The following is a 144,179-nucleotide window of genomic DNA, read 5'->3' as shown; positions in this document are numbered from 1 at the left end:
TGTTTGAGTCCATAAACAGCTTTCTTCAGCCTCCACACTTTTCCAGGAGTTGCAAAATTTTCTGGTGGAATGATATAAATTTCTTCATTTAAATCTCCATAGAGATAAGCAGTAGTGATGTCAATATGGCTGATTTCCAAGTTCTCTAGAAATGCCACAGACAAGAGATATCTAATGGAGGCACTCTTGACCACCACTGGTGCACAGGTTTCCTGATAAGCAACACCTTGAACTTGAGTGCATCCTTTTACAACTAGGCGTGCCTTAACTGTTGCTGGTGTACGGCTAGGTCCAGGCTTTATTTTTAATACCCACTTAGTCTTGAGTGGTTTGTCCCGCCTAGGTGGTTCCACTTGTTCAAGTGGGTTATTACAAACTAAACCAGAGATGAGAATTCTTTCTTCATTGCTTTTTTTCCCTTTCTTCTTTATTTGTCACTTCCAAGACTTCTTTGACTTCACTTGGAATAGTAAGTAACATGATCAGGCCATATCTTGGGTTTTGGTTCTCTGCTTGACATTTGGGGTGTAACCTCTTGAATAATGTTTTGATTGTCATGACCCTCATCTTGAGCTTCAGTTTCTATTAGTTGATTTTCAAAGCCATAAAAGGTTTCATTATCACTGTCTTCTGATTTAACTTCTTCTACAGATTGTGAAACATTGATGTCTTGAAGAACAGCTTCTTGCTCCAATCCTAAGACATTTGTGGTCTTAGGTTCCTCCATCTTTGAACTTCAACAATCCCATCCTCCAGGAATTTTACATCCCTGTTAACAGTTATGTGGCCAGTCTTCCTATTGATGAATCGATAGCCATTGGTTGTCTGACAGTATTCTACAAATATCAACTTCTGTGACTTCTTATCTCACTTCTTGTGATGGGGTTTTGGAATGTGAACCATTGCACTGCAGCCAAAAATTCCCAGATGTGATAAACAAAGGTTTCTCCTATGCCAAAGTACATATGGTGTCTTCCCTCCAAGTGTGATGGGTAGTGAACGATTTGATAGGTCTGCAGCTGTAGACACAGCTTCCGCTCAATACTCCTTCGGTAAGTTAGCATCGAACATCATGATACAAGCCTTTTCAACCAAAGTTCTATTAGCTCTCTTGGCAAAACCATTTTGTTGTGGACTGTAACAGACCTTAAGCTGGTGGATGATACCTTCAAAAGTCAGAAATCCTTTTAGTTCATCAGTGACCTACTCCTTTCCATTGTCAGACTGGAACTTCTTGATATTTCTGCCTGTCTGTTTTTCCACCACAGCTTTGAAATTTTTAAACATCTGTGTTACCTCAGATTTTTTTTCTTCAAGAAATAAACAAACTTGAATCTTGAAAAATCATCAGTACATGTGAGAAAATAATGATTTCCACCAATAGACACTATCTTCACTTGCCCACACAATTAAAAATGTACTAAGCCTAAGATATGTTTAGTATACCTTTTGCTAGGTTTGAATGGAAGACATTACTCTCTTCCCCTGGTGCACAGCTCACAGGGGTCCCATCGAAACCTTTGACAACTTCAGCATACTTTTGTGTTTCATGTGTCCTAGCTTGTAACGCCATAAAAATCCACTTTCTTTTGAATAGTAGCACTGTTTCATTTCACTTGTATTCGAACAATAGATGCCATTCCTAGGCAATGCTTTGGCAATTACTTCAGATTCTGCATCATACATGAATCCACCTTTTCTGTTAAAAGTCACTGTATGCCCTTTTCTTACAATATTACTAACGGAGAGCAAGTTTTCAGCTGAGTTTGGGATATGAATGATGTCAGATGCTTCTGTTTCTACTGTTTTATCACCAGTATAGAAGGTCAGATCAACACTTCCAGTAGTCTCTGCTACAAAACCATCACCTCCCATGCTGGTCACTGTGCTATTACATGGCTTGAAATTATGAAACTTCTTTCCATCATTAGTAATGTGAGTCGAGGCACAGGAATCTGAATACCACATACGAAGCATGGGCTGGAATGTCTAGCGTTAAAGGGTTTTGCTTTTCACATTTAACCAAATATAACATTGATGATGATAATTTATGGCAATGTTTGCCGACAAGATAAAGAATGCAACCTTTAACGCTAGATTGCGTACTCGCGGCAGTTCTCCTTGGCCGTTTTTTGGTACGACTTGGAAAGAGAGAAAAATTAATGAATGATCACCGATGCGTCGGTTCTCGATTGTGTTCAGGATACGTACAGATTGATTGCGCGAAAATAGTTTCTCAAATGACCTCTTAACCCGGATTGCGTTCACGCAATCAGACTCTTCAATGAAATTACCTAAGGGACCTATTTGAATAAAAAAAAAAAAATTGGATATGAATGCAAAACAGTGAAATTTTGTAGAAAAAGTTGAAAGATCGGAAATTGAACACATTAATGGTCTCCCAAATACAATCGAGACACCGCGATAAAGAGCGAACCTGTAACAAAGTTCATTTAAACATAAACATTATTTATGGTTAATTTAAAGAAAGGAATAAGCATAGATTTTCTATACAGTGAAGCATCAATATATTCTCAAAGAACAAAGGCGTTAAACTATAAACATTAACAAATTTACAATGAATACAAAATTTACATTTTTATGTTTTTCTCATACATGGAGCAGTCCAACAATCGCTGCTTTTGTGTGTGTGATATTTTGTAAAAATTACATGTCCTGGCGTGCACGTAAGTATTTTTTATCGTCACAAGTTTTAAAAAGTGTTTTTTTCTTGAGTGGTTTTTCACACTAAATGAAACATAACTTGTAGCGGTGCTACACAACACGTCTTAACAAGTCGGCGACCAAACATCAAAGGTAATGAAGTACATGTTAACATATCGGCGACCAGAAGTACAACTATAAAGACTCTAGAATTTTCCAAACAAATGATAAATTATTCTTTCTTCTGTTTCGCAGCTTCTTGCTATCAAGCGCTGCGGCAATGATTTTAAATATCTGCGCCCAGCGAGTCATAGTGTTTAAAAGTACCTTTCAAACGCTGGCCGCGCGTCTTGGTATAGGCGCACGTTATAAACAAATTTCGTTTCTTTACTCTCGCGTTGTCATGCTTAGTATCATTACAAACTACAGCTCGATGGCTGTCCTTTTCTCATATGCAAAATGTCTGAAATCCAATAATAACACATTGCTTCCCGCGTGAGGAGCGATGACTCCGTCAGGATCATCGCGACTCACGCGTAGTCGTGATATTATTGCTTTCGTGAAACAACTTAGTAGGCCTATTACTTGCAAAAATTCTTTACAATAGATTTTACACACTACATCAGGCAAAGTGGTTAACATACAGAGTATCAGGTAAGTATATTCGTACGACTGAAATTGATAGTAATTTGTCAATAGCAGTGATGGGCTAAACTGCGACTTTCCGATATCAGTGATTTCTGTGAATGCTACTTTTCAGTATCTGTTATTCTTAACTGTGATTTGTCGCAGTTAAGGAACATAGGTCGTGTATCCCTCCGCCACTGCTATTTCTGCGATTTCTGCTACTTCCGCGATTTTTGCTACTTCTGCGATTTTTGTCACTTCTGCTACTTCTGCGATTTACCACCGTATGAAAAAGTTACATCTGTCCACACAGAAAATTGCATCTCAATAAACCTGTCATTGGTAAGTCTGTTTTACGTTTTTTCTTCCGTTGGCTTTAATTTTGTGTTAAAGAAACAACTGTGAAAATATTAATAGTGTAATTAATATGTAAGTAGCCGTACAGTACCGTAATAGTTCGTCTTTAGAAAATGAATTCCAACATATTGTTATGTTCACAGGTACCTGAACTACATTTCAGTCACTCAGTAAAGTGATAACTCAAAATAGCATTGTCAACAGATCTGAAGAAATTGCCACTGCGTCTTTAGACCGTTTTCGTCAGACGAGAGGTTAGTTACTAATCGTTTCGATGGACTTGATTACTTCAGTGAGATCGTTCTTGCAAATGTGATATTCATTATAGCAAGTATTAGCAATCTACTCTGTCAATTATATTGCTAGTAATTAGTGACAGCAAAAATTGTTTAATAATCCCTGTGATTTTGCAGACGCAGTTCTGACTCTGATTCCTGGTTGCTGTACATATCTATCCTCATCAAGGCTGTGAGAGAGACTCGTGAAGATTCAAGACAGCTCTTAGAGGATTTGCAGTTTAAAAGTGAAATAATTGTGAAATACGTGTGTGAGTGATTAAACTGTGTTTTATTGAAGTTGTGCGATTTTAAAGGAATAATAAATGTTAAATACAGTGAGTGAATAATAAAAATCGCATTTTCCACATGTTAAGCCGTCCAATACCCGTAATTTTCCGCCACTTAATTATTGGTAAACACTTGGATAGCGACGTGCCCCCCCCCCCCCCTTTCTCCACAATCTTGGTGTGACACTGACCTGTAACATATCCCGAAGTCTATAATATGCATTTTGAGGCTGTTGATATGAAAGTGGGAAGTACAGATCTTCCAGTTAAATCAGGAATAGCTTAAGTGCATTACTTGAAAGTAACACAGGAAAAGCTTACTTATGTAGGTGATAGTAGTGTCGGCAAAAAGTTCTTGTGTGTGAAGTTGCCATGTAGAACACCAGGTGTAAAACTTTTCTCCCGAGTCTTAAACTGTGTCGGAACAAAAGTGAGGCATTCATATGACTCAATAATACTGTTTTCATTTCACTACACTTATACAGATGTCTGAGTTCTTCTGTGTTAACATTGCAAAGTCCTGTAGGAATGTGGAGTATTAACCAAAACTGTCATATTGGAAGCAGAATCAAACAAATTTGTTTCGTTACTTGATATTTTCAGGAGAAAAAGGCAACGTTGCTTCTTATTAACATAATACATTGAGTCACAACAGTATTTGACCAACCATAACTGATGCTGAATGTGCATGTCGTCATATAACATGAAGGGCTTATTTCAATAGTGGTACATGTCCATTACCTCCACTTTTCTGTCTATAATGCTTCTGAAATTAATGATCCAAACGAACATAAATAAAGGTTCATCTCTAGCAAGAAGCCATATGCTTCAATATTTCTGGTATCTCAACTGCAGATTTTTCAGCGCTCATTTAACTTTACGACTCTGTATCTCAAAATGAACAAAAATGGACTTGTACCACTATTGAAATAAGCCCTTTATATGCACACACAGCACATCGATCTCGTGAGGCACAAGGCTCTCATAATGAAGTAAGTACGTCGGTCAACAGATCTTGTTGTTGTTGTTGTGGTCTTCAGTCCTGAGACTGGTTTGATGCAGCTCTCCATGCTACTCTATCCTGTGCAAGCTTCTTCATCTCCCAGTACCTACTGCAACCCACATCCTTCTGAATCTGCTTAGTGTATTCATCTCTTGGTCTCCCTCTACGATTTTTACCCTCCACACTGCCTCCAATGCTAAATTTGTGATCCCTTGATGCCTCAAAACATGTCCTACCAACCGATCCATTCTTCTAGTCAAGTTGTGCCACAAACTTCTCTTCTCCCCAATCCTATTCAATACCTCCTCATTAGTTACGTGATCTACCCACCTTATCTTCAGCATTCTTCTGTAGCACCACATTTCGAAAGCTTCTATTCTCTTCTTGTCCAAACTATTTATCGTCCATGTTTCACTTCCATACATGGCTACACTCCATACAAATACTTTCAGAAACGACTTCCTGACACTTAAATCTATACTCGATGTTAACAAATTTCTCTTCTTCAGAAACGATTTCCTTGCCATTGCCAGTCTACATTTTATATCCTCTCTACTTCGACCATCATCAGTTATTTTACTCCCTAAATAGCAAAACTCCTTTACTACTTTAAGTGTCTCATTTCCTAATCTAATCCCCTCAGCATCACCCGATTTAATTTGACTATATTCCATTATCCTCGTTTTGCTTTTGTTGATGTTCATCTTATATCCTCCTTTCAAGACACTGTCCATTCCGTTCAACTGCTCTTCCAAGTCCTTTGCTGTCTCTGACAGAATTACAATGTCATCGGCGAACCTCAAAGTTTTTACTTCTTCTCCATGAATTTTAATACCTACTCCGAATTTTTCTTTTGTTTCCTTTACTGCTTGCTCAATATACAGATTGAATAGCATCGGAGAGAGGCTACAACCCTGTCTCACTCCTTTCTCAACCACTGCTTCCCTTTCATGCCCCTAGACTCTTATAACTGCCATCTGGTTTCTGTACAAATTGTAAATAGCCTTTCGCTCCTTGTATTCTACCCCTGCCACCTTCAGAATTTGAAAGAGAGTATTCCAGTTAACGTTGTCAAAAGCTTTCTCTAAGTCTACAAATGCTAGAAACGTAGGTTTGCCTTTTCTTAATCTTTTTTCTAAGATAAGTCGTAAGGTTATTATTGCTTCACGTGTTCCAACATTTCTACGGAATCCAAACTGATCTTCCCCGAGGTCCGCTTCTACCAGTTTTTCCATTCGTCTGTAAAGAATTCGCGTTAGTATTTTGCAGCTGTGACTTATTAAACTAATAGTTCGGTAATTTTCACATCTGTCAACACCTGCTTTCTTTGGGATTGGAATTATTATATTCTTCTTGAAGTCTGTGGGTATTTCGCCTGTCTCATACATCTTGCTCACCAGATGGTAGAGTTTTGTCATGACTGGCTCTCCCAAGGCCATCAGTAGTTCCAATGGAATGCCAACAGATGGCACTAGGAAAAGTATGTTACTGCGCTTTTTAGTTGCTACTTGCGACTCTTGCGATTTGTCACAGAAATCGCAGTTTGACTCGGTAGCGAATAGCGTAGTATGAAATTTGCTCAACAGATGGCAGTGCTAACTGCGCTTTTTAGTTGCTACTTGCGACTCTTAGTTGCGACTTGTCGCGGAAATCGCAGTTTGACTCGATAGCGTGTCGCAGAGATGAGCGTAGTACGAACTTTGGCCTACAGATGGCACTGTTAACTGCGCTTTTTAGTTGCTACTTGCGACTCTTAGTTGCGACTTGTCACAGAAATCGCAGTTGGACTCGATAGCGTGTCGCAGATGAGCGTAGTACGAACTTTGGCCTACAGATGGCACTGTTAACTGCGCTTTTTAGTTGCTACTTGCGACTCTTATTTGCCACTTGTCACAAAAATCGCAGTTGGACTTGATAGCGTGTCGTAGAGAAGAGCGTAGTACGAACTTTGGTTGGCCAACAGATGGCATTGTTAACTGCGCTTTTTAGTTGCTACTTGCGACTTCTAGCCGCGACTTGTCACTGAAATCGCAGAAAGGAGTATGGATTTCGGCCAACAGATGGCTCACGGTGTTGAATGTGAAATGCTACTTGCGACTGCTAACTGTGACTGAAATCGCAGTTAGATTTTGTAAAGTTGTTATTGTGATATCTTTGACTTCTCAATCACTGTGATTTCTAACAGATACGCGATTTCCTGCCCACCACTAGTCAATAGGGTAACTACATGACAATTGAACTGTGCTCTTTCTAATGTATTGTATAAGGATAACAAATGTTCATTTCTCGGTAAAAGATAATGAAATTAAGATAAAGATACACATACATAGATACATTATACATGGCATAATAAATATTAAAAAATAACAAAGAAATAAATTACTTGACTTCGTAGGAAGTCTGGGTGCTGTGTGCACTCGTGGAAAAAATATGTTACAAAAAATTGACATTCTTGTTTTACAATGACATATTACAGGAATATTTTTGTCGTTGTTTCGTCGAAGATTTCTTGCAGTAAATACGTAGCACTTTACTTATTTGTGGCTTTCATGGCCTGCAAAAAAAAATGTTTCACTACACTTGGGTAGGTATGAGTTGCACCGGGAGTGGTAGAACTTCGGGTATAAATGATAGCACTGCACTTGAGTGGGGAAATTGATTACTCTTTCACAGTGGAGGAAAAGTAGGGCATCACTTTCACTGTGGAATTTGGAGTAGTTGTCGGGGTGTGATGTTGCATTGGAAATACGACGTGGGTCAGGAACTGGAAGATTGGTTCTGCAACATGTTAAGCCGTATGATGGCGGTCTCTATTTCACTTGACACATGTCCGTGCTTCCATTTATGTTTTCGTACATGAAAAATACAGAAAAAAATCTGTATTAGAATGTGCTTAATTACTAATAACTTAGTCTAAAAGAAAATTGGATTAGGTAAGCATAACAATTGTTTATGTACATAAGGTCTCATTCACTTAGGGAATGCTTAGTTCTCATATTTATCTATTTTTCTGGTTTTATTTGGTTCGACACGTTTTCGTCATTACTCGGCCTGGTCAGTAAATTCGGTAGCAATTGTCAAAATCGAGCTTAAGACTCTTCCGATTAGTGTCTTGATAATTTCACAAGGTACATGAGTGCTTAATTCGTTGCTTTATCATATTTTATTTTGAATGCATTTCAAACACATTTGGCGTCCGCGCTCGTTGTACAAAGAAAAATTGATTGTTGAGCGCTCAGCGTACACAGTGTTACGTCCGTTGGTCACAATCACGTGATAATAACTTGACACTTCCACAACGCTAGCAGCAGTATTCTGCGAGAAGCAGAGCGTTTGGTGTCTACTGGCCGTGGTGTGAGTTTTTACACAGTTTTTCATCGACTCTGGATTACGGAAGCAGCCAGATGCGGCGACTCCCGCAGCTGTTTCGAAGAATGTGTCCGTGGAAAGGCGTACAGTACCGTTTGTGGTAAGTACAACACTTATTCACTTTCACTCTTCGGCTTTCTACATCGTGGTTTCGTGGTACAAGTACTTATAACATTACTTCACACGCGGTATTTCACAGATGTCCTTGGAGTTATCACCTTTTCAGTTCACACGTTATTATTAATTCGTGTTCACATTTATTTGGTCGTCATGTCAAGGTTCACACGCACCACTTCTGTACGTGTCCATTAATTACTTGTCTATATCGGTTCACAGGCAGCAGCATATACGTGTCCATTTATTACTGACTGCATCATTACTACAAAGTACAGTTAACATTTAGTATGCATATCATGTCTAAAAATTATTTACAAAGAAATATTTAGTCTCTGTAACTACAAGGCCTGACGAAAAGCATGTCTCTTGTTCGTAGTTTGTGCTTCGAAGGCACTTTAGGTTTACACTTTGTTCGAAATCTTGTTATTCTTTTCTTTTTACAATAGTTACTCTTTTCGCAAGTTCAGCTCTTTTATTTTCTCTCTATTACGTCGTTAGTTTGAAGACATAGTCAATGTGGCTTCGTTTACGTGATGAACAGTTCGTGTTCAAACTACCATTGGGAAATTGGAAAGCTTGGTGTTCCCTGTCGTGCAATTGCACATAACAAATCTTAATTGAACTCGCAATTTGCGGAGAATAAGCATAGCCCGTCGACAACCAATGTGTCACGACTATCCATTCGTATAGCCTGTATGTATCAGTCATGCAACCAGCTCGTAAAATTCACTTCTCTACTGGATAAGGTAGGATGGTAAGGATACTGGTTAGAGGAAAACAGAAAAGACTTTTATGGAGTGAAGAGATTTGAAGACACAGTGTTAATGACGTATGAATGATGAGCTTAACATAAATTATTATCACCTTAGTTTTTCATGACAAATAGTATAATTAAATCGATACAGTAGTTCCAGTGTCGTCTGATCCAGCTCTCTAAACAATTTTCTATGCATATCTAAAATTACTTAAACCATGCATTAGCAGTGAACTGTGTCTGTTAACTGTCTTCTGTTCCATGTATCGTAAAATTGGTTTTCTAGAGAAAAAAAAATCGTCGTATCTCGAGGACCTGAAATAGATATTTCTAGTACTAAAGTAATTTATTTATAAATGATCTTTGTAAGTATTTCAGCTGCACTGTGCCGTAAAATTGTTATGAGCGTATACGGTTTTCTCCAACGAGTTAAAATTTTAACTCGTTGGTTTTCTCCGTATGATAATGAAATAATTGAGTTGCGCACTTCTTTCCTGCTACCTGGATCGTTATTAACTTACTTGATTCTTATATGCTAAGCTGCTGCTTTTTGCCTGCTGCTTTTCATAGGTGGTCTCATAAAATTTGTTGTCACACACTCCTTATGCATAACATAACTACCTCATTAGAGCAAGCGACCTTAATCAGTTTTTTTTGTTTTTTTCCTATGAGCAATCATTCTGGTCTGAATGATCATTTTAATTTATTTCATTCAAGAGGAGAGAGCTTTGCTATACTTAAAACTAGTGGTAGCAGGTGGCACTTAGCACATCCCTACTATAATATTTATTTGTCAGCTCTTTCGGCTGTGGCCGTTCATGGCTCAATTAACTTAAAACTAACTTACATCTAAGGGAAATCTTGCTCTCCTACAATAAATGTGTTTTACTTCAGGTGCTCATATAAATTACTTATCTTGTTGTGGCAGGTCGACAGGGTGTTAGTCCTGTGCATTACTCTTACATACGTTGGTACTTCACACATAGTATGACAACTTATAGTGTGTGTATATTTTATTTTAGCAGCTTAACTTAACAGATATTTTCAATGGTTGACTCGGTATTTTTTCAAGTCTGCGTGATGAAACAATCCTTTTATTCGTCCAGATACAGGGTCAGCTAATAGATAGCAACCAATGTGCGGTTTTCTTAATATAATATATGGTCCTTCATACAAGTGCTGCGACTTGCGATTCTTATGATGAATCAAAGATGGTTTGAACTGGGTCTTTAATAGCACTCGTTCATTTATACGATACGATAAGACTTTGCTAATGTGTTTGTCATGCGGCTTTTTTCTTAGGTTGGCATGAGTGGTTAAAGATATGAGAGCTTGTCTTAACTTGTCGTCTAATGTTACTTCAGGGTGTTGTAATTTTGGGATGGGGTCTACCCATTCATTTCTTTCTAGTCGTTTAGAGACTAGTTCTGATGGTGTGAAACCAGTTGATGTGTGAGGTAAATTATTAACAATCTCTTCAAAGGGCGTGATGAAATCAATCCACTGTGTATGCTGGTTTGGAACATACGTTTGTATGAAACGATTGAACTCTTTGAATACTCTTGCTGTGGGATTACTTTGCGGTCGGTACCGGGATATCAAAATTTGTCTGATGTTGGTTACAACGAAATTTCTCCATCGTTTCCCCACGAAAGTTGATGCGTTATCAGATAACATGGCTTCAGGCTTGCCAAAGCGAGGAAAATAGTCTTTCTCAATACGTCTAATTAGTGGAAGTACAGTAGATGACTTCATTGCATAGAGTCTCACGTGTTTGGTAAAAAGATCTAACAATACGACCAGATACTTCACACCTCCTCTTCCCTGAGGAAGTGGACCTGCATAATCCAAACTGACGATTTGGTTTGGTCTTTCTGTACGTATCGGGTTTAAAGGTAAGGCACTTGACAAGTTGAAAGGTTTCGCCTTTTGGCAAATGGAACAATTTCTTAATAATTGGTGCACCTTCTTGTGAATATTCGGTACATAGCAGTATGCTGAAATCTTGCGTTTGCATTTTTCTGGGCCATAGTGACCCCAGGAGAGGTGAGTGTACCAAATGAGATGTTCAACATAATCTTTAGGAATACAGACACACCACCTTCCTGTCAACAGAGAAGTTCGGTGAAACAAAACTCCATTGTGTACTTTATAAAATTTTGACAACGAGTGATCAGGATTGTTTTGAAGAAGCTATTTAATTTCTAGTCAATTGCGATCTGTGTCTTGAAGAGTATTCATTTGACGGCAAAGACGCAAAAAGTAACTCCGATGTAGAGGATCTTTCATAAGAAGAATTTTGTGATTAGAAATCTGTTCTATTAATTCAGTAGGCTCCGGCAATCCTTCCGGCATACGTGACAATGCATCAGCAATAATGTTATTCTTGCCCTTTACGTAAATAATTTCAAAATCATACTCTTGTAGAAATAAACACCATCGAGTAAGCCGAGGATGATACTGTTTGCAAGAGAGTAAGAAAATGGTTCAAATCGCTCTGAGCACTATGGGACTCAACTGCTGTGGTTATCAGTCCCCTAGAACTTAGAACTACTTAAACCTAACTAACCTAAGGACATCACACACATCCATGCCCAAGGCAGGATTCGAACCTGCGACCGTAGCAGTCGCACGGTTCCGGACTGTGCGCCTAGAACCGCGAGACCACCGCGGCCGGCAGAGAGTAAGAAGCTCAGTGCTTGATGATCTGAATATACTCTGATTTTGTGACCATAAATATAGTAATTAAAACGGCGAAAAGCCCACACAACGGCTAATCCCTCTAATTCGGTTACTGAATATGATCTCTCACATTCGGTTAAGACCCGACTGGCAAAACTGATTATTTTGACTTCCTCCTGCCCATCAGTTTTGTCTATTTGAAATAAACATGTACCTAATCCTTGAAACGATGCATCGCAAGAAATGCAGAAATCTAAACTCATGTTTGGATGACTTAAAATGTTACTCTTTAGAAGAGCTTCTTTGATCTTGTCAAAGGCTTTTTGGCATTCAGAAGTCCACATCCAGTGGAAGTTTTTCTTGAGCAAATTTAACAATGCGGGATTGTTCATTGATTGATTCTGAATGAAGCGACGGAAGAATGAAGCTAATCCAATGAAACCTTTTAGTTGCCTTTTAGTGCAAGGCACAGGGAAATTTTCTATTGCTGTTAACTTGCTGGGATCGGGTGAGATTCCTTCCAAAGAAATTATATGTCCTAAAAACTTGACTTCTTTCTTGGCAAATTTGGATTTTTGTAAATTTGCGGTAACACCAAAATCAGAGACTCTTTGAAAGATCTTTTGTAGGAGAGTTAAATGTTCTTCCCAGGAAGTCGTTGCTATCAGTAAATCATCAACATAGATGGTGACTTTGTCAAGTAACTCTGGTCCTAGCACATGATCAAGTGCTGCAATAAAAACACCAGAACTAATGTTGAGACCGAAAGGTACTACCCGAAAATGATAGGATCTGCTGGCAAAGATAAAGGCTGTGTACTTCCTTGATGATGATGATAGTTTCACCTGCCAATAGCTACTTCAGAGGTCTATTGAGGATAAGAACCTCACACTATGGAATTTTTGTAGTTGTTCCTCCAGTGGTTCTGGTCTTGTGCATACTGGAATGATGATTTTATTAATATTCCTTGCGTCCAAGACAAGTCTGACACTTCCATCGTGTTTGAAAACAGGTAACAACGGGCTACTGTAGGGAGAGTCGGACGGTTCTATGATTTTCCACTTAAGCATTTTATGTATTTCTTGTTTGACAGCTTCTTTACGGGACTGTGGAACTGAATAGGTTGTTTTGCAAAAAGTATCATGGGGTTTCACTCTCATGTTAAATTCATAGTCTGCTATGATACCTGGTTTTCTGGAAAAAATGTTCACAAATGTTGATAATAGGTCATGTAGTTCATACTTCTGTTTCCACAATTTTTATGCGTAACTCGTCGGCAGTTGGTAATAAGTCAGGGTCATTATTGACGTCACTGAACTCATCAACCGCATGGTGGTAATGTTGTCTGTCAGAAAGTCTACGTATTTTCACTTTACATACCAGGTTGGTTATCCTGACTTTGGTTCTCATTAGATGTATGACCAGTGTCCTATCATCTAGTCTTAACGTGCACTTACCTTCACCTAAATCAATGATGGCACGATTTCTTCGTAGAAAGCATGGCACTGACAGGTTCTTTACTGCTAAAAATGTGCACTATATACAGTCGGATTTAAATTGTATTGTTGCTTGTACTTGAAAGCTAACCTTCTGTACTAGGGAGCCTACTGCTCCGGATACAGTACATCCTTGTACAGGAAGTGAAGGAATTTTTGTTACAGAGCACACCTTTTTATATACACACATAGACATAGCATTAATATTTGCACCTGTGTCGATGATGGCAATGCTTGGTATATCATAAATGTGAATCAGAGTTGACGCTTGTACTTCGTTTTCCCAAAGGTCGTTGTTTTCGTAGGTGTTCTTTTCGTCTAATAGTTCGTCCTGTAAGTCTCTGTCGTCTTCGTATCTAATTACGTTGATATGTCTTTTAATGAAGTTGCCCCCCATTGGTTCCGCAGCTTCCCCGTGGAGGCCTAAAGAAGCTGCTAATGGTTTTCCATCTGGGGTGGAGCTGAAATGTCAGTTATTTTTACTTTACTAGTATTTTGCGACATACCAGGTCGAAAATTTGCGTTCGTATCCCATACGAGTTGTGCATCTCTTGATTGCGTGTTATTTGACATCGCGTTTGGTGCTTGGCTCGCCTGTGTGTAGAAAATGTTCGGGTATCCTTGGCTATTATGACCGGCGGTGTCAGGAAAAGCATGCGACGAATTGTCCTGACTATTGTTCCTGAACTGTTGGTTGGGTTGGTGAGAAAATGTCGCATTTTTCGACTGTGAAAAATTCATTTGGTGAGAGGGAGTGAAGTGACTCAGCTGACTGTACTGTTGTGGTCTGTTATAATTGTTCCATTTCTTTCCCTTTTGACGATTTACATTATTCGTCTTGTTGTTCTGGTACTGGTAATTACCGTTGTGATTTATCGGTGAATTACCGTATTGTTGTTGTGTGTTTTGATAAATCGGATTGTATCTATTCTGGTGTGGATATTTGTTATATTGTTTTCCATTACGGCGGTTGAAACTGTTATGATTGCCGTAAGGCTGAGCGTTTGGTGGTCCTGTGTTATGTTGGTACGACATTCCATTGACGCAATTTGTTATGTGCTGCTGCGGAGCGGGCGGTCCATTATTATAATTATTCCGTGCGCTCGCACGCACATCCTCATAGATCATATCCAAGTTGTCAAGAACAGAAAGAAAGGCTTCTAGGTCTTCTTCACTCACATTAACTAGTTTTTCTCTTATTGACACAGGAAGTTTTGACTTTAAGATCATGATTACATCTTTGGTTGAAATGGGCGTGTCCCAATACTGAATTTTACGTAGATATTTTTCAAAATAACGTCTCAAACCTCCTCCTTTGGTGTTGAAAGGTTCAGCGTTGTAAACCTCCTTTTGGAGTCTTTGTTGTATACCTGAACTCCAGAATGTATTCAAAAAATGCTTTTCAAGATCTGCATAGGTGTGACATTTGTCTATTATTTCTGTACCCCAAATTGATCCTTCACCGTGTACATAGCCTAAGACAGGGCTTCACAACATACGTGCTCACGGAGCAAGCTGTGAGCAGCAAGGCGGGAGCCCAGAGCAGCGCGAGCACGCTACCCCCACTACCAGACCAGAGCGGAGAGTGGGGAGAGTCACGTGGGGTACACAACAGCTGCCGCCAGTCGATGTAAATCCGCAGCCACCTGCATGGATATCACTCACGAATTACTACTGCGACAAATAAAACAAATAAAGGAGAATGTAGACGTGTCACATAATTTTACTAGCTTAGTGTATGCCTCTACCATCTGTAGACACTGAAACTAAAGAATTCCACGACAATCCTATATTTTCAACACTTTCTTCAACGCTACTTAAAATATCACCTCTGGTTGTAGTGTTCTTCATGGCTACTACATCGAGGAGCTCCTCCCTCACCTGAACATCTCTATTAACACCTCTAATAAATATGGCAAGCTGCGCTGTTCCAGTGATATCAACACTTTCGTCCAGAGCTAGAGAATACGCCATAAAATCTTTACAGATATTTGCAAGCTGGCTCTGGACGTCGTCTGCCATGTCCTGTATGCGACGCACAATGGTCATGTTAGATAATGGCACAATCTGAAATTGTTGAACTTGAGATGGACACAAATGTTCCGCTGCAACTAACAAACATTCTTTTATTAAATCGCCATCAGTTAAGGGACGCAGGGATTTTGCTAAAAGCAAAGCAATTTTGTAACCCACTCTGAGAGCTGCCTCAGTTGATTTTTCTTCGTCGCCCAGATCTTCTTCGGATAGCTTCATTTTAAGTTTAGTAACTTCCTGTGCACGATCTGGTCAATCACATTTTCCACGTCCGTAGTCTTTTGCGTGGTACGACATATAATGTCGCTGCAAATTAAATTTCGTAAAAGAATTCAGCGTTTTGTGACATACTAAACATTTTGCAACACCATCTTTTTCTGTAAACAGATACAATTCCTCCCAATGGGGGTTGAACTGCGAAAGCATGGTTGGGGTTACACAACGGCGACTTCACATGATTCTTAACCAGCGAAGTGACTGTTAAAGAGCTGATCGTAGTACTTTAAACGTTACACAGTCGGCGCGAATTCAATAGGCACGCTGCGGCCCTATTCAAACGTGCGCGCGCATTTCCCCTCCCTGCCTACCCTCCCTCCCTACTCCGCGACCTTGCAGCTTCTCGCGAGCACGTGCCCGAGCAGACGCGAGTACTCGCGCTCAAAACCGGCCAGTTGTTAAGCCCTGACCTAAGATGAACTGTATCCGCTGCCTGTCGTTCCATGATTCTGGAAAAGCACCTGTGAATGATTTTAGAAATACCATGGGATGTACATTTCGTTTTTCAGGTATAAAAGGCTGAAAAACTCTGTGTTTTAGCACACTCTCGTCTCGCATTAGTTCAACGAGTGTTAGTTGATCGGCATGACTACGTGACGTGGAAGTTTCGTCACGCGTATTATTTACTGTTGGTGAGAATTGTACCTGACACTCGGGATATTGACGATTATCGTGTTCTGGCGGTAGCGAATACTCACTTTGATTGTCACCTTGCAATTCCGTAACTTGTCGTTTCAGTTGATCTATATCATTGATTAGCTGACGTTTCCATTCCGGAAGATCGTGGCTAAATGCTCGTCTGATTTCACCTAATTCACTGGTTAAAGTGTCACCAGAAGTACCGGGAGCGGTTAAGATTTCTGCTGTAGCAGATTTAACCGTACCCTTTAGTTCAGCGTGTACCTTGCTGACAATGTACTGTTCTTTGGATTGCATCCACTCTTCAAATTCCCTATTCAGTGTATTGCTTATACCGGTGTAGACATCTGCGATCTTTATGTCAATTTTGACATCGGATATTTGCTGAGCAAGGTCTTCAACTCGCTCGCCAACATGGTTGACACCTTCTTTCAATTGGCTTACTCTCTTTGAAACATCACTGTACTGTTTCAAAGAGTCACTCGCAGTTGATTTACACACATCTATTTGGGCCTGCATATCTGTGAACTTGCTACCAATATTGGTCTCGGCGGATTCCACCATCGAAAGAACACTATCAATTTTTGCGTGTACGCTTGCGTTTAGCTCGCTTGCGTAAGCAGTGGTAATGGCTTTAATTTTTTCCTCGATGGTGTCATTCGAATTTTTCATTTGTGCTTGGATGTCGGTAATAACAGAATATATATTGTTCATTCGCACTTGAGTGTCCTCTATCCCTGATTCTAAACTGTTGAACCTGCTGTCACTTTGATTTGCTAACTGACTGATTTGCGTTTCAATATTGTCACTTTGGTTTGTTAACTATCCCATTCGAGTGTCAAGATTGCCCATGTGAGCTTCAATGTTATATCACTCTTGTTTGTAAGCTGTGCCATGTTTGCTTCAAAACTGGTTTTCATACCAGCAAACAATTTTAGTATATCTGACAGCTAGCATTCACGTGACTGCGACGCGGTCTGTGGCGCCGACAGCTCACGTGTCGCTTCGTCGTCAGTTGTTCCCTAACTACGAGATTCAGGTTTGTTTACACCCGCGCGCGGTCTAAGTTGCCTTGGTTGCTCATCAGCCACCGTAAATTTAAAGTAGTTACACTGCACGAGCTAGAAAAGATAATTTTTTTAAATTATGATTTTCACTTGTCAGGTGCGCCAAGGATTTCGCGTCCCGATTTCTCAGATATTGCTTGCGCGTTATAAACAATTGAAACTCCGACACACAAAAATGCCAATAGGACAACGGGAGTGATAAAATAAATGAAAAACACTCTCAGAGAACTGAAACTGGCACAGATAGCGGCCATTGTGATTCACTAAAATGCACAACAATGGAAATTCTTGCTAACTATTTCTAACTATTGTAAGCGAAATGATGTGATAGAGGCGGATCTAATAGCAAAAGGAAACAGAAATTTGGAAATTAAATTGCTTGAGGAAAAGGAAAAAAGCGTAGAGAGTGAATGTCACGAGCCGACTGAATGATCGGTATGCAAAGCTTCAAACGTAGTGAAAAATCGTACTCACATTAGTTGTCTTGCGTGCTGCTATTTATTGCTGTTGTGGATTCTTACTGCAATTTTCTGCATATGCGTCCTTTTTTTAATCACTGGTTTTGGCTACCAATTTTCTCCAGATGGTAGCATGAAAATAAAAAGAACAAATTATTTTTTTTAGTCATGTCCCTGTTTGGGCGCCACATCTTGCGTTAAAGGATTTTGCTTTTCACATTTAACCAAATATAACATTGATGATGATAATTTATGGCAATGTTTGCCGACAAGATAAAGAATGCAACCTTTAACACTACACTGCGTACTCTCGGAAGTTCTCCTTGGCCGTTTTTTGGTACGACTTGGAAAGAGAGAAAAATTAATGAATGATCGCCGATGCGTCGGTTCTCGATTGTGTTCAGGAGACGTACAGATTGATTGCGCGAAAATAGTTTCTCAAATGACCTCTTAACCCGGAATGCTTTCACGCAATCAGACTCTTCAATGAAATTATCTAAGGGACCTATTTGAATAACAAAAAAAAAAAAAAAAAAAGGATATGGATGCAAAACAGTTGTCAGATCGGAAATTGAACACATTAATGGTCTCCCAAATACAATCGAGACACCGCGATAAAGAGCAAACCTGTAACAAAGCTCATTTAAACATAAACATTATTTGTGGTTAATTTAAAGAAAAGAATAAGCATAGATTTTCTATACAGTGAAGCATCAATATATTCTCAAAGAACAAAGGCGTTAAACTATAAACATTAACAAATTTACAATGAATACAAAATTTACATTTTTATGTTTTTCTCATACATGGAGCAGTCCAACAATCGCTGCTTTTGTATGTGTGATATTTTGTAAAAATTAAATGTCCTGGCGTGCTTGTAAGTATTTTTTATCGCCACAAGGTTTACAAAAGCGTTTTTTTTTCTTGGTGATAACGTGGTTTTTCACACTAAATGAAATATAACTTGTAGCGGTGCTACACAACACGTCTTAACAAGTCGGCGACCAAACATCAAAGGTAATGAAGCACATGTTAACATATCGGCGACCAAAAGTACAACTAACTATAAAGACTCTAGAATTTTCCAAACAAATGATAAATTGTTCTTTCTTCTGTTTCGCAGCTTCTTGCTATCAAGTGCTGCGGCAATGATTTTAAATATCTGCACCCAGCGAGTCATAGTGTTTAAAAGTACCTTTTAAACACTGGCCGCGCGTCTTGGTATAGGCGCACGTTATAAACAGATTTTGTTTCTTTACTCTCGCGTTGTCATGCTTAGTATCATTACAAACTACAGCTCGATGGCTGTCCTTTTCTCATATGCAAAATGTCTGAAATCCAATAATATCACAAAGGAAAGGAAAAAATTTGCAGGAACCTTCATTATTCAGCCATGATTCAGTCACTGATCTCTGTCAACTGCTTGCAACAGGCAGATCAGTCAGTCACCGAAGTTGAATTGTCACAATATGCGAAAATAACAGAAGATGAAACCAAAAAATTAACAGTAAATATGCATGTTATGGAATGAACAAGTGACAAGGAAGCAGCACAGGCGACAATATCACCACAGTATGAGAAAATAACAGAAGAAGAAACCAGAAAGTTAACAGTATATATGCCTTCAGTGGAACGAACAAATGACAGGGAAGCAGCACAGAAGACAAAGTCACTATGTAAAAAGACTAAGGAGGAAACTGTACCAGAGTAGACAGAAGATAAAAACAATAGATCACAACAAAGCACCAGGCAGAGGACAGCATCCAAATAACACATGAATGATTTTTTATGGACCAATCCACTTCAGAAGAAAACAACCAAGAAGAAGTCCAGGACTCCCAGGAGGTGAAAATCAAGACAGAAATGAAAAGATGACTAGAACCTACTTTTCAAAGAATTAAATAGGTAAGAAATATACCTCTCAAAGAAGTGATTAATTCTTTTACTCTCCTATATCATAATGTACAGGGCTTAACCAGTAAGTTATATGAGCTAGAGGTCCTTTTGAATGGTATATTGAAGGAGACTTCCATCTTGTGTGTAACTGAACACTGGCTGCAAGAAATACAAAAATGTACAACTGAGATTTCAGACTTCCAGTTGATCAGCAGCTTTTGCAGGGAAACATACAGAGGGGATGGAACATGTGTATATGTAAGAACAAGTATTAAATCGAAGGAAATTAGGTTTAAAAATGTCTGCTGTATTGAAAACGATTTTGAATATTGTTTATTTGAACTAAATGAAAGTAAAATAATAATTGCATGTATATATAGGTCTCCATCTGGCAATTTTAATTGTTCTCCGAAAATTTAGATAATCTTATGAACTGTCTAAATAGTCAGTCAAAATACATAATTGCGCTTGGGGATTTCAATTTTAATTTCTAGGACAACTGTAAAAAAGGGCAGAAACTGATTAATCTACTAAAAACATACAATATGGACATATGTGTAGACGATACCACCAGATAATGCAGCAAAAGTGAAAGTACTATTGACCAAATACTTATTGACAAATCAAATTGTGCCTTTAAATCTGATGTATTGGATACAGGTTTCTCTGATCATCAAGCAGTTAATTTAACTTTAAGGAACTCTCAGAAAAGTGACAACAGGAGGTATATTGAGAGAAGATTAAGTAATGGTGACAGCATTAAGTCTTTACTCTCATGTAAAAAATGTAAACTGGAACATGGAAACCAACAGTTCTGTAGATATAAAATTCAACAAGTTCTTGTCAAATTATAAATACTGCTATGATATTCCATTCCCTCTTAAGGGAATGAAAATAAACAAAAAATCAAATTCATAGATAACTAGAGAAATCAAAGAGTCATCAGAAAGCCTTAGAATGCCACATAAGTCTGCTAAGAAAAATACTACCTTGAAACCATATGTGAAGTGCTGTAGGAAAAAGCGCAGGGAAGTTGTAATTACTGCAAAAAGAAGCACAATGATTCATATATCAGAAAGGGTAACAACAAAATGAAATCAATGTGGGCAGTTTTTAATAATCATACAGGAAAACATGAGAATGCAGGTTATAAAATCACCATAAAACACACAAATGAAATTGTTGATGATCCCCTTCTAATAGCTAATATATTTAATAATCATTATATTAATGTAGCCGAAAACTTAATCACAACTAAATATAATCCAAAGACAAAGGTAATAACTTCAATAAATGAAAGGACAATGCACTTATATCCCATAACACCCAAAGAAGTACAAACGGCTATCAGTAAACTAAAGAGTAAAATGACCTGCAGATTTGATGGTATCCCTGACAGAATTATTAAATATAGTACCGATAATGTTGTCTCTCGACTTGTGGACATAATCAATGACTCCTTTGTAACTGTCGTGTTTTCAAGTAAACTTAAGCAGTCAACAGTAATACCAGTTTATAAAAGTGGTGACAAGTTTGACATTAAAAATTTCAGTCCACTATCATTATTATCTGTATTTTCGAAAATAATTGAAAGAATAATGTATGACAGATTACTAGACTTCCTAAACAAAAATAAAATTCTTGTAAATACACTGAATGGTTTCAGAAAAGGTAAATCTAAGCAAATGGCTCTCTTCAATTTCCTAAAAGTTGTTTACAAAGCTATTGAGGACAAGGAACTAATCTGTGGGTTGTTTTTAGACCTTTCCAAAGCATTTGCTCATGTAAATCATAATCCTCTACTGTTAAAACTATATAATTATGATGTCCGTGGAGTTTCCAAAGAGTGGTTCAAGCCATATTTAACTCAGGAAACAAAGAGTGCAAATTTCTTATGATGGAAATGTGTACCATTCTGAATATAAAAGAGTTAATTATGGGGTGCCCCAGGGCCCGTTATTGGGACCATTGTTATTCTTGGTTTTTATCAATGACCTACCACAACAGTTTTCAACAGCTGATACTATATCATTTGCTGATGATACAAGATTCGTTATAAAAGAGAAGAATGATCATGAGATGCAGTAAAAAATTGACATAACAGCAGAAGTGGCAGAACAATAGCTTAAACATAACTGTCTAGTTGTCAATGATAAGAAAACTGCATCGATGCACTTCAACCACATAAGGACCAATGTAAAATTCACATGATCAAATTGCCAAATTCAGCAAAAGAACCACATAAAATTTTTAGGATTGTGGGTGGATGAGCATCTAAGATGGGAAAAACATGTAGAAATGCTTAACAAAAAATTTAAGCAAGTACTGTTACACATTAAGAATGCTAAAGACTGCTGCAATACCAAAACAGCATTAAGTGCTTATGATGCATACATGCATAGCCTACTGAGGTATGGTATAGTATTCTGGGGAAACACCTCTTTTGCAAAGCAGTCTTTTAAGCTTCAAAAGAAAGATGTAAGATTAATAAGTGATGTTGATTAGATTAGATTTACTTTCATTCCAATTGATCCATAGTGAGGAGGTCCTCCAGGATGTGGAACATGTCAGAAAAACAACAATACATGACAAATATTTACAACTAAAACAAATAAGCTAATGTACCATTCCACAGGTCCCAAGTGGAATGATCGTCATTTTTAATGAACACTAAGAGTCATTTTACAAATACTAATGCACTGAATTTAAAATAAGAAAGTTTTTTATTTATTTATAAGGTAATAAACATGTAATACAACTACTGTAATACTTATTTACAATGAACACATTACTGCACTGAAATGGTGCAGAAGTTAGATTATACTTACACACACACACACACACAAATTTTCAATGAACACATTACTGCACTGAAATTGTGCAGAAGTTATGTTGTACTTATATACAAATCAGTTGGTTTTACTAAGAAATTCATCAATGGAGTAGAAGGAGTTGGTCACCAATAAATCCTTTAGGCTTCTCTTAAACTGAATTTCATTGGTTGTTAAGCTTTTTATGGCTGCAGCAAGTTATTGAAAATGTGTGTTCCTGAATAATGCACACCTTTTTGTACTAGACTAAATGACTTTAAATCCTTGTGAAGATTATCCTTATTCCTAGTATTGCTTCCATGAATTGAGCTGTTGGTTTGAAAAAGTGATATATTTTTAATGACAAATTTCATTAAGGAGTAAATATATTGGGAAGCAGTAGTTAGTATCCCTAGTTTCCTAAACAGGCTTGTGCAGGATGTTCTTGAGTTCACACCACATATAATTCTTACTGCACGTTTTTGTGCCCGGAAAACTTTAGCTTGGCTTGATGAATTACCCCAAAAAATAATCCCATATGACATTATGGAATGAAAGTAAGCATAATATGCCAGCTTTTTCATTTTTATATCCCCTATGTCTGACAAAATTGGCATTGCAAACAGAGATTTGTTAAGATGCTTCAGCAGTTCTGTGGTGTGCTCCTCCCAGTTGAATTTATTATCAAGCTGTAATCCCAAGAATTTAACACTGTCCACTTCTTCTATCTTCTTGTCATCATATGTTAGACATACACTCTTGGGACACCCCTTACAAGTTCTGAACTGCATGTAGTGTGTTTTTTCAAAGTTTAGTGACAAACAATTGGCTAGGAACTAGTGATTAATGTCCACAAATATTTTATTGGCTGATCTTTCTAAGACTACACTTTATTTGATATTTATTGCAATGTTTGTATCATCGGCAAACAAAACAAACTTGGCATCTGGTAATGTTACTGATGAAAGGTCATTGATATACACAAGAAAAAGTAAGGGCCCCAAAATGGAACCTTGTGGGACCCCACATGTAATTAGTTCCCAGTTGGATGATGCCTGATAGCTTGATACATGTCTCTTTCCTAATAACACCCTTTGTTTCCTGCCAGAGATATAAGATTTGTACCATTTTGCAGCGTTTCCTGTTACACTATAATATTCTAGTTTACTTAAAAGGATATTGTGATTTACACAGTCAAATGCCTTTGACAGATCACAAAATGTACCAGTTGCCTGCAATTTTTTGTCTAATGAATTAAGCACATTTTCACTGTAAGTGTAGATAGCCTTCTCAATATCAGAACCTTTTAGAAATCCAAACTGTGTCTTTGACAGTATGTTATTTGAGATAAGATGGTTATAAAGACGACTGTACATTACTTTTTCGAAAATTTTTGAGAATGCTGGCAACAGTGAAACTGGACGGTAATTTGATGCTATTTCTTTATCTCCCTTCTTAAACAGTGGCTTAACTTCAGCATATTTCAGCCATTCAGGAAATATTCCACTGATAAACGACTGGTTACACAGATAGCTTAATATGTTACTTAGCTCAGAACCACGTTCTTTAATTAACTTTGTTGATATTTCATCATACCCACTAGATATTTTTGATTTAGAAGATTTTATGATGGACATTATATCTGTTGGGGTAGTGAGGGTCAAATTCATATTATGGAAGTTACTTGAAAAGTCTGGTCTAAGGTAATCCATAGCAGCATCTACCGAACCTGACAACCACATCTTTTCAGTAACAGTTATAAAATGTTTGTTAAAAAGTTCTGCAACACTATACACATCTGTCACCAATGTATCATTTACTCTTAACGCTATTTGTTCCTCTTCATGTCTGGTTCTACCGGTCTCCTCCTTCACTATATCCCATATTGTCTTTATTTTGTTATCTGATGTGACTATCTTTTCACAGAGCATCACGTAAAGGCACCTTTAACGAATTACAAAGCATGACCTTTCCATCTATACCTATATTTGAAAGTATCAGCTTTATTAAAAATGATCAAGTTTCAGCTTTGAATAATGAGATCCACAATTATCAAACAAGGAATAGGGATGACTACCATATGATTGTGCATAGAAAATCAATATATCAGGACAGTGCTGTTAGCAAACCAAAAATTCTTTACAATGCATTGCCAGATAACATTAAAAAAATACCAAACATTAATACGTTTAATAGAGAACTACAAAATCTACTAATAAATAACAGCTTCTACAGCAAAAACGAATACCTGGAATTTTGCTCAAATCTGTAGGTTTGCTTCATAGCTCCCTAAACAAAAATTCATAATTATCAAACTATTCCTGGATAAAACGTAACTTCTTTAATCCATATATGTACCTAATTATGCACCTAACTTTTGTGCAGTATGTATCTATGCCTATTTAACTAAAGTACTGGTATTTAATAGATTTAGTAAAAGCAAACAAGGTGTTTTGCTGACTTTTATTTTATCTGTATGTACGTATATCATTTTATAATCTAATTAAGCTGAATAATGTTTTGTTATACAGATATGTTGATAGGAATGATAAGATTTTGTACATGATGTAAATATATAATATTTTATACTGTTTTGTATTCTGACAAGTCCAATACCATGAATGTGATAACATGGGTGCTAAATAAAAAAATAAAAACAAATAAATCCTTTCTGTGCCCCTGTTTAATATCAGCAACAAGAAAAACTTTCTTTTGTTCTGTCTGTTTCCTAAACACATATCCATCATTGTTATTTTTTGATGAGCTTTCTCCTTTTCCATCTTTGCTAGAACAATATTTAGCAATATGATTCAGTTGTTGCACTTGTAGCATCTAATAATACATTTTGTAGTTCTCTTCTTATTCGTATGTATAGCAGATTCTTCATTTCCATTTGCGTCTTCGGGTTTGACATCTTGCAGCAGTTTGCACAAACCCCAGAATACATGGACATGAAAATTTACAACACTCTAAAAAAGAAACAAATCCTCAGCATGTAGATGGGGCAACTAAAACAAAAACTACGACAATTGTTAGTACAGAAATGTTGTTATTCCTTAGAAGAATTTCTTAATGATAACATGCCAATCTGAGCAAGAAAGCAAGTGGCTGAAACGATTTGTTAATTAAGCTTAGAATTCTAATAATTATTCTCTCTTTTTACAGTAATACTGTTGTTATGCTACACACAGTCTCTGTAAATTATAAATTATTGTTTCTGTGATACACATAAATTGTAATTGCAGTATAGACAAGTCCCCTGCACATTAAATCTTGTGATGTAACTCTGTTTATTTTATGACAATACAAATTCAGATTCTGATTCTCAGTTTAATAGAATCTCCCGTGATACATGTGCCATTGTTTTCAAGCACCATGTCATAGTCTGATAATGATCAGCTAATCCAGCATTCACCACAAACTTCATTTCATTTAACTTAAACACGGTCATCCTTATTTAGTTGCAGGACTCATCTATTGACTTAATAATAATAATAATAATAATACTTTACTTGACATTTAATCAATCAATGCATTTGTATAAAAACAGGTTACATTTCTTGATACATAGAACAACAACACATTCTTCTGAACATGTCATTGATTAACAAAATGATTAAATTATAAATGAAATGATTTGCTTAACACTACTTACATATTTTTTCTAAGCTCTCCTTATTCTGCATGTAAGTATGATATTCTTCTAATGTGTAAAATGGTTTTTGTAACAGGAATTTCTTTAACTGAAATATAAGCTTCATTGTGGGGAAGGTCATAACTTTACTGGGCAGTGCCTTGTCTAATTTTAAAGGTGCATATTGTGGACCATTTTCATAGAGTGCTGTTCTGTGACTGCTGAGGTACAATTTCGCTTTATTTCTGATACAAGTTAGAGCAAATATTGGGCTGCAGTCTTTTAACAAGTAATATGGCTTTTAAAATGTACATGTTTACTACAGTTAGTACACCAGTTTTTGGAAACAAGCCATGACATGATTCCTTATATTTTGCTCCACAGATGATTCTTATAGCCCTTCTCTGAAGTAGTGATAGCTTATTTAGATTTGCTTTGGTTGTTGCTCCCCATATTTCTATTCTGTAATTCTAGTGAGAGGAAAATAGAGCATGGTGTGCAGACTTTAGGACAAGAGTGTCTTTGAAGAATCGCTAATCATATTAATTGCAAATATATTCTTCGACAACTTACATGCTAGAGTGTCAACATGTGTGTCCCACTTTAGATTTCTGTGAATGGTTAAACCAAGGAATTTTACACTAAACTCTCTTTTACTAATTCATTTCCTATGTATAGTTTAATTTCATCTTTAAAATTACTGTTGTTAAACTCCACGAGAGATATTTTATTACTGCTTATGTTTAAGTGACGTTCATTTAAAGTACTGTACAAATTCATTTGTCACATTATTACAGTGGGTCTGCATGTTCTTAATGACACTTATTATCTCTTCAACTAATTCTGCAGGTTCTGTGCTGGTTGATTTACATTTTAAGAACCCACTTTGATTTTCAAACATTAGATTGTGCATCTGGAGAAAGATTATAAATTTGCTGTATATGACTTTTGAATTTATTTTGGAAAATACTGGGGGTATTGAGAGAGGTCTGTAGTTTAGAATTTTGAGTTTTCTTCTTCTTTAAAGATTGATCTTACCTGAGTTATTTTTAGTCCATATGGAAAGGTGCTTTATTCTATTATATCATCTACTGCTACAGAAAAGGGACACAGAGACTTTTTCTGCACAGTTTTAATACATTAATACTGAGGCCATCATGTCCTGTGGGACCGGAAGATTTTAGAGAGTCAATGATGTTAATGATGCAGTGTGGTTCCAGTTCTCTGAGACTGCAGACGTGTGTGCAACTTGTGTTCAGTCTTACACCCTAAAAATATTTAAGTTTTTGGAAATATCTTATACAGTACTATAGTAATATAGGAATACAGTACTAAACTAGTGCTAATATTTCAAAACTGAAATTTAATCATTTATAAAGATTTTTAATATTGTTCTAAATGCCATTATTAAGGCTAGAGTGTCTTTCGAAAGGTGCAAATGTCGACCGTCTAACTGGATTACTGAATATGAAGTTGTTGATAACTGGTCAGATATCCAGTTCATCCAAAACATCTCAGTGGGCATGAAGAACAGCCAAGTTGTTCAATCGCTTCTGTCCCATTGTTGATCAGAGATATGCCGTCATGATTGGAACTACTTGGGAAAACTTAATGCACTACACTACTACACATAACATTTCTCCAACTGCAGGGTCTTGTGTAATGTACTTTCTTACATCATGCATGTTTTTTAAGACCAGTTGTTCTTTATTAGTGGTATCAGCTAACATATGCAAGTGTAAGCACAGTCTCTCAATGTCTAGGTCATTTTTGTAAAACTAAGTTTATTGTTCCAAATTTGTTTCATCTCTGTTTACTAAAAGAAAGCACTCTTGTTCAACTGCAATGACCTGTGTGTAGAGTCCAGTTGAAGCAAACTGCTCAGTAATGCAAGATTGCACCATTTCACAAACTTCAATGCAAATAGCTTTGCAGTATTCGTTTGGGGTTTTGAAAGTGTGTTGTGAGCTGGCTTCACTGTTTTCATACTTCTTTGATATACTTTGATTCTGAGGAAGCGAAGGATCATCAACTTGTGAAGGTTTTTCTTTTAAACGCAATTCCCAAAAACTATGACACCTTCCAATCAATAAACAAATCAAGCCCTCATTTTTTTTTCAGGTCAGTAACACTTAGATGAGGGCATTGAATTTTTTCATTGACATCCTCTACTGGGTTCATTGCATGGCAATGTTGTTGTTGTTGTTGTGGTCTTCAGCCCTGAGACTGGTTTGATGCAGCTCTCCATGCTACTCTATCCTGTGCAAGCTTCTTCATCTCCCAGTACCTACTGCAACCTACATCCTTTCGAATCTGCTTAGTGTATTCATCTCTTGGTCTCCCTCTACGATTTTACCTTCAACGCTGCCCTCCAATACTAAATTGGTGATCCCTTGATGCCTCAGAACATGTCCTACCAACCGATCCCTTCTTCTAGTCAAGTTGTGCCACAAACGTCTCTTCTCCCCAATCCTATTCAGTACTTCATCATTAGTTATGTGATCTACCCATCTAATCTTCAGCATTCTTCTGTAGCACCACATTTCGAAAGCTTCTATTCTCTTCTTGTCCAAACTATTTTTCGTCTATGTTTCACTTTCATACATGGCTACACTCCATACAAATACTTTCAGAAATGGCTTCCTGACACTTAAATCTATAATCGATGTTAACAAATTTCTCTTCTTCAGAAACGCTTTCCTTGCCATTGCCAGTCTACATTTTATATCCTCTCTACTTCGACCATCATCAGTTATTTTGCTCCCCAAATAGCAAAACTCCTTTACTACTTTAAGTGTCTCATTTCCTAATCTAATTCCCTCAGCATCACCCGATTTAATTCGACTACATTCCATTATCCTCATTTTGCTTCTGTTGATGTTCATCTTATATCCTCCTTTCAAAACACTATCCATTCCGTTCAACTGCTCTTCCAAGTCCTTTGCTGTCTCTGACAGAATTACAATGTCATCGGCGAACTTCAAAGTTTTTATTACTTCTCCATGGATTTTAATACCTACTCCGAATTTTTCTTTTGTTTCCTTCACTGCTTGCTCAATATAAAGATTGAATAACATTGGGGATAGGCTACAACCCTGTCTCACTCCCTTCCCAACCACTGCTTCCCTTTCATGACCCTCGACTCTTATAACTGCCATCTGGTTTCTGTACAAATTGTAAATAGCCTTTTGCTCCCTGTATTTTACCCCTGCCACCTTCAGAATTTGAAAGAGAGTATTCCAGTCAACATTGTCACAAGCTTTCTCTAAGTCTACAAATGCTAGAAATGTAGGTATGCCTTTCCTTAATCTAGCTTCTAAGATAAGTCGTAGGGTCAGTATTGTCTCACGTGTTCCAATATTTCTACAGAATCCAAACTGATCTTCCCCGAGGTTGGCTTCTACTAGTTTTTCCATTCGTCTGTAAAGAATTTGCATTAGTATTTTGCAGCTGTGGCTTATTAAACTGATTGTTCGGTAATTTTCACATCTGTCAGCACCTGCTTTCTTTGGGATTTGAATTATTATATTCTTCTTGAAGTCTGAGGGTATTTCGCCTGTCTCATACATCTTGCTCACCAGATGGTAGAGTTTCGTCAGGACTGGCTCTCCCAAGGCCGTCAGTAGTTCTTTCAGCACTCTGTCAAACTCTTCACGCAGTATCGTATCTCCCATTTCATCTTCATCTAGATCCTCTTCCATTTCCATAATATTGTCCTCAAGTACATCGCTCCTGTATAGACGCTCTATATACTCCTTCCACTTTTCTGCTTTCCCTTCTAAGCTTAGAACTGCGTTTCCATCTGAGCTCTTGATATTCATACAAGTGGTTCTCTTTTCTCCAAAGGTCTCTTTAATTTTCCTGTAGGCAGTATCTATCTTGCCCCTAGCGAGATAAGCCTCTTCATCCTTACATTTGTCCTGTAGCCATCCCTGCTTAGCCATTTTGCACTTCCTGTCAATTTCAATTTTGAGATGTTTGTATTCCTTTTTGCCTGCTTCATTTACTGCATTTTTATATTTTCTCCTTTCATCAGTTACATTCAATATTTCTTCTGTTACCCAAGGATTTCTACTAGCCATTGTATTTTTCCCTACTTAATCCTCTGCTACCTTCACTACTTCATCCCTCAAAGCTACCCATTATTTTTCTACTGTATTTCTTTCCCCCATTCCTGTCAATTGTTCCCTTATGCTCTCCCTGAAACTCTGTATAACCTCTGGTTTAGTCAGTTTATTCAGGTCCCATCTCCTTAAATTCCCACCTTTTTGCAGTTTCTTCAGTTTTAATCTACAGTTCATAACCAATAGATTGTGGTCAGAGTCCACATCTGCCCCTGGAAATGTCTTACAATTTAAAATCTGGTTCCTAAATCTCTGTCTTACCATTATATAATCTATCTGAAACCTATCAGTATCTCCAGGATTCTTCCATGTATACAACCTTCTTTCATGATTCTTGAACCAAGTGTTAGCTATGATTAAGTTGTGCTATGTGCAAAATTCTACCAGGCGGCTTCCTCTTTCATTTCTTAGCCCCAATCCATATTCACCTACTATGTTTCCTTCTCTCCCTTTTCCTACTACCGAATTCCAGTCACCCATGACTATTAAATTTTCGTCTCCCTTCACTATCTGAATATTTTCTTTGATTTCATCATACATTTCTTCAATTTCTTCGTCATCTGCAGAGCTAGTTGGCATATAAACTTGTACTACTGTAGTAGGCATGGGCTTCGTGTCTATCTTGGCCACAATAATGCATTCACTATGCTGTTTGTGGTAGCTTACCCACACTCCTATTTTCCTATTCATTATTAAAGCTACTCCTGCATTACCCCTATTTGATTTTGTATTTATGATCCTGTATTCGCCCCCGCCTGGAGATCCGAATGGGGGACTATTTTACCTCCGGCATATTTTACCCAAGAGGACGCCATCATCATTTAACCATACAGTAAAGCTGCATGCCCTCAGGATAAATTACAGCTGTAATTCCCCCTTGCTTTCAGCTGTTCGCAGTACCAGCACAGCAAGGCCATTTTGGTTAGTGTTACAAGGCGAGATCAGTCAATCATCCTGCAACTACTGAAAAGTCTGCTGCCACTCTTCAGGAACCATGCATTTGTGTATGGTAATAAAAACGTGAAAATAAATAAGTCTTGAACTGTAACATTGACTCACAGTAGCCTGCACGTTTGTAACCTGCCTCTGTTTTGTCCTCTGCAGAAAATGATTCAAAAAACTCTAGAAGTTCTTCAAAGATTTTCAATATTCAGAAGATACTAGAAGCTCGCATAGTCCATCGAGTCGGACAAAGGGGTCATAGACTAGCTTGGTCATTGGCACTCCCACAGCGTATGATTCTCAAAAGTCCCATCCTTTTGTTGGATTCCCTTATGGTGTTAATTAAGTCCTTGGTTAAAGCCATAATATCCCTCATAGACGTAAGATGAAAAAGACTGCCTTTCTAAGGCCTTTGACAGTGTTAATCATGAAATCCTCTTAGCAAATGTTAAATATTATGGTATAAGTGGCTCAGTTGGCTCATGGATTAAATCCTACCTAGCTGGAAGAAATCAAAGGGTCATGTTTAACGACTCTGAGGGGTACTCTGTGTCATCTAGCTGGGGCTCTATTGGCTGTAGTGTTCCTCAGGGTTCTGTACTTGGCCCCCTTTTCTTCCTCATCTTTATCAATGACCATCCCTTGTGTACTAGCTTTAAAACTCACTTTACTCTTTTTGCTGATGACACCTCTATCCTCATCAACAAAACTACCAACCTCAACCTTGAGGAATCGGCCAACATTGTCTTTAGTGAAGTATGTAACTGGTTTGTAAATAATGTGTTATCACCAAATGTTAATAAGACCCAGTTTGTGCATTTCCAAGTAAGGAAAAAAGTTGAGGATCAATTAAGTATTACATTGAATGGTATTGAGTTACTACAAGTTGAGTCAACCAAGTTTCTGGGTTTACACATTGACAACAGTCTAAAATGGTCTGAACATATTTTGCACCTCCACAAAAAACTCAGCTCAGCAACATTTGCTGTTCGTATTATTTCCACTGTATGTTACAGAGACACCACAAAAGCTGCTTATTTTACTTATTTCCATGCATTATTGCTGTATGTCATAGTTATCTGGGGAATCAGCCACCATCCAAAATAATATTCATTGCCCAAAAGAGAGTTATTAGGATAATGAGTGGAGTCCAGCCTAGACATTCTTGTAGGGACATTTTCAGAAAATTAGGGATACTGACAACTGCATGTCAATATATCTACTCCCTGTTATGTTTCATTGGTAAAAATGGACAATCGTACAAGACCAATGATTCATACCATACCTACAATACCAGGAGGAAGAAAGACCTCCATTATGAATCAAAAAACCTTCCTATTGTACAAAAAGGAGTCCATTACATGAGCTGCTAGGTGTTCAGTGCTCTCCCACCATCACTGAAATTACTTAACCACGAGCTTCCCAAATTTAAACAACAGCTCAAACAGTATTTATTAGATAATTCCTTCTATTCGGTAGAAGAATATTTCAGTAGAGTTAACTGTAATTGATTTTTTATTTACTAATTTGATGTGCTATTGTGCATTACGACACTCACAATCACTGTTAACATTACTTTGTCTTTCATTTAGCTATTAAGATCTACCATATTTTTAATGTAATTTTTTCTATACCTATTAATGTGTATGTTGTCCTACACCAGGTATCCTCTTGCAAGAGGTACTTTTATGTATTCCTTTTGTATTATTTGTAATAATTCTGACACGTCTTACACCCATGCGAATGCCTCGCAATATTGGATCTATGAGATATAAATAAATAAATAAATAAATTGCCAAGTTCAAACTGTGAGCAGTGCATTGCACATAACGTGCTTTTGGTTATACATCCAAAACTAACTTTTTTAGTCCTTTGAACTTACCTCTAATATTTGAGCCACCATCATAGCACTGTCCTCTTAAGTTATCCATTGACAAATCAAGATGAGCAAAAACGTCTTTTAAAATACTAAACAGAGTTTGTGGTTCAGTGTTGGGGGTTTCGTATAAGCCAATAAAGTCATTGTTAATGATTAAGGAATCATTGACAGTACAAACACAAAATGACACTTGTTCGTGAATCAAAGAATCACTTGTTTCGTCAACCATAATAGAAAAATATTCGTGATTGAAGCCAATACCTTTGTCAACACAGACTTTCCTAGTAGATTGGTGATCTCATTTTGAATATTGTAGGACGTCAACTTATACATTTAACCCCCTAACCAATCTTTCCTACCCCCATGAACCATGGACCTTGCCGTTGGTAGGGAGGCTTGCGTGCCTCAACAATACAGATGGCCGTACCGTAGGTGCAACCACAACGGAGGGGTATCTGTTGAGAGGCCAGACAAACATGTGGTTCCTGAAGAGGGGCAGCAGCCTTTTCAGTAGTTGCAGGGGCAACAGTCTGGATGATTGACTGATCTGGCCTTGCAACACTAACCAAAACGGCATTGCTGTGCTGGTACTGCGAACGGTTGAAAGCAAGGGTAAACTACAGCCGTAATTTTTCCCGAGGGCATGCAGCTTTACTGTATGGTTAAATGATGATGGCGTCCTCTTGGATAAAATATTCTGGAGGTAAAATAGTCCCCCATTCGGATCTCCGGGCGAGGACTACTCAAGAGGACGTCGTTATCAGGAGAAAGAAAACTGGCGTTCTACGGATCGGAGCGTGGAAAGTCAGATCCCTTAATCGGGCAGGTAGGTTAGAAAATTTGAAAAGGGAAATGGGTAAGTTGAAGTTAGATATAGTGGGAATTAGTGAAGTTCGGTGGCAGTAGGAACAAGACTTTTGGTCAGGTGAATACAGGGTTATAAATACAAAATGAAATAGGGGTAATGCAGGAGTAGGTTTAATAATAAATAAAAAATAGGAGCGCGGGTAAGCTACAACAAACAGCATAGTGAATGCATTATTGTGGCCAAGATAGACACGAAGCCCATGCCTACTACAGTAGTATAAGTTTATATGTCAACTACCTCTGCAGATGATGAAGAAATTGATGAAATGTATGAAGAGATAAAAGAAATTATTCAGGTAGTGAAGGGAGACGAAAATTTAATAGTCATGGGTGACTGGAATTCGAGAGTAGGAAAAGGGAGAGAAGGAAACATAGTAGGTGAATATGGATTGGGGCTAAGAAATGAAAGAGGAAGCCGCCTGGTAGAATTTTGCACATAGCACAACTTAATCATAGCTAACACTTGGTTCAAGAATCATGAAAGAAGGTTGTATACATGGAAGAATCCTGGAGATACTGATAGGTTTCAGATAGATTATATAATGGTAAGACAGAGATTTAGGAACCAGGTTTTAAATTGTAAGACATTTCCAGGGGCAGATGTGGACTCTGACCACAATCTATTGGTTATGAACTGTAGATTAAAACTGAAGAAACTGCAAAAAGGTGGGAATTTAAGGAGATGGGACCTGGATAAACTGACTAAACCAGAGGTTGTACAGAGTTTCAGGGAGAGCATAAGGGAACAATTGACAGGAATGGGAGAAAGAAATACAGTAGAAGAAGAATGGGTAGCTCTGAGGGATGAAGTAGTGAAGGAAGCAGAGGATCAAGTAGGTAAAAAGCCCAGGGCTAGTAGAAATCCTTCGATAACAGAAGATATATTGAATTTAATTGATGAAAGGAGAAAATATAAAAATGCAGTAAATGAAGCAGGCAAAAAAGAATACAAACGTGTCAAAAATGAGATCGACAGGAAGTGCAAAATGGCTAAGCAGGGATGGCTACAGGACAAATGTAAGGATGTAGAGGCATATCTCACTAGGGGTAAGATAGATACTGCCTACGGGAAAATTAAAGAGACCTTTGGAGAAAGGAGAACCATTTGTACGAATATCAAGAGCTCAGATGGAAACCCAGTTCTAAGCAAAGAAGGGAAAGCAGAAAGGTGGAAGGAGTATATAGAGGGTCTATACAAGGGCGATGTACTTGAGGACAATATTATGGAAATGGAAGAGGATCTAGATGAAGATGAAATGGGAGATACGATACTGCGTGAAGAGTTTGACAGAGCACTGAAAGACCTGAGTCGAAACAAGGCCCCAGGAGTAGACAACATTCCATTAGAACTACTGACGGCCTTGGGAGAGCCAGACCTGACAAAACTCTACCATCTGGTGAGCAAGATGTATGAGACAGGCGAAATACCCTCAGACTTCAAGAAGAATATTATAATTCCAATCCCAAAGAAAGCAGGAGTTGACAGATGTGAAAATTACCGAACTATCAGTTTAATAAGTCTCAGCTGCAAAATACTAACGCGAATTCTTTACAGACGAATGGAAAAACTGGTAGAAGCCGACCTCAGCGAAGATCGGTTTGGATTCCGCAGAAATGTTGGAACACGTGAGGCAATACTGACCCTACGACTTATCTTAGAAAATAGATTAAGGAATGGCAAACCTACATTTCTAGCATTTGTAGACTTAGAGAAAGCTTTTGACAATGTTGACTGGAATACTCTCTTTCAAATTCTAAAGGTGGCAGGGGTAAAATACAGGGAGCGAAAGGCTATTTACAATTTGTACAGAAACCAGATGGCAGTTATAAGAGTTGAGGGGCATGAAAGCGAAGCAGTGGTTGGGAAGGGAGTGAGACAGGGTTGTAGCCTATCCCCAGTGTTATTCAATCTGTATATCGAGCAAGCAGTGAAGGAAACAAAAGAAAAATTTGGAGTAGGTATTAAAGTCCATGGAGAAGAAATAAAAACGTTGAGGTTCGCCGATGACATGGTAATTCTGTCAGAGACAGCAAAGGACTTGGAAGAGCAGTTGAACGGAATGGACAGTGTCTTGAAAGGAGGATATAAGCTGAACATCAACAAAAGCAAAACGAGGATAATGGAATGGAGTCGAATTAAGTTGGGTGATGCTAAGGGAATTAGATTAGACTCAATGCTGATTCCCATTCCCTGCTGAGGTTGTAACCGCAATCTCAGTTGATGAGTCCCTCCCTGGTATGAGTTTTGATAGCCTCTCTAACAATGCTGTCCCAGTATTTAGATGTTTGTGCCAGGACCCTGGTATGTTGGTAGTCCATTTCGTGATATTCGGACAAACAGTGCTCCGCGTCCGCCGACTTGTTGGGGTACCCAAGTCGAGTGTGCTCTGATGTTCTCGGCAATGATCTTCGATGGTGCGCACTGTCTGTCCAATGTAAGTCTTCCCACATTGACAAGGATTCTGGTATATGCTGGCTTTCTACACACTGAGATCATCTTTGACACTTCCCAATAATGCTCGCGTTTTATTTGGGGGGGGGGGGGGCAAAAGACAGTTCCTACTTGGTGTCTCCTCAATATTAGTCCTATATTCCCCGATAGTTGCCCAGTATACGGTATATATACAGTGGCTATCTCTTTCTCCATGACTTCTTCCGTCTCCACACGCAGTACTGTAGAGGTGGGGCGGAGAGAGCATCTGATGTGCCATTCCGAGTACCCGTTTTTCCGGAATACAGTTTTGAGGTGTTCCAGCTCTTGGGGCAACTCCCTGTATCAGAGATGGTGCACACTCTGTGCACCAGTGTTTTTCTACATCTACATCTACATTTATACTGCGCAAGCCACCCAACGGTGTGTGGCGGAGGGCACTTTACATGCCACTGTCATTACCTCCCTTTTCTGTTCCAGTCACGCATGGTTCGCGGGAAGAACGACTGCCGGAAGGCCTCCATACGCGCTCGCATCTCTCTAATTTTACATTCGCGATCTCCTCGGGAGGCATAAGTAGGCTGAAGCAATATATTCGATACCTCATCCAGAAACGCACCCTCTCGAAACCGACAGCAAGCTACACCGCGATGCAGAGCGCCTCTCTTGCAGAGTCTGCCACTTGAGTTTGCTAAACATCTCCGTAACGTTATCATGCTTACCAAATAACCCTGTGACGAAACGCGGCGCTCTTCTTTGGATCTTCTCTATCTCCTCTGTCAACCCGACCTGCGGATCCCACACTGATGAGCAATACTCAACTATAGGTCAAACGAGTGTTTTGTAAGCCACCTCCTTTGTCGATGGACTATATTTTCTAAGGACTCTCCCAATGAATCTCAACCTGGAACTCGCCTTACCAACAATTAATTTTATATGATCATTCCACTTCAAATCGTCCCGTACGCATACTCCCAGATATTTTACAGAAGTAGCTGCTACCAGTGTTTGTTCCACTATCATATAATCATACAATAAAGGATCCTTCTTTCTATGTATTCGCAATACATTACATTTGTGCATGTTAAGGGTCAGTTCCCACTCCCTGCACCAAGTCCCTATCCGGGATAACGTTCCGCTGGCCACTGCGAAAACTCTAAGTCTCTTATCTAAGGTCAAAGTCTTCACACGCTATATAAGCGAGCGCGCTCTCGCGCTACGCTCAGTCTGTGTCTTGCTGCTGCACAGGCAACTGCATTGAACGCTGCCAACATGCCGTACAGGAGATACCGACGTCGTCGTCGCACAACAGTTTACAAAAATATAGAAAACATTGAACTTACTACATCAGAAGACAAGAAAAGTCGCATTCCAGTCAAGAGTGTTGCAGCCCACGCCCTCGTCGATGGACCTTGTGTATTTCTTGGATGTTCACTTAATTTTAACTTGGATATAAATGACACTTTCTCACATGGAAATGGATGGTTCACTGTTACCATAGTCAGAGGTGGTAGTGGAGCGTCTACTGTACATGGACTTGAAAGTTTTAATGATAGAGATGTAATTGCCTATCGTACCTACCATATGTTTGAAATTGCTAATAAAGACTTTGGTAAATCTGCTTATGGCTCTACGTCTCCACTTGTATTGTATACACATAACAAAAGAAAATTCAGAAGTACCTGCTACCAGTGTTTGTTCCGCTATCATATAATCATACAATAAAGGATCCTTCTTTCTATGTATTCGCAATACATTACATTTGTGCATGTTAAGGGTCAGTTGCTACTCCCTGCACCAAGTGCCTATCCACTGCAGATCTTCCTGCATTTCGCTGCAATTTTCTAATGTTGCAACTTCTCTGTATACTACAGCATCATCCGCGAAAAGCCGCATGGAACTTCTGACACTATGTACTAGGTCATTTGTATATATTGCGAAAAGCAATGGTCCCATAACACTCCCTCGTGGCACGCCAGAGGTTACTTTAACGTCTGTAGACGTCTCTCCATTGAGAACAACATGCTGTGTTCTGTTTGCTAAGAACTCTTCAATCCAGCCACACAGCTGGTCTGATATTCCGTAGGCTCTTTGTTTATCAGGCGACACTACGAAACTGTATCGAACGCCTTCCGGAACTCAAGGAAAATGGCATCTACCTGGGAACCTGTATCTAATATTTTTTGGGTCTCATGAGCAAATAAAGCGAGTTGGGTCTCACACGATCGCTGTTTCCGGAATCCATGTTGATTCCTACAGAGTAGATTCTGGGCTTCCAGAAATGACATGATACGCGAGCAAAAAACATGTTCTAAATTCTACAACAGATCGATGTCAGAGATACAGGTCTATAGTTTTGAGCATCTGCTCGACGACCCTTCTTGAAGACTGCAACTACCTGTGCTCTTTTCCAATCATTTGGAACCTTCCGTTCCTCTAGAGACTTGCGGTACACGGCTGTTAGAAGGGGGGCAAGTTCTTTCGCGTACTCTGTGTAGAATCGAATTCCACCCCATTCCCCTGCGCAGGGTGGTGACAGCTATTCGCTTGCAAATACAGGTTGGTGTGCGTTTTCTTCCTGTATACCCTGTGTCTCAGGGTGCCCTCCGCTCTTCTTTTAACTATGACGTGCAGGAATGGTAATCTTCCTTCTGCTTCGGTCTCCATAGTGCGTTGATGTCTGGAGTTCAGGTGGGTAAGGAAGTCTAGGAGCTTGTCCCTTCCATGGGGACAGATCACGAATGTGTCATCCACATAACGCAGGAAAAAAGTGGGTTTCCATTTGGATGACACCAAAGCTTCCTCCTCGAAGAACTCCACATAGAAATTCGCGACCACATGCGAGAATGGGCTCCCCATTGCGACTCCTTCTGTTTGTTCATAGTATTCTCCATTAAAAAGAAAATAGATGGAGGAAAGAATGCGCTTGAAAAGGTCAATCGTCTTCTCGTCAGATTTCTGTGCAATAAGCTTAACTAACAATCGAAGAGGCACCCTGGTGAATAATGAAACAACGTCAAAACTAACCACGAGGCTTTCAGCTTGAAGTTGTCGAGACGTTTTACAAAATCCACAGAATTACGAACGTGATGAGGGCATTTACCCACATAAGGGCTTAGTAATTCTACCAGGTATTTGGCCAGCAAATATGTAGCTGCCCTAATGTTGCTGACAATTGGGCGTAATGGCACCCCTTCTTTTTGGACTTTAGGGAGTCCATAAAGTCTTGACGGTACAGGTCCTTGAGGTGTCAATTTCTTCACGGCACACTCTGCTACATCTGCGTCCTTGAGAAGAGCTTTAGTCTTGTTTTCCACCTTCTTTGTGGGATCAGCTTTGATCTTCCCGTAAGATTCGTTGTTTAGCAGGCTCTGCATCTTCTCAATACAGTCCTTATGGGAAAGAACAACCGTAGCACTGCCATTGACAGCTGGTAAGGCAACACTCTTAGGGCTCGAATGGCTGCCCTCTCCCTGCAGGTAACATTCGACTTGTTTTCTACGTTATGTGGATGACACATTCATGATCTGGCCCCATGGAATTTACAAGTTCCTAGACTTCCTTACCCACCGGAATTCCATACATCCGAATATCAGATTCACTATGGAGACCGAAGCAGAAGAAAGATTACCATTCCTGGACGTCACGGTTAAAAGAAGAGCGGATGGCACCCTGGGCCACAGCGTGTACGGGAAGAAAACGCACACCAACCTGCATTTGCAAGCAAATAGCTGCCACCACCCTGCGCAGAGGAATGGGGTGCTAAAAACACTGGTGCACAGGATGTGCACCATCTTTGACGCAGAGAGTCTTGCCCAAGAGCTGGAACAGCTCAAAAGTGTGTCCGGATAAACGGGTACTCGGAATGGCACATCAGACGCGCTCTCTGCCCCACGTCTACAGTACTGCGTGTGGAGACAGAACAAGTCACGGAGAAAGAGAGAGCCACTGAATACTGGCGCACTATCGGGAAAAATAGGACTAATATTGAGGAAACACCGAGTAGGAACTGTCTTTCTCCTACCAAATAAAACGCGAGCATTATTGGGAAGTGTCAAAGATGATCTCAGTTTGTGGAAAGCCAGCATATACCAGATTCCGTGTCAATGTGGGAAGACTTATATTGGACAGACAGTGCGCACCATCAAAGATCGTTGCCGAGAACATCAGGGGCACACACGACTTGGGTACCCCAACAAGTCGGCGGTCGCGGAGCACTGTTTGTCCGCAAATCACGAAATGGACTACCAACATACCAGGGTCCTGGCACAGATATCTAAATACTGGGACAGCGTCGTTATAGAGGCTCTACAAATTCGTACCAGGGGTGGACTCATCAACCGAGATTGTGACTACAACCTCAGCAGGGCATGGGAACCAGCATTGAGTCCAATTAAAAAGACGCTCAGCAAAGGAAACGAACGAGTGACTGGGGCGGAGGGGGCAATTACACCGACGCCACCACAGACGCCGACGCCAGCGTCTCACCGACCGCTGACACACGGCTGCGGACCACGGAGGGGAGGGGACTTAAAATGACCGCCCGCCCTCAGGAGCTGTGGCAGCCGGAGCGAGTGGGTCAGTGTAGCACGCAGATACAGTGCTCTGCTACTGAGGGAGAGAAGACCGCACTGTCCGTGGGGTGGCAAATTGTCGTGCTGCTGTTTGTAGCTGGACTTTGAATTTCGCCGCGCTTCACTCGTTCCCTCAGACATAAATTATACCGTCGCAGCGGTATGAGCACTCGACGGCAGAGAAAATACAAAAATTGTAACTCTTTTTTTTTTCCTGTCCGTTTCTTTATTGTCTCTCGAGAGCGGAAGCTTAACGCAGACGTAAAAAACTTATTAGCTAGTCTTGATCTGATTTTAATGTGTAGACATACTGTGGAAGTTGTTATTACATTTGGAGGAGGGAAGCAACGTAAAATAAATTGTATTTAATATCAAGACGGTTTTGCATACATTAGAAATTCCTGGACAATGAAACTTATTGCAAGATTTCGGAGCAGACTTTTCACGCAGAAATGAAGTAGGAGATTTTTGAAGACCAGGGCGCCTCACGAAAGAAGACATGTTAACATGGTAAAGAATGAACTCTTATCTACGCCATTTCCCCCTGTTAGTCACATTTGTTATTCTCTGTCTTTTTTCAAATAATTTTTGTAGTGGAAATTGGTTTGACTTTTGCTCAGAAACGCCAAAAGGACCACCCCAACAATAGCTTTTCCGAATCACGAAGTCCGATAACTTTTCTGTAATATGAAGTCCGATTTCCGTTTCATTCTTTCCCTTTTTCACGGCCATTAACGATTTTAAAAAAAAAAAAACCTTTTCATCCACCATTTCTTTCCCACATTTTCAATCTCTACCTTTTCTTTTTTTCTCTTTTTCTTTTTATTAACCACTACAACTGGCTCCCGCGACAGGACGCAATTTTCGGATGTGTCATTTTTGAGCAAATTTGAAACTTTTCCCAACAGAGTATAACCAAAAATCCTAAAATTTAAATAGTAACTAAAAGACCAACTTTATTGTACCTAAGCAAATGATTATACGACAATATTGTAAAGAATTTTTGTAACTAATTCAATCTGTTTTTCTTTGCATGGCATATATTGATGCAAAACTATTATTTTGAGACCTTTTGGTGATTATTCGATGGAGATGTATTAAGAAACCCATATTTTGACGAATACGATTTACGCAGAAGTGATTGACCAGCCGCTGCAGCACAGAAAATTTAATGGTGAGTCACACAATTGTGTTTCATTCAAGCATTCAATAGCCAACTGCGAATCCTTTTCCACACATCCTGTAGTTTTCTTCTAGATTTTTCCAAAATTATCTATCTCTATTGTAGTTTGTGGTAATTATAGTGTTGTTGTAGCATATGAAGATCGTGAATTTGACCGCCAAACAGTCATTTGTTACGAAAAATTTTGTCCGCCCTGCTGCATCTTTCTCAATCATTGTTTGCAATAGAGCTATCATTTACATTGACGAGAAAATATTTCAACCTAAATTTGAGTCAAATCTTTATTAATCAGACTTATATTATTCCATTTTTAACTTATGATTATACATCCTATTACAATGGCACGCGGTAAGGTAGAGATAGTTTCGGCAGATGAGTTAAGTGAAGTAGATTCATTTTTCAGCCAACAAGAAAGTCCGCGTTTCCCTCCATGGACGAGTTCACACATCAATGCAATGATTTTACCTCAAACTCGCAACATTTGTGATAATACACAGATGGCGACTTTAAATGACGAAATGTGGAATGGACGCGAGACTAGACCGTCAGCGCCATTGTTAACATCAATGTCAGAACCGAATATGAGACAAATTCAGCAATGTGACACAAATCGGACACAGGAAACCGACAAACTGGACCGATTAATAGTGTTATTTGCAGACATAAAACGAGACGTTAGTCAGAAAATTGACATATTAAATCATACTATGACCGAATATTTTGAACGAACGGCAAAACAGATAACAGAATTAAATACCACCACTCAACAGCTCAGCCAGCGATTTGACACATTGTCCGACCGAGTCACTAAACAGGAAGAAACTTTGGTTACATTCACACATGAAACAAAAAACAATATTACCCGATGTGAGAATCAGTTAACTCAAATAGTTAATGTGCAGCAGGAAGTGAACACCCATGTGGAAGAGTTAGCTCAGGCCCACGCTTCAGCTAGCTCCACACAAGAAAAGCTGACTGAAGAAGTGGGAAATATTACCCAACAGCTCACAATGGTAGTTCTTGAACAAACCCACCTCAAAGAAAAGATAGAAAAATTAGAAGCTCGATCGGACCTTGCGTCACTAAACAACGACACCAACATGACCGAGAGAATTGTACATGAATGTAAATTGTGTGACGACTATCTGGACAAAAAACTTGAAACAATTACACAGGACATACTTTCAAAAACAAAGACACATGTTAAGGACGAGACAAAACACATAGAAGACGAAGTGACAAAATTACGAGACAATGTTGTGCCGTGTTTGGTGATTGGTGCAAACGCATCGTCAGGGAACGACAGAACAGCTAAAACCATGGCTAATGACACAGACTGAACACCTATTGTGGAATCACCTATTTCAAGTCAAAATTACAATGTGCCGCTTTCTTTTCCACCAAACGAGCAATATTACGGTACGACACCTAGAGTAGCAAGAAACACAAACCACGTCAAAAGAGTTATGTCAACCGGCATGGCCGATGACACGTTTGTAAGGCATGGGTATTTCCAGACATTTTCCAGTGAGGACAAGCGCAAAGTCCACCCTATTGTGTTTATTAGATCATTTGACGGTGTTTTTCCACGTAGTTGGTCAGAAGTCGATAAAATCAGATACGTCACCAATCTCATGAGAGGACGAGCAGCTAAGTGGGGTGCCGCTATGAAATGGCGGTGCCTTACGTTTGAACAGTTCGAACAAGCCTTCTTGGACGAATTCTGGTCCGAGAATGAGCAACAGAGTCTAAGGAGAGAAGTGTGCAACCCCGAGACCTATAACCCTAAAAAAGAGACATTAAGACAATACTTTGAGAGGTACCTAGACAAGACACTGTACTGGTCCAAACCAGCCGACTTGCCAGCGATAATTGACACTTTAAAGAGCCACTTACCCTTTCCATACCGAGACAGATTAATAGGAGTACCGGAGAATGACATTAAGACTTTCTTAAACTTCTTAGATCAAATGGACGTAGTTTACAGAGGCGATTCACGCCACTCAAATTTTACGCATATTAGTAACCAAAATCAGCACCCATCCCAAAGGAACCGTAGGGACGGTGGTTGGTGAAACCATCCGTCTGCGCCGCGACACAATACGATGCCTGCGCGCGAAACATATTCAAATGGAAACGTGTATGACGGTAGGAACAACCGCAGAAATTCGTGGAATAACAACTTGTAACGAACACTATGTGAAAGTGAATACTGTGCAAGACTGTCACAACACAGCGATTTTCAAACTGCCGCAAGCGAAATTCAGTGATGCTATTGCGCATGCGCAAAGACTACATGCTGCCAGAGATGCATTGGGAAACCAACGCTGGAAGCACACAACATTTACTGCGCTGGCGAGCAGCTTGCTCAAACAAACTCTATGTAAATATATGTATATTAATTTTGTAAAAGGGATCAAAACTATAACAACTATATTTAGTATATAGATTTAGAAAGTAAGTATTGACAAAGATTATACCCTATGAATGCACGTGGCCTTTCCTATGAAAATATGTATGTATTGACATTTAGGTATATCTATTATATTGTTTGCTAGCCTGCCACGCTAAATGTTTTAGCGTGACAGTCGAGGGGACGATGTAGCGGGACTTTGAATTTCGCCGCGCTACACTCGTTCCCTCAGACATAAATTATACCGTCGCAGCGGTATGAGCACTCGACGGCAGAGAAAATACAAAAATTGTAACTCTTTTTTTTTTCCTGTCCGTTTCTTTATTGTCTCTCGAGAGCGGAAGCTTAACGCAGACGTAAAAAACTTATTAGCTAGTCTTGATCTGATTTTAATGTGTAGACATATTGTGGAAGTTGTTATTACATTTGGAGGAGGGAAGCAACGTAAAATAAATTGTATTTAATATCAAGACGGTTTTGCATACATTAGAAATTCCTGGACAATGAAACTTATTGCAAGATTTCGGAGCAGACTTTTCACGCAGAAATGAAGTAGGAGATTTTTGAAGACCAGGGCGCCTCACGAAAGAAGACATGTTAACATGGTAAAGAATGAACTCTTATCTACGCCATTTCCCCCTGTTAGTCACATTTGTTATTCTCTGTCTTTTTTCAAATAATTTTTGTAGTGGAAATTGGTTTGACTTTTGCTCAGAAACGCCAAAAGGACCACCCCAACAATAGCTTTTCCGAATCACGAAGTCCGATAACTTTTCTGTAATATGAAGTCCGATTTCCGTTTCATTCTTTCCCTTTTTCACGGTCATTAACGATTTAAAAAAAAAAAAAAACATTTTCATCCACCATTTCTTTCCCACATTTTCGATCTTTTCTTTTCTTTTCTTCTCTTTTTCTTTTTTATTAACCACTACATGTTTTAACAGTAAAAAGCAAATTGTCATAACCCCAGCTTGTGGCATGGTAAAGATGAGTAGCATAGCAAGGAATGTCGCCAGAGGCAGCAGTTCGGAGGCAGAAGATGAAAGTTACCTCGCTCCTTCCCTGTACATCAAGTGCAGGGAGGTCGAGTGCCTGGAACTCTTTGATGAGTTGGGGCAGCGATGCGAGGAGGAGGTCGTTGTCGAGTCAGTTGACTCCGACACCATCATCAAGCTCCAGGCAGCGAGTTGGAACGACCGCAGGGCCCTGAAGGACCTTGTGGCCACCCATACAGTGGAACCCAAAATCCGTCGCAGGAAGATGACCAAGGCGCTCCTAAGGGGCCTGGCCTGGGTCTTTACAGAGCATGCAGTCAGAGCAGGGATGTGTCGTCAAGGCTTCGTCAATGCAGCCGTCAAGCTGCATAACAGGACTGATAGGAAGAAACCACCACTTTTCATCGTCGCCACACCAGCGGCAGACAGCGGTGGCGACATTTTTGGCATACGAAAGTTGTTGGATTTTCGCGTGGAGCCAGAAACTCTCCCCCCTCCCCCACCTGGACACGAAGCCCGAATGCTTCAAGTGACAGGAAGAAGGTCAGGTGGCGAAGCACTGTCGCAATGCCGCAAGGTGCGTCAAATGCCAGCACTAGGGACGACCAGCCGACCTGCGCTCGCTGTGGTGGAGAGCACGTCGCCAACTGGCATGGATGCCAGGCCTCCATAGGCCAAAATCCCGCTGAAGTGCCGAAATCTGTGGCCCAGGGTAAGAAGAAACGCCGCAGAGAAAGAAGTAGAGAGCGATAACACCCTGATGCCACTGCAAACAGCAGCAACGGGAGGATAGAGGCCTCCACAAAAGAAGGGGGCAATGCCGTGGAGCCAACTGGGGCATCTGGAGGAGCAACGACGACGGCTCCCACTCACGTGCGGACGCCGGCCCCAACCACCGGTGGCAAAGGCGGGGGGGACGGGCAGCAGCATGGCGCAGTCAGGGGGCAGACAGCGACAGCTGGTCCCAATGTCGACACAGCCCTCAGGGAAGCAGAAGCCAGATTCCGCATGGTGCTCCATGTGGAGATGGAGGCCACTTGCCTCACTCTTCGAGAGGCCTATCACCGATGTCCACATAGAGAGAAGCGGGCAGTACAGACCTTAGATTAGCGAAATGACGATGGGCCTGCTGGGAAGGAAGCCAGCCCAGGCCAAGATCAGGCCACCCAAACAGCATGGCAGAAGAGATAATAACGAGCCGAGCCATGCAAGTTGCAGTGGCCGCCAGTGCAGCACCCACGGCGCGTAAGGACGCAGGGGTGCAAACCAGGGAGTTCGCTAACTACATGGGCAACCTGGTGAACAGCAAGATCCTGGACCCAGCAATCCCGAACGTGGCCGAGCGAGACGAATACCTGATGAATTTCCTACAAAGTCGGGAACTCATAAGAAGAAAGGCAGAAACCCATGAAGAGCAATTCAGAAGAGAAAGAAGAGAAGTCGCTCTTGCCCGCCTTTAACGCCAATGCCAATGCTGGCAAGACGGAAAATAAAAGAGAAGCCCAAATGCAGGCAGTTCTGGCCGGGTTTTGCAGGTTTTACTTGGTCGCTAAGGTGAATACCAGAACTGTCCCCAACAATCTCTTGCAAATAAATTCCTAATTGGGAGAATAGCCCGCCCCCCCCTCCCCCGCAAGCAAAATAAACAGAGTCCCAACTGAATAAACTACTAAAACCCCCTGGCTGAATAGCGCAGAATGCACGCTCTTAAACAGCCCGCCCACCCTCTCAGGGAGGAGAAGAAGAAGAGAAAAGAAAAAAACCCTCAGAAGCTCAGTTTGGCAGCGCACCTGACGATGGCGACATGTCTGATCGCCGAAATATTGTGCCCGTTGGACACTATGGACCGGCAGTACACCCGTGGACTGTTCGAGCAATAACGAGATTATTTTTTTTTTCCTTTCTTTTACCACCTTGGACTTACAGATATATTTCTGATTCTTCATTTGGTTATACATTGTAGAACATGAAGTGTGTGTGACTATGTTTACTGTGCTATTTCCTATATGAATTCCTTGTGTAAAGACTTGGATTTTTTCCCTGATAACCTCTCAAATAGTTTTAATAAAATGCATAGTGTGAAACGGAATGCAGTAGGCAGAAGTGCTGTGAGGACTGTGGAGTGAGAGGTATCGATAGTTGTCAGGTCGAACAATGTGTGACAAACAGTTGCGGATGGCGCATAAGCGTGGCAATAGTACTTCCGTTTGTTGGACATGGTTTGAAACTGGACTTTATGATGGACTTTCTAAACGGACGTTGTATTATACGAGCGCTCTTGGTTTTTGCCAAATGATGCTTTTGTCAGTGACGATGCACTCATGAACAGACAGTATTGTCATCGGTTAAGAATTGAACAGCATTACATATACTGTGAATTTAATAGTGCTCATTTTTCTTGACAACGAAATATGATGCATGCTAAAACACTAACCGCCAATGTGGAAACTGTATAGCTACGTGACTGTTTTCGTGGGAACAGTGTTATCATGAACCAGGAATATTAACAGTGGATGAACAGTCTAGCTCCGCAATTGGCAAATTATAACAAATGGAATGTTAATTTAAACACGATATATGGACTGCGCCAAAGTATTGTGTGTGAAAGTTGCAGCTTAACTAATATGACCTTCAAGTGCTGCAGACACAGTTACGTTGTTATGGCCTATGGCAAATGGATGCTACACAACTTATTACCACTGCCAGCCGAAACAGGATATACAGTATTAATGCCACGCTTTGTAGTAGGCTATCTCTTAATGTTTCTCTTCGTAAATAAAGTGTAGTAGTGTATTGCAAAGACTGTTCACCTTCAGTGACTGTTGACCCGACCACTAACAGTAGTTATTGCCATCATTTATTTGTTTTGCTTTTCAGTGCATTTGTACTAGTCGTTGCATGTGTTGTGTGTGTCTTTGGAAGGGTGTGCTTCGACGTGTATATACAGTTGTTTAGACAAGAGAATTTGTGTTTCGTACTGTGAAATTTGGCCAGATGTCTAGTTTTGGCATCCGCCATTAAAGTTATTTACACCGACCAGTTACAAAGAAGCAGCTTATTGGCCATTGATTCAAGTTAGCATATTAGAGGGAACTTTGAATCTAACAGCTGTCAAAGTACGCGATGCAAATTTATCTGGGTCTATATGTTACTGGTAAGAAAAATTACAGTATACTGTGTCCTTATTTGTCAAATTAACTTCAGAGGGTTTTACTGTTTTCCACTATCAAAGGACTTTATCGTCAGAATTTTAACAGGTTGGGAAACTTCTCATATAGAAGTTTGCTTTTGAAGTTTCCGGAAGTCAAACGGGTTCTTGGGGTTCACACAGTATTAATTTACGTCATGCGGTCTTTCTTTAAACATTTTCTGATTACAAATTCACGGTCATAATAAATGTCCAGGAACCCTTTTCTTCACACCTGGAAACGAGTAGTAACACTGTGTGAAGCCTGAAGCTTGTTTGCAAGGTAGCTGCTCTTTGGTTTGAGATTTTGTCTATTATTCAGCATTGCACTAAGAAATAATTTTAATTCTTCCCTTGGTTCAATTACATCATTATTTATCCAGATACTTATGTTTATTTGTTTAACTTTTGTGGCTACAACTGGGCATGCGGCATCAAAGCAATAGTAGAAGTCAGCAGCAAAGCTATCATACATAGCAAAACCTATCATTCTCAAACCACGGTATGTGTGCTAACATGCAGTTCAGTCTATTGATGTTATCATTATACATACTTCTTTTGCTTACATATAGTTTCTTTTTAGTGACAAAGGGTATCTCATTTGCCTCAAATTGAAGCTGAACTGCATGGTGATCAGAGATGGCTACTTTTTAGAACAGCTGTACTGTAGGAGAGATGGGTCATGTTTGTTATTATATTATCCAGACATGTTTTACTGTTGCCAATCTCTCTAGCTGGCTCATGGATAAGTGGTGTCATATTGAAATCATTGAGCAGGGGGTGTAGCTTTTTGGTGTTGGCATCATTGGTTAATGAGTCTATATTTATATCCCCTGTTATTATAGTATTTACATGGCCATCTAACCCAGAAAATGTACTGTCTTTAGAGACGGACAGAGTGAAAACACATAACTGTTTCGAAACAAATGAAACAGTATAATGTAACGTTTCGAAACGCTGTTTCGAAACAGTGAAACAGTTTGTGTTTTGTAATTGTATAGGCCTTCACGTTATATTATCTTGAGTGTCTGCTGTATAAATATTAACATAAATGGGATGCGAGAGAGCCAGTCATATCACAGAAAGTATGAAACTCACTTTCTTGGCAGTTTCGTATTCCCTGCAGCAAATGTCGTGTCGTGTGACTTTCATACTTTCCAATTGGCTGAGGACAGACTTTGTACGTTTGACATAATGGATTTTGCCAAAATGGTTCCCCTGTATTCTAGTGCTTAATTTTGATAGGTTTCAAGAGTGATAATCTGTATATGATCTTGAAAAGGCAACATAAGATATAATTTATTGAGATAGCATTCCGGGAAGTGAGGCACTGAATTAACATTTATGAGTGTGCCATTCTCATTTTTCTTACTCACAGTTAAATTTTCCGTTGTTTGTTACACAGAGCAGGTTGCAAAGTGACTGATGCACACAGATCAAAAAAATTACCATAACAGATTGGAGCATATAGCACAATGGTGAAGTATGGCAGTTTTTCATCAAACATTCACAAATTAGCTGGATGCAGCTCATAAGATTTTCACTTGATAGAACTGTTAACACTGAAATACAGAGATCGGTATAAAATCCAGACTAAAATTTAAAAGAATTCATAGAGTGTAATGCCTTTCTGGTACCTATATTATGGCAGATTTGACTCTATACCACTTACAATTCTTGCTAAAGAAGTTTTTTTGATGTACGGGTATATTGAATTCCCTCAAGTACTCACAGCAAGCAGATATATTATCATTTCATTATAAACTTCCTGAGGAAATCAGAGATGAATTTAAGTTGCTGTTGAAATGCAAGTTTCATCACAGTATCTGAACGCCAAAAACAAAAGTTTCAAAGTAACATTGTTGATCTGCCTGAGAATTATTTATGATACACAAGTATTAAGATGCCTACAGTGTAATAACCAAACATAGCACATTTACAAAAATAAACACACATAAACATATAAATACATAAGTCAGATAATTATTCTCCAACACGTAAGTAAATAACATACTCAGAAAAATTGACCTCACTGATTGGTGAGCTAATACGTGTCTTCTGTGTGCAACAAATTTGAGAAAAATGTTCTTTTAAGGTAGCTACATTTAAGATTTAGTGGACTAAACAAAATACAGTCAAATACAAATTTAGCGCACATTGTCCAGAGAAGAACAAAATCAACTGAAATTTTACCGTTTCATTTCTGAGTAGATCTACTGTGCCTATTCTAAGTTATAGTTCAGAAATAAGATTTCTGATACTTTTTTGCTTAAAAGACCGGATTCGTCGGTCTGTTATTGTTTTCCCCTGCTTTGAAAGTATGTGGTCACATGGAAGAGAGGTGGCCATAATACAAAGACATTGTTTCATTATTTCAAAAGAGCATAGGAAACAACACATGATTTTCTTTCCACCACAGCAATGGATCTTGTGATCTGTGTAAGTGGCATCTTCATATAATTATCAAGCTCGACTATACTTGCAGCATGTGGATTGTCTATACTTTGGATCAAGCCTCCTACAGCTTGGTCAAGATATTGCCAAATGTTGCCACTGCTAGAGTTGAATGTGCTCACCACAAATGGTTTGGCTGGTAGTGAATTGTCTGTAGAACACCAAATGGGTTTCTGTCATATTGCACAGCACTTGTTAATTATGGCATCTTTTGTTTCTTTTAATCGATGCCCATGCTCCCTGAAGCAAGGATCCAATAACGTTGCTTCACAAGTAGTTGTTTTATCTGTGTAGGTTTGAAGGAAGCTGGTAAAGATTCCATACTCAAGGTTGCCAATTACTGTATAAATGGCTTCATTGCTGTAATCTGGGATTTTCAGTTTCAGACAATGACTTTGTAAACTTTTGCTTAATAAGACAATTTTTGACACAGTTACATTTCTTTCGCTGCTGATTTCTGTTGTGACTTGCTCAAAACGAGATAGTATTTCACAAGATTTTTCAATAACGAACCAGTCATAATTGGACAGTTTTGTTTGTGAATCCACACTGAGGATGGCAAAGGTGCTTTGCAAAGACCCTTTGTTTTTAAAAAGCCTGTCAAACATTTCATACGTGGAATTCCATCTCATAGGGCAATCTTGTTTTGGTGTTTAATAGGGAAGCCCATTTGCTTCTGAATATTGTGTAATTTTTCAAGTGCTCCAGGACTTCTTTTGAAAAAATTCAAATATTGACTTCACTTTCACCCATGTGCATGTAATTGGTCCAACACTTGCTTGCACAATTAAATTCAATGTATGTGCAAAGCATGGTACTTGCCACTATTTGCACATAATCACTGCCTTCACCATATTATCTGTAGTGCAAGCTACAATTTTATTGGTACTACCCCAAGTTGAAGTCACGTTTTGTAATTGACTGGAAATGTTTTCAGCTGTATGCTTGTTATGGAATTTAAAACTATGTAGATAACGAATATGACTTCAGACTGCAATTTTCATCAATGAAGTGAGTGGTCAGTGCTATATAATTCTCATTTTTCACAGATGTCCATCCATCAGTGGTAATGCAGGTCTAGGATGCAGCTTGCAATTCAGCTCTTACTCACGCAAGTTTATTGTCGAACACTTGAGAGAGTAAACTGTTGGAGAGTGTTTTTCTACTGGGAGTTACATAGTTTTCATTCAATAGATCAGTAATTTTTCTAAACTCTACACTCTCAATTACATTAAATGGGAAATATTATTTAATAACAAGTCTTACAATCTGTTCGTCTATTTTGGCTCGTTTGGATGAAGGCACTGGTCTTGATGCAAATCTAGTAATCTTTTTGTGTGTACCACACTTACCCAGAAAAGAACCGATGGAAGTGCCAGGTTTTGTTGCATAGATTGTTCATGTTGACGCACAGGCACTGAAATGGCAGACTCCTGAACAGTGCTGTGTAACTGAACTGGCTTTGTCACTGCCCAGATTCATAAAAACTGGTTTGGAATGAGTTTCACTTGAATTAACTGTTGGATGCTTGATGTCGCAAATGTCTGTTTCAGCAAGAAGTTGAACTACTTTTAATCATAAAATAATCTCACACCAGGCTTCGTAACACCATAACTGAAGACAGAAGAACCAACACATACAGAACTGGAGGCGGGAGCAAGCTACAGAAACATCGGATACACTGCTGGGATTCCCACATTCCATTAGTATGGGTAATATACCCGTCCTACTAATACCATGCACACAGAAGGAATCATTATGGAAAACAGGCACAGACTCACAAATAACGCCATGTAATTTAAATAAATAACAAAATATAAGACAAAAAATTTTTGTCCCGCAAGATGTTTCAAACCATTACTTGTCCAGCATGCTTCCCAGCCCTTTCCATTCACCATTACACCATCAATGATCTGTCCATCAAATTGCTTGCAAGTATACTACATCCAATTTATGTATATGTCTAAAAACAGCCATTCTACAACCTTGTTTTTTTTTTTTTTCAAAACGTAGCAGGTTCTCTTTTGTTTTTTAAGATGATTACTGTTCATGAATAGAGAATCGTATAAGAGATGTGTAATTTAACTGAATGTTTTTCACACTTTTATTATCTTGAATGTATAGTGTGCGTAATTTTATTGTTTGTTAGTGTTTATAAAGCAAATCTTACACCATTTCGGAATAGGGCAGTCAATTACAAACGAAGTTTTCTTTTCATAAATCTTATACTTCATTCTGTTGTGTGTCAAAAAGATTTCGTCACTCTTGAAAGTGTTTTATGAAGTGATATGTTAAACGTGTTTCAGTATCTGCACTGTGTCCGAATCTCGTACGAGCGGAATGAAACATCACTGTTTTGATACAATTAGTCCGTGCCAAGCTCAAGTGGACTGAAACAGCATTATTTTTAAACAATGAAACAGTTTCTGTGTCTGCCTCGAGATCGAATCTGGTCTCGCTATCCGAGACAAAGCGGAATGAAACACCACTGTTTCGAAACAGTGAAACATAGCCATTTCGAAACACTGAAACAGTTCCATGTATCAATACACTGTATCGAAACATATATATATATATATATATATATATATATATATATATATATCAGCAAGTCAGATAGATTTTTGAAAAATGTTTCCATACATGCCCCAGGTAGCCATACACACCAATAAATGCTATGTTTTCTCTACCCCATTTTAGATGTATTGCAGCAAATTCTGTGATTCCTTCTATGCAGAATGTATTTATATCAATAACACTGAAATTACTTGCTTTAACAGTGAACATTGCTACACCCCCCCCCCCCAGACCTGTTTTCCTATTAAAGACAGAAAAAAATGTCATGGAGAGTGGTTGACTAGTGATAATTAGGTATTCAGTGTACCAATGACTAAAACATCAGTTTTATCAGGGCCTGTAATTATATCCAGATCATTGTGCTTGTTTTTCAGACTGCCGAAATTCTTATGTATGACATTAAGTTGTGAGTGTCTCCTGCTGAGCTATATAGGATGATTTGGGGCTACCAAACTGTCCAGCAAGCTTTACTAGTTTCCCAGGCTTGCCTGCAGTAGCTGTGTGTGGCAGTTTCAAATTTTTTACATTTATCTAATTTTGTTGTGATTAATGATCTAAGCATGCCCATTCTATTTGTTTTCCAAGGACGTCCAGGTTTCTGCTGCCGTATTTGTGTCCATTATATGGGAATAATTCATCTTGTCCACGAAAACTGTTATCCGCAAATGTGGCCTTTACTCCCTCATCTACCAAGAATCGACCCATTTCGTCAGATTCGAAGGAGGGTTTTAAAAAACATCCCATAGTTTGTCATGGGTCAAATATGCCTTCATGGCAAATGTCGGGGTAATTTCCAAGAATGATTGCCTATCGACGCCGCGGGGTACAAGCACAGTGTAACATAACAGTCGCGACACTCACTGCTGTAAAAGTTGTTGCCGTTTGACAGATGGAGCGACACTAGCGCTCCAAGCGGCGGGTTAGGTGAACGTCACACGCGTCGTAAGCATGATGTTTGTTTGCATCCATTTCCTACGTAATTTCCGAATTATTCGAGTTAGTTTCTTTCCTCCAATGGTTTGTGTAGTATCAGAAGGCATGAATGTTTCTAAAAACTATTCTAAAATAAGCGCAAGTATGGACAAAAACCATGAATAGAGTGGCAAGCTACAATACATTCGTGAAGAAACACTTGTGACATTGGACAGAATTGAAGCTTACTACGTTGATATCAAAAGAAATTATACACACAGATTCACATGTAAGAAGCACAGACATGTACCTCTACATGCAAAAGCGATCGACAGCTCGTTTATCCTTCGGTAGGCCGACTGTGTTTGTCATTGTCGCCTGTTGCCACAAGTACGCCCTTCGTCTTTATATTATTCTAAGTGGGACAAGCAACTGACAAATAGTGGGAGAAAATTGCTGAAAACATTATAATGAGCTGATTACATTACATTTCACGCAAAACCAAATATTTGAATAATTTTCAAACAATCTGTCTGTAGGCGCTTTCCTTGTCCCATAATAGTTTCGCTCGAAGTCTAGCGATCTGCACATTCTGACACTACACACGCTTTTGTAAGACACGAACAGATGCACTTAATCTAACCACTTCATCGTCAAAGCAGGTCTGTGTTGATGATTCTCACGAATCTGGCACTAATACATGGAGAGATGAGCTGGCTGCCTCTGTGGCAGTTTCCTCTTCATCGTCAGTTGAGGTGGCTTATTTGGAATGTCAAACAGTGTGGGTACTGCATTCCACACGAGTTTGTTATTGTCTGCGTTCATGAACTGGTTTTGTTCGAAATGTAGCGAACAAAAACTAATATTATTATACAGGTAAACTGGGCCTCTTTTCATAAGGTCTTCTCGTCTGCTATTAACTAGCCATTTTCTGCTCCTAAAACGAAACATTAATCATTAATACACATGTAGTTTTTAAGTGAATCCTGATGATCCAGTTTAGTAACTTGATAGTATATACCTCTCAGGATCCTTAGGAAACCTAAAAAGACAGCTGTGTTGTCTTCTTCCTGTTGTTGCTGCAATTTATTGCGCTAAAAACGCTCCCGATGGTAAAAACCATTGTATAAATCAAAATAAACAATCACTATTCGCTTTCACGATCACGCCGAACTCACAGTTCAACCTACCGGCCGCTTGGGGCGCTGCTGGCGCTGAAGGCAACAAAATCGAGGTGAAGTGTCGCGACCTTCGACCATAGATACTAGTAGACTGGCCTTGCTGTGCAGAAGCTATGGGGCTAGTGTGGCTCCAACATAAACCACGTGACTGTTGGCAAAACGTGGCGGGATTTCAAATCAGCGGCCTGCCATACTATGTTTGTATCATATTTTACCCACATTTCTCAATTGACTGCCAAACGCTTCCAACAAAAATTAGTTTTTTATTTGTGAAAATTATGCCAGAACTACATTTGACCTGGATTTGTTCACAGTACCATTTATAAAATCTGACAAATACATCGGACGCCACTCTGGTGGGCAGCGGGACGAAATTACTATAACTATCAATTACAGTAAAATGTCGTTAAAATTCTTTTAAACAGTAAGAGTGGGCTCGTGCCAAGACTTTAAACATTGGATTCGCCACGTTTTGAGCTCTAGTCACTTATAAAAGAAAATAGGATATGGGAATTATGTCAACTATAGGTGCCAAAATTGTTGACTTTAGGAGCAGGTCCATTTTAGAGTATCAATTTTAGGTGCACTTCAAAGGTTCAGTTCCCACTATTTTTACAAAAGTTTAAACTATCAGTTTAAAAAAGAATGATATTTTAGATGAAAGGTGAGACTTTGAAGTTTCAGAAAATAATTTTGGAGCCTAAGTTTAAAAATGACAGACACTCTAAATACAAATTATAGATATACATCGTAAATAATAACTAACCTATCAAAACACTTCTCCGCGAAGTGCTTCGAGCAAAGGCACGTATGTGCAAATGGCTTAAAGTTTTTCCGTTTTAGGGCCTGTATCCAAAGCTGCCTTCGGTTTTCATCCTTAGGGAGCCTATAAGTAGAAACGAGAAACGATTATACTTACTTCTGTAACAGAATTATCACAGATACTTTCCAAAATGTAATATAAGTCTGACTGTACAGGCATCACGTTCAATACTTTAATTTACGTGATACTCTATTTCAATTGTAAAAAACATATAAATGTCACTTCAGCAGATTTCAATAAACGCATCTGCACTATCATAGAAACACACGTGAAATGTAATGCCATTTCCCCCGACAAAACGCTGAGTTCAGCCATAAGCGCAACACTAAACAACCATGTTTTGCCAACATTCACGTGACTTCAGCCCAGAGATGTTGGAGCCACGAAAACGACGTCAGGGCCAGTCTATTATATTTATAGAATGAGATTTTCACTCTGCAGCGGAGTGTGCGCTGATATGAAACTTACTGGCAGATTAAAACTGTGTGCCCGACCGAGACTCGAACTCGGGACCTTTGCCTTTCGCGGGCAAGTGCTCTACCAACTGAGCTACCGAAGCACGACTCACGCCCGGTCCTCACAGCTTTACTTCTGCCAGTACCTCGTCTCCTACCTTCCAAACTTTACAGAAGCTCTCCTGCGAAACTTGCAGAACTAGCACTCCTGAAAGAAAGGATATTGCGGAGACATGGCTTAGCCACAGCCTGGGGGATGTTTCCAGAATGAGATTTTCACTCTGCAGCGGAGTGTGCGCTGATATGAAACTTACTGGCAGATTAAAACTGTGTGCCCGACCGAGACTCGAACTCGGGACCTTTGCCTTTCGCGGGCAAGTGCTCTACCAACTGAGCTACCGAAGCACGACTCACGCCCGGTCCTCACAGCTTTACTTCTGCCAGTACCTCGTTTCCTACCTTCCAAACTTTACAGAAGCTCTCCTGCGAAATTTGCAGAACTAGCACTCCTGAAAGAAAGGATATTGCGGAGACATGGCTTAGCCACAGCCTGGGGGATGTTTCCAGAATGAGATTTTCACTCTGCAGCGGAGTGTGCGCTGATATGAAACTTACTGGCAGATTAAAACTGTGTGCCCGACCGAGACGCGAACTCGGGACCTTTGCCTTTCGCGGGCAAGTGCTCTACCAACTGAGCTACCGAAGCACGACTCACGCCCGGTCCTCACAGCTTTACTTCTGCCAGTACCTCGTCTCCTACCTTCCAAACTTTACAGAAGCTCTCCTGCGAACCTTGCAGAACTAGCACTCCTGAAAGAAAGGATATTGCGGAGACATGGCTTAGCCACAGCCTGGGGGATGTTTCCAGAATGAGATTTTCACTCTGCAGAGGAGTGTGCGCTTATATGAAACTTACTGGCAGATTAAAACTGTGTGCCCGACCGAGACTCGAACTCGGGAGAGCTTCTGTAAAGTTTGGAAGGTAGGAGACGAGGTACTGGCAGAAGTAAAGCTGTGAGGACCGGGCGTGAGTCGTGCTTCGGTAGCTCAGTTGGTAGAGCACTTGCCCGCGAAAAGCAAAGGTCCCGAGTTCGAGTCTCGGTCGGGCACACAGTTTTAATCTGCCAGTAAGTTTTATTATATTTATGGTCGAAGGCCGCGACTGTTATGTTAGACTGTGGTACAAGCGATACATATCGAACGAGCAATCGTAAATCGATCATGTGACTCTGGTGGCGGGCGTTATGAGTATGTTTACAGTGGTCACTACAGCAACGACAAAATAAGAGCGTTACAAAAATACTTGTAATTACAAAGCCGACGACTTACCATACTCGTCGTCGGTTTTGTCGTTATGTGAACGGCCATTACGCTGGTCTGGATGGATGATTTCGAAGAGTCGAACCATGTATTCTTCCTTATACTCGTTCGTTTTCCGCACTGCCGCAATGAAATCGTAACGGTAATTCAGCATCGAAACTGTTCTTACGAAGTTTTACACACCTCGCACCACCACAGGCTACACGGGTCTAATGAAGCAGAGGGATACAACCCGTCGGCTTTGACCAATGACGTCATACATTACTCATAGATAATAATGTCTTCACATTCAGCCATAGATAATAAAACAGTTCTGTGTTCCAGATAAGCGCTATCATTGTACATTAAAATAATTGAACATTATTTTAAAAGAGATCGCTACATATTGCTCAAAATATTCTTCGTGTGCATTTATTTTAATAATTGGTTGTTTGCAATTCATTCGGTACTTAATTTCATTCTTAGCGGTATTGAGGTAATTTGAACAATTAATTTCTTATTTTAGGACAATTTTTATGGTAGCATCTCATTTTCGTTTTTAGGTACGGATTTTTCTGTTCCGATGAACCTGGATGATTTGAGAGAGGCTATGGGCATAGACATATTGGCCACGATTTGTTTTTTTACAAACGTGTGGACTCATTGCCGTGTATGTGCGAAATCCTGAGGGCAGCGAACATATGCGCCTCACAAGTGTATCTCATAGCCGTACTCACGACTTCTTCGTATGGCACTGCAGCAAATATCGGCTGTGGTGGTCCATTAGACGAGGGACGTGGTTCGAAAAATCTAAGCTCGCCTTGAGACACATTATGAAAATCACGTACTGTTGGTGTTTGAGATATCCTGTGTGGCTGTATGTCTATGAACGTCATGTGAGTAACCGTACAGTTGTGGATTGGTACTCTTTTTGTAGGGTAGTTTGTGGCGAATAAATGAAATATAGTGGGCCGTTAGGGGAGGGGGGGAGGGCGATTATGGTCGAAATTGACAAGTCGCATTTTGGCAAAAGGAAGTACAGCAGGGGGGAGCCTCCGGTGGGATTATGGGTTTGGGGGGCTGTAGTTTCAGGTCAAGAGTGTGACAATGTAGTGTTTAAAGTTGTACCCAATCGATGGAAGGAACTTTTGGTCAGCTTAATTGAAGATCACGTTGCAGGGGTTTCCATTGTAATTTCAGATGGTTTTCTTCATATAGAGACTTCGAGGAAAGGGGTTATCAGCATCTTGTAGTTAATCACAATATTGAGTTCAGATCATTATCCACAGGGGCTTGAACAAATAGCATAGAGGGTTACTGGTCAGCTGTGAAATCTCTTGTAGGGAAGGGGAAACGCCGGATTTCCACACATCAGAGTCACTTAGACGAATATTCATGGAGGCGTAGTATGCCCCAAACATATTGCCCATTTAAATGTTTTCTTAAACGTGTTGGGCAAATGCATCATCTAAAATGTGTTAGCTAATTTCACATTAGGATGGGGGGGTGGGGGGTGAATATGTGTGTCTGTGTGTGTATGTGTGTCTGTGTGTGTAATGTTTTGTTTGTTGTTTGTGTGGGTATGTGATTTTTGTTGATGTCTTTCTAGGCGAACTTCGGTTCTTTTAAGAAGTTCCCATGTGGTAAGTTCAGTTTTCCATTTTATCCTTTAACTGCATTTGACTATTTTCACGTATTTCATTGTTGTATTACACCATTAAGTATGTTTTCGTGTACTCCAGTAGGTAATAGAAATTTCACAGCTGTCATTCTTCTTTCGTTTCCCAACACTAGTACCAGTACGATTTTTTCGAATCTGTACTAGCAATATTAAAGGCGAGACGACCGACACAACTAAAATTTGTATCCCGTCCTTCAGTTGACCTTTACACTGACACTACCTATTGGAAAAGAACGACATAATGTAACACTGATGAGATTTACATATATATGTCAACTGGAGAGCAGAATACAAATGTTGTGTACAGCTATATATCTCAACTAAAGAATGGGATACTATTGTCACTGCTGTGATCAAAACTATAACTTTCAGTCGATACTATTAGCATCGAAGACGAAAAAAAAAGAACTATTCCCCATAGTGAAGTATGGGATACAAATTGTATATGAGCCATCTTATTGCCTCTTAGCGTAGTTCAACTGAGGTACAGGTTGCTAATGTAACGTACGTCAATTTCCACGTTTTAGTTTTCAGTGTACATATGTATAGGTCAATGGAAGTAGAGGTAAAGGTGGATAAATGGGCCCCCATTCTGTTTTTTTGTATAACACCTTTTATTTTTAGTATAATCACCTAAAATTAACATAAAACATTTCTCTAGTATGTCCTGCAATAGTTACGACATGTTTTGGTCCAACTTTTTAATATTTAAAACAAAATTTTATTTTTATCCTGATACTCTGCATTTTGTTGTGTCAAGAATTTGTGCTGGTAATATGGGCCCCAAGGTAGTTTGAAATAAAAAGAAACAAAAATTTGAAAAATATAATTTTATTTAATTTTTCTGTATAATGAAAGAAAGATTCACTCTGAACATTGTTAATTAGTCTACTGGTGGGATGATTTTCACAGCCTACGCCTAGCCTATTTACAATAGTAACACATATAAGCATCTTTTTCGCATCCAGCGCATTCGTTTTGAGTCCACATCTCACAGGCTATACACTGGACCCAAAGTTCACCTTTTGTGTCCTTTGAAAAAATCCCTTCACAAAATAGACATACAGCATCGTCAACATCAGGGACAGAAACACCAACTTTTTATTTCTTGTGCAAAGCTGGTAGGCCATGCGTCTGACGTCATTTCTGGTAAGGCCGTAGAATTTGGATTCCATAATGAGAAGATATTTAACCAGTTTGTCCTCAAGTCCCTGTGGTAAAACCGGTGGAAAGCCTTTGGAGCGTAGAACGATGAACAGAGTACACTTTAACCGCTTTTTTCAACCCAATTTTTTTCTCTTTAATAGCTACAATAGCCGGCCGCGGTGGTCTCGCGGTTCTAGGCGCGCAGTCCGGAACCGTGCGACCGCTACGGTCGCAGGTTCGAATCCTGCCGCGGGCATGGATGTGTGTGATGTCCTTAGGTTAGTTAGGTTTAAGTAGTTCTAAGTTCTAGGGGACTTATGACCACAGCAGTTGAGTCCCATAGTGCTCAGAGCCATTTGAGCCAATAGCTACAATAGCATTTGCCATATTTGCTTTGTCCCACGATTGCCATTTCGATTTTTTTGGGGGTACAAGATGTGTTCGAGGCATCTGAAACATAAAGAGTAACAATATCTGATTGATTTTACGGGGCCCATAATACCAGCAGCAAAAGGGGCCCATATATCCACCCTCGCCATATTGGGAAAAACGATTTTTCCTATGGTTAGTTTGCTTCGCAATCGACGTTAATTAACGTAAAACGGTATCCCAACAGCAAGCCAAATACGTACCTTACCTTAGTTCTACTAATAACATGTTAGAAATTTGAGTTTTATTCAAGTAAACACTAACCTTTCAAACTTTTGATGACAGCCAAAACATTCACAGCACAACTACTCACAAACCATGACAGCTACTATGTCTGCGCACTGTACAGTGAAGTTTGGCTACTAGTTTTAGTAGTTCATATGCTCTCCGCTAGAATTCGTGGCCTTTACTTCCAAATATGTAGGGAGCCCATAATACCAGCAGGGGCGCATTTTTCCACCTTTGCCTCTATAGGATACAAATATTAGGTACGTAGCTCCTTCTGCGATCGGTAGTACTACTATCTACTTAAGAACAAACTATTAGTGGTTGTTGTTGTTGTTGTCTTCAGTCCTGAGACTGGTTTGATGCAACTCTCCATGCTACTCTATCCTGTGCAAGCTTCTTCATCTCCCAGTACTTACTGCAACCTACATCCTTCTGAATCTGCTTAGTGTATTCATCTCTTGTTCTTCCTCTACGATTTTTACCCTCCATGCTGCCCTCCAATACTAAATTTGTGATCCCTTGATGCCTCAGAACATGTACGACCAACCGGTCCCTTCTTCTTGTCAAGTTGTGCCACAAATTCCTCTTCTCCCCAATTCTATTCAATACCTCCTGATTAGTTAAGTGATCTACCCATCTAATATTCAGATTCTTCTGTAGCACCACATATCGAAAGCTTCTATTCTCTTCTTGTCCAAACTATTTATCGTCCATGTTTCACTTCCATACATGGCTACACTCCATACAAATACTTTCAGAAACGACTTCCTGACACTTAAATCTATACTTGATGTTAACAAATTTCTCTTCTTCAGAAACGCTTTCCTTCCCATTGCCAGTCTACATTTTATATCCTCTCTACTTCGACCATCATCAGTTATTTTGCTCTCCAAATAGCAAAACACCTTTACCACTTTAATTTCCTAATCTAATTCCCTCAGCATCACCCGACTTAATTCGACTTCATTCTATGATCCTCGTTTTGCTTTTGTTGATGTTCATCTTATTTCCTCCTTTCAAGACACTGTCCATTACGTTCAAATGCTCTTTCAAGTCCTTTGCTGTCTCTGACAGAATTACAATGTCAACGGTGAACCTCAAGGTTCTCTCCATTGACTTTAATACCTACTCCGAATTTTTCTTTTGTTTCCTTTACTGCTTGCTCAATGTACAGATTGAATAACATCGGGGAGAGGCTACAACCCTGTCCCACTCCCTTCCCAACCACTGCTTCCCTTTCATATCCCTCGACTCGTATAACTGCCATCTGGTTTCTGTACAAATTGTAAATAGCCTTTCGCTCTCTGTATTTTACCCCTGCCACCTTTAGAATTTGAAAGAGAGTATTCCAGTCAACATTGTCACAAGCTTTCTCTAAGTCTACAAATGCTAGAAATGTAGGTTTGCCTTTCCTTAATCTAGCTTCTAAGATAAGTCGTAAGGTCAGTATTGTCTCATGTGTTCCAATATTTCTACAGAATCCAAACTGATCTTCCCCGAGGTTGGCTTCTACTAGTTTTTCCATTCGTCTGTAAAGAATTTGCACTAGTACGAGGGCCGTTCAGAAAGTAACCTCCGGTTGATTTAAAAAAATACACCAAGTTAAATAAAAATATTTTAATATATACATCTTACAACTACATCTTTGCACTATTTTTCTACATAGTCTCCATAGCGATTGAGGCACTTATCGTATCTCTTCACAAGCTTTGAAATTCCTTCTGCATAAAAATCACCCGCTTGTGCCTGGAGCCAGCCTGTGACCGCATCTTTGAGCTCTTCGTCGTCATCAAAGCGCTGTGACCCGTGCCATTTCTTCAAATGCATGAAGAGGTGATAATCACTTGGCGCCAGGTCTGGGCTGTAAGGTGGATGGTTGATAACGTCCCACTTGAAGGACTCAAGAAGGGCCGTTGTTCTGTGAGCAGAGTGAGGACGGGCGTTATCGTGCAAAAAAACGATACCGGAAGTCAGCATACCACGGCGTTTGTTCTGTATAGCCCGTCGTAACTTTTTTATTGTTTCACAGTACACGTCTTAATTAATGGTCGTACCACGTTCCATGAATTCAACCAACAACACCCTTTCGGCATCCCAAAACACCGCTGCCATCAGTTTTCTGGCAGAAAAATCTTGCGAGGCTTTTCTTGGTTTGGTAGGCGAATTTGAATGTGCCCATATCTTTGATTGTTCTTTTGTCTCAGGGTTCACGTACTTAATCCAGGTTTCGTCACCTGTCACGATTCTGTTTAACAATGGTTCTCCTTCGTCCTCATAACGTGACAGAAAGTCTAATGCAGAGGCCATTCTTTGAGTTTTGTGGTGGTCGGTAAGAATTTTGGGCACCCATCGTGCACAGAACTTACGGTAACCCAATCTTGCTGTCACTATCTCGTACAAGAGAGTCTTAGAAATCTGTGGAAAACCAGTAGACAACTCCGACATTGAGAAACGTCGATTTTCACGAACTTTTGCATCAACTGTCTGAACGAGTTCGTCAGTCACCAATGATGGTCTACCACTCCTCTCTTCATCATGAACGTTTTCTCGTCCACTTTTAAATAAACGTACCCATTCACAGACAACTCCTTCACTCATAACTCTTGGTCCGTACACGGCACAAAGCTCACGATTAATAGCTGCTGCGGAATATCCTTTGGCTGTAAAAAACCTTATGACAGCACACACTTCACATTTGGCGGGGTTTTCTATTGCAGCACACATTTCAAACTGCCACAAAAACTAAACTAGCGCAGGTACGACGTTCACTCGACCACGGCTTGATGCCGACTGACCTGTTGAGTGCGTGAACGCACAGATGGCGTCGCTACTCCCCCCACAACCCGCACTGTGACCAATCGGAGGTTACTTTCTGAACCGCCCTCGTATTTTGCATCTGTGGCTTATTAAACTGATTGTTCGGTAATTTTCACATCTGTCAACACCTGCTTTCTTTGGGATTGGAATTATTATATTCTTCTTGAAGTCTGAGGGTATTTCGCCTCTCTCATACATCTTGCTCACCAGATGGTAGAGTTTTGTCAGGACTGGCTCTCCCAAGGCCGTCAGTAGTTCTAATGGAATGTTGTCTACTCCCAGGGCCTTATTTTGACTCAGATCTTTCAGTGCTCTGTCAAACTCTTCACGCAGTATTATATCTCGCATTTCATCTTCATCTACATCCTCTTCCATTTCCATTATATTGTCCTCTAGTACATCGGCCTTGTATAGACCCTCTATATACCCCTTCCGCCTTTCTGCTTTCCCTTCGTTGCTTAGAACTGGGTTTCCATCTGAGCTCTTGATATTCATACAAGTGGCTCTCTTTTCTCCAAAGGTCTCTTTAATTTTCCTGTAGGCAGTATCTATCTTACCCCTAGTGAGATAAGCCTCTATATCCTTACATTTGTCCTCTAGCCATCCCTGCTTAGCCATTTTGCACTTCCTGTCGATCTCATTTTTGAGACGTTTGTATTCCCTTTTACCTGCTTCGTTTACTGCGTTTTTATATTTTCTCCTTTCATCAATTAAATTCAATATTTCTTCTGTTACCCAAGGATTTCTACTAGCCCTCGTCTTTTACCTACTTGATCCTCTGCTTCCTTCACTACTTCATCCCTCAGAGCTACCCATTCTTCTTCTACTGTATTTCTTTCCCCAATTCCTGTCAGTTGTTCCCTTATGATCTCCCTGAAACTCTGTACAACCTCTGGTTTAGTCAGTTTATCCAGGTCCCATATCCTTAAATTCCCACCTTTTTGCAGTTTCTTCAGTTTTACTCTACAGTTCATAACCAATAGATTGTGGTCAGAGTCCACATCTGTCCCTAAAAATGTCTTAAAATTTAAAACCTGGTTCCTAAATCTCTGTCTTACCATTATATAATCTATCTGATACCTTCTAGTATCTCCAGGATTCTTCCATGTATACAACCTTCTTTTATGATTCTTGAACCAAGTGTTAGCTATGATTAAGTTATGCTCTGTGCAAAATTCTACCATATGGCTTCCTCTTTCATTTCTCTCCCTCAATCCATATTCACCCACTATGTTTCCTTCTCTCCCTTTTCCTACACTCGAATTCCAGTCACCCATGACTATTAAATTTTCGTCTCCCTTCACTACCTGAATAATTTCTTTTATCTCATCATACATTTCATCAATTTCTTCATCATCTGCAGAGCTAGTTGGCATATAAACTTGTACTACTGTAGTAGGAATGGGCTTCATGTCTATTAGTGGTAGCGGAAGCAAAAGAAACAACACATGTAAAATTTGTGTCCTGTGCTTTAGTTGACCTATATAGTTCAGCTGAACATTAGGATATTAATGCTAACGAAAACGAAGAAATCGACGTACGCTAAACTTGTATCCTGTACTGCAGTTAACCAATACATTTCGAATGAGGTTTGAGATATAACCCACATATATGTGACGTGAGGTATTCTATGCTATCCATATATCCATCCATTTTTTCCCTTCGTTTTCTACAGGTTCTAGGCGCGCAGTCCGGAACCGTGCGACTGCTACGGTCGCAGGTTCGAATCCTGCCTCGGGCATGGTTGTGTGTGATGTCCTTAGGTTAGTTAGGTTTAAGTGGTTCTAAGTTCTAGGGGACTAATGACCACAGCAGTTGAGTCCCATAGTGCTCAGAGCCATTTTTGTTTTCTACAGAAATAATATGATAGGAAGACGCGATATCCTTAACGTGAAAATACTACTTGCCTAGATATATTATGTCAACTATATTTTTCGACTCTCGTATTCCTTTGTTTCTGAACAGTCTTGTCAGCTCTTTCATCTGTGTAATAAGTTAGCTCTGGCCAATTCTGACGTCATTCGTCAAAGCCGTCGGATTGTATCCCCTGCTTCACTAGACGTCGTCCGGTAGTACTCCAAATTTGCGGCAAAAAGTCGAACAATTTTCTATGGGGGATCGACATGGAATTAGATGATTTTTCCATGTGAGAGAATCCGCCGCAGAAACGACAGCAACACCAGATATCCCACTGTCTGGGTTTCATTAGCAACTCACAAATAATTCACAGAGATATGTAATTTAGAGCAACTAAGGGAACGACGTAAAGCGGATAAAAATGACGATCACAAATAATTGAACATAACGCCTACCACCAGAGTCGCATGATCGATTTACGATCGCACGTTCGATATGTATCATTTGTACCCCGCGGCTTCGATAGGCAATCATTCTTGGAAATTACCATCGGTCAATTGAAGAATGGGATACAACGCATTGGCTTTAACCAATGATGTCATAGATTATTCATAGATTTTAATGTCTTTATTTTCAAGCCATAGATAATAAATTGTTCATTCTCTGTGGCGAGGCCACTGAGGTAAAAAAAGAAGGTTGGTGGCTCTATAGACAGTAATTTCCAAGAATGTTTGCCTATCGAAACCACAGGCTCCAAATGATAGATTGCGAATGTGCAATTGTAAATCGATGACGCAACTGTGGTGGCGGGCATTATGAGCATGTTTATAGTGGGCACTACAGAAGAGAGTTACTAAAATACTTGCAATTACAAAGGAAACGACTTACCTCATTCGTCATCGACATTGTCATCACCAGAAAGTCCATTTGATGTGTATGCTATGGGAAGCATTCCCTTTCTGCCGTAGCTTGGGTAAACTCTGCCAATGTCAAAAATATGGGTAGAGTATCACATGCGTTAACTTTCCTTGCAACCATAAGTTATAGAAATAGAGGTACTGAAACAAGCAGAATTTGTCTCTTTCTACTGGTCGCCCCTCACTATTAATGGAAGATTACACAGATTTCCATAGCTGCTCGATGGTCTACGTGTGCACACTGGGGTCATCCAAAGACACGAAGTCTACAGAGTGGTTGACGAACTCGTAGTTGAATCTTTCTGCTTTCAGTGTCTTGTAGGACTGAAAGCTGTCTCTTATCACTTTGCTACTGGGCAATATAAGTACTTTATTAAACTGACTAAAGTTACCTTGTCTCTGGAGAACACTCTCACAACAAAACACTTCTGTGCCTCTCATTCTATCCATGGAATACCCAAATATGTTTGATTTCATTCTTTGAAGGTCATCCTCCCTGGTTTTTCCTTCTTGCAATATGTAATTCGTCCACTTCAACAACTTTACTTGGTCCACTGATCGGCAAACCTTTGTTCGTCACTATTACATAATACACTTCTCTGCAAAACTCGAAGCAGTTGCACATGGTATTATCAGATAAGTCAGTTTCCAATGCTGTTGCTTGCAGGGTGCAGTCCCTAATCCAGCAAGATAGAAGAATTATGCTAGTCTGGATGAATAATTGGAATAGTCAAACCATATATTCTTTCTGATAGTTGTCTGGTTTCCAGACTTTCCGCAGTGAAATTGTAACGTTATTTCAGTATCCAGAGCTCTTCTTACGAAGTTTTACAGACTTCATCCCACCGCAGTCTACACGGTCCCTCCTTTCGTCATCCGATATTAGTCCATATTTGCAACAAAAATGTCAAACAATTTTCTACATTGCATAAGCATGGAATTAGATACTTCCATGTGAGGCAATAGGACGAAGAAACCAGACATCCCGCTCCCTACAGACATAAATCGTATGAGTTTCCATATCAACCCACAAATAATATATCATAAGGCATGCCACCATAGATGTGTGATCGATTTACAATCGCACGTTCGATATCTATCACTTGGAGCCCACGGCGTCGATAGGCAAACATTCTTGGACATTACCCTATCGACTTACACTGTACGCTGTTTTGAAGCCAGAGTGGGCGCCATTTAAGCAGCCCAATCATAGCAGATTACTGTTTATAAGTGCTTCTTGTTCATTATGTCTGTTGTATGAGAACAATAACTGTTTTAAATACATTACTGGCCATTAAAATTGCTACACCAAGAAGAAATGCAGATGATAAACGGGTATTCATTGGACAAATATATTATACTAGAACTGATATGTGACTACATTTTCACGCAATTTGGGTGCATAGATCCTGAGAAATCAGTACCCAGAACAACCACCTCTGTCCCTAATAACGGCCTTGATACGCCTGGGCATTGAGTCAAACAGAGCTTGGATGGCGTGTACAGGTACAGCTGCCCGTGCAGCTTCAACACAATACCACAGTTCATCAAGAGTAGTGACTGGCGTATTGTGATGAGCCAGTTGCTCGGCCACCATTGACCAGACGTTTTCAGTTGGTGGGAGATCTGCTGGCCAGGGCAGCATTGGAACATTTTCTGTATCCAGAAAGGCCCGTACAGGACCTGCAACATGCGGTCGTACATTATCCTGCTGAAATGTAGGGTTTTACAGGGATCGAATTAAGAGTAGAGCCACGGGTCATAACACATCTGAAATGTAACGCCCACTGTTCAAAGTGCCGTCAATGCGAACAACAGGTGACCGAGATGTGTAACCAATGGCACCCCATAACGTCACACCAGGTGATATGCCAGTATGGTGATGATGAATACACACTTCCAATGTGCGTTCACCGCGATATCGCCAAACATGGATGCGACCATCATGATGCTGTAAACAGAACCTGGATTCATCCGAAAAAATGACGTTTTGCCATTCGTGCATCCAGGTTCGTCGTTGAGTACACCATCGCAGGCGCTCCTGTCTGTGATGCAGCGTCGAGGGTAACCGCAGCCATGGTCTCAGAGCTGCTAGTCCATGCTGCTGCAAACGTCATCGAACTGTTCGTGCAGATGGTTGTTGTCTTGCAAACGTCCCCATCTGTTGACTCAGGGATCGAGACGTGACTGCATGATCCGTTACAGCTGGGCGGATAAGATGCCTGTCATCTCGACTGCTAGTGATACGAGGCCGTTGGGATCCAGCACAGCGTTCCGTATTACCCTCCTGAACCCACCGATTCCATATTCTGCTAACAGTTATTGGATGTCGACCAACGTGAGCAGCAATGTCGCGATACGATAAACAGCAATCGCGAAAGTCTACAATCCGAACTTTATCAAAGTCGGGAACGTGATGGTACGCATTTCTCCTCCTTACACGAGGCACCACAACAACGTTTCACCAGGCAATGCCGGTCAACTGCTGTTTGTGTATCAAAAATCAGTTTGGAAAATTTCCTCATGTCAGCACGTTGTAGGTGTTGCCACCGGCGCAAACCTTGTGTGAATGCTCTGAAAAGCTAATCATTTGCATATCACAGCATCTTCTTCCTGTCGGTTAAATTTCGCCTCTGTAACACGTCATCTTCATGGTGTAGCAACTTTAATGACCAGTAGTGCACTAAAAATTATAGAGCTTACATGAATAACATAGTATTAGGAAGGTAGTTTCGACTGTTTTACCATTCTTGAATGCATACTTATTCTAGTAATAGAATACCTTTAAACTACAGAAAAAAGCCATTCGAATTATAACACACAATTCTCCAAGAACTCCCTGTAGGCCCATCTTGAAACAATTAGAAATATTCACAATACCACCACTGTATGTATTTAAAAACATTCTATGTACAAGAGAAGACCTGTGCAATTTACGTAGACATGAGAACTGCCACAATTATAATACTTGGAGTTGTAAGGATTTACATGTAGGGAGAGTAAGGATCCCACAAACTCAAAAGCATGTATGTTATTTTAGAATAAAACTTCACAATGCTCTGCCAGTGTACATGAAGAAATAACAAATAAAGTAATATTTAAGACTGAGCTTAAAAATTATCTATTACACAAAAGTTGCTATGACACAGATGAGTACCTTGAATGCATGCAAAATTATCGTCTTAACATTTATGTTCATGTTCATGCCAAATAGTGTACTCTCAAAAATGTATTGAAAATAGTTATTTAAGTGATACTCTGTTATTATTTTTGTACTACATGTGCTTTGCATGTTAATTAGACTTGTGACAATTCCTACACCGTGGAAATGATTTACAGGACGATAACAAAATTAAGTGAAACAGTCAGTGGGAAGTGTCATGAAGGTGAACTACGGGGATATGAATGTGATGAACCTAATGTTTTGGGCTAGTTAAGGTGGCAGACATCGGTTTCAAGTTTGTGACACAATACCACATCTTTTTTTTTTTTTACCCCCAAAGGCAAAGTGTCATCATTGTAAACTGAAATAAATGAATGTGTTTGTAAAAGACAGGGCTGGACATTGTGTACAGTTTTTGTTATGTGTATTAATTTAAATCATTTGTTCATTCCTATTCATTCAGCGCTCATTTTCATTCTAAGTGAGTTTGAGATCTTTTGGAAGAATTATTTTTCATTGAGGACAAGTTTTATGTTTTGATTTTCATTTGTAGATATGGATTTATCTATCGCTATTAATATGAATGACTTGAAGCAGGGTTCATCAACTGCAGTATGGAATACAAATTTAACAGTTATCGCTTTTTTTCGATTTCGCTAGCACTAGGATGTTTTTCAGTCAATACTGTTACCATCGAAGGCAGAAAGACCACCATATGAAAAATATGCATCCTACACTTCACTTGACTTATATAGAAGACTATGATACTAGCACAAGCAAAGACGAAAAAAGCGACATGCGTGACATTGTTATCCTGAACCTTAGTTGAATTACAAAGGTAGTATCCTATTCTTCAGTTGACCTATATAGGTCAACTGAAGTACAGGATACAAATTTTACGTATTTCGAGTTTTTTTGCTTCACTGACACTAGTATGCTTTTCTTCAGTTGACCTGCATAAGTAATTGAAGTACTATTGAAGTTTCCTTCACCTTCGCTAAGTGATACTAAGCTAATCTTCAGTCGATACTATTAGTATTGAAGGTGGGGGAAAAATTGTGTCCCTGTACTTCAGTTGACCTATATACATATCACTTTTTTTCACTTTAGCATGGTTCAAATGAGGTACAGGATGGCAACGTTAAGTACACAGAATTTTTCGTCTTCACTAACATTAGTATCCCATTTTTCACTGGACCTGTATAGGTACTAGCATCAACTGAAGAACAGGATGCTAGTAGTATCAGACGTGAACAAAGCAACACATGTAAAATTCGTATTTCGGATGACTTATGTACATCAACTGAAGAATAGGGTACTAGTTGCTGGATATTTAACATACATTAAATCTGTATTCCATCCTGCAGTTAATGTATACACAACTGAAGTTCCAGATACAGCACATATATGTCAACTGAGATTCTCCATGTTAACGTTACTTCTGTCATTTTTTCCTTTTTTTTTTGTAGTAGTACCACATTCTTTAGTTGAGCTACATGCATCATCTGAAGAATACGATGCTAGGACTCAAAGAAGTAATATACGTAACATTATGTGCGAAATATGAGTGTATGTGACATATGTTACCATCTGTTCTCTCTGTCCACATTCCTTTCTTTCTCAACATTCGTCTTTGCTATAAAATGTGTGTGATAGATCATCTCCTGTAACTTCTGACTTCATAGGTAAAAGGCGACAGGTTTTATTCCTTTCTTCAATAATCCCCAAAGTTCCACATCGAATAATTTTCACACTCAATCACCTTTTCCACCACTGGAAGTCCAGTTGAGGCTGTACCACTCATTTTTAGCTTTGAATGCGAGAAAAAAGATCATCATTCTGCATGCAAGTATGATCATTTGGCAAAATATGGGTGATTGATACACACATAATTCCTGAATCGTCTCTGGATATCCATGTGGGACTTCAATTTTAACATTTATAAAACCTAGCTTTTACACCTGTGCCTGGGCCCATAACCTTTTGTTGAGCATTTTTTAATATAAATGTGAAAGCTTTCTGAAACAACATTTTATTAAATAATTAGGTACATGCATAACAACTACTAGACACCTTAGAGCACATAATAATCGCTGAGTAATTATAACATCACGGAATGAACAAAAAAACTATTGATATAAATTTAAGTATCTTAACACTGCTTACTGGCATTTTATGCCAATAGGGTAGTGATTCTGTTCATATGAAGTTTTTCGCCAGTGTAGTGTACGCAGTATGTATTTCCCCTTTGAAGTGCTTTTGTTTTTCAGAATATATTATGCTATGTTTTATGCTTGGCTAACACTCATGTGCTAAATGACAGTCAATGAAGGTTAACTGACGTATGTCTGTACATCTTCAAATAAATACAGCAAAACAGTGTTTATAACTTGCATTTCAAGGTCACTCTAATTATCTCGATTATGTAACAGAATATTTCTCCCATCATCTCATATATTCATAAAACTTGTCTAGTTATTCCCCAATAACTGAGGACAGAGTGTATAGTACTCACACCACATTCTTTACAAGACAGGAAAGCTCACTGATATGCATTTGGCGTCTCTGTAACAGCAGAAGCCTCTACACAGCGCTCGTATCCAAGCTTGCTGATCCAAGCACAGAGACGTCGTGGTATTAACCCCACCTTAATAGGTTACAGTCTAACATATTTCATACATAGAATATATTCTAACCTAACCTAAGTTCCTTGACTATTCCAAAAACTGGCGACAGAAATCAGATACACTATGACCACACTGTCGGTCAATGTTCTCAGGCGACCTCTGGCGAGGGTGTCTGACAACCATTGTCGGACCACCGTGAACGCAGCGTATGGCAACCGCTTGCGATAAGTGGGAAACCCAGCTTCTAGTCCTAGTTTAGCACAAACTTTCATTGTCGTCATTCCATTATACAGCTAATGGCCATCCCTATTCACAACTGTGAATACATTTGATGTAGATAAAAGTAAAATCTTATAAGGCCCCTGTAAACAATCAAACGTGTTTCGACAAAATTGCTCTTATCAAGCCACGGAGTTATCAAGCAAGCCTGTACACGTTCAAACAACGTTTGTCAGTTGAACATCACTTTCAACCAGATGCTGTTCACAGTGTTGCCAATTTAGCGACTTTGTCGTTAGAAATGGTGACTTTTGCCTTCATCTTAGCGACAAAAAAAAACCTTTTTAGCGACAAAAATTATTTAGCGACTTATCTAGCGACTTTTGGAATACTGACGACTTTTGAAGTACAAATCAGAACTATTTTGGGCCAGTAGTTTCATTAACAACATTAAGATTTTAACTAGAGGATGGGTTCTACACTGACTTTGTTCTAGATTTACTAAGTTAAATTAAGTTCTTAGCAGATCATGTAGCATTGTTCAGCATTTAGTAAACCTGAATGTGGGAATTGCCTACAGAGTAAGAAAACCTTGACTATAGAACAATTCATTATTCATTACCCACTAGCCTGTTATCAGTAGCGTATTGATCTATAATTCTTCAACTTTTGAAATCCATTCATTTTTCGAATTGACAAAAAACATACGTATTATTAAATATAATAAAATACATTTCTGTCCAGCAACCTCTAATTTTTCGAAATGTTAACTCGCAGTCAAATTATTACCACATGCACAGTGGTAACGCAAGAACAATTCGGTGGGGGTATCTCAGACATTATTATGTTTTAAACAATGAACAATAAGACTGATATCGAGTTACCGAATGAGTAGATTGTTTCATGGCCTCTAGTTCGCCTGAGTTTTAATGTATTTTCAGTGATTATAAATTGGTGAAACTTATGTTGTGGTGGCTTACATAATGGATTTACCACAGAAGAAGAAGCAGTACACTCAAAAATATCGAGATGCATGGGAAGCAGAACCTGAATTCAACGGGTGGCTGAAACCAGTCGTTGGAGACTTATCCAAGGCAAGATGTCAAGTATGTGCAACAGAGTTTTATGCTAAATTGTGTGATATTAGAAAGCATTCGAAAACTATTAAGCATAAACAAAAAATTGATTTAAAACACCACAAACCACTTTGCCTGTGAAAATTGTTCTGAAAACTACAGTTAGAATAGCAAACAGAGCGGAAGGCGCCCTTTCTTTATTTATTGCTGAACATTGTTCTATTTTAGCTGTAGATCATTTAGGAATACTGTTCAAGAAGGTGTTATCCGGTGATGAGGGCGCTAAAAACATGCAATTACATCGTACAAAGTGCACTAACATTATAACTGAAGTTTTGGCTCCATATTTTACACAATCATTGGTTGAAGATATAGGTAACCAAAAATACAGTGTACTAATAGATGAATCCACTGATGTATCAATATCTATACTGCTAGTTATCATTATACCGTACTATAGTGTAAACGACCAAACCTTTAGATCAACATTTCTCAAACTCGCTGTAGTAGAAACTGCAGATGCAAGAAATCTTGCTGCTGTTCTTGTGAATTCGTTGAAAGATCTCAAATTTTCAATCGCTAATATGGTAGGAATTGGCACAGATAATGCTTCTGCAATTGTTGGAATAAACAATGGGCTTTTCGAACAACTCAAGAGAGAATATGGTTTGAAGCATTTGGTATTGATCCGTTGTATTTGTCACTCTCTTCAGCTTGCAGTTTCGCACGCCTCAGTGAATACCATACCTAGAAACATAGAGTTTCTTGTACGGGAAACCTACAATTGGTTCTCCATTTCACCCAAAAGACAATAGGAATATAAAAAGGTTTACGAGACAATAAATTATGGAAAACAGCCACTAAAAATTTTGAAGGTCTGTGCAACATGGTGGCTTTCAACAGAACCAGCAATACGAAGAATTCTGGAGCAGTGGGAAGAACTAAAGCTACATTTTTCACTTGCCATGGTTCAGGACAATTGTTACATTGCCGATCTTTTGTACAAGATGTATTTTGATAACTCAAATCATCTTTACATGTTTTACCTCAAACATGCTTCAAAAGACATACAAATAGCAATAAAAGCTTTTGAAGGAGAAGACAATGACCCCACTAAATTAATAGATACACTTGTATTTCTCATGCAGTCACTTGGACAAAACATAATTATTCCAGCTGTTGATTTGTTGACAACACCAGTTCCAAGCGAATGTATGTGCGCAAATCCGAACCTTGGCTTTATGTTTGAACAGAAATTGTATGAGTCAAGTTTGTTTAAAGAAAATAAGGTTTATTTGAAGAAGAGATGCATTCAGTTTAGTTTGAAACTCATAAAAGAAATTCAACAAAGACTGCCAAGTACGGCCATCCTGATTTAGGTTTTCCGTGATTTCCCTAAATCGCTCCAGGAAAATGCCAGGATGGTTCCTTTCAAAGGGCACGGCCGACTTCCTTCCCCGTCCTTCCCTAATCCGATGAGACTGATGACCACGCTGTCTGGTCTCCTTCCCCAAAACAACCCAACCAAACTGCCAAGTAATGCTACGATCCTGAAAAAAAAGTCAATGCTGAATGTTGAAGAAACACTAAAAGTGAATAAAAATAATGCTGTAGAGAATATAGCCAAAGAATTGGATTATAATGGCGATTTCATAGACGGTATGCTGGAAGAATGGCATAATATCAACTTCATTAGGTGGAATAACACCATAACACTGTTCGATTTTTGAGTGAGGTTTTGCAGTACAAAAATGCCGCAGGAGAGAATCCTTTTTCTTTGATTTCACAGCTACCAATGACTGTTCTATGCCTAACGCATTCAAATGCAGAAGTGGAAAGAATATTCAGTTCTATGAACATTATAAAAACTAAACAACATAACAGATTATCGTTAAAGACAATCAATGCTTTGATCATATTGAGAGACCAGCTGAAGAAACAAAATAAAGATTGTGCATCTTTTGACATACCGTCAGAAGTATTGGAGCTTATTGGAACGAACAAAAGTTACTGTTTTGCGACAAAACCAATCGAACTGCAACATCATCTTTTGAGCGACGTTCAACCCTCTACATCAAGTACAGTTCTGTCAGAGCATGGAACAGAAGAGTTATTCAATCGTCTGAGTGACGACGATGAATAGCTCACATACGGAATGGGGAACATCCAGAGCGGCAGGGGAGCGCCACTCGCGGGCGCGGACCTAGATGGGAACACCAGGAGGCCACCACCGCAGTTGGAGGCGGCCGGAGTGGGCGCGGACGGAATAGGGAACACGTAGAGCGGCAGGATAGCGCGACTCGCGGGCGCGGACCGACTAGGGAACGGCAAACAGAACACCAGGCACCAGGCAGGTATAAATATGCGACCCGGTCCAGCAAGCAGCCAGTCTCAGGGAACACCTGATGAAGACGTCAAGTAATGACGTCGAAATATCGTGTTTGGAAGACGCTGATATCCGGCAGAAAACCCGATTTTCACGAGATGTCATCAAATCGCCGGGAAAGTCTAAGAAATTACAACAATTTATGTGTTGCGTCAATTATGATAACATGTTTAATTAAACGTTAGCGTATTTTATATGTATGTTGTTGCAAGCGATGCGTCATTTAATTAAGACAATATAGCAATTACGTATGAGAAAAATTTTATTAATACTTTATTACCCCCCCCCCCCCAACTGGCTTATTGCACCATTCATAGCACGAAATTTTCAGTACAACCCGATTAAAACAGTTTTAGCGACTTTTGATATTGAATCTAGCGACTCGGATTTTTTAGAGTGGGCAACACTGGCTGTTCAATCTTGAGTAGCGTTTATCTCACACTAGGTGAGGAGAACCCTACGTCATAGTGACGTAACAGTACGTCATCGTGTCGTAAATAACCTAAATCGACTACATGAGTGCATAAATCGATCTTTGCGGTTGTACCGATGTCAAAGCTAAATGTAAATTGTAAATACATGTGTACAAACGAAGTGACTGGAGTTATCTGTTACGCTCATCCAAGTTGAATTAATTTTTAAGCTGTAATCCCAACAATTTGGGATGGTACTGTGTGTTTCACGAACATAATGAATGTCCGAACAAAGTGTGGCGTAGAGCGCCATAAATATCGATATTTGTTCTGTGTACAAGTGGGCTATCTTTGAGGAGAGGGCTTTGGGGCAGGACATTGGACGCGAATGGCGTTAGCCTCCGGACTTGTATCTGTGTAGAAGCTAAGTGAGAATAAATCTGTATATGAGAGAATTCTAGTTGTTTACCTACAACTATACCACATTCCCTCACTGGTGACCCCGTTTTTGTGTAATACGCGTCCGAGTTACCGCCCAAAGGTTATTTACGCGCCTACCCCGTCGGGTTTCTCCGTGATCACGAGGGCCTTTGTTCAGCTCCAGACAATGGCCTTTCAGCATTCACCGCCGCCCGGATTCCAGCAACATCTCTCCAGCACTCCTGCCGTCGTAGTGGACATGCTGCTAGAATCTTCGGAATCCTTCAGCCAGAACATGCAGTGGAATTCATCGAGTGCCGCCAGTTTCTTCCAACCGCCAACGGTCGTGGACTCTAGCTTTGTTAGCCTAGACCTTCCCACGTGTTCTCCACAGAGTGTTGTTCGGAACATTCCTACTCCTGTGTCGAACACACAATTCAATACAGTTCGTGGCGTCGAGCGAGGTTTTGCTACTTTGGAAAATCCAGTAGTAAATTCAAACTCGAATCAGCTCCCGCCACGTGTGTATCCTTCCGCGCCGGCTAGCCAACAGGTGTTCAATGCTCGCCAAACAGCAAATATCACACCGAGTGTGCATCCTAGTGGACGTGTGTGGGATCCTTGTGTTGCTTCTAATCAGGTCAACAATTCTGTGCTGGACAGTAATTACTCCGACATCTACAACCAGCCCCACCACCAGTGAGGGAATATGGTATAGTTGTAGGTAAACAACTAGAATTCTCTCATACACAGATTTATTCTCACTTAGCTTCTACACAGATACAAGTCCGGAGGCTAACTGCCGTTCGCATCCAACATCCTGCCCCAAAGCCCTTTCCTCAAAGATAGCCCACATGCGCCGTGACTGTCAGTCTTGGGCAAGAGCATGCATGGTGTGTCAACAGAACAAAGTTTCCAGGCACACTTCTCCACCCCTTGGCTGTTTTGCCCAACCGCCAGGCCGGTTTCACCATGTTCATGTCGACCTTGTAGGCCCTTTGCCCCCCTCCGAGGGTTTCCGTTACTTGTTTACAGCTATTGACAGGATGACTCGGTGGGCTGAGGCTGTGCCTATTCTGAACATTACCTCCGAGACAGTAAGTCGAGCATTCTTAGATTCGTGGATCTCTAGATTTGGCTCACCTGTTCACCTCACCACTGACCAGGGGCGACAATTCGGGTCTTCAGTTTTCTCTGACTTATGTAAAATGTGTGGTATTGTTAAAATTCATACTTCTGCATACCACCCCCAAAGCAATGGGCTTGTCGAGGGATGGCATCGCACCTTAAAGTCTGCCCTGCGTTGCCGTGACTCACTATGGACAGAGGCACTGCCCTTCGTGCTCCTTGGCCTTCGTGCGACTTTCAAGGAAGACCTCAAGCGTTCCGTAGCCGAGTTTGTGTATGGCCAACCTCTGGTTTTGCCTGGAGAATTAGTCACTCCGACCCCACTTCCACGGCCCTCTGAACTCCCTTCACTTCTTGAGCGGGTGCGCTTGCCTGCAGCAAAATTCAGCCGCCACCTCCGGCTGCTCATACACCTCCTCGCGTGTACGTACCGCACACGCTAGACTCTTGTGAGTACGTGTTTCTCAGAGGCGACTCAGTCAAAGCCCCGCTTCAGTCGCCCTACACAGGTCCTTACAAGGTCGTCAAACGCCCTGAGAATAACATGGATCTCCTCATAAAAGACTCTGTAACCACGGTCTCACTCAACCGAGTGAAACCAGCTTTCATTGAACCTCAGGTGAACCTCCCTGATTCTGCCCCTATTTCTCCCACTCCTGCTTCGAGCAGCCATCCATCTTCCCACACCATGCATTTGGGTATTGATTTTCCACAGCGTGCTTCTCTGCCGAGCACTGCTCCTTCTCCGCGTTCATCTAATTCGAGTGGCCAATCTTTTCGGGGCTTCACTCCTCACAGCCCTCACAGTCGAACTGCCAACCACTCGGATTCTACCATTGTGTTACCATCTTCGTGTGACAGCTCTTTGTCACGCCATTCAATCCAAGCTGGCTCCTCGTTGCCTTCGGTCACGCTCCCTCATCTGTCAGCTGATCGCCCGAAGGTTGTCTCCTGTGCAGTCCAGTGCACCTGCCACCCCACTCTTAGCAGATGCTTCCCCATGCCATGGCTTTCCCACACATCCCTGCCTCCCTACCATTGCTCGTACAGGTGCCATCCAAGAATTCACAACACATGTGCACCCTGATGACATACATAAATTATCTGTTGTCATAGATGGCAATACGGTGTGTGTGGTACTCGCGTGTGACAATACTGAGGGAGGAAGTGCAGAATCTCGTGTGGTGCGCCGCTTTAAATTGAGCAGAAGTGCTGCGTGTGGCAATTTGCGTGCCTTTGTTAGGCCTTCTGGCAAGGTGATTCTCCGTCTGCCGGCTGACGAAGTGCTACACCTCCACTCCAGGACGGGACGTCGTCTTCAGTTGCTGGCTGACTTCACCGTCGACGTACCGGGTTTCACCCCCCGGTCTCCTACCAGTCGACCGCTTCCGCCTGACGCAGAAGAACTGTGCGTTACCTTCCTAACTTCTAACCCCCCCCCCCCCATTCACAGGGACGTACTCCATACTGGGAGGGGGGGGGGCTATGTGGCGTAGAGCGCCATAAATATCGATATTTGTTCTGTGCGCAAGTGGGCTATCTTTGAGGAGAGGGCTTTGGGGCAGGATTTTGGACGCGAACGGTAGTAGCCTCCGGACTTGTATCTGTGTAGAAGCTAAGTGAGAATAGCTCTGTATATGAGAGAATTCTAGTTGTTTACCTACAACTATACCATATTCCCTCAAAAGGAACCATAATGAAAGTAAAAAAAAGCTTTTAGTAATTTTTTTTTAACAATCCGATGAATCGTGCATAAATCGTGTGGATAGAAACGTGAAGTAATTAATTATTAAGCTGCAATCCAAAGAATGTGGGTTATTATTGTGTGTTTCATGTACTTAACGAATATCTGAATGAAAGAATCATAACCATAACGAAAGTGTCTTGTTATTTTTCTAGCCTGAAATTTTTTTAAGAATCCGATGAATCGTGTCTAAATCCTGTGGATAGAAACATGAAATAATTAATTATTAAGTTTCAATCCAAAGAATGTGAGATGTTATTGTGTGTTTCATGAACACAACGAATATCTGAATGAAGGAATCGTAACCATAACGGAAGTGTCTAGGCATTTTTTAGTCCGATTAATCGTGCATAAATCATGTAGATAAAAACGTGAAATAGGGAGAAATTAAAGTGTTTCGTATTTTTATAAAAGCCAATGAATTGTAAATAATTCATATGGGCAGAAACGTTAAACTGAGAAACTGAAGTTCGAAGTAATTGCTGGAAATATTAAACCATCTAGGTCGATTTAATTTTGCCTTCATGTTGTACATCAACTAAAGTCCGGTCTACACGCAACGATCTGTCTGCGCAGACATCGGCGCAGATTTCTGTACATGCAAAAGATCGCTGCAAATGTGGTGTGTTCACACGACACAAACCCCAATCTACTACTCGCCCGCCATCTGTCGGTGTAGAAATGAAATATCAGTGGCAAGCGACTATGCTCCCCATAAACGTCAAAATTTAATTCAGTTATTTTAAAATATAGAAATGGAGGAAGTTCTGTTGTGGTCTGTGTTCGCAACTTGTGTTGCAAAAAACATTCAGACCAACCGCAGGAAACAGAGAAAGCGGTCAAAATGGTGTATACAGTGGCTGCTAAAGCGAAAGCAGTTTTGTCACGTAAATTTACTGCGAGAGTTGCAGGGCGAACCACTTTTGTTTTACATTACCTCGTGTTCCATTTTCTCGCACATTGACACTCCAATTTCTTCTTCAATTGTACTTCTGCTTGGTCTTGGCGTTTCTTGATCACTAAGAAAGACAAGCAGATCAAAATACCATAACGTTGTCTGGTATACTTGATCTACTCCTACACCAGATCTAGATTTCTGAACTTTGGATTACTCTTTTCGGTAAACAATTCGCTGACAGGCTTAATTTACTTGACTTGCCTTCATGAACTCATCCTTCAGGAAAGCGTAAATAGCTTCACATCTGTTGGGTATTATTTCACTCAATGCTTGTTTCGATATTGCAGATGAAAATTCCAAATCCTTGTAGCTCCTTCCTGTTGCTAGGAATCTTAATGTTACCGCCAGCCGTTCACGAGGAGAAATTGCCCTTCTCATACAAGTATTTTTTCTCATAATATGAGGGGTTACAAGCTTTAAGAGATAATTAAAAGTTTCAACATCCATCCGCAAATAATTTCGCCAGTTCCCAACGAAATTATTTTTTTTATTACCGTTTCTCTGCTTGCCGAGGCGTCAACTGCCCGCAATTTTTCAATTAGAGCATTGTATGGTGCTATCTTTTTGTCTCGGTCACTATATTCTTTACTTTTAATCTTCCACAAACATGGGTGGTTTCTGTATATTTCAATGAATTCACTTACAAACTCTCGAGAACACTGACGAGTATCAGCCATTTTAATGCTCTGTGCGCACAAATACACTCCTGGAAATGGAAAAAAGAACACATAGACACCGGTGTGTCTCCCCTCCTCCCACCCAACCACCCACTGATCACCTTCCAGGAAATCTTTACCTCCAACTTAGCCTCGCCATCTCTCCCCAGGTCCCTTCCTCAGAACACCAACCTTTCAGTAGAAGAAAGAGTAGCCATACACAATATAAAAACAAATCCTGACCTAATTATCCTACGTGCAACAAAGGTTCCACCGCTGTTGCTATGAATCACAATAATTACATAGCAGAAGGCCCACAACAATTATCTGACTACTCCACCCATAAACTCTGCCACAGTGATTCTGGCCCAGAAGTACAACACAACCTCAAAATCCGGTTTAAAGCCTTAGGTCCTTCCCAGAACCTCTCCCATGAATTCGTTTCCCTCCTCACCCGTATGACGCCTGAACACCCACCTTCTACATGCTCCCCAAAATCCACAAACCCAAAATCCTGAATGCACCATTGTGGCAGGTCATGTCAAAGTGTCCTAGGGCTCCCACCTCAACCATCTTCAATTTTGATGAAATTCATACAGTCTGTACCTGTGGGACCTGCAAGAACTTGTGCAAAGTTTCAGGTTCACTAGTAATTTGGTTGAGGTACTAGAGTCACTTTTGTGAAGACCACATTTTCAGAGACCGAAAGACATGAAGAAATCTTCAATTTTGACATGCCACTGTTCCTATCTAAAAGAGCTAGCCCATTGCTGCTGGGCATAGTGGTACAACTTTTTGTGCTCAACACATAAACAATGCAAGTGAAGTTCAGAAAGCAATACTTTTGGCATAATCTCAGTTCAAAGTGGGTAACAAATCATGTTGTGACAAATTTTCCCCATAGTTTAACAAGGCGTAAGCAGTGGGGAAAGGACACTATGGACCTTGTCTGTGATGCGATCCGTGGCGAGGGGTGTGTGGCATATGGGAAGGTGTGTCGCAAACGGAGCCTCAGGGATACCAGGTGACTATCGCTTCTATCTATCGCTTGCGCCTTTGTCCCGCATTTTGCATGGGGCTGGCGTGGTTAAACCGGATTTGGCATGTTAATGTGAAGGGGTGGCCGGATGCCCTTCCTGCCGCCACCCCGTATCCCCCCGGGATGGAATCAGAGTACCCCATCTGTCTGCGTCCACTGTAAATCATGGAAAATTGCAGATGTGTTGCAAATGTCTGTGAGTCACGTAACTGAGGCAGACAGTAGGGACCAGCCCAGTATTCACCTAGAGGGATGTGGAAAACCCAGGGATACCGGGCGACCTCCCTGAGTAATTAGCCTTACACCGCGCAGGGTATTCATGGTGTGGACCTTCTAGATCCCCAAATCTCGTGGGACCAATATGGACACGATTATAGAAAATAAAGAAAAACAAACTGAGGGGCAAATGAAGATCTCAGATACCCAAACATCGGGGACAGAACCGATGGAAGACACTCCCACTACTGAACCAGGATCTAGACCTGAGCCAGAAGTGGGAACTGTAACTGAGAAGCTAGACCAGACTAATATCAAAGGCTTGTCTGGGGCCCAGAGGAGGAAGCTACTCAAGGAACAGGGGAAAAAGGAAGGGAAAGAATGGCTTCCTAAAGACAAGTAGAGGGAATTAAAGGGACTAGAACCTAAGACCTCCCAGGAAGAAACTGCCTCAGGTTGAAGGGGACATGCAGACAGGTAGTACGCGGATAAGCGAGGAATCAAAGACTCCCTCCTCCCTGAATAAGTGAGTTCAGAAAAAAACTGAGGCAAGAAATAGGGAAACAGACCTATAGTACTGCAGTCTCGGATTTTAGGAAGGCAGTTATCCAGGAAGGTAATCCACTGGTGGTCATCACCTCACAGCAGGAGGAACTGATACAGATGGCCCTCTTTGAAAAGATTGGGGGGGACGCTGGCCCAGGACCCAACTTCAGGAGGGTCTCTCTAGATCGTGGAGCACTCATTTTTGTCTGTGAGAGGGTGCACACGGTGGAATGGCTCAAGGACAATGTGCCCATGATATCCCCGTGGGAAGATGCGAAGCTGCTGGTTAAGATGGCAGCAGAGCTTCTTAAGACTGCAAAGATATCATTATGGGTACCTAAGATCCTTAAGGAAGCCTCTCCCAAGACCCTGTTCAAGAAAGTAGGGGCCCAGAACCCAAAAGTCCCAACAGGAGAGTGATTAACCAGAAGGTTGCTCCGGAAGGACGAACCCTGGTGGTGGAGGTTGGAGAGAAGACCCTGAAGGCGATGTGGGAGCAGGACCTGAAACTGTTTTTAGGGTTCTCGCAGGTCACTGTCAGAGTTCTCAAAGATGCCAGCATCATGGAGCCTGGAGGTGCTGCAGATTAATCTGCAGCACAGTAAAGGGGCTTCTGCTGCCATTTATACAAAGGGGGTGAATCGGGGCTCGGTGGCACTGGAGATAAGCTGATCTACACTAGGAATGTAAGAAACTTCAGAACATGCATCTATGTAAGAAATGGCATTTTTTTCATCCCAATGATGGATTTCTGCTCTAGGGACTTAGTGACCATTAAAATGCAGCAATGTGAGGAAGGTATCACAAGGGAAATTATTTTGGCCTCAGCGTACCTTCCTTATGAATACAGCTCTCCTCCTTTGGAGGTGAGGAAACTGGTAGAGACTTGCCATTGGCAAGGGGATCAACTAATGCTGGGATGCGATGCCAATGCCCACAACCTAGTGTGGGGCAGCAAGGACACCGACAGTAGAGGTGAGTACCTTCTTGAATTTCTTTTAGCTAACAACTTAGAGGTCCTGAATAGGGGCAATGAACCTACATTCAGGAATAGCAGAAGGGAAGCAATAATTGGCATAACCTTTGGTTCCATGACGATGGGTAGTAGCTATGTCAAACGAGATTGGAGCCATCCTCATCGGACCACATGTACATCAAATTCACCGTTGAAATGGGTTGTTGCCTCTGCCATAGTGACCTCATATCAGGACAACTGCAAAATCACCAGGAAGTGCACAAATAGGAGTGTTCCTTGGTGGAATACCAAACTGGAAATGCAAAGAAAACGGGTATGGAGACTGTTTAATATTGCGAGACGTAAAGGACAATGGGCTAAATATCGTGAGGCCCTTGTCAATTACAATCTTGCAATCAGACAAGCAAAGAAGGCACCCTGGAAGGCATTCTGTGAGGAAGTGGAGGGCATGGCTGCACAAGCCAGACTTCACAAAATTCTCACTAGAGTACCAACCAACCCAGGAGGTACGTTGAGCAAGGAGGATGGGGAATGTACAAAGACAGCATATGAGACACTGGAATTGCTCCTCAAAACTCACTTTCCTCAATATGCACTGCTGGACAACACAGACCAGTATGTGACCCCAGAGAGACAATGGTTCTCAGGCACTCTAAGAGAGGACTGGGAATCGGCCAAGTAGTGTGTGAACTTCAACAAAATCCAGTGGACGGTGGGAACATTCCAACCGTTCAAGTCACCTGGCCCAGATAGAATTTTTCCAGCTCTCCTACAACAGGCAGGAGGAAAGCTCATAAGAGTCCTATGCAGGCTATTCAGGGTTAGCCTAGCAGTAGGAATCATTCCCAATGCTTGGAGGGCAGTGAAGGTTGTCTTCATTCCAAAGCCAGAGAGAATTGATCATACCAAGGCCAAAGATATGAGACCAATCAGTCTGTCCTCCTCCATTCTCAAAACATTGCAAAAACTCGTTAATGTATATGTTGGGGAGAGGAGGCTAAGTAGGGTCCCTCTATACTCGAACCAACATGTGAGACAGCTCTCCGCCAACTCATTGGGAAGGTGGAAAAAGCACTTCACTTCCATGAAATAGCCCTCTGCATCTCCCTGGATATTGAGGGGGGCCTTTAGTAACACGACCTTTGATTCCATGGTAAGGGCAGCAGAGGTGCATGACCTGAGGACCACTATATGTAGGTGGACCAGGGCCATGCTTAGTGGAAGAAAGGTAGAGGCTACCATGATGAACGAAAAGATGGTAATTAAGACCACCAGAGGCTGCCCACAAGGAGGAGTTTTGTCTCCTCTATTGCGGAATCTAGTGGTGAACGAACTCATTGAGAAACTAAGTTCTAGACAATGCTTCTGCCAAGGATACGCAGATGACCTTGTCATAGTAAAACTTGGCAAATTCACAGACACAGTTAGGAATATGGCACAAGGAGGACTGGACATTGTGCAAAAATGGTGCATTAAACAGGCTCTGCTCTGAGAGTTAATCCTAAGAAGACTGTTGTGGTGCCATTTACGAAGAGACATATTCAACACTGAAGTTGGAATCTATAGCTCTTTGATGAAACTCTACCTGTGAAGGGGATAGTGAAATATCTAGGGGCAACCTTGGATCAGAAGCTAACTTGGGCCCCTCACATTAACAGCATCTGCTCCAAGGCAAAAAGTACTCTAGTGAGTACTAGGAGGGCTTGTGGCAAAAACTGGGGCTTAAGCCCCAGGGGTATGCACTGGATATACACCACAGTGGTTAGAACTAGGATTTCCTACGGGGCTGCAGTGTGGTGGAAGAAGGTAGAACAGCGGGTTACTGCTAAGGAGCTTGCTAAGGTGCAGAGATTGGCCTGCTTAGCCATAACGGGCAGAATTAGCAGCACACCAACCCCTGGAATGGAAGCCATGCTGGATATGCCTCCATTTCACCTTTGGGTCAAGATGGAGGCAGCAGCTGGGACACACAGACTTAAAACTGGCAAAAACTGGGTCTCATTTGGATATCCAGAATCACACGCTAACATAGTGAGTCAGGTAAATATAGGAATGGCTGGGGAAATGCCTGCCGACTATATAAAAACTCCCAACTGCTTTGACAAGCCTTACAACATAATAATTGGAAGTAGGGAGCAGTGGGAAAAACAGTTTGACACTGTATGGGGGACATTGTGTGATTCACTGATGGGTCGAAAACAGACCAAGGCGTTGGGGCAGGGGTGTACAAGGTTCAGGAAAGAGTGGAGAGCATAATCTCACTAGGAAAACTGGCCTCTGTATTCCAAGCTGAAATTACTGCAATCAGGGCATGTGTGGAGGAGAATATGCCTAGGTGCTACAATGCCCGTAGCATCTACGTCTATTCAGACAGCCAGGCAGCCCTGAAATCATTGGAAGCTCTTGCAACTAGATCTAAGATTGTTGCAGTTTGCCACAGGGAGGGCTCTGGTGGAGCTAGGGGGAAGCAATAGGGTAAACCTAGTGTGGGTCTCTGGCCACTCAGGGATCTGTGGCAATGAACAAGCCGATAGATTGGCTAGAATGGGAGCAACAACTCCATTTATTGGACCAGAACCTGTCCTGACAATCACCAAGGCTATGATCAAATTAGAACTACGGAACTGACTTATCAAACAGCATGTAGGATATTGGACAAAGGTCCATAAACAAAAACATGGTAAGGTAACGATGCCCAAACCATGTTTTAAAAGAAGCTCTGTGATCCTGGGATTGAACAGAAAAAGATCAAACTCATGACTGGACTGATGACCGGCCATGGGAATTTCAAAACACACCTACACACAATGGGTATAACAGAAGAGGACCCTAAATGTAGGATCTGTGATGAGGGTGAAGAAACTGCATCACACCTAATCTTCGAAGGCATGGCATTGGAGAGTAAAAGATCCAGAATCTTTGGGACAAATAGACCTGAAGAAATTGTGTAACAAAAAACTGGTAGAGGGACTCCTTGCACTATTTAAAGTCACTGGTTGGCTTTACTAGATGTACAGGGAGTGATACCGCACAATAAACCTAGTTTCGGTGCGGGCAGTGGCAGGTCAGACCTAAGCTGTTTTAGCGTCCCTGTTAAAAATCAATCAGTACCTCATAGGGTTAATCCTAGGCTCTGCTCCGAAAATACAAAGTTACTTCAAACCAAGTCTCCTAGTGGGTGGCAATGAAGCACACTATTGTAATATTTTTGGCCAAAAATGCTGTCATTGGCATAAAGTGATTTTGCTTACATAAATTTTACACACATTTTAATATAATTAAAAATTATGAGATGAGTATCCTTGAATGCTGCACTTGTCTTTATGCTCACGACACTTACCTCTAGATCACTTGCACATACAGCATAGGATTGCTCAAACAAAATAGAACTTTTCCTCTACAAACTGTCGCAGTCAGCAGTGCTACCAGTTTGTACAGACTGCCTTGCCTATAATTCTGCGGGGGGGGGGGGGGGGGGGGGGGGAGTAGTTTATTTTGCTTCACCATGGGGATAGTACTTACAAGGGAACCTCCCCATCGCACCCCCTTCAGATTTAGTTATAAGTTGGCACAGTGGATAGGCCTTGATAAACTGAAAACAGATCAGTTGAGAAAACAGGAAGAAGTTGCGTGGAACTGTGAAAAAATAAGCAAAATATACAAACTGAGTAGTCCATGGGCCACATAGGCAACATCATGGACAACGTGAACTAAGGAGCGCCGTGGTCTCGTGGTAGCGTGAGCAGCTGCAGAACGAGAGGTCCTTGGTTCAAGTCTTCCCTCTGGTGAGAATTTTACTTTATTTTTGCATAGTTATTATCTGTCCGTTCGTTCATTGACATCTCTGTTCACTGTAATAAGTTTAGTGTCTGTTTCGCGACCGCATCGCAAAACCGTGCGATTAGTAGACGAAAGGACGTGCCTCTCCAATGGGAACCGAAAACATTTGATCGCAAGGTCATAGGTCAACCGATTCCTCCACAGGAAAACACATCTGATATATTCTATACGACACTGGTAACGGCATGTGCGTCACATGACAGGAATATGTTGTCGACCCACCCAACTTGCACACTTGGCGAATGAGTAAAAAGATTCTTCTAACTTGCCCGATTTAGGTTTTCTTGTGGATGTGATAATCACTCCCAAAAAAGTGATGAAAACGTAAGAGTTTGTCACATAAAATTAAAATTTTCACTCGATGGAAGATTTGAACCAAGGACCTCTCGTTCCGCAGCTGCTCACGAGACCACGGCGCTCCTGTGTTCCTAGTGTCCTTGATGTTGCCTATCTTCCCATGAACTACTCAGTTTGTATATTTTGCATATTTTTTCACAGTTCCACAAAACTTCTTCCTGTTTTCTCAATTGATCTGTGTTCAGTTTTTCAAGGCCTATCCACTGTGCCAACTTATAACTAAATCTGAGGGGGGTGCAATGGGGAGGTTCCCTTGTTAGTTAATTCATATTCTAAGTTCTTCCACACCTACCATCTTTAATGACCTTGAAAGAAAGTTAAACGTTGAACAACACAATAACGAACATTCTGGAAGAATTTAAATACTTTAGGAGTAAAGGAGACCACTCAACGAATAACAGAAATGTTGAGTCATTGATAAGCATACGCAAAACTTGCTAGTTTTCAGACTAGATCTTTTTTCGAGAGAGTCATGCACACAGTTGCCTGTGGCACTAAATCATGCTGGCTGAGCACGCAATGATGTATTGTGCTATTTGGTGAGTGGTCTCTGTTACTCTTGAAGTACTGAAACTTTGAATATTTTCCTTACTGTCATGTTTGTTTTTACTCCATAATATCTTTTTATTCTGGTCTTATTCATTTTTGCCTCATTCATTTAAATATTTTTGATTCTTGTACAATACTTTAGTTTTTCTTCTTATCATTTGATGTGTATCTCACCAATCTTCTAAATGTCACTTATTGTCTTCTGTTGTTTTGGCCTTTTTTTGAAAATGTCCAACATTCATCTGCTCAATTACCAAGCTAATTTCCTTTAAACCACATAATTTTTGTCGTCGTTCTCAAGTTCTATTTTCAAAAGCATGCACAGCCCTCACAGAGCATTTTCCTTCTATTCAGCCAAAAAAAAAGTAGTTACCTGCAGGATGCATCACAGTTCTACTGTGTGACACTACCTCTATACGCCCCGAGCTCAACTCAGACAGTGTCCATAAATTTCTTCAGGGATCCCATGTTCAGATGCAGCTACTATTTTATCATTAGATCCCATGGAACTATGGGAATGGGATACAATTATCTGTCAAATGCAGTAACTATCCCCATTAAATTCCACATAGAGATATATTTTGTAGTTAGTCATAAACGTGTACACAGCTTGAGATACAGAACAGAACTAAAAACTAACATGGAGGCTCGGCAGAGCAATAAGAGTCCAAAGATGGTGTTAATCGTGGTCGATATGACCTAATGACACCACAGAACTAATAATTGCATGGATATCGATTGCTACTTTTCACTCGCAGTTCAAAATAATTCTCAACAACTAAGGCTTATTAGGGTGCCCAAGTGTATGTTAAACTGGAAATGTAGGCCTGCAGCCCTTTGAAAGTAGCTGTTATTTTGCAAGCTTATTCATCATGGAAAAATAGAAAGAATGGTAACACTGGGCCACTAAGAATACTGAAATAAACATACTGGTTCATGTACACAGTAACCCGAACAAATGATTCTAAGTCATGGTATGACGTACACAGCCCAAACAAACACCTCGGGCCTGAACCACATCCTCCACTCTCCGTAAGTTAAATGTTTCACTTGGCTGTCAGTGCTTTGCATCATTTGCATCTTTCTGTGCTTCTGTTAGCAATGGCCTTTTGCGAGGTACCTGCCACCAATTGTCCACTGCATGCAGTTCCTTTTGCAGTGTTCACTTAGAAACTGGTTGAGATGGACGTGCAATCACCGAGTGCAGCAGTGTGTGTTGGGTTTGAAATGGTTCTTACTGACAATTTGACACACACTGGTCCCTGTCACCTGGGATCTTTTTGTAGCGGTTTTGGACCACTTCACATGGCTGCAAGTATAACATTTCCTTGAGACATGCTGGACAATGTGTTGATTCACCAATGAATCTTACAACTTCCTTCAAGATGTGGCACGTCCAGGGGGCAAATGAGAAATATGGGCCTTGGAATGAACATGTGATGCCACATCAGTCGGCTTGTCAGCCGCACGTCACAAATGCTCAGCTCCATGCAGGGGCCATGCAATAGCATTACATAATTGAATATGTATCCACTAAAGGTCTTACCTTTGTCATGTGCTATCAAGAGCTTGCATTCATTTAAACGTGCAGTAGAAAATTATTAATCCCAACTGAAATAGTTATTCGCTCCCCATCGAAGAAGGTTGCTGGCACTGTTAAGACCTGCACCAAAACGACAGCTTCATTCTGCCATATCTTACTGTGCTGATTTGATGTGACCAACTAGTACACAAACACCACTTCACTGCCATGACTAACAGCAGTGCGGAAGACTGTCTACAATGCTCCAAAGTGACAGTGGACTCTTAAGGGGTTGGGGGGTTTTATACACTCCTGGAAATGGAAAAAAGAACACATTGACACCGGTGTGTCAGACCCACCATACTTGCTCCGGACACTGCGAGAGGGCTGTACAAGCAATGATCACACGCACGGCACAGCGGACACACCAGGAACCGCGGTGTTGGCCGTCGAATGGCGCTAGCTGCGCAGCATTTGTGCACCGCCGCCGTCAGTGTCAGCCAGTTTGCCGTGGCATACGGAGCTCCATCGCAGTCTTTAACACTGGTAGCATGCCGCGACAGCGTGGACGTGAACCGTATGTGCAGTTGACGGACTTTGAGCGAGGGCGTATAGTGGGCACGTGGGAGGCCGGGTGGACGTACCGCCGAATTGCTCAACAAGTGGGGCGTGAGGTCTCCACAGTACATCGATGTTGTCGCCAGTGGTCGGCGGAAGGTGCACGTGCCCGTCGACCTGGGACCGGACCGCAGCGACGCACGGATGCACGCCAAGACCGTAGGATCCTACGCAGTGCCGTAGGGGACCGCACCGCCACTTCCCAGCAAATTAGGGACACTGTTGCTCCTGGGGTATCGGCGAGGACCATTCGCAACCGTCTCCATGAAGCTGGGCCATGGTCCCGCACACCGTTAGGCCGTCTTTCGCTCATGCCCCAACATCGTGCAGCCCGCCTCCAGTGGTGTCGCGACAGGTGTGAATGGAGGGACGAATGGAGACGTGTCGTCTTCAGCGATGAGTGTCGCTTCTGCCTTGGTGCCAATGATGGTCGTATGCGTGTTTGGCGCCGTGCAGGTGAGCGCCACAATCAGGACTGCATACGACCGAGGCACACAGGGCCAACACCCGGCATCATGGTGTGGGGAGCGATCTCCTACACTGGCCGTACACCACTGGTGATCGTCGAGGGGACACTGAATAGTGCACGGTACATCCAAACCGTCATCGAACCCATCGTTCTACCATTCCTAGACCGGCAAGGGAACTTGCTGTTCCAACAGGACAATGCACGTCCGCATGTATCCCGTGCCACCCAACGTGCTCTAGAAGGTGTAAGTCAACTACCCTGGCCAGCAAGATCTCCGGATCTGTCCCCCATTGAGCATGTTTGGGACTGGATTAAGCGTCGTCTCACGCGGTCTGCACGTCCAGCACGAACGCTGGTCCAACTGAGGCGCCAGGTGGAATTGGCATGGCAAGCCGTTCCACAGGACTACATCCAGCATCTCTACGATCGTCTCCATGGGAGAATAGCAGCCTGCATTGCTGCGAAAGATGGATATACACTGTACTAGTGCCGACATTGTGCATGCTCTGTTGCCTGTGTGTATGTGCCTGTGGTTCTGTCAGTGTGATCATGTGATGTATCTGACCCCAGGAATGTGTCAATAAAGTTTCCCCTTCCTGGGACAATGAATTCACGGTGTTCTTATTTCAATTTCCAGGAGTGTATAATATTTTGTCCAGTGCTATGTTCTGCACACTTCAAATGCAATAATATTATTAGCATATAGTTCGTAAATTTTTTTCACTTGACATAAAGTGCTCACTTTCAGACACTAAGGTTTAATCTTACATAAAGTTTTCCACAGATTTCCAAAATTAAGGTGAACACTAGGATGGCTCCTTTGAGGACACATCAAGTTTCCTTCAGTGTCCTTGCCCTAACTGAAGTAATGCTCTGTCTGTAATTAGGTTATTGTTGATGGCGAAGAGTTTAGCTACAATAGTCTAGAAACTTACTTCCTTTTATACAGGGTGATTCTTGAGTATTTGCACAATTTGTGAGGTAATTGTATACATGAATATAAACCAAGAGGTCCTATGTACATGTGTCCAATTTTTGATCATTACAGAACTGGAGCGGATTGAAGGAATGAATATGAAGACAAGTGTGCATATTACTTAGGTGAAATGCTGTGCAGGACTGTGGTGGGACAGATGCCTGATAAATACTACAAGAGGTATAAGAGTTCTCCAAGAGATGGCAGGAGCACGAAGTTGCGCCGAGGCAACAGCTGCGAGGTATCCAGTGTACAGTCGTGGGCTGATCAGTGAGCACTCATGAGACCGTATGTGTGTTGTACTCGAGCATTGTTTGATTCAGCAAGTCCATTCTGTCAGTGAAGATGAACATGCTATTTAAGGCTAGTCACAGATGATGCAGTAGTTTATATCAAAGTAGCAACGCCAGGAGATAGTAAGAATTTGCAGAATGACCTGCAGAGAATTGATAAATGGTGCAGACTCTGGCAGTTGACCCTGAACGTAATTAAATGTAACATATTGCGCATACATAGGAAAAGAAATCCACTAATGTACAGCTACACTATTGATGACAAACAGCAGGAGACAGCATCTGCCATAAAAAATCTAGGCGTAACTATCCAGAGTGACTTAAGTGGAATGACCATATAAAACATATAGTGGGAAAAGTAGACAAGACTCAGATTCATCAGAAGAATCTTAAGGAAATGTAACTCATCCACAAAGGAAATTGCTTATGAGGCACTTTTTCGCCTGATTCTTGAGTATTTTTCCATCTATCTGGGATCCCTATCAGGTAGGGCTGATAGAGGAGATAGAGAAGATCCAACAAAGAGTGGCGTGTTTCGTCATGTGCTCATTTAGCTGGCGAGAGTGTGTTATGGAGATGCTAAACGAACTCCACCGACAGACGTTACAAGAGAACGTTGTGCATCACAGAGAGATATACTATTGAAATTTCAGGACAGCACTTTTCGAGAGGAGTCAAACAACATATTACTTCCCCCACACACATCTCGTGTATTGACCACGAGGAGAAAATTTGAGAAATTAGAGCCAATACAGAGGCTTACCGACAATCATTCTTCCCACGCACTATTTGTGAGTGGAACAGTGTTGGAGGGATCACATAGTGGTACCAAAAGTATCCTCCGCCACACACCATTAGGTGGCTTGTGGAGTATGATGTAGATGTAGATGTAGATGCCCATGCAGAATAAGCAGACATGTTTGCATATTTGGGTACTGTAACAGCAACTCTTGAACTGACTTTGCATGGAGAACTTTAACAAATAGAAAAAAACTAGGACCCAGAAGCAGCAAGGAATCAGAATACAGAGCAAGATCGAATACAGAATTATATCTGAAAATGAAAAAGGTAATACATGTAATGAGGAAAAGAAGATTAAAATTCAATGGTCAGACATGTAGGATGATTAACGGCAGAATAACTTAATACCTTTGATGTACTACACAATTATAAATCCAAAATCACATTGTTGAAAGAAGTAGGTAGGTAGAGGGTGTATCTGAAATGAATGTAGAAAATGAGGGAGCTGGTAGAGTGGTTTGCAACAAGCATATATCACACAGCAACCTACCTCTGCTTCCCTTAGCATGTGGCACTAGGCCTTGTTGAATAGTGTTAGGTGCTGCCAAGAGAGTAGGCACACAACATGCCATCTGCGCCATCATGGTAGCAGGTCTGCAGGACAACAATTTCAATGTATTAGTGATATCAAGGTAAGAGAGACGCCAGGTTGAAGTTTTATGACCTTCATTTGCAAACACTATAGTGGACATTGTTGCGAATATTCCTGGTGAGACAAGTATGGGTTTTCCGCCTTTTACTTGCATATGAATGCATTGCTTTGGCTGTGCAAATGCTTGTTTGATAGGTGTTCCATAAAGGGCAGCACCTGTGCACACTGAGGGGTCTGGTTCACCATGCATCGGTTTGTCATAGAAAGGGGACTGTGTGTGTGTGTGTGTGTGTGTGTGTGTGTGTGTGTGTGTGTGTGTGTGTGTGTGTGTGTGTCATGAACATGATTTGCACCCCTACTGCCTTCAGTAGTACCATGAAAGCTTGGATGACATGTTGCGCCAAATTGGTGGCACGCAAAACTTAATGACACTGTAAGCTAAGCGATGTGAACATGGGATGCGAAATATGGTTGTTATGATCTGCTCTACCAGCCCTCTCACTTTCTGCAATTCATTACAGATGCACCCTGTATATACAAAAGTGTACAAACTGGATTGGACCTAAGAAACAGAACACTCTAAAGAAGCAGCAAAAGGCAAGCTTTCACGTCAGGTAATAAAAATCAAATAGTGGAAGAAAGTTGACACAAGAAAAGTAGGAACATAATTCTCAATTAAAAAAATTGTGGACCCAAAGCCAATGGCTGTTGACAGAAAAAAGTAGAAAGTGTTGCTTTACCAACCCTCCAAAAGGATTATAGAAAATTAAAAAAAAGTTGGCCCCTCTTTGATCCTTTAATGTTGACAACATTTTCATCATACCACCTATTATTCAGCCTGTGTAACCTTTTTTATTTGCTATTCTGCTCATTTCTATGTGAACTTCATTCTTGTCATTCACAGGGAAGCAAAATGCTATAGCCACTTTTATAGAACTGGATTAACAAAGGGCATATGTTTTCTACCAAAATCTGTATACTGCTTTTTTTTTTACTATGGAGATTCAAATGATCACTGCAGTTGAATATATTTTTATTTGCTCACAAATTTCAAATTATGTATGGTTGGGACATTTATTTGTGCATGTTTTCTGGCTTGGATGGACGGGACGGTGTTGGCAGTTTTTGCTATGTGTTGCGCTACCTGCTGATTGGGCAGTTACTCCCAGTGGCTATGTCCTGGCTTTAAGACGAGACGTGCACCATGGAACAATGCATACTGTGACAATGGGAGGGATATCACCCAAGAAGCTTAGCAGTTGGATGGTTCAGAGCTGTAATTTGTGAATGTCGTACAGATTTAATGTAACCTCCAATCACTGTATGTTTGTGTATCTTATGTTGACTAGTTACCTTGCACAACTTACTGTAACTGATGGACCAATATAATATTTTGGAAGAAATGTTTTCAACCAGTAGAAGACAGATAAGGGCTTTCAAAGTTCCAGCATAAATATAGTTGCAACAGTGCACTTTAAAAATAAATGTATAATTTGTCTTAATGTTGAATTAAGAAGCAGAAGTTCAGAATTGTAGAGCTGCAGAGTTCGTAATCTGAATAGACACATTATGCAACTTTATCAACAAAAAAGAACAACAAAAATTACATGCTTCAAATTCAATTATGAAATCAACAGTTTGGTATTCTTATTTTCTTTCAAATTTATGAACCTTGTGTGGAGAATAGGATTATAACAAAATTAAAAACAAATAACACTGCATTGATTTCATAAGACTTAGAATTTTAGGTAGGCATACTATTATTCTTCCTCCTCCCCCCTATCGCTATCAATATATTCAAAGAGTTAGATTAGCTATAGTAGAAACCTACGCATGCCTGCAGCAAACACCTCTGCCCTAGTCCTTTGAGTAATGCCAGCATGGTTAAACACACCCAGTAACAACTGTCAAACTCAACTGTTTTGTTTATCACGTGGTGCAGAGCCACCCTCTTTAATAAATGCTCTCATTTTAAATCGGCTAATGAGATCCCAAGTGTCGTGCTATATTTGGTGCTCTGAAAAACATTTTCCTTGATCCCAAAAGACAGCTGTTATTTTTTCATAACTGCTGCATTTTGAACTTTTGTGTTTCCAGAAATGACTTCCTCCACAGCCAAATGATGAGTAAAACAATACTTTGTAGACAGTAATGCGCTCTATTAAAATTGTGATATTGATTAATTTCGGCCATCAGCTATTATGAAGCACATCTGCTATGTCATGTACACTCCTGGAAATTGAAATAAGAACACCGTGAATTCATTGTCCCAGGAAGGGGAAACTTTATTGACACATTCCTGGGGTCAGATACATCACATGATCACACTGACAGAACCACAGGCACATAGACACAGGCAACAGAGAATGCACAATGTCGGCACTAGTACAGTGTATATCCACCTTTCGCAGCAATGCAGGCTGCTATTCTCCCATGGAGACGATCGTAGAGATGCTGGATGTAGTCCTGTGGAACGGCTTGCCATGCCATTTCCACCTGGCGCCTCAGTTGGACCATCGTTCGTGCTGGATGTGCAGACCGCGTGAGACGACGCTTCATCCAGTCCCAAACATGCTCAATGGGGGACAGATCCGGAGATCTTGCTGGCCAGGGTAGTTGACTTACACCTTCTAGAGCATGTTGGGTGGCACGGGATACATGCGGACGTGCATTGTCCTGTTGGAACAGCAAGTTCCCTTGCCGGTCTAGGAATGGTAGAACGATGGGTTCGATGACGGTTTGGATGTACCGTGCACTATTCAGTGTCCCCTCGACGATCACCAGTGGTGTACGGCCAGTGTAGGAGATCGCTCCCCACACCATGATGCCAGGTGTTGGCCCTGTGTGCCTCGGTCCTATGCAGTCCTGATTGTGGCGCTCACCTGCACGGCGCCAAACACGCATACGACCATCATTGGCACCAAGGCAGAAGCGACTCTCATCGCTGAAGACGACACGTCTCCATTCGTCCCTCCATTCACACCTGTCGCGACACCACTGGAGGCGGGCTGCACGATGTTGGGGCGTGAGCGGAAGACGGCCTAACGGTGTGCGGGACCGTAACCCAGCTTCATGGAGACGGTTGCGAATGGTCCTCGCCGATACCCCAGGAGCAACAGTGTCCCTAATTTGCTGGGAAGTGGCGGTGCGGTCCCCTACGGCACTGCGTAGGATCCTACGGTCTTGGCGTGCATCCGTGCGTCGCTGCGGTCCGGTTCCAGGTCGACGGGCACGTGCACCTTCCGCCGACCACTGGCGACAACATCGATGTACTGTGGAGACCTCACGCCCCACGTGTTGAGCAATTCGGCGGTACGTCCACCCGGCCTCCCGCATGCCCATTATACGCCCTCGCTCAAAGTCCGTCAACTGCACATACGGTTCACGTCCACGCTGTCGCGGCATGCTACCAGTGTTAAAGACTGCGATGGAGCTCCGTATGCCACGGCAAACTGGCTGACACTGACGGCGGCGGTGCACAAATGCTGCGCAGCTAGCGCCATTCGACGGCCAACACCGCGGTTCCTGGTGTGTCCGCTGTGCCGTGCGTGTGATCATTGCTTGTACAGCCCTCTCGCAGTGTCCGGAGCAAGTATGGTGGGTCTGACACACCGGTGTCAATGTGTTCTTTTTTCCATTTCCAGGAGTGTATTACATACATATCATGCTCATCACCTGTTATGGTGTAAAGTCAAGTGCTGGTGCACCAGTTGGGAATGACAAAGAGAAGCCTGTGAGAAGAGGTCAGCCAATCGCATGCTGACTGGACCTTCCTCCAGGATAACGAGACAGCAGCGGCCCCTATGTGAAGAGGACGTAAGAGCCGTGACCAACTGGTGACTGCCAGTTCAATAGCAGCTTCAAGATTAGAGACATTGACAGCAGTGTCAACGCTGGTTATTTAACTTGTACTCTATGTAGAACAGACTTGGGATTATATATACCGAAGAAGATTGATTATTTTGTATGCCGCCCTTTGCCTGCGACACATCTGCGTAATTGCCAAAGTTTGGTATTGCAATTTTCTTTTTGTAATTGAAACTCATTAATACGGCTGGTTTGATTGTTTATCTAGTGATACGAATAAGCAGGCTTCCTACACACTACATATTTGGCGACAGGGTGAATGAGTACCAGAGACAAACCAGAGCCTGACTGCCACAACTTTTGTTTTGTCATGGGCTTTTGAGTTTTGCCAGCACCTTAATTCGGCCTAGTCTTTTTTCTGTAGGGGTCTTTACATGTTTTCACAGTGTCACTTATAGTGCTTATTCTAATCAGTGTTTTCTTGTGTACTTATTTTTATTGCTTGCATTGTCTGTTTATAGCATTTGCCTATTCCGAAATGAGCAACCCACATCTGACCCCCTGCTCTGGCACCACAGCTGCAAGCAATAGATGCAATGCAGCTAACACAGATGTTTCAATTTAAAACACAGCATACTGCCTCCCTTCTCAATACGGTACAGCAGTTACTGACAAACCACTAATGCTGCACAACTTGCAATAACTGTAGCTTCGAGTGCCATACTGCCTTTTCGCTGGTTAACGAAAAAGAAGAGGAATGGCTCAAGTGATTGCAACAGTATGAAGCCCACATCATTGCTCACAAAGTGTCAGGTGCTGTGAAACTACATTACTTTTTGTCAGCAGTAGGAAGTGCAGTCCTTCACCTCATTCAGAAATTGTTCCTTAATACCACTTCGAGTGAACTTCCCAATGATAAAGTTGTCGGTTCTGTAACTAATTATTATGACCAACAAGTGAATGCAGTAGAAGCTAGGTACTAATTCTTTAATTGCGAGAAACAGTCAGAACAAACTTAGCACGTGTGGGTAACAGATTTGCAGGGTATGATGAGAAAATGCAAATTCAAATGTGGTTATGGCACTTTTTATATTCCAATGTTATGTTGCGGGATGCGATTGTGTACTATGTAACTGATATCAAACTTTGACAACAGATTTTTAAGCAGTCCGATCCATCATTTCATCATGCAGTGCAAGTTCTAATCTAAATTAGTAGGGTGCAAGTGCTGTAGCGGCCGATAAATTTGAGCAGTCACCAATTTGTCAGCTTGATTCGTCCCTTGCTAATGATCGGTCCACTAGGCAGCAACAGATTGTGCACGCCAAGCTGTGAAAACAGTTCTCTAAACAGGCGAACAGAATGAAGTCCTGCCCTCAGTGCTATTCATGGCACGAATGCCAAGGCTGCCCATCCAGACAAGCACAGTGTTACGCTTGTGGCAAGAAAGGTCACGTACAATTTGTGTGTTTGCAATGGAACAAACAGAATTCTGCCCAATCACAAAAATCTAGTCACAAGGCCCATGTAATTAATGCAGTGTACTCAAAGTGTGCTGCAGGCATCAGCAAAACTAGCAAGCAAACAGTTTCTTCAGTGTTATGCCAGTCCAACAGACTTCTTGTTCATTTGCATATTAGTGGAAAATGTGTGAAATTTCAGTTGGACACATGTGCATCAGTTACATTACTGAATCTTAACACATACGAACTGTTAGACTCCCCACACCTGTCAAACTAGGACGCACCTGACTGCTTATTCCCATTCTCAGAAAATGCACTTTGCCTGCCATGTATCACTCGCATATGCAGTGACTTTTACAGTGCTACATCTTGTGATTGTGAGAACATATTTGGCCTTAATTTGTTTGGCTTTCAAATTCAGGACAATGTGTTGTCAGTGACTGCATTCAGTGCCAAAGACAGTGTAGCTAGCTTGTTGAAAGAATTCCCCACACTCTTTTCTGAAGGTTCAGGAAGGCAAACAATTTTGTTGCACATATGGGGTGTTCGAAAAATCTCTGTGCTGTATGATTGTTAGCCACACATGCCGTATGCCGCAATGAATATACCGAAATAAAACTCTGAAATACAAGTTAATTTATTGAATATTCATTTTTACTTACAAATTTTCACATTAAATGTTGGACACACAATTCAATTCGTCTAATCATGTTTCCAAACACAAGCTGTTACAGTTCTGTAACAGAAGTAGTGAAAGTGAATATATAAACCGTCCAAAATTCATTGATGAATTGAAAACTGCAATAGCAGTTGCTTTCACTGCAGCCAGAAGATAAAGTCAGTTGGTGTTAGGTCATGCAATCGTGGAGGCCAAAGTCCCTGTGAAATTATGCAATCACCAAAAACATCAGCAAGCAGTGACATTGAAACGCAAGGTGTATGCGCGGTTGCACCAACTTGTTGGAAATAACCGTTCAGTATTTCACTTAACCCACGTTCTATGAATGGGTACATAATATCACTGCAGTATCATTGTGCATTTATTGTTTCATTGAAAAATATGGAAAGTAACCCTGGCAGGCAAACAATCATACGGCACGTGCTGCAGAAAGACACTTTGAACACCCCATGTTGTTGTTGTGGTCTTCAGTCCTGAGACTGGTTTGATGCAGCTCTCCATGCTGACCTATCCTGTGCAAGCTTCTTCATCTCCCAGTACCTACTGCAACCTACATCCTTCTGAATCTGCTTAGTGTATTCATCTCTTGGTCTCCCTCTACGATTTTTACCCTCCACGCTGCCCTCCAATGCTAAATTTGTGATCCCTTGATGCCTCAAAACATGTCCTACCAACCGATCCCTTCTTCTAGTCAAGTTGTGCCACAAACTTCTCTTCTCCCCAATCCTATTCAATACCTCCTCATTAGTTACGTGATCTACCCACCTTATTTTCAGCATTCTTCTGTAGCACCACATTTCGAAAGCTTCTATTCTCTTCTTGTCCAAACTAGTTATCGTCCATGTCTCACTTCCATACATGGCTACACTCCATACAAATACTTTCAGAAACGACTTCCTGACACGTAAATCTATACTCTATGTTAACAAATTTCTCTTCTTGAGAAACCCCATATTACTATGAAAGACACTGCTCAGCCGAAATTTTGCTTTGCCCAAACTGTTCCCATTGCATTATGGGACAAAGTGACTGCTGAACTTAAAGAATTGCAAAATAGAGTTATTGTTCCCATACAGGCTAGTCAATGGGCGAGTCCACTGGTTTTGCTCCCCAAACCTTCCTGTCACATTTGCCTCTGTGTTGATTTTAAGTCTACCGTCAACCCACAAACTGTGACTGATATTTATCCATTGCCATGCCCAGAGGATCTCGTGGACAGATTAGGTGCTGCTCACTTCCTTTCACAAACTGATTTGCACGATTCATATCTTCAAATACCATTAGATGAAGAATCTCAAACCATGTGTGTTGTGAACACTCATTTGGGCATGTTTAAATATTTGCATTTGCCTTTTGGCAATGCTTCCAAACCTGCCATTTTCCAACAGCATTTGGAACAGCTGATTGCTGAAGTACCACTCTATTCAAACTATTTGGACGATATTGTCATACCAGATCATACACCTGAAAAACACAATGCAAATTTGCATGCTTTGTTTCATGTGTTATCTGATGTAGGACTAAAGTGTAGTATGGACAAGTGCGATTTTTTTAAACCGGTGTTGCAGTATCTTGGTCATGTCAAACAGACAAGGTGTACATCCTCTTCAGTCACATTGGTTAGCCATACGTGACCTGCCAGTTCCTTGCAATGTCACAGAAATGTGACAGGAAGGTTTGGGGAACAAAACCAGTGGACTCGCCCATTGACTAGCCTGTATGGGAACAATAACTCTATTTTGCAATTCTTTAAGTTCAGCAGTCACTTTGTCCCATAATGCAATGGGAACAGTTCGGGCCAAGCAAAATTTCGGCTGAGCAGTGTCTTTCATAGTAATATGGGGTGTTCAAAGTGTGTCTGCAGCGCGTGCCATATGATTGTTTGCCTGCCAGGGTTACTTTCCATATTTTTCAATGAAACAATAAATGCACAATGATACTGCAGTGATATTATGTACCCATTCATAGAACGTGGGTTAAGTGAAATACTGAACGGTTATTTTCAACAGGTGAGTGCCAAGTAGCTTTTCAAAAACTTAAAGATGCATTGCTTAGTGATCAATGCTTAGTTCACTTTGATCCTGAAAAACCAGTTGTATTGCAAGTTGACACTACTACTAACAGAATCGGTGCAGTGCTTTTGCACAGATTTGGTGATAAAGACAGGCCTATTGCTTTTGTACCAAAAGTGTTGTCCAAAGCTCAGTGTAACTACTCACAAAAATAGAAAGAGGGATTTACTATTGTGTATGGTGTCGCCAAATTCCACCACTATTTGTAGGTCAAAAAATTCTACTTAGTAATGTATCACAAGCCATTGCAGTAATCGTTTCATCCAACGAAGCTGGTTTCTGTATGAACTGCCCAAAAAAACATGGGCTTTGTTGTTGTCTCAGTACCAGTATGAGACTGTTTATCATCTGACAGCTCAACATGGTAACATGGACACACTTTCCCATCTTCCGATGGGCCCCGATACAGACTTGACGCTTCTGCTGCATCTTTTTGTCAAATTGATGCTCAGGAATCTGAATTGCTTCAATCTTTTCTTCTGAACTATTGGAAAATTCCACAAGCTACAGAAGCTGATTCATATCTGAACATCTTGCTAAAAAACATTTGCCTATCTTGGCCTTGCTCATTGGACAGCATCAAGAACTCTGTGGTGCTCCGATATTTTGCACATAGGCACAGCCTTCCTATATAGCGAGGTGTGATTCTTGTTCAAAATAACTGGACAGTCATGTGTGTTGATCCCCAAAGCTTTGCAGAAAGAAGTGTTGCAGTTACTTCACCAAGGACAATGGGGCAATCTTCCTACAAAATAGTGTGTTGACACTGTACTTGGCAGGGTGTAGACACCCAAATAGAACAGATGACATCACCGTGTCACGCATGTGCGGAAAATCAGTCCGCTCCACCACAAAAATTCTCTGCTTGCCCTAAGTCGCAATCACCATGGCGATGTGTGCACATAATTGCGGGACCTTTTTGCAACATTCGTTGGTTGATTATGGTAGACTCTTATAGCAAGTTTCCTTTTGCTGTGCTAATGAATTCGACAACGTCATATAGCACAGTTCAGGCATTGTCCTCTGTTTTTTGCCTCAATGGTTTGCCTATAAAAGAAATTATTCAGGTAGTGAAGGGCGACTAAAATTTAATAGTCATGGGTGACTGGAACTCGAGATTAGGAAAAGGGAGAGAAGGAAACATAGTGGGTGAATGTGGATTGGGGGAGAGAAATGAAAGAGGAAGCCGTTCGGTAGAATTTTGCACAGAGCATAACTTAATCATAGCTAACATCTGGTTCAAGAATCATAAAAAGGTTGTATACATGAAAGAATCCTGGAGATACTAGAAGGTATCAGATAGATTATATAATGGTAAGACAGAGATTTAGGAACCAGGTTTTAAATTTTAAGACATTTCCATGGGCAGATGTGGACTCTGACCACAATCTATTGGTTATGAACTGTAGAGTAAAAATGAAGAAACTGCAAAAAGGTGGGAATTTAAGGACATGGGACCTGGATAAACTGACTAAACCAGACGTTGTACAGAGTTTCAGGGAGAGCATAAGGGAACAATTGACAGGAATGGGGGAAAGAAATACAGTAGAAGAAGAATGGGTAGCTCTGAGGGATGAAGTAGTGAAGGCAGCAGAGGATCAAGTAGGTAAAAAGACGAGGGCTAATAGAAATCCTTGGATAACAGAAGAAATATTGAATTTAATTGATGAAAGGAGAAAATATAGAAATGCAGTAAATGAAGCAGGCAAAAGGGAATACAAACGTCTCAAAAATGAGATCGAAAGGAAGTGCAAAATGGCTAAGCAGGGATGGCTAGAGTACAAATGTAAGGATGTAGAGGCTTATCTCACTAGGGGTAAGGTAGATATAGCCTACAGGAAAATTAAAGAGACCTTTGGAGAAAAGAGAGCCACTTGTATGAATATCAAGAGCTCAGATGGAAACCCAGTTCTAAGCAACGAAGTGAAAGCAGAAAGGCAGAAGGAGTATATAGAGGGGTCTATACAAGGACAATGTACTTGAGGACAATATTCTGGAAATGGAAGAGGATGTAGGTGAAGATGAAATGGGAGATATGATACTGCGTGAAGAGTTTGACAGAGCACTGAAAGATCCGAGTCAAAACAAGGCCCCGGGAGTAGACAACATTCCATTGGAACTACTGACGGTCTTGGGAGAGCCAGTCCTGACAAAACTCTACCATCTGGTGAGCAAGATGTATGAGAGAGGCGAAATACCCTCAGACTTCAAGAAGAATATAATAATTCCAATCCCAAAGAAAGCAGGTGTTGACAGATGTGAAAATTACCAAACTATCACTTTAATAAGTCACAGCTGCAAAATACTAACGCGAATTCTTTACAGACGAATGGAAAAATTGGTAGAAGCCAACCTCAGCGAAGATCGGTTTGGATTCCGCAGAAATGTTGGAACACGTGAGGCAATACTGACCCTACGACTTATCTTAGAAGATAGATTAAGGAAAGGCAAACCTACATTTCTAGCATTTGTGGACTTCGAGAAAGCTTTTGACAATGTTGACTGGAATACTTTCTTTCAAATTCTAAAGGTGGCAGGGGTAAAATACAGGGAGCGAAAGGCTATTTACAATTTGTACAGAAACCAGATGGCAGTTATAAGAGTGGAGGGGCATGAAAGGGAAGCAGCAGTTGGGCAGGGAGTGAGAAAGGGTTGTAGCCTGTCCCCAATGTTATTCAATCTGTATATTGAGCAACTAGTAAAGGAAACAAAAGAAAAGTTCGGAGTAGGTATGAAAGTCCATGGAGAAGAAATAAAAACGTTGAGGTTCGCCGATGACATGGTAATTCTGTCAGAGACAGCAAAGGACTTGGAAGAGCAGTTGAACGGAATGGACAGTGTCTTGAAAGGAGGATATAAGATGAACATCAACAAAAGCAAAACGAGGATAATGGAATGTAGTCGAATTAAGTCGGGTGATGCTGAGGGAATTAGATTGGAAAATGAGACACTTAAAGTAGTAAAGGAGTTTTGCTATTTGGGGAGCAAAATAACTGATGATGGTCAAAGTAGAAAGGATATAAAATGTAGACTGGCAATGGCAAGGAAAGCGTTTCTGAAGAAGAGAAATTTGTTAACATTGGGTATAGGTTTAAGTGTGAGGAAGTCGTTTCTGAAAGTATTTGTATGGAGTGTAGCCATGCATGGAAGTGAAACATGGACGATAAATAGTTTGGACATAAAGAGAATAGAAGCTTTTGAAATGTGGTGCTACAGAAGAATGCTGAAGATTAGATGGGTAGATCACATAACTAATGATGAGGTATTGAATAGAATTGGGAAGAGGAGTAGTTTGTGGCACTACTTGACAAGAACAGGGGACCGGTTGGTAGGACATGTTCTGAGGCATCAAGGGATCACAAATTTAGCATTGGAGGGCAGCGTGGAGGGTAAAAATCGTAGAGGGACACCAAGAGATGAATACACTAAGCAGATTCAGAAGAATGTATGTTGCAGTAAGTACTGGGAGATGAAGAAACTTGCACATGATAGAGTAGCATGGAGAGCTGCATCAAACCAGTCTCACGACTAACAACAACAACAACAACAACATGGTTTGCCTGAAGTCATAGTGTCTGACAATGGCCTTCAGTTCATGTCCAATGAATTTGAAACATTCTGTGATGGCATACAGCATCTAACTAATGCACCGTTCCATACACAGTCAAATGGCAAAGCTGAACGTTTTGTCAGAACCTTCATGCAACAGATGGCCAAACTTCGCACCGCACACACCACGGATCAAGCATTGCAACTGTTTCTCACCTAACATTCGTATCCACAAAATGGACCACCGACGGAGGAATTACTTCACGGCCACCGCAACCAGACACTGCTCCACTCTCCTCAGCATCCGGTGCCGAAGGAAGGCTGCCAAGTATCACTTCACACCACTTTTTTTTTTTACAAGGTTTTTAGTGGCAGCAGACTGTGGGCTCGAGGTGAGAGAGTCCGTAGACTTGGCACTTGCATGTATCTTATTTCAGGTCCAGATGGCTTGCATCGCCGACATCAATATCAAGTTTGCCTGTCATGTGTACGATGATCGTCCTCTCCCAGATTCACTTGACCAGAGGAGAGCGCAGCCACAGTAGCTGCCAGAGAGTGTCGTCCCGACACCTTGGGACGACCCCATGGAGACTGAGCCTTCGCCTCCTCTCGTCCTACTGATGGAGGTGGACACGCCCACACTACCAGCGCCGACACCTTTTACATCTTGTTATGGGACTCAGGAGCACTACACGTATGCTTCTGGGCATTTTCCAGTGTACGTTTCCAGAGAAGACCGGATGGCGGGGTACAACCGGAAGTCTGATGCCCCAGCAGCCACAGCTTCCAGTCCCTCTGAGCGTTCCTCCCCTCCTGTTGTCGTGCTTCTTATACAATGACGGTCCATCAATTGGGGTGGGTGGGGTGGGGGGGAATGTTATGGCGTAAAGTCAAGCGCCAGCACGCCAGTCAGGAATGACAGACGAGAGTGCTGTGAGAAGAGGTCAGCCAATCACACGTTGACCTGACCTCTTTCCAGGACAATGCGACAGTGGTCAGTTCAATATTAACTTCAAGATTAGTGACTTCGATAGCAATGTCCACGCTAGTTACTTCAGTTGTGCTCTCTATGTAGCACAGACTTGGGATTGCCTATACAGAAGAAGATTGATTATTTTGTATGTCGCCCTTTGCTTGCGGTACAACTGTGTAATTGCCGTAGTGAAAAAATTGCAATTTTCTTTTTGTAATAAAACTCATTAATACGACTGGTTTGACTGTCTAGCGATCTGAGTATGCAGGTTTCCTAGACACGATCACCTTTTATGTCACATACTTAAAATCAGAAGTCTTATTCCATTGTCACATACTCTAAGTGCTGCAGCTGACAACTGAGTGGGGTGGCACCCTCTACAACTTCCCCCCCCTCCAAACACGCCCACACCCACGTGCACATGTGCGTGCGTGCGCATGCATGCACGGAGGGAAGAGGGGGCGGGGGGTGGGGGGGGTGGGAGAGAGAGAGAGAGAGAGAGAGAGAGAGAGAGAGAGAGAGAGAGAGAGAGAGAACACTGAACAGCTGTGTAGTGATAATCCGGTTTAAAAAACATTGTCCTTTAATGTTAACAGACTTTATAATCCATGTCAAATCTCTAAATATGATTGAAGAATTATTATTGATAAAAAATTACCAAATGTATTCAAAAGTTGGCATGTGTTTCTTGGTAATTGTAATCTTAAATGTGAAACCTTTTTCAGTGAAAAAATGAAAATTTATTGTCAGATGTAATGACATTGAGACCAACTAATTTTCTGTTCTGCTCCTTTCTTTATCCTCTTTCATATGGTTGCACTGCTGTGAACATAAAACGAGAACACCAACATAAAAGAGATTTAATAACAAAGAATTGATTCATAAGATGCTGGAATCGTTGGATTCCAATACTAGTCAATTCCTGGAGAATCCACAATTGCTGGAATTGGAATCTAAACGACAATCTTTACTAAAATCATTATGTATAACATTTTTTACTCTTGAGTCCAGTTATTCTAAGTAAATATTAATACTACTGCTATTATTGCAAATAGGTAGGAGATGAAATTTTCGAGCGAGTGGCTGGCAATTTCAGGTAAGTCATGCAATTCTGTGGGTTATTTAGTTAACCGGAATTGCCCATCTTTCATGTTTATGTGGATGAGTGAGCCGCAACATAACCTTGTCTGTGTTATTTACAGTTTTATAGACGATAGGTCACTGAACAGCTGCAAGAAGGTTAAGAAAAAGGGACCTGTTTTGAGCTTTTTTAATTTACATGGGAAACGAGTATCTTGTGAATATTGTTTTAAAGAACACAGTCACCTTCAAACAACATGGAAAAGCATATAAAAAGTATTTCAAGAGCCCTCAGAGTTCGAAAAAAGTGCTCGAGTTAGGTACAGTGATTGAGAACAACCTTTTCGTTTTTTGCAGTGCTATAGTATAAGTAAAAGTACTGCCTAAAGACTAACTATTTAACATAAAGTATACTTTATTTCAAAAATTACTTTTATACTTTAGTGTCTTCTTATGCACTACCCCAAGAATTTACCTGATTAAATATGTAATAATCCAATTCATTACTCCCAGTTACTCTCACCTAAATCTCAAGCAGTTTTTTCAAATCTCTAAAATGCATAAATGCCTGGGAATTTTGAGCATTTTCCCCAACTTATAAATGCCCAGGTGTTTTACACCACTACAAGTGGCTATAAAGAATTTTCAATCCTTGAAACTAGGTAAGTAAATTGTAGGATAAGCTAATGTTTATTTTGTTAAAGGGATGCTTGAATGCCTTTGCACTGGGATATATGCATCCACTATTAAGCCAAGACATGGAGGCACTGTACATGAAAATTCTTTGTTTCCTGAATTGCAATCAAATCAGACTTAAACTCTGAAGAGTACCATTATGTGCTAAATGTGTGATAACATGAGCAATAATTCCCAGATCCTAAGAGCCCTCTGCAAAATATGGTGTTCTTTGCTTTCCACAGCATTCTTCCTATTCACTCCTGCTGCATATATGTTTTATGTGCACTAGCCCAGAGTAACTAGTGTAAAAATTTGTAAAATAAGCAATACTATGTCCAGTCTTATGCCAACAAAAGAACAACACACACACAGAACTGAATACAAAAGAAAGGGTTGCAGTGGGCAAACAGACAATGTGGCTAGCTTTTGAAGTGGTGTTCGAGTGTTGTAAAGTGTATTAGATGGGCAGGTTACCGATGAACAAAAGGTTGAAAACTGAACTACCAGAGTAGTTTCTGCCTCAGTTGTGCACACATCTGTTACTCTCAATTCAGTTAAGTGGTGCCCTTGCTCATAACAGTCTACCAGTACTCTTTTTTTATTAAATACTGATTATTAGACTTCAAGAATGAAGGTTTAATTTTAACATGACACTGCCACTGAGGTCACTAGAGGAAATCCTGGACTGGACTGATTTTGAAGGTACTAAACTGCAACTGTTCTGGCAGTCACCTTAAATGATTTTGGGATGGCAAAGAAATCATAAATAAAGGTAACTGAATGGAGAATGTAAGTAACTACACAGCTCTCAAATAAGAATCTTGTTCCATTAACTGTGATATCACTAAGCTGTTCAGATGGTTCTCTCTCCTTTAAAGCAATACTGCTCATGTCCACGGCCAAGTCTTTCGCTTTTATAGTGTGATGTGTAGAAGATTACCTGGTATTGCAAGTATTAGTTTATAGAAGGGAAATTGGCAAATAAAAAAATGTTATTAATCAGATTAAGTTCCAAATTCTAGATTAGCAACATGTTTAATGATAAAAGCACAGACCATATAAATGAAGTACAGACATACAGAACAGAATGTACATGGAATGATTTGCCAGAAAAAAATTGTTGCTTATATTCCCGTAAATAATATGATTTAACACTGACTATTCACAAATATATCAGAATGAAAGTAAAACAGTAAGATACAGGAACACATCACAGAAAAGACAGGGTGTACCATATTTCCAATTTTACACATTTAGAAGTTTCAGAGGGGACATTGCAGATAAAATGTTATCCAGTGACGTGCAAAATTTCCAACACCATATGTCCAGTGATACTGCCTTAGTTTGTATGTAGATGCCATTTTGATCATTGTTATTGTTGATGTAACATCTCAAGATTTCCTGGACTCACATGAAGTGCTCAGACTGATTTCAGCACACTTTCAGCTTCAATGTATGGACAAGTATCTCCAATGAGTGTATGGGCCATAGATTTCTCCATCTAATGATCCAAAAGCACTTTATTCTCCTGCAGGAAGTTCTAGCAGAGCTCTTGGATGTTATGTCACTGAATATTCAACTTTGAAGTATGCACATATATTTTGCAGTACCTGTGCAAAAAAATCTATGCTGTGTTCAAGGGATACCAAGTTCATGTGAACCTTATGCTTGGCCACCATGGAACCTACTTTTGATTTTGTCTATTTTTTGTGTATGGGTACATCAGCAAATGTTTTACAAAAACTTAGTCAACTGAAAATAGCTGGACAGGCTTTGAATATGGCAGAAATGATTCACTTTACACCTGACTGTAGTAGAACTTTGTGCGTATTTTATTTGGGCAGCAAACATGGAGGTCATATTTAGCAGTTTTTGTAGTTAACTACCTAAAAAATATCAGTAGCAGTGCAAGAGTTAAAACCACACAGGTCAGTTACTAATTATAGAATAGTTCCTATGCTTAAATGTAACGCCTACATCAACCTATAGAATTATTTAATAGGAATTTTGGAACACCCTGTTTATATTCTTTTCATCTCATTTAGGAGATAAAACTTCATTAAGACTCTTCTTTAAAGTATGGGGCACCTAGTTACAAAGCATATCAACTCAAAAGTGATGCTTTATATAAGCTGACTAGCACAAATTGTCAAATCTGCAGAAACAGGGGCAGTCCTGAAAAATTAAAAGTTACAGTTTTTACAGTAAGCAATATCAGTACAATACATCACATTTAACAATAAACCTTGAGATCAACAAAAGGGAAATTTCTAGACTGGGGAAAGACAAATCTCAAATGCAAGCAACATAATTTTAAGCCATAAAAAATTTCTAGTGTGTAAATGAATATGTAACATTTTTCATAAAACCTAACAGAATACTGATAAAACTTACTGCAGTATTTCTACCTACCATCTCACTGATTTGGGCAGAGATCACTGTCTTCAAAATCTGATACAACTTCTGCCATGTTTTCCAAAAGTGCATCATACTGGCCTTCTGTAGCAATACGTTCAGGACCTTTGAGAGCATGCATTTTAATGAATCTTTGAACAATTTGTGGTTGCACTGCAGAAAACGTCATTCGCCATCCCCAAGCAAGTAAAGCCAATGGCTATAAACATTTTAACCACACAAATGAATTATACAAATATGTAATCAGTATCATATGTTTAAATACAGTGTAAACAAATTTAACAGTAATCAACAAAAGCATATGGATTATTACCGAACTACGCAACATATTTTATTCCTTTAACAATTACTACTAATGACCGAAAATTAGTGAATTTAAGTTAAGCCAGAGTTATGTACTTACACGTTTGGAATCCAACAAGTTATATGGAGAAATAATATGCCTTCGAAGACAATTCTTTACCAACTGTTTAAGTGCTTCTACCTCTGATGGATCAGCACAAGGGTGGTAAAGCATTACAATGCCACCATGCTGACAAGAAAGCAATAAGACAATTATAACAACAAATGTTAATTGCTAGATAGAACCACTATCTTGGTAGCATATTTACCTCCAAGCTATGCAACCACCTCTGCCTTGGAACAAACTTATATTCTCCATAGATTGGCCAGAGTGGACGATGTGGACCACTGATAAGTTAAAACAAGAAGGATACTGATTGAGGGGTTTTCATTATTATGTAATACTAACAATACTCTTTATGCAATATACATTTCAATTTAAAAAAAAAATTGATGCATACTATTACTGCTCTTAATAACCAGAACATATAAGTTAAATTTAATCACTATGCTTTTGACATTGAATCCTAAATTCTGCATAGGATTACATTTGTCGTTTAGACATAACATTGCTGAAATTTTATCAGTGCTCTTGAGAAAAGAAGTGTTTTACATAAATAACTTAAGTATATGTTTTCTTACATTAAACAATGGAAAATCCAGGATGGAATGTAACAATACAAGATAAGGAAAGTTGCTACTCACCATATAGCAGAGATGCTGAGCCGCAATAGGCACAATAGAAAGATTCACACAGTCATAGCTTTCGGCCATTAAGGCCTTTGTCAGTAGTACACACACACACACACACACACACACACACACACACACACACACACACACACACGAGCGTGCGCGCGCGCACGCGTGCAAGTTGCGCTTGCGTGAGTGTGTGTGCGCGCACGCGTGTGTGTCTACTGCTGACAATTATACAGAGCACAGAGGCTCTAGAGAGCACTGAGGGAAACTGAACATACATTTAAAGAATCTGTGTCGCCCGATGTACAGGGTGCACTGATAATGGGTAACAAGCCCTGCAGTAAAAATTGAATACTGGTCTAAAAGGCGATACACAAAATGCTCTTCACTAGCAAATGTGCATCCTACACCGTGGCTATTTGTAGATCCACTCAGTGTGAATGAATGTGCTATCTCGCAAGCTGCATGTGAAGCTCCAGAAAAACCAAGTGATTGATGGAAGCCGAAGTAGTGTCATTTGAATGTGGGGTAAACCACAAGGGGCACAGACATCTGCTCAAATCGCAGGGGGGAGGGGTACAACTCTCAATCAGAAAAGTAGCCAGTAACACGAGGTGAAGCTTTCAAGGCAGAATATGAAAGAACTCCAGAAGGCAACAAAGAAGCAGGACTTGCCTCATACTGGCAGTCGACGGAGTTATCGGATAAGCTCAAGATGGGTAGCTGGACAGGGTACAATTGCCAAGTGTATCTGCAAAGGAGAACATCACTCCATAATGACACAGTAGTCTGTCAGCTTCCGCATAGACTCAAAAACAGACTGGTGGGGAATGCACTGGTGGACAAACTGATCCCACGACCATGAATCTTGTTATGGTGATTTAAGTTGGACAGTCGTGCAGATGAATATAGGATATACCTGTCACCTAGTTTCAAGTATACTAAGCGTTGATACAAATTAAGGACTGTCCAAGTCCACTCTCCATGACATGCCACATGGAAGCTGTAGGACATTCAGAAACTGGACACAGCCATCTGTCAGGTAGGGTATACAAGGTCTGCTCAAAATATTCTGGAACATTCATAATTTTGTGCCAATGGTGTGTCGGAACAAAATGCAGTTTGCATCCCTGCACACATCTGTGTTTAATGTGTAACTGCCAGAAGTTTCACTGTTGTATGTCAGTTATTGTTCAGCACTATATAACGAAGAATGTTGTATCACACAGTTTGTGAATTTCAAGATGGTAAAGTTAGAAGAGCAACAGATCTGCATAAAATTTTGCGAGAACCTCAAGAAAGCCTTTACAGACACACATTAAATGATCAGAAAGCCTACAGTGATGAGGGCTTAAGCCGTACTCAGTGTTACAAATGGTTCACATGGTTTAAAAATGGGCAGATGGAAGTTAAAGATGACTTCATTCAGGATACCCTTGGACATCTACTGATGTCAGGAATGTCAACGAAATTGTGCATGCCAATCTAAGACAGACTGACAGAGATTGCAGAAGAATGTAACATTTCATTTCATAATTTTATGAAATCTTGACACAGCATTTTTGAATGCATTGTGTTTCAGCCAAGTTTGTCCCATGGCTCACGAGTCCAGACCAGAAAGACCTTCGACTCTCAATCTGTGAAGAGTTTTTGGATCACATGAATGAGAATGAGATGTTCCTTAAGAGAATAATAACTGGTGATGAGATGTGGGTCTATGGTTATGATATTGAGACCAAGGTTCTATCTTCACAATGAGTCGAGAAAGATTTTCGAAGACCAAAAAAGCTCGTCAGGTCAGGTGAAAGCCATGCCAATAGTTTTCTTTGATTTTGAAGGATTAATTCATCATGCATTCATGCTGCAGGGATGAGCTGTTAATTGATAGTACTATCAGTCCATGTTGCAACACCTGCGAGAAAATGTGCGAAGGAATGTGGTGAGACAATTCCAGGCCCTTGCATCAAAATAATGCATATGTGCATTCATCCTTGTTGCTGCATGACTATTGCACAAAAAATGAAATCACTGTGCTGCCTCATCCTCCATAGTCTCCAGTCCCCTGGAGACTTTTTTTATTTCCAAAGTTCATAACCTGTTGAAAGGATGAAGATTTGCAATGGCAGATGAGAAAAGAAAATTTACATATGGCACCTTACATGTCCCAGCAGGAGACTTACCAAGACTGCTTCCAGACATGTTTGGAGTCTTATCAGTTGTGGAGGAGAGTATTTCGAAGGAGACCACACACACAATGATTAAGGTAAGCATAGAAAAAAATTTTGTGGACAAAGTTCTGGAATTTTTTTGAACAGACCTCATATGAGAATAAATACATACTTTTTTAAAATGTTAACTCCCACAATTTTTCAATTTCAAGATACAAAAGAGCAGTTGGATCATATGTAAGGATTGTGGAAGGAACTAATTTAATGACCAGACAGTTTTACAGATAGATTTTTCACAGGAAATATGGAAGCTATTTTTATTCTCCATGAGCAAACGGGTCGAGACAGTTCTCAATTCACTGCCTGAGTGAACAGAGTGCTAGAGAGGCCTGGTGGTAGAAGATCAACAATGGGGTAGTATGCTGTAGCAAGTAAGGTATGGTCAGCACCACATCTTGAGGTACATTGTTCTGAAAAGTGTTCAATAGAGCCAACAAAAGTGTGCATTAGAAATGTGTTTTTATAAAAAAAACTCTGGAATGAAGTGGGACATCCTGCCTCTGAAGCCACATCTGTACACTGTGTGACACGTGTGTTCTCCAGCAAGTCTGACAGACCTTTTCCAACATATGTTAATATAATGAAGAGAGAGAGAGAGAGAGAGAGAGAGAGAGAGAGAGAGAGAGAGTGTGTGTGTGTGTGTGTGTGTGTGTGTGTGTGTGTGTGTGTGTGTGTCTCAATGCTAAGCTTTCATTGGGCTTCAACAGGGTAGCAAGAAATTCCAAACTGAAAGAAATCAGGCACAAGAACTACTGACAACAGTCCCAGATGAAGTTTTTGGATACTCATTCTGGAAGAATGAAGGTGGAATATATGTTATTGGAATATATATCTACCATTATTTTGTTGACATTGTACTACCGTATGGACTACAAGACATTTTTTTCTCTTTTAAAAATTGCCTCCAAAACTGAGGTGCATCTTTCACTCTGAATTAATATAAAAAGGTCTAATGTTTGATTTAAAATTCCCACCAGTCTTAAAAATGGTCATATTTGATGCTGCATGAAACCTATCAATATCTGGCAACATTGGATTCAACTGGCGGAAGCAGCGTACCAATGTGACTAACATGCGTTGTGGGGATTTACAATCTTTCTAACACTGTCTCCCTCCCACCCTGCCATCATAAACCTAGACCACTGTCCAGCCTACGATGTATCACTGCAGTCTATAGTGCCAGTGAACTTTAATTTAAAGTGATTTGTGTTATCAGTGAACAGTGCAATATTTTTGTTAGTAGCTAGTTTCATAATGGAAAAAAATAGATATCCATATGATGTGGGCTATATATTTCAAAAAGTAATAGCATATGCAGAACATGGAAAGAGCAGATGAGCGACATTTCAGCCCTCCACCTACCAAAGAAACCATTCACAATTGGCAGACTAGTAAAGTACTGAAAACAATGAGAAAGACTAAATCTGCAAATAGAGGACCGAGTGCAAAATGGCCAAAACTACAAGATGACCTACTGAAATGGATTTAGGAACACTGTCAAAAATGCATTGAAATTAATACAAAAATGACTCAAATGCATGCTCATAGGCTAGCACTACATTGCAACTTGACAGACTATGGGTGGAGTTGGTTGGTGCTACAGGTTTATGAAGCCTCACAGTCTTAGAATGTGAACCAAAACCAAAATATCTCAGAAAATGCCACAAGACAATAAAGAGAAAATATCTTTCCATTGCTTTATTATTCAACATCAAACAAAAACCAGTATGGAACTAGGCCAAATAGCAAATATAGATGGAACTCCTGACATTTGATGTGCCGAGTAACAGAACTGATGTCCTGAAAGCTGCTAAAACCATCAGAACAAGGGGACATGAAAATACATACTACACTGTTGTCCTTCCATATTGTGCTGGCAGTACTAAACATAATCCACTGGTCACTTTCAAGCGCTAAATATGCCGAATCCTCTTTAAATACTGCCAGGTGGTGGTTTTCGTACATGACAAGGGTTTGACAGACGATGCTGGTATGAAATTTTAGATTAAGGAATGTGGGAGACAAGGAAAGGTGCTTTAATAAAGAAGAGTTATCTTCTTTTGTAATTCAGTGGCAACTTGAAAAATTCCATGAAAGAAAAAGAGAGACAGGGAAATACACAACTTGCTGTTATTCCAGGATGACTTACTTCAAAACTGCAACCTCTTGCTGTCTTGGTAAATAAACCATGTACAGTGTATATGAGAAGAATGGAACAAATGGATGATGGATGAAACTGAACATGAATGCAAGCTGAAGGGAAATTTAAGAAGACCTACCATCAAACAAGTGTGTCACTAAATAAAACAGTCATGGTCTAGAGTGAGAGAAGACATTCTTAAATCTTTCAAGAAGTGTGGCATCAGTTTGGTTTTGCAAACTAATTTTTTTTATTCTGGCTTTGAAATCTAATAAACGGTAAAAATATTTTCCTAAAAATTGCTTAAAAATTAAGGTGCATCTCTTAGTTCATAACATTATAGTACATAAAATATGGCATTTACATCTAGTTGAGACAAATACAGCAACAAAGGAAAAACAGTTCAATTTAAAGGAGGCCTGGAAATCAAACATAATTAACTAAAATAATGTACAAACAATATATCAAAAGGAAAATAGCAAAAATTAACAAGTTATAGAACCAGTGTAGTAGATTTTTTTTACATAGTACAATTTAAGAGGGCAACTAGGCGGACAAGGGAAAAAATGTCATCTAAACAACATTATAGAAACTAAATGGAGATTTAAAAATGTAGCTTCTAATATGCCTGAAAAGCATGTTTGGAATCTATGTGTCTTGTGGCAGTGAAACATGGTTTTCTAAATCAAAAACTGAGGGTTGGTCAGTAACGAAATGTTAGGAATTACTATGAGAGGCAGGACAAGAAAAATGTACCAGGGAACAATCAAGAAGATATAATTACGGTACCATAAAAATGAAATGCAGGTAGCAAGACATAAGAAGCACCCAAGATTCTGACCTAATGAAAGGAGGGTAAATTACATTGGGAAACTTGCATGACAGTTTAAAGGTGGCCTCTATACGGCAACTGATGTTAAATGGCTCCTGATAGTGGTAACTAATCATGTTTTACTATAATTTTACATTTCTGTAAAACAAAGTGTCCTACAACATTTTGTAAAATTATTGTAAAATAACCTATGAAAAAATACTGTTACTACTGCTGCTATACGGCTACTGTGCTAGCTGATGAATTCACCATCAGGAATAAAAACCTAAGCAATTCAAAAGCCTAAGTCTTACATCTAGCCAGGTCTAGTCCATTTCATCTGTGACAAAGTAGTGAAACAATGTTAGATTTTTTTATTTAACCAGCCACAATCAGCCATAACCCCCAGCCAGTTTCCTTACTGGCAACACTGCCAGCAAAGGTTCACTGGGCCTAGGAGTACCATGTAGGTCTCCTTGTTTGCTACATCAACTTGCCCTTTACCTGATTTAAGTGCACACTAGCATGTATCACAATGAATACTTCTCACTGACTGAAGCAGAAGATGGTCCTGGATGGTTTGGACTCTCTCCTGAGTATTCACAGGTTGCTGTGTCAACCAGTATCAACTGGTATAGCTTAAAGAGTTATTAAAACCAGGCAGTTTGAAGCACCAAATGAAATAGAGCATTATTTCAAGACTAGTAAGCTCTACAGTTCTGCCTTCTACAGCCAGAAAATGAATTCCAACTATTCGTTCTGAACTAGATTTGAAAGTGGTGCATATGAAAGAGGAGTATTTCTGTACAAACAATGATGTCCACAAGATCAAGCATCTTTGGCATTTGAATTTAGCAAGAATCATTATCTTCTACCCTGCTACTACAAAATTTATTTGGAATTTATGGCAAAATAATGTCCAGAATTCTATGCAAACTGTGTAGCTCTAATATTTCCCCACAAAAAAGAAACATTCTGAATGTAAAATGGGAGAGCAATAAGTGTATGTTGTAGGCAGTTACATAATTTAAAACTGGCACCAGTTTCAAGATAAACATTAAGAAGTAATTATTCCTACGTAAACTGACTCAACTTTATTGACTACAACTTCGGTTGGTGCAAAACATAGAGAAAAATCTATTTTTGGTTGCCCATAAACACAAACAGACTACACTATGTGAGCAAAACATTCCTCTTAGAGATTGTGTTTTACTGAATGGAAATTTCAACATTGCCAGCTAGGAAAAACACAGAGCATGGTCTAATTAGTGAAAATTCAGAAAAACAAATTCAACTGTCTTTGATTATGCACAACTGTTGACCAATAATTGCTTGTCTTCAAGTAACTTAACTTTTTTCCTAATGGGTAAGAAAAAAAGCACACTTTCATGAAGAGCCAGTCATCATTCAACTCTTCATACACTTCTGTAACCAATCGAAAACTGCAGTATTGGTATCAAGTATAAGGTGAATTTGTTCATCACACGGAAAAGAGGCTGTAAGATTATCTATACACGTTAATGCTGTTTAATTTATGGTTAAAGCAAGATTTCAAGATGATTTTTTGCTACCCAGATGACCCAAAAAACGAATGTTTAATAACAAGTTTGTTTTAAGAAGATACATCAAGTAATGGACATCATTTAAAATTATGAGTCTGACAGTCAGTCTGCCATATTCTTATATATTTTGTACATGAGAGTAAGTTTTTCTCGAAAGCAGTGAGCAATTTTCTTTACTATTACTATGGTTTACTGTTATTCAAACTTATTTGATGCAACGTAACACCTGTGAAATATTCTGCAAACTGTCACTGACTTGAAAGGACAAATGATAACTGCAATAATGTAGTTTTATGCTGATGTTTCAAAGAAACCCCAATATATTTTTAACTGCACTTGATATAAGGAGGAGCAATTAATCCTACCACATTAAACTTTCACTCCTTTTAAAGAGAGCAAAACAAAGTTATCTAAATACACTATGTGATCGAAAGTACCCAGACACTGACTGAAAATGACTCAAGTTTGTGGTGCCCTCCACCGATAATGCTGGAATTCAATATGGTGTTGGCCCACCCTTAGCCTTGATGACAACATCCACTCCAGAAGGCATACATTCAATCATGTGCTGGAAGGTTTCTTGGGGAATGGTAGCCCATTCTTCGCAGAGTGCTGCATGAGGAGAGGTATCGATGTTGGTCAGTGAGGCCTGGCACGAAGTCTGTGTTCCAAAACATCCCAAAGGTGTTCTATAGGATTCAGGTCAGGATTCTGTGCAGGACAGTCCATTACAGGGATGTTATGTAACCACTCCATCATTATCTTATCTTTATTGTGTTCAAAGATGCAATCGCCATCCCCAAATTGGTCTTCAACAGTGGGAAGCAAGCAGGTGCTTAAAACATCAATGTAGGCCTGTACTGTGATAGTTCCACACAAAACAAGGGGTGCAAGCCCCCTACATGAAAAAAAAAAAAAAAAAAAAAAAAAAAAAAAAAAAAAAAAAACAACCACACCATAACATTCCTGCCTCCAAATTTTTTGTTGGCACTACACATGCTGGCAGATCTTCACTGGGCATTTGCCATACCCACACCCTGCCATCGGATCGCTGCAGTGTGTACCGTGATTTGTCACTCCACACAACATTTCTCCACTGTTCTATCGTCCAATGTTAATGCTCCTTACACCAAACGAGTGTTTGGCATTCACCGGTGCGATGTGTGGCTTATGAGCAGCCATCTACTGTGAAATTCAAGTTTTCTCATCTCCTGCCCAACTGTCATAGTACTTGCAGTTGATCCTGATGCAGCTTGGAATTCATGTGTGTGAGTCTGGATAGATGTCTGCCTATTACACATTATGAACCTCTTTAACTGTTGGCGGATTGTTAGTCAACAGATGAGGTCGGCCTGTATGCTTTTGTGCTGTGCATGTCTCTTTACGTTTCCACTTCACTATCACATCGGAAACAGTGGACCTGGGGATGTCTGAGAGTGTGGAAATTTCATGTACAGATGTACGACACAAGTGACACCCAAACATCTGACGACATTTGAATTCCATGAGTTACGTGGAGCACCCCATTCTGCTCTCACGATTTCTAATGACTGATATGGAGTACCTGGCAGTAAGTGGCAGCACAATGCACCTAATACGAAAAACTTATGTTTGTGAGGGTGTCCAGATACATTTGATCACACAGTGTAGCCAACATATGCCAGTGAAGATTGCCATGAAAGATGGAAATCAGAATCAAACCTTGTAATGATATAATGAAAAATAAATTTAACATTGTAAATTACAGGAGGAGACTGCTTCCTATATATTAGTGAGATTACAGGGACTCCCATTCAGTTATCACCTCTTAATTGTGAACGACAAAAATATAATCTGTTACCGCCCTGCCACAAAATGAAACGTGGAGATCTTAAAATACTATTATGAAATTCTTAATTTTGCATAAAAATTAAGATTATTGGAAATATTTGATAGTCAACATATAAATGAAACTGCCGAAAAGCAGTTTTATATCTCAGAATATGGATTTTAATGTACAGACAAATAAATGGAAGTAATAGAAGTAGTTCTTCACTTCTGCTGACAGTATTTAAACATACAATGTGTGGGGTCTAAGTAGGCAGACTTGTTAAGTTACTTCAAGCTATGAAATCTGGATATAAAGAAGCTGCACATATGTCATTGTGTAAAATGATTAACTGAAACAAACTCATTGAAAACAATAACTGCAATGGCAGATGAAAAATTTACACTTGCTGCACCACCTTTTACACAGACCAGATTATAAACATATCACTCCATACAGAAAAATAAGATATATACTTACAATGTAGGCAGGTCTCTGTCATACTCCAAGTGTTTATCCATGCAATAATGCTGCGCCTACAACAAATAGAATTCTTGTTATGCTATGCAATTAAAAATAAGATTTTCGTAAGTTTGTAAAGTGTGCACATTACCAGGGAGTTATAGAAAGTATGATGAAGTACACAGATGGAAAGCTGAGTTATGACTGATGATTGTGTGTTTAAAGAGTAAACATACTAGTCATCAGTCCCTTGCTTCACTGGAAATTCACATAATGCAAAACAAGAGAACTGTCTGCTCAGGAGTCTGACCTCACCGCAGTTGAAAATTTGGGTAGATGGTCAGAAGTGAGGAAACCCAAGCAGCTAAAGTTGTAGCCAGCCACTGAAGGAGACACCAAGAATGGTCATGATCAGTACATTTGAACTGTTGTAAGAAAATGGTAACTGTATGGAGCCAGATAGCTTTGGGTTAAATTGTTCAATAAATAAAATATGTACATAAAAATTTAAAATGCATGACAAGGCAGAAAGAAAGTAGCTTCAATCCACTTAGAACATACACCGCAGCAGTGGAAGAAAGTAGCTTGAAGCCACTTGGGGCACACACTGTAGCAGGGGGTACTCCCCACATCGAACCTTGACACCTAATGTTTAGATGCATCACATTTTGTTAGAATATCTGCTTATTCCTCAGGAAATGCATGAGTATTAGCTGCTATTTCATCACCCACAAGTATCTTGGGGCAGGAAGGGAGACAGGTTCATGGCAGGTCTCATATCAGCCAGCAGACCACACTGAGAATATGGGTATCATGAGGTATGCACAGATGTATTGGGAGGAGCCCTCTTGATGTAAAATAAGCTCATGGGTAAGTCTGGTATGGTTGATACATAGTCAGCACAGTATGACAGCATCATTCCAAGTTGCTTGGGAAGAAGTCTGCCACATCTTGGTGGTCCCTTTGATTGCCCTTAACTAATCGCAGGTTGTGGTAGTTGGCCATTTCACATCCCATGTTTTCAAAACTGGGTGCCACTGTTGCAACTGAAGGTCTGTGCCTGGTATTCTGAGTCTCAAGTTTTTCTCCTGTGGTTGCTTCTTTAGTTAATTTGAAAGGTAAGTTCATTTCCTGGACTGCCTACAGGGTTCAGTGTCCAGACAAATGTTACAGCAATTCACAGCTGTGGAGGTCAAATAAAAGATCTTTGGTGTTAGAGAACAAAATACTTTTGGGTTACTACTCAGACATGCCTTTTAAGCAGCTCAATGGTTGGGCTGCAAACCAAGTAGTCCCTTGTTGTGAGAGTTTTAGTGTATTGTAGAGTCTGTGGTATGACAACCAACTCTGCAGCATATACACTGCATGCACTCAGCACAGAATACCTCTCATGCCCTCTTGTTTCAGCAAAAGCATAATCAACCCTGTCATTGGCTTTCAGTGTAGATGCTTGTTGAATTGGGGTAGTCGTGGAGAAACAAATGGAGTAAGTGTCCAAGAACAGATTGTCAGTACTTTCCTTAGGGGCATGGAAGAGGTCCACCTGAATCATAGTACAGGGTACACACAACAAAAGGTGCCAAAAGGAAACTCACTACATAGCCAAGAAGGTCTTTGCACAGTCTCCCATACCCCAGACTCAGCAATTCGTAAACAGTGACATGTCAGTTGTAAAACAGGATAAATTAACAGATGGATAGGCATCAGACCGATTGTAACCACATATTTGTCAAGAGTTGCTGGCACATGACCCTCTGTGGTGGGATACCAGCTTCCTTCATGAGGCTGCCTGTGAGGCTCACAGAAGCCTCCAGCTGCCAATCTCACATCACATCAATAGTGGGCAAGGTCTAAAAAGCACAGTACTGATTGTGCTGCTAACCCATAGGAAACATGTCATTAGTCCATGTGGGATAAAATATAAGCTTTGTAGAACTGCTGAAGAACTGTGCAGCCTGAACCCCATGAGGTACTGCTAAGAAAACTGAGGGTTTAAAGTTTCCTCATAGAAGTTGACTGAGTGGGCTTACATGTAATAACCATGTTAACTTTTGCCAAAAGATCTAAAAAATTTGAAAGTTTCAAGAACTTCACGTAACTTGTTACCAGTATGGAGTTGCAGGCACAGACACAGTCCTGAGTTGACAAATGTGCAGGACATAAATTTCTGTGGAAGAAAACCAATATCCACTATTCACGACCTAATAACATACTATAACATACTTTCTATACGGCACCCTACAGTTGGAACTCTTCAGTGCATAATTAAGTAAAGCTCTAATACAGGCACAGTTCGTCCACATACATTAATGTTGAAAATGTGTGTCTCACTGCAGTCCTGATATCATTGATTGCGATGGCAATGAATTTCACACTCAGAAACGATCTCCAAGGAACTCCCAATTTCTTGTACATTTTGGTTGCTGAGGGTTGAATCTATCCAGACCCAGAACAATCAAAGGGATAGGAAATTCTGGATAAAAATGAGTAAGCAGACCCAAAAGCTCCACTCATGCAGTGTAGACAGGATGTGGCAGTGCCAGGTGGTATTTCTCAACTTTTTCAGATCACAGAACATAGTTATCAGGTGCTGGCAAAGCACAAAAGCATTGCACACTGCCGATTCCAGATGAGTCAACTGGTAGTATGTGGTGGAAAATAAAGCCTGAAAACCACTTCGAAATTGTGATAAACATCATCTGGCTTCCAAGCACCAACACAATCAGCAGTTGACCATTCTTTCAAATAATTAACACAGCTTGTTCATTAAAGAGACTAGTTGATAATTAGTCAACTTTTGAGAGCTTCTCCCCAGTTTCAGGATAGGAATAATAATACCCTCCTGCCATTCAGAGGGAAACCTCCATTTCCACTAATCACAATTGAAAAATGTGAGGATCTGTGTTATGCTGCTGTTGCTGAAAGTGTAAGCATTTGATTGGGGATTTTTTTCAGGTCCAGGGGCTACGTCTCTAAACAATGTTTAACTGCTGTGCAACTCCCAATCACTAAATGGAACAAAGTACGATTCCAGGTTTGTGTATGGAAGGATAAGTAGTTTTGTTCCACTACATCTTGCCAAGTCAGGAAATCAGGATGACAGTTACTGCAAAATATTCAACAATGGCCATGAGATCAGTATAAGAGTCCACTGAGGGAGATTCCAGGAATCACTGTACGATGGGTGGCTGCAAATGTGGCCAGCTTTAGTCTCTACTTGAGATGATTGTTTTTTTGGGGTTTTGGGGCACAAAAAAATCTAAGGTTATAAGCGCGCAGTATAGAACCATAGAATGCTGGGACCGCGAGGGTAAAAAACCGTTGAGGTCCAATACAGAAAGGAAGAAAAAACAAATCTAAAATGTTGAGGTGTTACAGAAGAGTGTCTAAAAGACACCAACAAGACACCAGGGTCACCAGGTAGAAATCAAATCTCTTGTCATATTACTGTTTTTTAAAAAACTTTAAACCCAAGCCACAGCTCGCACATCATCTGCTAAAATGTCCGCAAAACGGGCAGCAGCCCGACCCTGAGACGTAAATGGCTAAAATAGGGGCAGTGGATCAGGAAACGTCTGACTTAATAGCTGGCTACAGAAAGGACAGCTGGGTGCAAGGTCGCCACTCAACAAATGGCAGTGACTAAAGTGGCAGTGCCCTATTTGCAACAGAGCTAACGTTACTTCCTCATGGCAAGACGGTCGGGAGGAAGTCGACCAGGCTGTTGGGAGAGGTTTGACTTCTCCGAGTTTGTTCCCATGAAGGGAGCACCAATGGTCATGTCATGTCATGTCAAAGTGACGTGATACACCAATAGAGAAACTACGAATATCTTGCGAGGGAACAGTAAGAGGTGGGCCGACCGAGATGGACTGCAGCCTTGGCTGCAGCATTAGCAGCATCATTCCCAGGCACACCAACATGGCCAGGAACCCACACGAACATTACTTGGGCTCCCCCATCTGGGAACAAATGGAGGCAGTCCTGGATCCATCTAACGATGGGGTGGACTGGATCTGGATCATCCAGACTTTGAAGGGCACTCAGGGAGTCAGAGCAGATCACACAGCGAGTGAGCTGGTGCCTCCGGACGTAGTGAACAGCCTGATAGAGGGCAAAAAGCTCTGCGGTAAAAATTGTGCACTCGTTGAGAAGCTGGTATTGAAACTTATCATCCCCAATGACAATAGCACAGCCAACATCATGGGCGGCCTTGGAACCATCAGTGTACAAAAATAAGCTGTCTGCAAGTTGTGAGCGAAGTTCGAGAAATTTGCAGTGACAGGTCAGCTTGGGAGGTGAATCCTTCGGGAACTAACAGATGTCAAATTGAACACAAACCTGTGCTTGAAGCCAAGGTGGTGAAGGGCTCTCACCTATTCAGAAAGTGGCAGGAAGTAGGAACTGCAACTGCTGAAACAGATGACTAAAGCGGACGCCGGGAGGCCGCAAAGAAGAAGCGTCCATCTCGTATTGGCAGTCAAGAATGTAATCAAAAAAGGATCAAAGGTTGAGTGGCCTGGCATGGAAGAAAGCCGACACGCATACCTACTGAGTAGGATGTTGCACTAGTATGACAGTGATAGTTCACCAGCTTCTGCATATAGACTCAACTGGCCTAATATGGAAGGTACCATATGCGGGATGGATCCCCAAATGGTGGATTGTATTTAGACGGCGTAAGATGGATGGCCATCAATGCATACACAATCCAACTGGGAGCAGACAAGAGATCGATAGAGGTGGAGGAGGACAGTCCTGTCAGCTCCCCAAGAGGTACCACTCAGTAACACGAAGGACACTGAGGGACCGGGTGCAGCGTGCACCCAGGTAGGACATGTGGGGAGACCAACTGAGTTTCCTATCTAACATAAGCCTTAAGAACTTCGTTGCATCCATGAACAGGAGAGCGTTTTGGCCCAGTTGTAAGGATGGTGGAAGAAACGTCTTGTACTGCCAGAAGTTGACGCAAACTGATTTGGTAGCAGAAAAGCGGAAACCATTTGTAACACTCCATGAACAGAGATGGTCGAGACACCATTGAAGACAGAGTTGCAGGAGACATGTCCGCTGGGAGCTGCAATAAATAGCAAAGTCGTCAACGAAAAGAGAGCCAGAAATGCCATCTGGAAGGCAGTCCGTAATTGGGTTGATGGCCAAGGCGAATTGGACGACACTCAGTACGGAGCCCTGAGGCACCCAGTTCTTCTGTGAAAAGGTGTGGGATAAGGAGGAACCCACACTATCTGGAAAACTCAGTCTGTTCGAAATTCCCGGACGAAAGTGGGAAGACTACCGCAAAGGGCCCATGTGTGCATAGTACGTAGAATGCCTGTCCATCAACAGGTATCATAGGTTTTCCCCAAATCAAAGAACACGGCCACTGTTTGACGCTTCTGCAGAAAATGGTTCATGATGAACGTTGACAGGGTGACGAGATGATCAACTGCTGAGCAGCGCTTTCAGAACCCACACTGAGCATTAGTGAGAAGATGGTGTGGCTCCAGCCACCACACTAATCTACCATTGATCATGCATTCCATCACCTTACAAACGCTGCTGGTAAAGGAAATTGGATGATAGCAGGAAGGAAGAGATTAACTTTACCAGGCTTAGGTAGGGGAACAATAGTAGCTTCACATCAAAGTGTGGGAAATACACAATCAGTCCAAATACGGTTGTAGGTATCGAGGAGTAAGCATTTTCCCTGCAACAGGAAGATTCTGCAGCATGAGGATGTGGATTGTATCGGGCCCAGGAGCAGAAAACCTGGATGCGGAGAGAGCACACTAACTCCCTCATAATGAAAGGAGTATTTTAGCATTCTCGATTCAGAAAAGAGATTGCACGAGCCTCCTCCACCTCTTTCCGAGGAAGGAAGGCAGGATGGCAGTGGGTTGAGCTGGAAACCTCCGCAAAGTACCAGCCCAAAGCATTGGAAACATCTACAGGGTCGACTATGATATTTCCCGCCAGTCAGACCAGGGATCGGGGAGTGGGCGGTAGTCCCACAAAGCCGGTGCAGGCCACCCCAAATGAGAGAGGATGAAGTAGAACTGTTGAATGAGCTGGTGAAGGAAACCCTGCATGCTTTCTTGCTTTCCTTGATAGTGCGATGGCACTGCGCACGTAGTTGCTTGTAGCGGACGCAGTTTGTTAATGTATGTGACTGTGAAAGAGAAAGTGCACATAGTCAGGCACTAATCACATTGCCGCACTCCACAGTCCACCAAGGGACAGAGACCTGACAGGGAGAAGTAGTAGTACGAGGGATATAGGATTCGGCAGCCGAGAGAATAACGCCCACGAGATGCTCGGCCTGATCATCACCTGCCAAGGAGGAATCAAGCCCCCAGTCAGCAAGAGAATTTCCAATGAGTGGGCCGCTGTGGCGGAGTATCACTATACAGGCGAGTCACACAAGGGAAGTGGTCACTCGAGTAAGTATCAGAAAGAGAACACCACTCGAGACATCGAGTGAGCTGGACAGAGCAGATCGAGAGGTCTAAGTGGGAACAAGGCTGCGGGGAATCTGAGAGAAACACGGCTTTGCCAGTGTTAAGGCACACAGGATTAAAATGGGTAAGAGCATCTGCCAAAAGAGAACCTCTCAGGCAGGCAAGAGGCAAGCCCCAAAAAGGATGATTGGCATTGGTGTCACCAAGGAGCAGAAAGGATGGAGGAAACCGAGCAACAAGCTGCATCGGGTCCACCCTAGTGACAGCAGAAGACAAAGGGATATAAATGGTGCAGAGGGACAAGGTAAATTCGGGAAGGAAAACACAGGCAACAACTGCTTGCAGGTGGGTGTGCAAGGGGATAGGACAATGAAAAACATCTTGTAGAAGCAGTATGACCCACCAAGAGCAGGAATCCCTGCTATAAGGGGAAGGTCCATCCAAAGCGACATAAAATGGGAAAGATCAAAATGGTCTTTAGGACGTAGCATGGTTTCTTGGAGAAGGCCATGGATATTCCACTGTAAAAGGGCCATAAAATTTAGGAACACCAGAGAATGAATAAGAAACACTCACCTCGACAGCTGCTTAAGGTGAGTTGTCGAGGGAGGACGGCCACTGGAATCCACATGTGGAGGATATTCGTCCATTAACTCAGCGGGATCAACGGAGCTTCCCCAGTGTCGGTCAGTTGAAAAGAAGTGCCGAGTCTCAGGGGGGTGGGGGAGAGGGGGGGGGGGGGAGAGACTGGCTGCCTTTGGACGATTGTTTTGACTTTTGGAGATTTGCAGAAGAGCCAGATGGCTGCAAACCCAAGGTATGCAAGAAATCTTCCCGGGAATAATCCTTTTTGAACTGATGGTTCGCTGGCTGCGTTGCAACTGTCTTCGACAGTGAGGTCAAAGAGCAGGTAGCAGAATCTACAGCCCGGGAAGCGGGAGACTGAGTGTGAGCTTTAAGGCGAGGCGACGCTGCCACCATCGAACTTAACTGTAAGTCAAGTTTGCACAGCTATGTTTTTTGTGGGACAGGGAGAGGCTAACACAGTGCTGTAGCTTCCAGATGCAGGGACATTCGGTTTACGGCTCACCAACAGTTTCTGGGCAACAGGAAAAGGTACCTTGTCCTTCACCCTTATATCCTGAACAGCCCACTCGTCTTTGTAGACGAGACAAGAACGAGAGGAAGCAGCATGTTCTCCATTACAATTGACGCAAAGGGGGGGAAGGAGGTGGACAGGTGCCCTCGTGTGCATCTCTGCTACAAGTGACACATTTGGCTGTGTTTTTACATGACGTGCTGGTATAATTGAACTGGTAGCACCTGTAACACCTCAACGGATTGGGAATGTAAGGGCGCACAGAGATGACTTCATAGCCTGCCTTTATCTTGGTAGGAAGCATTAATTGATCGAAAGTCAGGAACAATGTGCAAGTGGGCACCAAATCGGCAGCTTCCTTCTTCATAACTTTAACAGCAGTAACGCCCTGATCTGATAGATAATTAGTTATTTCGTCCTCCGTCAAACCATCCAACAGCCGGGTGTAGATAACACTGGGGGATGAGTTCAGTGTCCTGCGAGCCTCCACTTTTATAGGATATTCGTGGAGGATTTGGGCCTTGAGTAGTTTCTGGGCCTGGAGAGCACTATCAATTTCCAAAAGCAGAGTTCCATTGTGGAGATTAGAGCATGACTTCACAGGGCCAGCGATGCCATCCACACTTTCTGCAGAACAAAGGGGTTAAGAGTAGCAAAAGTCTGGTTTTCGTCTAAACTTAAGACTACGAGATATCAAGGCACAATAGGAAGAGACATTGAGGCAGGAGCCTCATTCCACTTTCTTTTATGTCAAACACTTTGAGAAAAAGAAGGAAAATCAGTCATTGGGAAGGAGTCCCCCACAATTGCCAGCATCTCTGATGATACGCTCCTTCCAGGCAGGGACCCTCCAAAGGAGAGCCTCCCCACCTTAAGTGATTGTTCTTACCTTAGGTCACACCTCCCAAACGACAGATGGAGGGAACAATCAGCAGAGTAGGAAGATCTGGCAATCACCCCTCCCTGAGCCCGGACTGTACTAGGGGGTACGTGTGGGCCCTGCATGCCAACTCAGCATTGGGAATTACCCGTCACCCAGTCTCCTACTATGCATCAAACGCGTGGGTGGCTGTCAGGCACACACAGGGAGGAGAAGAAAAGATAAGAAGGAAAGGAAGGAAGAAAGAAAGAATGGCCTCAAACACTGCAGCAGAAGAAAAATGGGGGGATAGAGCAATGTGGGGGCAGGGAAAGGGCAGGCAACAGGGAAAGGGCAGGCAACAGGGAAACCAATTGTATTGTAATTGTAAATAGTCTTCACGGGTTGGATTGAACCTAATGATACTTTATGTTGGCCATGTTTTTTGACATAATGATGTTGTGGGATATGACACCATGTACATGCAAATAGAGAACAGAATACTGGCAAATTTTTGTGTGTCTATAATATTCTTTTGAATGTGACAAACTGATTCTTAGTATAGTCCCATTATAGATTAGGGTGAAAGGGGACAGTTAGGTTCAAGTGTCAGCAAAGCCAATGTGTGAATATGAAATCTTAATTGTGGTGACGTACATGTTGGTAGCATTGTCCAAAGCCAAGGGTGCACTGTAAGGTAACTAATTGATTAAGAGTTTGCGGAGCAGTATTTAAAAGTTCAGTTAATCACATTTTTGTAATATCTCTAACATACGATTTGGCAAAACTGACAGCTGCTGGTTGCATAAACAATGTTTATATGTAGTTGACATTTTTGCCCCCATATTTATGAAGATTAATTGAATATAGTAACCAACGATTTCAATTTTGTATCGTCTGCCTTCTTGCTACTGTCATTGAGATGATTGACACCATTGGCGTCACTGAATTTATTTCAGACATAATAATACTCAAAGTCTTCCTTGCATTGCTTTCAGAATTTTGAATATTTTGGCCTACTACAAGAGTTTTGCCTTTTTGCTGACACATTGAAGAATTTTCAGAGACTGCTTATAGAGCATTTTTAAGTCTTTATTAGAGCTAGTCCTCTGCATTAAATTAAGGTCTCCTCTTAGGTCACTTATCTCCACTTTCACAAACGGGTTCATTTTGAGTCATCCTGTCACTAACTACTATAAATTTCAAACAGAGAGGAACAGTAAAATCCTACGAATCTTAGCATTACCCGAACACTGGTATTGATATACTTACCACATATGCCTTTGGAATGTTTTCCTTTTCAATCAGTGGTGGAGAGGTTGGATCTGGAATGTACCTCTCTTTAGGAGTGAAGCATGTATAGTTCACTGGAGAGTAATTCCAATCTACTGTCAGGTTTGTCTGTAGATAAATAAGAGGAGGTCATTAACATAAAATAAAACTACATGGATACAAGTTTAGTGTACAACAATAAGTAAAAAAAGATGCAAAGACTAAGATTTAATATGTAATTAAGCAGTTCATTAGAGAAAGATTAACACTAGAAGGATTGCACCTGTCATTTTGACAGGTGCTCGACTACCAGACAGTTTTTGTAAATGTTTTATTCTAAATTTCCCATTTCTTTATGAGTTAATATTTGTGAGGTACATGTCTGCAAAGAATTAAGCATTTAGGGCCTTTCTGAGAAGTGGCGCAATGAACTACTAGAAAGATCACCATCCATCATTTTGACTGGTACAGAAGCACGAGAAACAGCTTTCGGACCTGTCCACAGATATCATTTGCCTTCCTGGTTGGTTTATGGCATTCAGCAGAAGTAATGGGGGGGAAAAAAAAGACCATCTAAAACTGATGCCAGTATGTTAGTTCTTAATAACTGGTGATTTTTCAGTATTTATTTGGTCTCTGTTGTAGTAGGAGTTTTTATTTTTAACTGATAATCAGGTAAAAACTATGATCTCAATTAGACAACAGCAGTAGTAAAACTTTTTGTTTTTAAGTAAACCTTTTCTTAAAAGATATACTTTTTATTTGTAAATTTCCACTGCTTTGAAATATTGGTTACAGAAAATGGGAAAGTGTTCTGCTATTTTTAATACCAATGTTGACAAACGAGAAATGAACACAAGGCGTAAGAATTGGTACAGCACTGCTGGGGCAATAAAGTACCTGTTACTAAGTGTCATGGCCTGCTGGATGATAAGCATGTACATGCAAGTGTGCCGGACTTGCCCTATCTTGTCTATAAGGCAGTTTCCCACTGTAGTTCAGTATTATTTGTATTACACATCATGGCACCAGGTAGAGAGGTAGTGTGTTTCAGCTCGATGAAAAAGTCGTGTTTTACTTGATATAGCGTGTTAAGTGTAACTAGGCCATGCGTAACTGAATTCTGTGCAAATTTTGCAACAAATGGTGTCATTTTTGTTGTGCTGAAGTGTCAGTTGTGCAGATAAAAACGGTAAACAGGCATGTCCAACTAACACGGTGGATGAAAATGCCTGTAGACTTGCTTCACGTCGAGATGCCCTGGAAGAAATGAACCTTGTGAAAGTTACTTCAGAGTTACAAGAGGATATTAAAGCTCTCCAGTTAGAGAACACAAAACTAAAGGAACAGGTTTGTGCTGCTGATTGTAATATCAGGCATAACGAACTTATTCTTAACTGTGAAATAGCTGTTCAAACACGCAACGATGTTAGGCCTTGGGAATATGTTATGAGAAAAAGAACATTCACAAAGAAAATCAAAGACTACAAAAGCAACTTTCCCCCTTTTTTTTAAAAAAAAAAAAAGGTTTTAAGTGCTAACTAAATCTGAAAACAATGATTCAAAAGTGTCAAATTACAATGGAAACAAGTGCAAAACAAACGAAAAGGAAGAATCCAGTTCTGTGACTTAAAAAAGTCTTGTCAAAGTCTGTAAGCAAACAAAATAAGGATTCTTTCAGACAGCCACAGTCATGGTATGTCCTGTATATTAAGTTCCGTGTAGGATGACTCAACGAAGTTTGAAGTGGAGGGGTTTATGAAATCTGGAGCCTCTCTGACATGTGGGTAAAAGTGACTTCCCTGAATGGTCTACTAAAGATTTTGTTGTTGTAATTGGAGGATCAAATTATGTTAGCAAAAATCAAGCACCTGATGCAATCTCTGCCCTGAAGAGACCAATAGCTAGACTCAAACATACAAATAGCACCATAGTGAACATACAACATGACTTGACTGAAGCTTCATGTGTAAACAAAGATCAAAAACTAATATTAGATACAACCAAATCTGTGATCATTTTAATAATGTGACAGTGATAAATGTAAGCACTTTTAAAAGTGCCATTACACAAAACATGGACAGCACCTTAATTAGCTATAACAGATGAAAGAAATTTCGAGGAGAATGAAGAGACTTCCCAATTTGTAGGAAACTGAGTTGCCAGTAGATTTGCCAAAATTTGAATGGAGAACTATTTATGCTAAGGATATATTGAATGTTGTCAAATCATAGAGCAACTCCAGAACTGAGGACATCTAAGGTTTTTCTAATTTTATCATAAAGAAAATAGACACTATATGCAATCCACTGTCCTACCTAATTAATAGGGTGTTTACAGAAGGAACATTGCAATAGTACCTATAACATCCAAAATTATTTAAACATTAATGAAGGACCAATTAAATGATATTTTGTTTAGTCTTACAATCCCCTAAATAGGGCCCAATATGGATTCCGAAGTGGGCTATCAACAATAAAGGCAGTTCAGGAAGTTGTATTATTAATATTACATGGTTATGAAAATAAGGAAACACCTATGCAACTTTAGTAGGTTTATCCAAGGCATTTGACACTGTCCCACATAGAATTTTAATTTAAAAAAACTTGGAAAATATGGAATAACTGCTGAAAACATATCTGATACACAGAAACCAAATGGTAGTTTTAAATTCAAATAAATCTGACTGCCTCAAGGTGATATATGGAGTTCCACAAGAATCTGTAATGGGCCCTTGTTTATTGTGTATGTGAATGACCTGTCCAATTTATTACCATATAACTCTGTAATTATGCCAACGACAACTTTTATCACGTCACATAGTGACGCGGGTGTTGCCAAACAAATGAACAACTCCATGATGGAAAAGGCAGCTCAGTGCTTCCATGAAAATAGACTGCCATTAAATAAATACAAAACAAACATCCTCTTTTCCCTCAGAGAGTAATAATGGATCACATGAACTCAGGCATTCAGTAAAATTGTTAGGCATATATCTAGATACTAAATTATGCTGGAATACCCACACAAAGAGCTGTGCGCAAGAGTTCTATATCTCCTTAGGAAACTTAAGTACTGTGTCACTAAATAGTGCATGCTGATGGCATATTATGCCTTTTTTCACACACATTTCGGTCATGGAATAGTTCTTTGGGAAACTTTGCTGGGGGCAAAAGATGTTTTCCTCTGGTAAAAGAAAGCCATTAGGTATATTTTTGGTTCGAGCAAATTAATGTCTTGCAGACAGTGCTTTATTGAGCACAAAATACTTACAGTCCCCAATCTATATACACTCAAAGCACTTATGCAAGCCAAACAATGCCCACATGTATGAAAGCATTTCAGATGTGCACTCATATGAAACCAGAAACAGGAACTTTTTAGACATTCCTTGGACACTTTTGAGTAAAGTCAAAAATAATTTTGTACATGCTGGCAAAACATTAACACTATCACATGGCAAAAGGCAATTGAATGAAAATAAATATAAAATGGTGGTAGACATGGCTGAAAGAGACCGCATTCTATAGTACAACCGAACTCATACACAATGAAAAAATATGATGCTCTTATCATAAACGTGATTGTGAACTAACAAAATTGTAACTTATGATATACAACAAAATTTGTCTGTGCAACTGATGTAACAAAATTAATCATGGATGAGTACAAGACATGCAATATTTATTTAATATCTTTATATGTTAACCTTTTGTATAATCACTTGTATAACCATCTGTAGAATTATGTAACAAATGATGCCTTATACAACAACAGTTGTCTAAAGGCAAATAAATCCAATTAAATTCAATACAGAATGACACCATCCCTAGTCCAAGTATTTTACAAAGTGAGGTATCAAAGTACAATGCTCGATTTGTGACACCATAAGCAGAAAGCTTCATTCAAAATTGTCAGCAAAAACTGACCGTAGCTGATCTGTTGCCTGTGTCCACACAGTATGCCTTTATCTGCTTGTATCTCTTGAAAACCAATTACTTCACAAGAAAAATTGTTTTCTCCAACCTCAGTTGTCACTTTGAGAATAGTAGTAAATAGCAGACAAAGTTTTTTATTTTACTTTTTAATTTAATACTTTGATTCTATGTATCTTTAAACTGGAGGAGACAAAACTTTTCAATTTTTGTTCAATTTCTATGTTTATTACAGGAAAGAATAGTGATAAAAAACCAAGAGTCAGTTATTTCAAAAACCAGATCTTTTGAGTGGTTTTTAACATTCAGGTTAAACTGACATTAAAGAACTAATAACTGAAAACCGGTTGTTCCAGCAATTTCTGTCACCCCTATTCTGCCGACCGTTTGTCAACAAGGAAGGAAATGCTGATGTGATGCATTCTGTTGTTCACCAATTTCAGTTCCTTCATAATGATGTTTCTAATAGGGGGTTACATTCCACGTGAAAATATCACTGTAGATGAGCAACTGTTTTCATTCCAGCCTAGTTGCTCTTTCATTCAGTGTATGAACAATGAAACAGACCAGTTTGGATAAAGTTTTGCCTTGCAGTAGGTATGAATTCTAGGTACCTGTGAATCCTGGCAAAGATGAGCAACACTGCACAGGTGTTCTTTATACAGCCCTTTGTTTCCACACAAAGAAATATCACATGTAGTTTTTTCACAAACAAATGCGTTTCAGAAAGTGACATTTATGAGTACAAGCATTGTAGGCACAGTGAAGAAAACTTGAAAGGAAAACCCTCAGTCAGCAAAATCTGCTGTAGCATCTTTACACCTAACTATACTTTACAATTCAGGTGACATGACTAACAGTGTCAGGGGAAAGAGAACAAAAGAGGAGGGTAAAGTCATAGACCAAGAGATTAATACACTAAGCAGATTCAGAAGGATGTAGGTTGCAGTGGTTACTTGGAGATGAAGCTTGCACAGGATAGAGTAGCATGGAGAGCTGCATCAAACCAGTCGCTGGACTGAGAGTCAGAACATCATTTCGGATGGAGTCATCATCAGATGCAGAAGTAACATCAAGTGGATCCCAGGGAAGTGTGTTGGGAGCCTTGCTATTCACTCTATATATAAATTACATTTCTCACAATATTAATACTAAAACAGTAGCTTTTAGCAGGTGATGCAGCTGTCTTTAATGAAGTACTATCTGAAAGAAACTGCATAAATATTCAGTAAGATCTTCATAAGATTTCAACGTGATGCGGAGATCGACAACTTGCTCTAAATGTTTAGCAATGTAAAATTTTGAACTTCACAAAACGAAACAATGTAGTATCCTATGAGTAAAAAGTTTGTGAGTCACTGTTGGAATCGGCGAACCCGTACAAACACTTGGGTGTAACACTTTACAGGGATATCAAATGGAATGATCACGTAGTTACAGTCGTGGGTAAAGCAGGTGACAGACTTCGGTTTATTGGTAGAATATTGACACAGTGCAATTACTTCACAAAGGAGATTGTTTAAAAATTACTCGTGCGATCTGTTCTACAATACTGCTTAGGTGTGTGGGATCCGTACAAGATAGGAATAACGGGGGATATTGAACGTATACAGAGAAGGGCAGCACTAATGGTACAGATTCATTTAATCTGTGGGAGAGAATTACAGAGATACTTAGGAACTGAACTGGAAGATTCTCGAAGACAGACGTAAACTATCCCGAGAAAGTCTATCAAAGTTTCAAGAAGCGGCTTTAAAGGATTATTTTATGAATACACTACAACCTCCATGTATCACTCACATAGGGATCACGAGGATAAGATTAGGATAATTGCTGCACGCACATAGGCATTCAAACGAATCTTTCTTCTCCCGCTCCATACGTGAATGGCACAATAAGAAACCGTAATAACTGGTACGACGGAACATAAGTCCTACCCTCTGCCACGCACCTCACCGTGGTTTGCCGACTATAGATGCAGAAGTTATCCTTTCTAGAACCAGTAGTAATCAGGACTACGTGGTACTAATGGATTTATCTTCAAAGTTGCACTCAACAATTTAGGAACACCAATACAATGGCAACAGACGACAACGAGCTGTTAGCCAGAATTAACAATATATTTACCTCTGCATCATCACAGAACCTCGAAGCAACGCCCATTTTAACTCCATGTTTAGCATCCTTTAAATTATGATTCACATCATGAGCAGCTTCCGTAGTTCTTTCAGGCAGCCACCGTCCCGTCCAAGTTTCTGGTTTTGAGGTTGCCCTGCTCTCGCATGGTTTCATCGCCATTATTACTAAAAATGCTGATATAAGGAAACACCATTCCGTTCCATGGCCGACGACCATATTTTCTGTCTTACGCACGTCAGAAAAAGTCAAATACAAATATTAAAAAAATGCTCTTCCGCAGTTCTTGATTGTGAAGCTTTCCACCCAACTGTCACTTCTGAATGTGTCGAAAGCAGACGCTCCGAACTGCGCACGCATCTGGGCAAAGATTATGGCATCAACACTACCTGAGATGTTCCACTTATGCAAGTGACCAAAGTACGTCCACAGTTTAACATAAAGGTCGATTCACACTTCACGTAACGTCTCCATCACGTCACATAACGTCAATTGCAACAAGATCGTCCGAGCATTCGCACAACCCGGAACGTCAACGTAACGTCCTGTGAAGTCACAGAAGATTCTCACCAGTGTGGCTTTATTTATTTGCAGTTTGTGTGACGACTGACGAAGGAACTACTGGAAGCTCGAAGATACCTAAATTCAATTTTGTTGGGAACATTCATATTTTACTCTTTGATGTGTTATATGTATGGTAGTTTATGTTTTCTCCTTGATCTTCGTTATGTACATCGTTGAATAAATGGTCTCCCAAAATGTGTGTTCCTGGCGATATGGTGTATTGCGTATTTGATTAGAAGGTCAACTTTATAATCTCACAGAGGACTAATTAGAGTAAATATCTAATAAGTTATGGGCCCAGGAGAGTTTAGTGAACTTTCCACTTTCCATACCACAGAAATAAACTGACAAATCAAGGTTACATAATTTTCGCGTGTGTTCAATGTGTTTCTAACTTTTTTTTTTTTTTTTTTTTTTTTTTTTGCAGAGAAACTTTCAACATTTATTTGTTTAACTATCTGAACGTATTCAAGATGGCTTTGGGTGGACAATCACTGTTTAACTTTGAAAAGTTGATCGGTATGACAAACTACAACGACTGGAAATGTACCTCAAACATGAGGGACTATGGGTCTAGTTTAGCAGGGGATACAACCCGTCAGCTTTGGCCAATGACGTCAGAATTGGCCAGAGATCATGTATTACAAAGATGAAAGAGCTGAGAAGAATGTTCAGAAACAAAGGAATGCAAGAGAGAAAAACTGTACTTCACATATATAAGGGCCAGAAATATTTCCACGTTAACGATATCGCGTGTTTGTATTTCTCCGCAATATACAATGGAAAAAAATGAATGAAATATATATTACTAACAAAGAATACATCACGTTACATGTATGTCAGTTGTATCTCGAAACTCTTTAGAACTGTATTGCTTAAAGTGCAGTACGGGATACAAGTTCAGCGTACGTCGATTTCTTAGTTTCAACTAGGATTGCTGTCCTGTTGTTCACTTGAACTATGTATCCCCTGCTTCACTAAACCGTAAATGAAACACCGGATACAAATTAAAAGCTCACTCGAAGTGTGTTGCCTAAGTACAGTACGGAATACGAGTTTGTTGTAAGTCGATTTCTTCGTTTTCACTAGCATTACTGTCCTGTTCTTCACTTGAACGATGTATCCTCCGCGTCAGTAAACCCTAAGTGGAACACGGGATACAAATTGTAGATGTTTATTTCGTCTCCGCTATTACTAACAGTCCTGTCTTATGTTCATATCAGTACTACTGACGACAGAAGGACCTACGAATGTAATATATGTATACCAGATTTCCGTTGACCTCTACATACGTGCAATAGTAACGAAAAGGTGGAAATAGACGTAAGTTACATTTGAAACCTGTACCACAACTGAACTACACGGAGACAAGAAGACGACACATGCAGAATTTGTATCCCGTACTTCACTATCGGGTACAGTTTCCTTGTTGCCTTGGACGCTAATAGTATCCCATTCGTTGCTTGAGCTATATAGCTATACGCAACATTTGTATCTTGCTCGCCAATTTACATATATAGTGTCGGTGTAAAGGCGAAGTGAAGGACGGGATACAAATTTTAGTTGTCAGGGGTTTCGCCTGTGATATAGCAAGTACACATTCGAAAATGTCGTACTGATACTAGTGCTGGGAAACGAAAGATGATCGATAGCTGAGAAATTTCTATTACGTACTTCACAACACTAAAATACACATATTCGTGGAATAAAACAGTGAAACATGTCAAAATAGTGAAATACAGTGAAAGAAGCAAATGGAAAAGTGAACTTACCACACGGAAATATCGAGGAATAACCGAAGCTCGCCTAGAGAGACAATAACGAAAATTACATACCCACAAACAGACAAATACATTCCTATAAACGAAAATAAGACAGTATAAATTGTTCTACAATAACAAACTAATACTCCAAATTACCTCAATAGCGCTGCGAATAATTTTAATGTCCAATGATAGCGCTTATCCGGAACACAGAACTGTTTTATTATCTATGCCTCGAAGTGAGGACATTACTATCTATGACTGCTGTATGACGTCATTGGTCGAAGCCGACGGGTTGAATCCCCTGCTTCACTAGACCCGGGACTATGGGACACAATTGCTGGCACTGACGAAGATGAGAAGAGTGTACAGGAAGCATTATCAAAATTATGTTTATCTGTAAATTCATCTGTGTATCCAAAACTTCGTGGAGCAACGACTGCTAAAGAAGCATGACAAAATTTACAATCTGCATTTGAAGATAAGAGTTTATCTAGTTATATTGGGCTGTTACAATGCTTGATGAATGTACGATTGGCTTCTGAGAAAAATATGGAGGCGTATTTGTCGAAAATTATGTCACTTGCTCAACAAATTCGAAGCATTGGTAAGAAAATGGACGATGATTTCGTAGCTGCAATTATGCTAAGTGGACTCCCAGCAGATTTCCAACCCTTGATTATGGCAATTGAGAATTCGGGTTTAAGGATTACTAGTGAGTTAGTAAGTCAGCGATTAATTCAAGAATCGACCTAATGTCAGTTTGCATCCACAAATGAGACCACAGATTCGGCGCTGGTAGCTAGTAAGCAGGGCAGTAAACACCAGTGATGTTCTAAATATCAAGCCTTTTAAGTTTTATAAATGTCAGAAACCTTGTCAAAAGGCGAATGAGTGTAGAACAAAGAAGAAACCAAATAAATTTTCAAATTCTGCGAATGCGGTGAGTACTGAAAACGAAACTGTGTTAATGGCTCTAACTGCATCTTCGCATCATAGTGATGACTGGTATGTGGATTCCGGGTGTTCACGACACATGACGAATCAAAGAGACTCGTTCAACACTTTCCAATCGACCACAGCTGCTAAAGTGGCAGTAGCAGATAATAGCAATCTTCAGGCTATTGGAGAAGGCGATGTTCATCTTCGAGTTACTTGTGACGACAAGAATAAACAGATAACTGCTAATGATGTTGCGTATGTTCCAGGCCTTGCTTACAACCTACTGTCGGTTAGTTAGATGACAAGATGTGGATTGTTGTGTGTATTGTTTGACAATGTGCAGTGTGGTGTATACAATAAAAGTGATGTAATTGTTTCTGGAACACCAGTAGCAACTACAACTCAAATAAATGGTATGTATCGATTAGATGAAGTGCATCATTACGCAAATGTTGTAGAAATTGACAGTTATGAATTGTGGCATCTAAGATTGGGACATTTGAATCTTGTAAGCGTGCATTTGTTAAAAGAAAAAATGGCTGATGGACTGAACTGGTCGAACGGCAATTTAGATCCATGTATTCCTTGCATAAAAGGTAAACAGCCTCGACAACCTTTTCCTAAAACATAAGGTAGAAGAGCAAAAGATCTACTTGACATTGTGCATTCTGATGTTTGTGGACCAATGAGCATGGCTTCGTGGGGAGGATCACGATATCTTACTTTTACGGATGATCTGTCAAGAAAATCGTTTGGTTATATGTTAAAAGGTCAACTTTATAATCTCACAGAGGACCAATTAGAGTCAATATCTAATAGGAAGTCTGTGACACATTCATCGAATTGAAAGCACGAGTAGAAAATGAAACTGGTCGAAAAATCAAAATACTTTGAACAGACAATGGAAAAGAGTTCGTCAATCGGCGCATGAAGTTATTTTTAAAGATGTATGGAATTCAACATGAAACAAAAACTCCTTACAGGCCAGAACAGAATGGTGTTGCAGAACGCTTAAATCGGACAATCATTGAAAAAGCAAGATCAATGTTAACAGATGCAGGTCTAAGTAAAGAATTTTGGGCTGAAGCTGTAAACACAGCAATTTATTTGAAGAATCGATCTACAACAAAAGCTGTTAAGAATGTCACTCCTGAGGAATTATGGAGAGGTTGTCAGATAATTTTGACTCATTTACGAATCTCTGGATGTCGAGCATCTGTACATATACCAAAAGAAAAAAAGGATGAAATTAGAAGACAAATCTAAGGAACTTATCTTTGTTGGATATCGCGAAGATTCTAAAGCATATCGTCTGATTGATCCAAATTCATCAAAGACAGTTGTGAAAGCCCGTGATGTGCAATTCATCGAAACCTCAAAGTGCACTTGTGGAAACAGTATTCCAAACAGTAACCCATTTGACGATAATCGTATAGACAGTCGTCAACTAGCGCCAACTAGAGCCAACTAACATCATTGAAGAGGCAGCTAAATTGACACAACCTGCTGAAGTTGACAGAAATGCAGTTTATCTTGAATTAGCACAAAGTGACACTGAGAAAACAGTAAATAGCAATGTACATAGCCACACGGAAATTGCGCGGCCAGAAATGCAACCAGAAATTAGAAAATCATCACGTGAAAGAAAACCAAATACTAAATATTTTAATGATGATTTTGCTTGTCTTGCTTGTATTTCTGAGCCAAATTCGTATGAAGAAGCAATGAATTGTGATGACTGTGAAAAATGGAAGGAAGCCTTAGATAATGAATATAAATCTTTACTTGAAAATGAAACATGGATTTTGACTGATTTACCACCAGGCAGGAAGGTAATTAATTCGAAATGGGTGTTCAAGGTGAAAGAAACGTCAAATGGTGAAATTGAATGTTATGAGGCTCATTTTGTAGGGAAAAGTTATTCCCAAATACCGGGAATAGACTTTGATGAAACATACTCGCCTGTTGTTCGTCATTCTTCACTTCGCATCCTGTTAGCTTTATCAGCTGAATTGATCTTGACATTCAACAAATGGATGTTCAAACTGCATTCCTATATGGTGATCTCGATGAAGAAGTTTACATTCGTCAACCTGAAGGCTACGTGAAGAAGGGGGAGGAGATGAAGGTTTGCAAGCTGAAGAAGGCAATTTATGGTCTAAAACAGCCGTCACGCGTTTGGAATATGAAATTAGATGTGACATTACATAAAATGAACCTAAAGAAGTCAGAATATGATTCTTGCATTTAATTCAGAATTGAGAAACAAAATATACTCATTATAGCTGTTTATGTAGACGACTTGATCATTTTCTCTAATAGAAATAATAGGTGGAAGAAAGAATTGAAGAAAGGATTAATGAATCAGTTTAGGATGAGAGATCTTGGTGAACGTAGTTGGTGTCTTGGCATGAGAATAAAACGAAGGAGGAAACAAGGGACTATTAGTATTGATCAAAGCAAATATGCAGCAAACATACTCAAGAAATTTGGTATGGAACATTGTAATCCGGTTGCATATCCATTTGAACCTGGTTCAAAGCTACAAAAATGATAAAATAAATTAACAGACGGGGAAAACCTTGTGTTACATCACATTCCTTATCAGCAAGCCATAGGACCACTATTGTATTTATCTCAAAGCACAAGACAGGACATTGCATATGCTGTGGGGGTTCTAAGCAGATTCGATTCTAATTATCGGAAAATCCACTGGGAAGCGGTCAAACGAATTATGCGATACATTAAAGGCACAGTCAATGTAGGACCAACTTTCCGAAAAAGTGGAAGAACTGAAATTGAAGGTTTCTGTGATGCTGATTCTGCATCAGACTTCCATCAGCGGCTATCAACGACCGGCTATATCTTCAAGTTAGCTGGGACAGCAGTTTCCTGGGCTCCAAAACGACAACAAACCGTCGCTCTATCGACTACAGCAGCTGAGTATATGGCTCTATCAGCAGCAGCGCAAGAAGCGGTAT

At 40.5% G+C, this 144,179-nt stretch overlaps 2 protein-coding genes across 4 annotated transcripts; one reads left to right on the top strand and one right to left on the bottom strand.

Moving 5' to 3' along the window:
* The first annotated feature begins 43,155 nt into the window (after window positions 1–43,155).
* On the top strand, window positions 43,156–43,788 carry LOC126205743 (uncharacterized). Its single transcript, XM_049938874.1, has one exon. The coding sequence runs from the start codon at window positions 43,156–43,158 to the stop codon at window positions 43,786–43,788; it is 633 nt and encodes a 210-aa protein (XP_049794831.1).
* Window positions 43,789–101,402: 57,614 nt separating this feature from the next.
* Window positions 101,403–138,278, bottom strand: LOC126262769 (uncharacterized). 3 transcript variants are annotated; one of them, XM_049959593.1, is made up of 7 exons: window positions 137,921–138,278; window positions 131,859–131,987; window positions 122,189–122,244; window positions 112,731–112,809; window positions 112,523–112,651; window positions 112,117–112,318; window positions 101,403–101,552 (listed from the first exon to the last, which is right to left on the bottom strand). In XM_049959593.1, exons 1-6 carry the CDS (start codon window positions 138,146–138,148, stop codon window positions 112,121–112,123), a joined length of 819 nt encoding a protein of 272 aa, XP_049815550.1. In that variant the 5' UTR covers window positions 138,149–138,278; the 3' UTR covers window positions 101,403–101,552; window positions 112,117–112,120. The 3 variants fall into 3 exon arrangements, with proteins under 3 accessions (XP_049815550.1, XP_049815559.1, XP_049815544.1); XM_049959602.1 differs by lacking the exon at window positions 101,403–101,552 and adding an exon at window positions 108,620–108,768; XM_049959587.1 differs by lacking the exon at window positions 101,403–101,552 and adding an exon at window positions 110,733–111,879.
* Between the last annotated feature and the right edge of the window lie 5,901 nt (window positions 138,279–144,179).

The sequence above is a fragment of the Schistocerca nitens genome, chromosome 1 (genome assembly GCF_023898315.1).
Source record: "Schistocerca nitens isolate TAMUIC-IGC-003100 chromosome 1, iqSchNite1.1, whole genome shotgun sequence".
NCBI lineage: Eukaryota > Metazoa > Arthropoda > Insecta > Orthoptera > Acrididae > Schistocerca > Schistocerca nitens.
The sequence above is the reverse complement of the archived record's forward strand: the minus strand, read 5'-3'. Positions and strand labels throughout refer to the sequence as shown.

Coding starts and splice junctions, on each gene's coding strand:
- LOC126262769 (XM_049959593.1), bottom strand. CDS start 138,148: ATGGTCGTCGGCCATGGAACGGAATGGTGTTTCCTTATATCAGCATTT. Junction 122,245..131,858: donor ACATTCCAAAGGCATATGTG/GTAAGTATATCA, acceptor TATTTGTTGTAG/GCGCAGCATTATTGCATGGA. Junction 112,810..122,188: donor GACAGAGACCTGCCTACATT/GTAAGTATATAT, acceptor TTAACTTATCAG/TGGTCCACATCGTCCACTCT.
- LOC126205743 (XM_049938874.1), top strand. CDS start 43,156: ATGACCGAATATTTTGAACGAACGGCAAAACAGATAACAGAATTAAAT.